The sequence below is a fragment of the Anticarsia gemmatalis genome, chromosome 15 (assembly GCF_050436995.1).
Source record: "Anticarsia gemmatalis isolate Benzon Research Colony breed Stoneville strain chromosome 15, ilAntGemm2 primary, whole genome shotgun sequence".
NCBI lineage: Eukaryota > Metazoa > Arthropoda > Insecta > Lepidoptera > Erebidae > Anticarsia > Anticarsia gemmatalis.
In genome coordinates, this window is record NC_134759.1 from 3,339,037 (window position 1) to 3,481,606 (window position 142,570).

Consider the following 142,570-nt stretch of genomic DNA (forward strand, 5'->3'; position numbering starts at 1 on the left):
TTTGAGTGTGCATGTCCCTTTATCAGACGTCCGCGTTCCATTTTTAAACCTATTACAATTTATGGGTCCATATTTGCACGGTCCATGAATGAATATTTTTGTCTCCCCCCACCATAACGAATTAACTTTTACCAGATTTATATGAAAAATCTAAAGCAATAATTTATCATTTCTGCTTTGTCCAAATGTCCGATACCGGTAGTTATAAATATTTTTTAGGTAGGTAATTGTGAAAATTTTAACACACACCGTAACCTACGATTTTGTTTTTATTATTTAGTATTTCTACTCTACGCATTAGCATTAGCGAAGATGTAGCAAACTTTTAGTTCGCTTTACCAAAAAAATATAGGCGTTATAAAAACCTCATTAAAAGCATCAATAAAATCACGCCTATTATCCCGAAGGCTTAGGCAAAGGTGTACGAAAATACACCCACGGGTCGCAATTAACAATAATTTCGCATTTAGTCCTATGCAATATGTAGCGAGCCTATTATCATTTACCGGGTACGTATCCAAACTGCGCTCTACTATTGAAAAATAATCTAAGAAAAGAACAAGAGTGTTTTGCTGTAACCGATTTGGGAATCGAATCCAAGATCTCCGATCAGCAGTAACACGCCAAAGAGGCCATCATTTTTCAATCAATCAAATCATTTCCAGTAATAAGGGAGGAGTTAGGCCTTGATTCCACCGCGTTGGCCAAGTGTGGGTTAGTTTACATACTTATAATAAAGATATAATATCAGCTAAATGTAAGTACACAAGTGAAACCAAAAGCATCTGTTCATATAAAATCTAAAAATATTCCCGCAGAGTGTTTCGCAGTAACCGCACGCGTTGAGATAAGATACCCTTATCTGTGGCTCTGAGAGAATAACTATAACGTTGAGAATTACAGATACACTGCTATCTGCTGTAGCCATTAGTTCAGTTTATATGTCATGGACGATGGGTCTTTTTTATAAAGAAAGTTAACTTTCGCTCACGGGATTGATTGTTCTTTGATAATTTAGCTTGTACCTACTTCTCCAGGATATGGTCTATTTCTCTAGCAAGTTTTATTTAGACAGGTTAAGTAATTTCAAAGTGTATGAAAAATAAGCACCTACGTTTTGATTTCTGTCTATTTATAAATGGTTTTACAGACTTCTGAGAGAGTAAAAATTGTTTTAAGACTTGAAAATTGGTAGATAAAGATATGTATACAGTAAAGAATTGATACAATTTGATAGCTTTACCAACGAATAATCTGGAAAAGAAAACTGAAGTGTTCTTTGCGAGCACATCTTAATTTAAAAGGGGCATTGATGAGTTAATTGCTTCTGAGTTAAAACAAACATAGAACTAAAAGTAATTTTAGCGTTATGTAGCATCTATTTCAAACACTAATATATATCTCTAATTTTAGAAATGTACACAAACACGGAACAGCAGTCACGAACTGACGATTATCTTTTAACATAGTATATTTTCTGAAAGACAAGATGGACGCATTATCGGCAGATCGCTTTCAGTTAATGGGGATATTTTTCGGATGGGTGGGGTTAAAGGTGGGCCAATGGCGGTGCGTGACGTCACATCCAGATGTAGAGGGAGATGAGAGGTTATTCTTGGATGTACAGGCGTGGGCAGAAATGGAGAGATTATTGTGATTTGATTAAATGTATCGAGAATCACCTGTGTATCATAGGCAAGAGAGCTTCAATTTCTTAGTTCTTTTTGCGATGCAAGAAGGGTAATGTGGTTAATAAATACGGGGGTAGCATTTTTGAGGTTAAGCAAGCAATTTTATTTAATTAAATGAACAGTTTTGCTAAACGTTTATATTATAAATACATTGCTGCTCAGTGCCTATGCTTGCTTTCTTTTTTTGACCGTATACTTTTAAAAAGTAATCGTAAATAATAGACCAAAAACGTTATTTTTGCTAAAGATACAGTTTAAATCATTTTGTTTCATTGCGCATATAGCTGTCTATGCGTCTATAGGAGGACATGGTCGCTGAACCTTAAAATATACCTTTTTTTCATTGAATGAATAAATTATATTTTCCCATACATTTATTTCATTTAGTCTTTATTTTCTCACACTTGTCTATCCAATAGTGTGTTATTCCAGATAGCGCGTGAACCACAGGTTACATGACGTAAACGTTTCACTTACGACTCACCATCAAACATCGACAAGCACCGTGCAGTGTCGCACTAAACCCTTGACATTTCGACACGCTGTGGCGATTCGCGAACTTTATGACGTTGTTGTTGATCGCTAGTTGGCTGAAGAAAAATAGAAATGTTTGCTACTTTTAAGGTCAATAGGCATGGCCTATGTCATCAAAATTATTTTCTTTTACTTTAAAACTAAATCAATGAGTAGTTCTTCAATAAAAATCTCTTCCGTTACTGACTGATGGACAACTGGCACTGCCAAAGCTACTGAGCATAGAAAGTTTAAATTTGGTATGAAGATTCCTTAAGAAGTGTAGAGGAGCACTGAGAGAGGATTTTTGGTACTAAGCCCCTCGAAGGTTATGAAATTCTACGCTCGCAATTCATTGCCTGGTAAGATTATGACTAAAAATCAGACTTAGCTTAATGGTATGTCATTATCATTTGAATTAAATTCAAATTGACAACCAGTCTTACGGAAAGGTATCTTGTTATAGCCCAGGTAAGTGGGTTATGGAGGTCCAATAGACAGTCGCTCCCTGTAAAATACTGGTATTCAGCTGCATCCGGTGAGACTGGAAGCCGACTCCAACATAGTTGGAAGAAAGGCTAGGCTGATAAAGATTATGAAAATAAAATAAATACACTATAATACCTTATGTCTAATTCGTTACCACGAAAAGACAGATTACAATTTGAAAAAAATCCTGAAAAGGAGAACTATTTTGAAAATGTAATTATGTATAAAATTGAATAGGTGCAGTTGTGAACAAAATGTCGCCGCGTCGTTAGCAAAGCGCATATTTGTCGGAAACGTCGCGCGCGCACGATTTATGTCGACACACACTGAGACGTGGATTTCTAAAACAAATAAATACAATAGTGTGTGCTAGTGACACTTCTTGTGGTTTCGATAGCGATAGTTTTCAATTTCGATAAGGAGGTTGGCCTAGACGAAAATGAAAGAAGCCATTAAATGAATAAGTCACTTTTTGTACCATATTTGCATAGTTAATAATCTTATTTTTTTTACACCTATTTTTATCTGTTATAGTCAATTCTAACTTGGATGATAAATATAAATGTTTAGATTAGGAAATTACGTAAGCAGATACAGCAGTAATGAAAGCGTTATTATGTACTATAACTCCGATTGCCTCCATAACTAACCGAAATAGTGGGCAAATCAACAATTTAAAATCTTTTATATCAATCTTATGATATTAATATAAAAATAAATCTAAGTTTAAGAATCCAACGCCACTAAGTTACGCTACTATTATCCACAAGTTTGGACTGTCGAAATCGTCTCGAAAGCTCGCGTCAACCCCTAAAAAAAGTATCCAGGAAGATATATCTCAAAAACGTTAACGGCGCGTCGAGTATTTATGGAAATCTAAATAACGCTGGCTTTTTATAATTGTACGGAATGAGTTTTTTCATTATAGGTTTTATTTATTTTCGTTAGTTCGGGTGATTTGTTCGTACGGTAAATATTGTAGGGAGATGTTAATGAAGTGTCGTATAAACGTTTGAATGACTAAATATGGCTCACTGGGGACAGGATTTTTAGTAAAATACACATTTTGAACGTCGCCCGATATAGAAAGAAAACAATAATAGTAAATTGGTTTGTCTTCCGTGTGCACGCGACTGTAAATTATAGTTTTTATATGAATAGCTTATTTTTACGGCTTTTTGGAGACATGTCCTTTAAAAATGATTGCTGAATTTGGACATCTTCGTGTCCTTGGAAAATGATTGCGTAATTATTTAATTTCTGAATTATTATCTAGGTTAGTGCCTCAAAGCTTGGCAATGCAACAAGCATGAACAACTTAAATAATTCAATATTACAATAATAAATTAATGTTTAGTATTAAGCATCTACTAAAATGTTGATCGTAGAGGTTTGATAAATAATAAAAAGATTTTCATGAAGGTACAGAGCAGTGATAAAAGACAATATAAGTAGACATTTTTTTATTTTAACATAGAATAAAAGCCTTACAATCTAACATAACTTTACGAAAGGCCATTTTTTGGGTCAAACTTAACTAAAAACAGTTGGGTATTCTCAAAATTTCACATTTTTGCAGTAACTGTAGAGGGCAGCCATGAATATATTAACCTCAGAACGGGCGATTTTGGCGCAAATATTATGATATTACATCAATAAGCTACCCCTATCCATCACGGGGGGTTGAGGGAAACTATTGACATAAAATTTACGAGATTAATATTTACAAAGACCCTCTCAGTATAATGGAGGCCTGTTATGATCTGTATTTTTCTTTAGAACGTTCCAGACGTTTTGGAAGACATTTTGGATTTCCAGTGAATGTTCTAGAATAAAATTAATTTTGTGATCAATAAAAAACAGCTTCTTACTTGATAAGAAAAAATAACCTTGGTGCATTTTAATTTTGGTATAACTTATCCAGATGAGTAGAGGGAGATAAGGTACCAAAAGCATTGAGATTTCATTATCAAAAGCATCGTGATCAATGGAGGGAGAGTAGCTTCTGTATTTAACAGGAACCAAAGATAGTGATCTTAGTACTTAGTAGATATTCGACGCATTTACGTGTTGAAAATGACTACTTCAGACTCGAAGTACAACCGACTCATCCTTCCCAGACTTATTTTATCATGATGAAATATAAAAAAATTATAACTAGATCGCCTAAGAATACTTTCATTTTATAAAAATAAAACAATTCTAAAAATATCCTAAAACGCATTTTGCACAAAATATCTAACCAAGTGAACCAAATCGCCCCTTAGCAATAATATAACGAAAAAACCTATCATAGCATTATTCAAATGTTCCTAAAATGTAAAGATACAGTGTCCAGCCCTTGTCCAAGCTTTCTCACGGACAAACCGACCGGCGTATAATTTCGCTATAAATAAAATTGCACTGTAAAATTTCTTAGACGGGATTGTTGGTTAGCGTAAATATGGCGAGGGATTCTATTGTTGAACTTATTGTTTTCGTGTTAGTACGGATTTTTGATTTTGTATTAGGTATGTTATTTTGGTAAGATAAATGATGAATTTGTTAGAAACTGGAGCGTAGAATAATGCATGTCGAACATTAAGAGTCTCTGAAACAAATGAAGTTTGACATATAGAAAAAAAATAAGTCTTGCGGACATAGGTACAATTTCGGTGCGCTGATTAAATAAATAAATAGATTAATATAGTTTATCTGAATAAAATTGTGAATTATAAAACAAAATAATTATAACAAGAAATACTACTATTTATTAAATTAAATAATAATAAATTTCGCAAAATAAAAATACCAATAACACAATACTATTCAATGTTTTCGATAACGCACAAATTAAAAAAGTTTTAAATTCCATTCCAAATTTAAAATGACAAAGTGGGTTCCACACTAAGCGCATTCGGATAGCAATCTGGCGGTAGCCAGCCCTCTTGCGGGGACGCGCGGTATCGAAATATAAATCGCGCAGATACACGCGTCGTATACCGCTAATACTCTATGTGCATTTTATTTATACTAATGCTTTTCATTTCCGCATCAATAAATACTGGAAACTTAATTCTGTGTTTACATTTACTATGAACTTTACTGCACACGTCTTGTTGTATTGTAGATTAACAACATCGTTGATAGACATGAAACTAATATTTTTGATTTTAAATCCATAATTTTTAACCAGGTAGATATAAGTAGGAAATAAAAATAAATAAATTGCTTATAAAAATTCAAATTAAATTAAAGTATTAAGTGTCCAAGGACAGCCTTTTACTCAGTGGTAGAACTCTGACAATCTCACAGTTCTGTCATAGAAAAAATATGTACATAAATATATGGCTACAATGAACTCGGACTAAAATTAATGAATGTACCTAGTGCGGCCCAGCCTTTAATTAAGTCAGTCATAAACAATATTCGATTTTCGAATCTTAACCCTACCACTGCGTTAGGGTGCTCAAAATGACTTTCAGTTCAGAACTTACGCAAGTAACATAAATAAAAACTTACGACATCACCAAAAATCTACCATACGCATAAATATATCATGTTGTACCATCACGCCACCGCAATAGGAGGCCGGCTCAAAGGATCTAAGGCCAACCCTTTTGTCCTTATGTAGGGTACGTACCCATTGTTGTACGTAGTTCGGGTTCAATAGTGACCGGTACTCAAAATGTCTTGGTAAAGTTTGAGATTGTATGATTTATTTAAAGGAGTTTAATTGTTTGTTTTGCCGTGTCTGTACCGGTTTGTACTTTGTCTGTGTAGTTATGAGTAGTAACGGACTTTTTTACGTCTAATTAAGAAATAAAATATGTTTAGTCGGGATAAAATAATAAAATGACCGTCAATAAAAAAAAATGTTGTTAACTTTTCCGTTTCAAATAAGTGTTTGTGTTTCTAAAGTACTAAGCATGGTGTTTAAGATTCGTTGCATTTTAATATTAAGACAGTAGCGTACAATTTTATTTTTATTTTTAGCTGGTACTGTCCCACTGCTGGGCATTTATTTCAATTATCCCTATCTGCAGATATATGTACTAACACTTAAAAAAATCACAAATGACAAATCAATACTTCATTTTTCATATTGTAATACGAATGAACGATGAACTATACCTAACGTGTCTACAAAACCGTAACAAGTCTACAAAATATCGTCAATACAATCAATATAATGGAAACAATACATCGCTTGACTGATTCTTCCCGTTGCGTTGCTCGTAAAATTTTATCACCAGTGCTGGCCCAAGCCGCTAAACACACCCTTTAAATATGGTAACGTTGGTGAAGAATATGCTCTCAGATTTATGTAGGGTACTTTGAGAATTTGGCTTTACTGATAGGGATATAGTCGAGGAGGAAAAGTTAGGTTTTGCTAGGAGATTCAGAGTAGGCTAGATTGCTAGGTTGGTTTCCTTCCGGAAGGTAAGAGTTAAAAAGTTTATTAGATTTGAATGACACAAACATTGCATTGAAAGGTCGTGGGTTCGATTCTTAACGCAAATATGTATTTGTTTCGGGTCAGGCTGTACTTTCTGCCTCTTGATCGTATGCTTGTAAAAGTCCCTTCGACACAAGAGCTATCTTTATATTTATAAAAGTTGTCTTTTTTAATAAAAAACAAACTTTAATATAATTTCAAACATAAGGTGTCGTTCCAGAACTATATTGAGTTAAGAAGCAAAGACTTAAAAAGTTTGCGAGTAATAACGATTCGTCCAAACATTTTTTGATTTATAAATTCACAAGAGTATTTCTTCCTACTGGCTTACTTTTTTATCTGAAGTCACCGCAGAATCAACATCATTCCTTTCGACATTTTATATTCGATATCTTACTAACTCGATAACGGCTACCTATCCTCAAGGGTATAATGATTAAAATAGAGATCGGACGGTCCGGTAATCCCTATTGATTGATGATCGTCCCGAGCCCGATAAAACGCTATATTTCCCATTTTTTGGGGAAAATCTCCGCTAAACAGGGGGGCGGGGAGAATAAAGTGGACGCATTTTGATGTATTATGTTTACTCTCATATGAAATATTTTCTTATTGAATAAATTAATACTTGTGGTTTAACTGGGCTTCTGTGACTGTGGTACTTACGAGAAAAATGTTTAGGGGATGTAGGGAGACAGTTATAATAGTTTCTATTCATTTAGTATCGAGTGCAGCAGGTCACTTCGGTGTAGAGCATGGTAAAAACTAGTGTAACATTTTCTCAATTATAATAGTGCTCAATAAAAATGTTAGTTATAGGCATCAACAATTTATCGGAACTGAGTAAAGGCAAAATATACTTGACGATAAAAAAAATTGGTTCACAATATACTGCATAAATTTCCCTACATTCCAAATTTAAATAAAATCCACTCGTCCCAATAATTGCGCATTGTAAACTAGAAATTTATTGCCAGCAAAAAAAATATCTAAGGTCAGTTCTGTTTGTCCACATCACCTGTCAAAATTTGAATAATAATACGATGACACTGCATAGTGCAACAAAGACTGACCGATGGGTATACAAAGCGATGTTTTCTTTCACCCAAGGGCATATTCAAATAGGGTGTATCAGTCCCTTAGTGCAGTTCTCACGGGTCAAGCCATGACCTCTCCGGACTTCGCGAATTTATAATTAATGGTCGCGTATTGTCCACATTCGCGGATAATGGACGTTAGAATTTATGTACAAGTGAATAGAAAAGTGGAATTTCTTGAATATTGATCAGTCCCCTGAGAACTGACCACTTGTAGACTTGACCTTCCGGTTTGTTCTATTTTTTTCTATGCAATGATAAATGACCTATGTGCACGTTATTTGAATAGGATTTTGCTAATCGTTTTTGAAGTCAAAAGTGCATAGTAATCGTAAAGGTCTTGAGATCTTGTTAAAGCCATGAAATGATAAAAAATATATATCCTTAGAAAATTGTAGGCAAGTTTTAAACGGCTATTGCTTAGTTTACACTTTTTTTAAATGTCCTTAATTGACAAAGCTGACTTACGGATAACAAAAGAAATTATCTGAAATTTTAAGCGGTTGGTTACGGGTTAACTATTTGGTTTACGCCTTAAAATTTTGGTCATAATACACCCACATCGCAAATGCAGAGTTAACCTAGCTTAATAATAATTGAAAATCTGTTCCATCGATAGCAGTTTTAAAATTCGAATAAAAGCTGCCAGTATTTTGCAAATGTAGAACTAAATTCAAATAACCGAGCAAGAATTGTATGGCTTCATACATTTTAAGATGCAACGGTATAAAAATAAGTTACACACATTAATAATAATTCTGCTACCGCTCGCCACCCTAATTTATTTCAGATGTCCGATCCAATTCAGCGATGGCGATAAAACATTTTTTTTATAAAATCGCCATAAATATTTAATCCATGGACACACATTCTTAAAAAGTAAAAAAAAATGTTTTCGCAGCCACTAGAGCAGCGGTAACAAATTTGAATTTCTTTTGTTATTTTTTTATTTTATTTTTTAAAGAAGTGACCACTAACAAGCTCTATTTAAAATTAGAACGTCTCACACCCAGCGAGTTTACACAGATAGGGTAATTTTTTCTTGTACTTGAGTTTTTTTAGATACTGTCTTTACCGTTATTTTTAGTCACATTTTTTGTAACAAACGTATAAGATTCATAGCACAGTTCTAGAAAATGTAAATTCTTTAGAAGCTGACCGTTTCGTTTCATGGATATTGAGAAAACGAATACTAGTGTAGTAGAAGCAAATTGTCTACACAGGTATTGAAGGCTGAAAGTTCTTAAATTTTTTTTCAAAAGTATTAAACCTTTACTGTTGTCCTTTTGACCCCGGTAACTAGACTGTGATATGAGAGAAGAAAGTTTATCCTTTACTACAAAATTCTTCTATTTCCGAGATTTAAAAAAAGGACAAAAGTATCGCTTTAAATAACATTTTACCTAATCATAAACACATCACACACATAATGTTTTGATCAAAACCGACAAACCTAAGCAGATAATAATCTATCCACATAAAAAGTAAAAAAAAAAACTGTTTTCACATCTACTTACAGGGAGCGGAATACAAATTTGCCTAAGAAATAAAAAAGACTGACCACTAACAAGCGCTATTTAAATCGTAACATCTCACGCCCTTGCCGATGAACTTTTTCTTTATATTTTTTTTATTCATAGGCTCAAAGTATGAGGCCAGCTGCCTGATCTTGACCAGATAGTAAGTAAATATGGCGCTTGCTTCTTGTAACCAAAAAAATAAGTACCGTAAAACGGGGTGAATAGAAACAATTTTCAACTTTGTCCTAAAAATTTGTAGCGAATAACTTGTTATTTTTATTGTCAGGTTGTTTTATATCATGTCCGGCGCCATGAAGAAAGAGTTAAAACCATATTTGTCCAAAAATATGCATAGTTTTACGATATTTCATTAAAAAAATGGTCAATTTCTATTCACCCAGCGATAGGGGTGAATCGAAACGACCAAAGGGGTGAATGGAAAAATTGTGTTTTAAAACGTTTTTTCAGTTAACAATATTGTATCTTTATAGATAAATATACACCTAAAGAGATAAACACTCCAAACAACTCATTAGAAAAGAAATTCCACTTTAAATCCAAAGTTTTGAAAAAAATGTATGGACCATTAAGGCATTCGAGGACGGTTGACTTTGAAGCAATTTTTTGGGTATAAATATCAATTTAAACATTTAAACAATTATGACACCGCAGAGAAGTAATATCGACGTGTAATCATTTCAAATTTGAACAAAATTCTTAAACGAGGAGTACTCAAACATTGGGCTTGAAAACTTTCCTGATTTTTTTTCTATTCACCCCGCGAATTCTATTCACCCAGTTTTACGGTACGTTTTTCCTGACACTAATTTTAATTTCTTTGGGGGCAACTTCCGAAAATCCTCTCATAGTGCTCCTTTACACTTCCTAAGGAACCTTCATACCCAATTTCAAGTTTCTATGCTCAGTAGTTTCGGCTGTGCGTTGCCCATCAGTCAGTCAGTTACGGAAGAGTTTTATACATATTATTATATTGATTACAATCATTTTTAAGTTGCGTGTTTGCAGCTCTACTGTAAAGTTAGTCTCAACAACAATAGAATTTGAATAACAGTAATAAGATAAGCTTACATAGGTGTGCATTGTTATTGTTAATTAACTTTCAAACATATTTTCGAAACCTATCCAAGCATAAAAATTCAAAGCTACCGAAATCCATTTTTGAAAGATAACGATCCCGTTCTATTTTCGAAAGCAAAACACGTCGGCATAATAAAGACGGTCCACACGACCGCACAAAGGTGCAGGCTGCATTGTCCGACCTCCTTGCACAAACTTGGCACAAAATATAATTGCCTTGGCCCCCTCGGCCATTCACGCATTACGGGATTTAAAAAAAAAACGCCAAGACTAAGATGACATTCCGTATTCAAAACATATGTCATTTTCTGTATCGATATGTCCATTGTCAATTTGCGATGGACCTTATTAGTATCCCGGAATATCCGTGAACATGTCGACGTTTCCCATGACGGGAGGAATTTTATTTTTGAATTATTTTTACGATGACATTTTCTTTATTGTTGACAATTCGGAAGTGAAACGGATTAGTTCCGTGGACGCGACGATAGTTTGTATAGAAAAAATATTTTTGCATGAAATTCTTAACAGTGTGAATTTGCGTATGGTCACCGATTTAAGTTAGGGGCAAATAGCGCACAGCTGTTCATAAAGATTCCTGCTCTAGATTATTTATATGGCCATCGTCGTAGAGTCAAAGGAACTTTATGCTTCTCTAAATTGAACTGTATTTTATTTATTAAGTAATTTGAACACCATTCCTACAGCCCCACCAGCACCTATTTAGTTGCTAAAGTAGTTAGCTTCTGGTTATTTCAGTTTGTATTTTCAAATGTTTCAAATTGCTATTTAGATTATTATTTTTTTTGTGATTTTATTGGATAGCTTTAGAAACAAAAAAGACAAAAAGGCAGTAAGTCACATTCACCTATAACTATTTGACCATAATATTACATTTATTTATATCACAGTCCTACAATTTTTAACCACTCATATGAAGTCGTCAGTAGAATATAACGAACAAATAGCCCCATGGTACAAAAGACCCCATAAACTAATAATCCTCATCGATATGGGTCTGATTACGTCGGCGGTCTAGATGTGGCTGATAACCCGGCGCGGGTATATTACACCCCCCGGCTATGCAGGGTTGAAACATAACCATGGATGCATGCATAAAGCATATTTTATTGCTGATTTAATAATTTGCTGTACTTAATCATTTATTTTTTTAAAAAGAATACGATAGTCCAAAAAATTTCAACTATTTCAAAATTCTTTTTGAGCAGCTTTATAAATATTTTTATAATTTAACTCAGATTTGTTATTAAACTCAGAAATATGTTTTTTTAATATGTCAACTATTCTGGTGATTCACTTTAGCTTTCTTAGTTAATTATTATGTTTATTTACCTGTAAAAGAACAGACAAATAAGTTTATTTAATGATGCAATTACATTAATACGAAATAAATATGGCAACCCTGATCCCACAAAAGGTGACTACATCAGAAGCCCACGCAATGAGTGACATAATAACCAAACTGTAGATCACAGATAAGCTATTAATTTGGCTCCCATATCGAAATTATGCCCCCAGCTACAAAAATAAAACAACCCTTAATTTTTACACCACACAACCTTATACCATCCACATAAAGACCATTTTTCAATAAATTTTAATTCTAAATTGGAAATAAAAGTTTGTTTTTTAATAACCAAGAAATTGATACCGAAGCTCTTTTATATGGCAACACAATGGTCATATTGTTTTTCCCAACGTTTGAACCGCGAATATGTTACCCTTGATTGGGGCGAGATTATTTTATCTGGCAACTCGAGGGTGATTGATTAAAAGGGAGATAGGTAAGAACTTTTGATGATATTTTTTTTTTTTGGTCTTTATTATTTTTGTCGTCTCTATTATTTAGATGTATATGAAAGAGAGCTATTGTAGATTCAAGTGGGTCTCCGAAATTAAGTCTGCTATACAAGTTACAGGATGCAACTAGAAAAGCATAAATTAACCCAATTTTTCTTGAAGTTTTAATAAAACATGCTGTTTTTGGGTTTAAATGCGAGATCAGATTCAAGAATCAAGAATAAAAATGTTTATTTCATTTTAATCCGCTCTCAAAAAAAGATTTATGAGTTAACTTCCATATACCCTAAAATTCCACATAAAGTCATGCGGTCGTGCTTTATTTTCCTACATTTGCTCGACATACTGGCCAAGGTACTCTAGTCTCACCGTATTAGCAAACATACTACGAACATTATTTCCTTAGATTCGCTGAGACTCTTTAATGAAATTAAATACCAGTTAAAAAATATTAAGATCTAATCTCACCTAAGATCTCCATTAAACTTACTATATAAACAAAAAGACATTGAACGCGTCTATTTACAATGAGTTAATAATCGTAATGGCGGCCTATTTAGCTATCGTAACAGACCTTTGCACACAATTAGACATAATAAAGCGATGTTTATTGCTGAACCGACCGCAATCAGGCGACCTCGGACCAACATTGTCTTGTAACATAGTTATTATTTAGATTTGTTAATATTTTAGTTTATTTTTAGATTTCATAGCACAAATTCATTGATAAAAATCTTCCGATTGATTCCCAACTTAAACTGTGAATCAATAAAATCAATAGTTAGGAACTTTGTTCTACTTTACATGAAAAATTTCAAAACGGCACCTATAACTTACTTTTTGATGTGAAATATTGAGACAGAATCACCAGAGTTATAGTTTACTACTAATCCACTACTGAAAAGAATGCTCCCGAAATGCCGATCTAGTTGATGCAGTATCGTAGAAATTAATACCTAGTGACAATTCCATACGGTCTTATTCTTCCGTAAACCAATATCATAGCAAAATCAGAAACTCTAAAGCTATGTTATATACCTACCTATTTAGTTATTAAAATTATAAATCCAAAACAAATGGTTTTCCATAAAATCAAAACAAACAAATCTATTTTAAAAATTAAACATCAGCCGCTAATCTGGCACCAGACATTCTGGCATTAATCTTCCACATTCGACATTCAAATCGAAACGTAGAACAAAAACCAACACGATGCCGGGGCGGGGCCATTTTGACAAATTTACGATAGTTTCGGCCATTTTTTTGTTTTCATAAGTTCCTGTAAGTGGCAAAACGGTATATTTTTTGTTTTAAAAGATTATCAACCTGTCCCGAGGTGTTGGGACTTTATCTCTTAAGCGTTTCGGCTTTGACAGATTTTTTGATTAAACGCAATTTTTTGTGCAATATTGACGAGTGTGGTTTATTTTTAGAAGAACTTTTATCTTGTCTATGGTTATTTTATATCAGTCTTGTTGGTTGTTTTTAGTTAGTAATATTGGCTGTATAGAATTAACCACATTATATTTTGTAGGTATTAAAACTAAAAGACAAGTATTTAGGTAATTAGTTAGGTATGTTTTACGAAATAGTGTATTATTCCAATGATCGCGTGATGACTGATAGTCTGTGATTTTATTTTTATTCCACTGATTTCATATCACTATGTTATTATTACTGTTTTTTATGTACAGCAAAGATAAGAAAAATAAAGTTTAATTTTTACGACAATCACAAATGATTCACGAATTTTAAACGTGAAATAATATTAGGTACCTTTTAAGGATTTAACAAAGAAAAATATTGAGACAAAGATTTTTTTTCAACTTTTGCTAGCTTCCTCTAATATAAAATACATATTTATGTTAGATTAGAAGAAGGTAAAACATATATTTCTTTGTTAGTTAATGGTAAAGTTCTTGTTTATTTGAGACTTCAAAATGGTGTTTCAAAACAAACGAAAATATTTTTCAAAATGCACCTTTGGCACTTTGGGAGCAAGTGTGAACGCAATTTGACATATTTTAGCAATTTGTGACCCACAAACATGGCCTCGGGTCTCAATTATTAAATTAATGACCCACGTGAAAGACATTACGATCATGTGAAAGATATAAAAGATTTTGGAAAAATGGAACGGTTCAAGTTTTTTGTTTGTGACTGATCTACTCTATCTAAAATAAAATATTCTGAACTTAATTTGCAAACAGAAATGTGATATTTTTTCACAAATGAATGAATGTATTTTCTTTCGTATGAAAAATAATAATTTACACTGCAACTTATAGTAAGTAGTTAAGCGAAGATTCCGAAAATACTCTATCCGTTTACAAATCATAAACTTGTATCAATAAATAGTCTCTGCATTTTTTAACATCCCACAAACGACCACAATCATTCATCTCATTACACCATATTTACACTCAACAAAAACCCATAAAAGGGGTAAAATACAAACGTACAATCACACTAAAATCTCTATTTAACCCTGTACCGTCGCGTGCGCAGCTACAGCATCCAACCCTACTCCCTTAACCCTACAAACGCGTGCCGGGATCAATACTACCTCCGAGATACCACCGGTTATCTCAACACAATCCCTTTTTATCCCTTTTAGGGCTAAAGGGTACATGAATCGTGCGCAAGGATTCTGTGATCGCGTGCCCTATTGTTAAGATGGAAACGAGATGTAACCCTTATTTTACCGGCCCGTTTTATCTTTTGTAAGACTTTTTATGTGTTAGTATGTAGTTTATATACTGAAGGTAGGTAATTCTAAGACGGTTTCTAGTTCCTAATTCTATCTAAAAATTTATTAATAATATTTTTTCGAGTATCAGTAGTGAATGTCAGTTACGTATTTGGACGTATCAAACTAGTTTGAGAGCCGCGATTCCCAGATTGAGAAACCCGCTCCGTGAGACCACACAAGCGCTGAACAAAATAAAACTTTTACACAAAACCAGATTTCTTTCTTCATCAATATTCACAATATTAGAAGAAGCCCCTTTTTTACTTATCATTTTTTCTTTACAACGACTTTTTTGGTTCGGATGAACTCTGACCCAAGGTTTTTGAATGAAATCTAGTTTGTATGAAAAAAGCGTTGTGTGTTTTGTTGAGTGTTCACAATGTAGTTGAATACGTGTCCGAGTTGTATAGGGCACTTTGTGCTTATGTACGATGTGTGAGAAGCGACCATGTATTCATGTAACGGTTTATGCTCTGAAACGAATTGCTTGATGTTTTCGCGCTATATGTAACCGCCGTTTTTCAGTTGAGTTGGTTTTTTAGAATGTTCTAGTTTATTGTGAATCTTGAAATTGTGGGTATTGATTGAGTTGTTTTCAACAGTAATTTAGGGTAAATTTATGTCTTTGAGACATCATGCTGAGTTTATGATTTTCAATATTGCCTTCTAATTTTATGATATTTATTAATACTTATCTTAGTAGTTTATAGAAATATTCAAGGTTTTTTTCATTTGACATAAAATAGTGATAATAAAGAGCTTATTCCGATGCAAATATTTTGTGATTTTACATTTTTAACCAATTTTTTAAATAGTTTTATGATACAAAAAAATATAATAAAGATATTAGTGATATAGATGATATCTAATAACGAGTGAGTAAGCATTCGAAAAAAATCGGTGCCTACCGCGATTAATTTAAAAGATGACTTCATCAATAACTTCCAATTACCTAAGATCTATTAATAATACGCAAATATGAAACTCGTGCCTTTTGCTTGCTAACTTAAAAAACTAAAAACATTTCTGTTAAAAGTTTTTTTGCAACAACACCCCATGTTGCACAATAGGGCTGCGCTCCCGTTAAGTAACCCAATTTTTACACCATAAATAAAAAGAAAAAAAAAAACCGTAAAAGGTAACGGTCTTCCGTGTTTTTTTTTTGTCATTTTTTTAGTAAAATGTCCGTATATGAATTAATACATGTAACGCCTCGATGCTTACACACAAAGTGGGTATTGAGAGCGAAAATTAGGCCACATTCATGGCGTTTTTTCGTTTTTTTTACTTTTTTCTTAATGTTTTGTGACAATATTGACAGATCAGGCCCCGTATCTTTGAAGTTTTGAGGATTTGTAAATAATCTTATTGAAAATTAATACCGCTGTTGAGAAACTTTGTAAGAGGCTGATTGGGTTTATTGTTAAAAAGTTTTTGTTGCATTGAGTTTTCAGTAGCTATGAATTTTGATGAGATCTGTTTTTTGACAGTTTTTTAATATTTATGTGTCAGATATTGTTATTCTGGAAACGAAGTTGAGGGTGTAGTTTTGAATTAGTTACGAACTTGAAATTATTTTAAATTGTATTAAAAGATTTGACGTAGGTATGAACGCCAAAAAAATGTAACGGATTTTTGTCGTTTGTAAAAACTAATTTATTTAGCTAAAGTATGCACTATGCAGCTTTGTATATTGTCATGAAAAATATTAGATACTTACACAGAAGAAGGCAAGATGTGAATGCCTATTGCACGTATCTTAACTAGATATAGGCAGGTACGTAAGCATATATAAAATCTACATACCTCAAAAAATTACCGCCTTTATACATTCAAATATGATTACATAAAGATTTAAATAAAAATATCCAGCAATAACGTCTTTTCATAACACGTGCTCTTAACAAATACTCATCTTTCTATTCAACTTAACTCCTCCCTATTTTAAGAAAAAAACGGGTTTCTTAAATAAAAACCCGTCGCAGCATCCGTAACCGTTTTAGGGTTAATAATGTTAAAACCGTAACCCTAACCCACGTGCCGAGATGAGGGTTAACTTAAAAATGTGAAGAAAGGGTGACTTTGTGTAATTGGTAGTTTGTTAAGTTTATGAGGTACTAGTTTATACCCCAAGATGAAGATAATTCTATAAACTTGTTGAGAGAATTGAGATTACCCTTTTGGCACGCGCTGTCGTGGTTACATGGTCCATAGAAAAAATGGCGTTAGTTGCAGACACAGCTCAGTACGATACAGGCTTTTTTTAAATGATCTTAATCCTTGCAAAATTAATGCGAAATTTGCGATAATTCGAAAGATATTTGTTAATTAAAACAAAAATCTTTCGAATTCATGGCATCAGATTTTTCTTAGAGTTAGTTTTTCAAAATTATATGCTGCTTTATGTTTTAGTTTAGGGTATTTAAACATACAGTTAATTGACATGTACACTCAGTAAGTAAATAATATACATAGTTACATACCTGCATACATGTGTATACGATTATAGAAATCAAAATTAATGTATTTAATGCAAAGTGCTATTGAAAATTAAAGGTTACCAATACGCATATAGTTTTCGCATAGTTCTACAAAACATAAATTATATCGATTTCCATTTTATGTTTCGTATTATTAAAGCAATATGCAGTAGATATTAGAACGGTCAAGTCAAATCAGTATCGTATTGATTAATCCTATCTCCTGGGAAATATAACGTTGTCAAGGGTGATCTGTTCCACTGGGATCATAGCTGACCTCTTTGATTTTGTTATAAATATGGGGAACTTAATTCGTGATTTATTTTAGGAAATATGACGTAGAAGCTTAGATGAAGTTAGTTTTAGATCTTTATAAAATTAAATTATTTAGGACTTGCGACGCACCTAGTAGCACTATTTTTAGAAAAGTAAGGACATTATATTATTTTAAGAACAAATAATGTTTATTTTTAATAACATCTAGCTTAAGTTCGTGCTATTGGCAAATTCATAAATTTTAATTTTACCTTTTCAAGTCTTTCATGCAGAATTTTGGGTCTTTAATTGGTTATAGATTTGCACCAGTGACGAACCAAAGAAATTGTTTGAAAAATCTGTGTGCAAAAATGATTTATAATCACACGTGTGTATCTAATGTTACTAGAGTATCATTTTTAAGAGTCCTTAACGATCTTATATCTTCGATCAGAAATAAACACGTACTTGAAAATCAAGAGGTTTCAAATCCAATAAGTGTTCCTCACGCCTCCTTGTTCAATGTTCAATGTTGAGTGTTGAATGTTGAAGCCGATCCCTTGCTTAATCGCTCAGATTAAGTGGCATTAAACGCTCCCACGCAATCCTATCACTTGCCAACAAATCTCATTTCCACTGCACTTTAATCCTATACCACAACCTCTACTATGAAACATTCATAATTTGGTTACCACATACATTGCTGGTTATGTGGTGAATATGTAATTATGGTGTGGGTGTGATCGAGCAATGTATATCGGGCAATTTGTAACAGTTGCAGTTAGATACAGTTTCCCCCAAAAGCTCTCGCTCCGTAGTCAATTAAGTGATCAGGCAGGGGTTCTGCACAATTGGTCGCCTCCACACAAAGCGACAGTGGCGCCACCACGCCATTGTACACAACTCCCGACAAGGTTTTATTAGATGGATTGTGAGGGATGACGCTTTTTTGAGGATTATAAATCCGAGCATATTTGAGGTATTAATGTTAAGGGAGGAAGCTAATATTGCACACGTTGAATGGATGCAAATATGCGTATACACAATAATACAGCCTTTGTGTTTGTAACTTTTAATTATGTTTTGTGTTGTATCTTGTAATAATCGGATTTTGGGATGAGGCGGAATTTGTAAAGTTATATACGAGGGGCGTAAACCAAAATGTTTTATTATTTACCTATAAGTTAAAAAGTAATTCCGATTATATAAATCAAATTTTAGACAACAGTTATAAAAAATTCTATTTTTAACTATTAAAAAAACCACGTCACACTTTCCAAATCCTAAACCTAAATCATCATTTCAATATCCGGAAAATCTAAAAAAAGTTTGAAATTTAGCGTAAATTTTTTTCGCAGTGCGGACAGCCAGTGTTGTGGGCGTCCGTGCATGAAATCGCATCATGAGCGAGTAAGTCGACCGCGACCAACGGTTGCGCGCCTCTGACCGGGCTACGGACTACCAACTGATTTTTCTAGGAAACTTTTATACGCTTTGAAGGGATAAAAAACGGTAATATTTTTGCTTTGATGAGCTTGTGGTAAAGAGATTAATTGGCTGTGTTTGGTGAAAGATTTGTGTCAATAGTGAAATATTTTTGTGGTTTTGTAAGATATTAGCGTTCCGAGACTGTTTTGGTTTATTGCTTCGTTTTTATGTTTGGGTATAAAAATGTGAAATCGTGGAATTGAGATACGGTAAATACTCGATAACAGTTTATTTGTCCATATTGACACGCTAATAAAAATGCTGTAGGAACATTTAAATCAAAGGTGGAATTTGAAAACATATTTTTTTTACGAACAAAGGTTCTTTTTTGGTTTTAAAGGTTTTTCTTAACCTTTAATAAATACCCAAGTAACATCGCGCGTTGACACATGGTAGCAGACAGCAAACACTACACATTCTGACCACATGACTAAAACAAAACAAAACTAAACTACCAAGAAAGTTGAATACCAATTTTCCTCATAATAATAATAAGTAAAGACACAGGGAAGCACATTATACCGATAAGGCGTCATGTTGTTACCACGTGACTGATAACCTTACAGTTATCATTGAAGAAAAATATACAGAGCTTATTGATGTACATATATGCGTTCTGTGTCATATCGAAATCGCTGTTGAGTAATACTTTAGTTTAGTATGTTAATTTAGTTATTTGTGTGTAATTATAACTGTTGTTTGTTTATCGTATGGTTAGTGGTCAACCTAGTGTCAAAGTTGTTCAAGCCGCCCGAAAGGCCTTTCACATGGCTTGACGACTGTTATCTTAGTAGACAACAGCCGGGACCGACTTTTTACGTGCACTCCGAAGCACGAAGACGCCCAGCTCAAATACCACTATGCGGTCACCCATCTATGGAATGACCGCGCCAACGGTTGCTTAACCTACAGATCGTTTACCGACCTGTGAGCGCAACTGGCTATGGGCGTCTCGCTAATTATAACTATAGTATTGACTTTACCTGATCTCTCACTGTCCCACTGGCTGTGATAGTGATTGAACAGAGAGTGTGTATTAGTATCAAATTGACAATTGGCTGGTTTCAATGACATTGGCCACCGTGGCTCGATGGACATTATAGTTTTGCTTAAGGTTTTTTTTATATTTTTAGCGTTTGAACAGATAACAGATAACCTCTGTCGATATCGACTGCAAATTGCTCCAGTCCGTGGCCGTCAGAAAGAATAGACAAAACAAAATGACTTTCTAGATTTAGATATTTTACTGTGAAATTGTTGAAAGCTGGTTAACTAAACCATATCACAAGTACAAAATTTCACTTTCTTTTTGTCGAACTACTAGAAACATTTTGATACGAACAATACCTTACAAAGACTAATACTTTTTTTTCACACACTTTAGGAATGACACATACTTTACCCAGACATCACAAAATCACCAATCAAAGTCCTTTAAGCCACAAAATACATCATTTTTACAAACTCACTCCGACACACATTGCCAGACGTTCCCAAATTAGCCAACAAACAAAGTAACAAGCATACAAACATACAAACAAACAAGCAAAAGAACAAACGCGTGATTTAACGCTGACATTCGTAACACTTGCTTCTCTTTTTAGAGAATCGATCTTTGTGTAAAGTGTAATGGACTGATTGATTTATTTAACGCTTCGAGCGAATATTCTGAATTACAGAGGCTAAATTAAGATGGTGATTTTGCACTGAAATGCAGATAAAAATTACTGAAGCTTCTTTGAACGGTTTAAAGCGATTGTCGGTAAAACATAACGTAGGAGTGTAAGTTTTACTTTCTTTAAGGAATATTATCACTTTTTTTGTATTATTACTTAAGTATGGCTATTAAGGTGATGATTTTTTGTCTATGAAGTCTATTTAGCTAAGTTCTAAAATAAAAGAAGATAAACTTTTCTCATAATCTTACTGTGATATCTAGGCTTCGGGTAGCAGCATATGTTAGTCAGGTATAATTAAGCTTCTTGGTCCTCATTTTTGGTATTGATTAACTAGTTTCCGGTATTACTTAGGTAACCTTTGTCTGAACGCAAGAAAAAAAAACATAATTTTAAGTATTTTAATAATAAAACGCATTACTATGCCACTGCTGGGCAATGGGTTCGTTTCGAAACGACAAATCCATTGTCTTTCCAAATTGCATTTGAAACGATACAGCCGTTTAGTAGCAAAATCGTTACAGACAGACTTTCACATCAAAGGCTTTATTGAGTATACCAAATATGGTAATACTTTAATATATAATAGGATACGTGAATTTAGAAACGAACAATACGTTACTAAGATCTTTGTAATCCTGTTATTTAATCATAGAGTTATAATAATAAAGTTATGATGATAATACCTTTCTTTCCACGAATATGCTTCCAGTACCACCTCGTTGAATGGCGTCTCTGTCGATTGATGGATGTGACACTACATGACTAGTTGTTCTTATTGCACGATTTATGTGTTCAGTTGCATATAAACTATCCACTGATCGTTACTTTGTTTGTATGTTTGTACCTGGTGTTGAATCACTTTGTTATGCTTTGTCATTGTGGATTTATGTGTTGGTAGTTTAAAGAGAAATGTTAAAGTTATGGTGTTAGGTCTTAATGAATGTTTATTGGAGATAAAGCTTTCGGAAACGTACTTATTGAAGCCTTTACACTTATTCTATTGACGAATAGGCTGATGACCGGTTTCTGAGGAGCATTTAGCGGTAGTTTATCTATTCAAAATGTCATGTGCTTAAACGCTAATGAATAGATATAAACTACTGCTAAATGTACCTCAGAAACCGGGGATAAAACGTCTGGTCTGCCATATAGGAACGATCATACATAGATTCATAAACATATTACCATCCTTTGGGTCGCGCAGTCGGGTTAAAATTCTACGTCTAAGTTGAGTTAGGTGTAGCCAAAATAACAAACATCAAGTTAGGAGTTCGATCGCGGTCTATCTATCAAAATTATACAATAGCTATTGTATAATATATAGTATATTAATTAAAACTGCTTTAAGTGTACTTATTAAAAAAAAATGTTTCATTTTTTTGCCCGAGAATTGAATCTAAGACTACCAGAACCCTAGAGTTAATTCAAACAATCCTTTGCAACTGAAACACAAAGTTAGAACAAAGCAAACAATTCATAAAGGCAAAAACCTAAAATACATAGCAAAAAGTAAAAACTCGTTTCTGCGGGGCCGGTACCTGCTCCCAATTACTCCGGCGACCCACAGGGGTGGGGGCTGGGGGGCGATCGATGATGCCCACAGATACAGAGGACTCGGCCGTCTTGCGAACGAAACTTTGGCAAGAGCTAACTTGAGTGTAAATATGGGGTGAATTAGGGGTTGCTTCAGTTGTAAATAATGACTTTTTTGATGAAGATGTATGAATATGTTGTTTTTTAACTATCAAAGTTGTAATTACCTATGAAGCATTATTTTAAGGCATTTTTATCTAGGGAATTCTTAGGAACATACTTATGTAAACGCAATTCTTCTACCTAAATCAAACCCACGTGACTTCTCGATGTGCTAGAATATTTGAAAATACAGTAAACAAAAATGTTTTATCAACAGAAATGGTCTGCCATCATGAATTCCAGATGCTTCCAGTTCCAGATGATTGTTTGTTTGCATACTTAATGGTAAAGTAAAATATGGTATACACAAGTCTATCTAGCTGTACAAATCAATCAAACTTAAAAACAACTATCCCGTTAGTAGCTAGCAGCTACCTTCACAAAGCTAACTTTGTTTCAAACAAAACATTAAGCGTAGTAACAATTCATTTAGTTACATTGCCTAAGCAAAGTTTCAATTTAATAGAATACAGGACTTAACGCAAACACGCATTTTACCTTAGAATGCCTGACGTTCTGTGTCTGTGAAATGCATGTTCATGTAAATTCCCGTAATCTCTAGAAAAACATGCAATTAATGAATGTATTAATAATTCTATAGTTAACTTAACGAGACTAAAACAAACAGATAACAAGACTATCATATACCTCAATCTAGAACAGAACCTAGACAGCAGACGGTACAAGAGTGTCACACACCCACGGAGGGTCGTGGGGGCGGGGTCGACCTCTGACCCGCCCTCGCACCCCTCACCCGGCACCCACCTTCACCTCAGGGTGAGGACCCGCTCCGCATTTATTTTACACTATATACTATATGTTACTCTCGTGAAGAACTGCTGAAATGAATTGTTTGCTTTTACACATATAAGCTTAGGAACAATAGTGTAGTAGTCAAGTGAGTAGTAGTCGTGGGTTCGATTCCCTCGTAAAACAAATAATTGTAACCTGAAATGGTTTTGGTTCTACGTTTAATATCCGTTGTTTATAAAAGACTATGAGTTAAACTAGATTTCTCGTGCGAGAAAAGTATATGATCAAAAAATATATACAGTAAAACAAACTAAGGGCTATACTGGTTCGATTTCTAAATGTAGCAAAGTTGAGTCAATTTTAAAAACGTCTGCCTAATCCTTTAAAAATATAGAGGCGTGATTTTATTATTATAAAAAAGACACGACAAATCGTTTAAGCTTTATTATATGAACTTATTGTATACTCTCAGTAAAAAAACAAGTTAATATAAACATAAAATTAGTTATCCACTAGCGGTATTTCTTCTATCTTTAACATAAACTTATCATCTCACTATTATCCAATAAGGTTAGAAGGTCTAACGACAGACGTATTCAACTGATATGCAGTCGCTTTATCTAGTCAAATAGATGCCGATTTTATCTAATTAAATTATATAATTAAAACTATAACTTAACTTTATTTTATGAATAAACTAAAATCTAAGAAGACTTGTATTAAATACTAGCTGACCCGCGCAACTTCGCTTGCGTCACATAAGAGAGAATGGGTCAAATTTTTCCCCGTTTTTGTAACATTTTTTACTGGTACTCTGCTCCTACTGGTCGTAGCGTGATGATATATAGCCTATCCTTTAACCTTCCTCAATAAATGAGCTACCTAACACTGAAAGAATTTTTCAAATCGGACCAGCAGTTTCTGAGATTAGCGCGTTCAAACAAACAAACAAACTCTTCAGCTTTTTAATATTAGTATAGATTAGTATAGATGCAACGACACTAAAATATCGTGATGTACTCTATAACAGTGTTTCATTTCATATTATAATTTTAGTCGAGATATATATTGTGACCGAAGACACGCGTAGGAAGAATTTCGTACTTTACCTTAGAAATTACTACTAAAGTCTTTAGGTAATAAGTATTTAAATAAATTTGACCTGTGTACGAATCAAACTTAAGACACCCAGCATTTTAGTAGAGAAACGACCACACAATACATGCACTGATAAAAGCAAAGACTATAGAGGTATTCGATTCAAAGATTACGATTTGAAAACATATCTTAGTTTAAGACAGTAAAGTAGATACTTAACCCAATAAAAAGCTACTTAATTTATTTAAAAAACCGAACATAAAAAGATAATATAATATATTTTTCATAATACAGTTCTAACACATGGCTGAAAGTCGAAAGCTTCCTAAAAGCGAACGGGTATAAGTCTGAAATGCTCGTTTATTCTGCTAATGCGACTTCCATTTTGTTTTTACTGCGCAGATAGATGTCCCGTTTATATATATCTAGTTCAGTCTGGGATGCTATACAATCGGTAGAACTATATCTATCTTGTTCATAGTTAGTTTAATAATGTAAATATTTAACGCTTATTAAATTTTCACTTTATCTAATAGTAAAACTATTAAACTAAAAGTTTAAAAATTGTTAATTCAGTACGTTTCTTTAGCAATCATTTCTAAAGGATAGATTCCTAAAATGTCTATGTTTATCAAAATAGGTTTAAAAAATCTAATAAGAAAATGAAATTCTCATTTAACTGACAAAATATAATTCTGATATCATAACGAAAGAAAAAAATAATCGTGACCTTATTAAAAGAACTGATAATATTGATACAAATGTTTAATAAAGAAAAAGAACATTATTACTAATACACGAGTCTGCGTAAACTACGTAATTAATAGTTCAAGGAGAAAATTCAGTACCTATTACAAAAAAAACCCAGCTAATTCTTATCAAACGCTACCTACTTTAAGATAAAACAATAAAAAATATTCCGCAGACGAAAAAAAACGGACACGTGGTCGTGAAACAAAAACGACATATCTTAGAAATTAATAAAAAGGTTGTAATAAAAATCGTTCGTATCATAGGTGTCGTGTCGCGATGCGTCAAACTGCGTCGACGTCACGTTGACAAGTGCGCGGGAGTGGCGCCCCCCTCACCCCGCCGGAGGCCACGCCCTCCTGCGCCAGCGCCGCGCCGCCTACCAAACCATCTAGATTGATCTAGATCTAAATAACGTCTCACTGCAAACTATTATATGAATGAATTTAAACTTTTTCTACATGACAGATGTTTATTGATGTTTTTTAGTGTCATTGCCCAGTGGCACGGTCAAATGTATTTGTTATTTAAATGAGCGTCAGTTAGATTTATGAGGACACAGTTTAAGTATGAAAACTGTATATTTATTATGTTTAAGCAGTGATGTATATGTAGGTGTATATGTGAGCGGTGTGTCTGTCTGTCATAACGAGCGAGCCACTTGATCACCTGTGTATGGATAGTTAAGTATGAGGGTGCCTATCAGCCCGCAGAAATACGGAGGCAACGGGAAAGTTGATACAAAGTAGGATTTTCATGTACCGTCTGACGAACAAGCGCTGAAAATGTAACCGAAATATAATTTAATTGTTCAAGTCTCATCAAGTTCTAAAGATGTGCTTGTAATAGGTAAGAACATCGAATTAAAATTATTCTAAACTCAGAATTATAAATTGTATTTTTTATTGTCGAAGAATAATATTTTTTGCATAAATATTGCATCATGTCGTCTAACTATCAAAGATTCCAATAAAGTCAACAGCCGATAAATACGTTGGTCACTTTACAATAGCAAATATTTGTTACCGAAGTAAACAGGTTTGATCTATTCTCACACACGCCGATAGAAGGAGACAGAACTACAAAAATATTATTATTAAAATAAAACGTTGATACAACAATAAAACGTAAAGTAACAAAGCCGCCCAACGAATTTTCTTACCGACGGTACTTGGCCACTGAAAGATTTCCACCCCGCGGGCGGGGAGGGGGGCCGGTGTCGAGGTGGCGGGGCCTTCGCTCCCTGCCCCTGCGGGCCACCGGGCCAATGGCGGAGCGGCGCGCCCTGGCCCGACCCGGCTCAGTCGCGGCTGAACCGCGACCCTTGACACACAAGCGCGTCGCGCGTTCTCTTGCCCTGTGACGGCAACCGGCATCATCACGCACGGAGCGCTAGTTTACAGCGGGGTCGGAGGCCCGGGGCTTTGCCCTCCGAGAGCCCCTGACCTCCCGCCTCTCGAGCTCGGCTTTCGCGGCAGCTGGCGGGAAGATGAGCTGCTGCCGTCTACGCCCGCGAGCCAGGCCGCGTCGACGCAGAGCGGCTCCTCGGCGACGGATAAGGGCCAGAATGTGGAGTGCGTGGTCTGCGGCGACAAGTCCTCGGGGAAACACTACGGCCAGTTCACTTGTGAGGGTACGTAGTCTTGTGCAGTGAAAGTGACAGTGTGCTGACTGTTCAGTGATGTGGTGACGGCGACTCCGCTACCTCCGGCTTACGTGTTTGTTACGCTAAATTCATGTTTGAGATAACGACCAATTTAGGTCACCGATACGAACTAAGTTCTCCTTGAGGAGTTGATGTTTGCGATATTCTCCCTAAAATACTTATAGGATTCATTGAGGAAATAGGTATAAGTTTAAATTTAAAAATTGCGATATCGCGAAACAATAAAACTTTTAATTGGTAAAATGGCACGACTCCGTCGATACTCTAGATCGGCAATTATAGAGTAAACCTTAATACCTGTGATACGATGCTATTAGCTAAATGATTGATGGTCATGTGAAACGGCAATTATCGTATCAGCCGGAATTATTCCGATTCTGGCTATTTTCATAGCGCCGATAAATTGTAGGCTACGCAATACTCTCAATTTATCCGTTTTGAAACAGTCGAGAATTATAATTAACTAAGCCATATCGCTACGCCAATAAACAATTATTTTCTAATAAATAATTGCCTAGTTATGTTTTCAAAAGTTTTATTACCGCAAAAAATCGCGATATCACTTTTTAAATGAATAAAATTGTTAATTTAAACAAATAAAACGAGAGAGGGCAATTTCTCGTCCCCCTTTGACCTTAAAAATCTCAATTACGGGCTCGGAGTGTTCTAATCAGAATGCAATAAGACAAAGTTTTCACAAACTGCCTGTCTTTGTAGATAAGGGGTTCCTCACTTTATGCAAATTACTCAAAACTGTTGTATTTGACTTGTGCCGTTTTGTTACTGCGGTGAAAAATTGCGGTTTGCGGTTATAATCGTGCAATTTATGATTTAGTGCATTTCATTTTGTGATGCGTTAGTGTAGGAGTGTAAATATTTTCTTTGTTAATTGATTGATATTTGTGGAAATAAATTGTTATGATAATTACAATTACAAATTAGGTAAATTAGGCGTATTGATATAATCAGTGTAATTAACTCTATTGCAAAGTTTTATATTACGCGTCGGGCTCATACCTATATTCCAATAATTTAAAATTACACTTTCCCTAAAATTATGGATAATGTATAATACCTACCTACAACAAATCTGAAAGATTAATTTGCGAAAAATCTGACGCCATATTTCCCGCGAAAATAAAACGTCAATTGAAAAAAAAAAGTTAAACGTCAAACAGTCACAGACAATAAAAAAGAAAACATATCATAACACGAAGTGAAACAGCCAACCCGTTGACTGCCGCGCAATTACGGTAGCATGTCACCAAATAATTATGTTCGAGTGTAGATGACCGCATGCGATGGCTCTTGGGAACTCCGGCCAACATATTGTTTATACAATGCTTTCTCAATATCTTTGTAATCTACGTACAAGTTATATGTAAGACTTTTTAAATAGATTATTTGTATGGAACACGGTTTTGTTTGCTAGTTTAGTTGTTAATTCTGTGAAAGTGTAAGTTTTTCCGACGCGAAAATTTTGCAACTAATTTTGTATTCTTTACGTACTTAATTATGAAGTAAAATTAATATTACGTGTTATAGGCGGATAAAATCGAAATACTATAAAAAATATAACACTTGTAATTTTCTTCTCTACCAGTAAAAAATAAATTCCCACATAAAAATAAAAAGACTAACAGTTAATATATTATTATCATATTATAACCAGATAAAATCTAATAAATAAAAAAACTATAACACTTAATTTTTCTTCCTAAACACAAAAAAGCCATGAAAAAATAAATACCATAATTTTTTTTGCAATTTTTTTGTAAAAAGTCGTACAGAAAAAGCTAAGCCGCAAGCCGCTGATGACATAATAGTTGGCATCAAGTGCAGCACTCATTAAGTGCTCTCAACCTTGAACCGTGGGTTCCGACCTGCATGACCCCACGATATGATTGTAAACAAAAACGTTTTGAAAATAATACAAACATGCAAGGAACTTTCTTTGTCGTTAACTTTTTTATTCTTTTGACGACCGTCTTTTGGATTTTTTTTTGGGATTTTTTACGCGTCAATTGGGGTTTGATAGGTAGGATGATGTGTTTCCAATTTTATGGAAGTGGTTTTTTTGTTTGTTAATAAAAAGTAGAGTTATAGGTGATAATTAATTTTACTTTTAATTGTGCATCTATATTCTTGTAATAGGTATGAGTTTCTGTTTGATATTGTCATTCATGCGCGGTTACCCAAAGCCATTAAATTACAAAATATGCTTCCGTAGTTCAATATAGAATCTAGATAGATACCACGGAAGAGAGCTATATCTTGATCTCAAAATATTAACATTTTAAACGCATACATTCTGATATTTATTTCTTGAAATATTTCGCATGTAGAACGCATCCGAGGGGTTATAATCTCCCATTTTAATTTCGAATTACCTTATTCTTCAGTTAGCTTAACAACTGTCTAAGCTGCCAGTATCACTGACCACTTTCGAAATAGAAGTCCAAACCTCCTTTGTTTTTCACTGATTATTTTATCATCAAAAACTTAACGGTGTTCTTACACAAGTCGTAAATCTTCGGTATTTATATTACAGTCATTTGAACATTGTATTGTCTTTCAAAAGGTGTCAGAATTAAAATTGTTAATTCATACAATGGTGACCAGTGGTTGGTATTTCTGCCTTTGTTGCGCAACCGCTTGATAGCAACGCTTACAGGTTGTCAGTCAGCTTTCAAACGTTTTGTAATATATAAAGGGTTATAGGATTTGTTAAATAAAAGGGGCCATTGCTTTTGTAACAGGTTTTTGAGAAAACATATTGATAGATAAGATCTCGTTTATTGTACTTTGAGAATAATTTCGCAAGTTACACAGGTGTGATGTGTTCAAAGTTCGTTTAATGCAAGCTTATTGATCGCTGTTTGAATGAAAATATGTTAGAACTTATACCGCACACATTTACATCTGCTCAATACCGCTTATGTTACTATATTTTTTTTAAAGAACACACTCTTACTTGAAAACTCTTAAACACAACATTTAAATTTCAAACTTAAAGTACCCACAAAACAGTAAGAAGTTACAATAACTTTTATAAAACGTACGGCTGAATCGATAAAATGTCAATGTCCCCAAAAACATTCCATTTTCAAACATCATTCTTTAATCATTCGACGCATAAATTAAAAAAAAAACTGAACTTTGCATCCGGTAGATTTTTTACATACGTACTAATTGGTGGCAGAACTATTTTCGTTCTGTATTTTATCAATATAGGCAGAAGTGGCGCCAAAGAGGTCCTGACCTCTGTATCAAATGGACTTCGATAATATAAATTTAACTAGAAAACGGTATAATGTCTGTCACGATGTCGGGTTATGATTACGTAATTGTAATTAAAAATGGAGTATATCATGGCGGTATATTGTGAATGGAGTTGACAAATATAACAAGTCCTTCCGTTACTTTCGTCATAATAACCTTAGTATATTGGAGTCAAAATTATCGCTTCAAGGAATTAAAATTTAATTTTAGTCTTTATGAAACTTTAAACTTTGTGTTTCGTTGTAGCAGCTGTTTAATTTGCAATATTTGGATAAGCAAGAATATAATATAGCGCGATTCTCTACCACTATCGATTATCCACAGCCGGCTAGATATTGAGAAATTTTGTATGAAAATCTTATTAGCGCCTCTAACGGGCACCGTAGGAACTACTTTTACAGTACATTTTAAATGCTAAACTCTCGATACTCGACAGTACCTATTGTAGTGAATTGCGCTACTGGCTGTTTAAAATTTTAATCGTGCCATTTTGGAAATACAATATTAGAGTCATCTCGCACTAGACAAATTTTAATGTATTCTTTAGAATATTGCATTTTTAAAAGGATATAATTTTTGCGCAGTCAATATAAGACATAATCGCGAACACTAACTTGAATTGAGACTAATCTTTGATTTAACACCTTTATACATAAGACAGGAAGCCACAAAATTAAACATACAAAAGAAAAAAAATCTCTTTAATTCCTCTTACAAGTAATCCGACGTGAATTATTATAAACAATATAAAGTTTTCTAAATACGTAAAGCTTCCATTACCAGTTGCTTATAAACAACAAATCTTATACAATATTTTATTTCAGTATCACGTGATAAGTCTTAAACAGTGTACCGATATATCGCATTAGTGTTGTGCTCATAAACTCTTATTTTGATGTCGACGAATCCACTTTATTAGAAAACGGACCCCCCGTTGTGGGAGCTGGAACCCTGTCGAAGTAAAACCGTGCAGTGCTTAGGGTCAAGGTGTACTAAAACGGTTTATAGGTGTTATAACGACAAAGTCCCTGGCTGGAGCGCTTCTTTTGACTTAAATGCTCGCGTCCGTGAGCGACAATAGTGATCGCAGTTGACACCTGTATTTAGTGATGGGATGTATCGATGGGTATTGTTGTCGATGAATTGAAATTTGCATGATGTTGCAGATGTAGTTTGAAAACGTAAAATTGCCATTACACTCGCTATTTCATGTCATACGAAAACTCAAATTTAGTCGCATTATTAGAGTGGTCAAGTATTTATTAGCACTGTTTGTTTTATTTTCTTACCTATTTCAATTTAGCGTCTTAAACTGACTAAATCCATATTTAGCCTTTCAAATAATATACGTAGTTAATGTAGTTATACGATTTTCTGTTAAATTCTGCAGATATTTTATATATCTACTAAAGTTAATGTATTAAACTGGTGCATTCTAATGCACAGTGTACAGTGGTGGAACAATGTAAACCATTGTAAAAATGACACTAAAATCTACAAAGACAGAGAGTGTTTTATATCTTTAATAAAATTGCTATTTAGTCAATTAGATCCAAAATATTATCACCATTATCAAAATATTTGTACATTTTGTACCAATCAAAAGCTTTAATAGTTACAAAAAAATCTTTGTACACAAACCAGACAGCATCAACTTAGATAACAGCCATCATACATCTTATATCGAACACCACCGCTTTTGTACTAAAACATACTATAAATTATTATTTAAATTTCATTATACAAAATAAATACGGGCCATGAATTAAGCTCGGCGTTATCGACAGCGGTGGCATCACTATCGACCACTATAACCGGTCAGTTTATGGTATGTTTTGTCCGACGATACCGTGGCAGTTAACCCTATCTTTACGAGCGACTCTAAACATAAGTGTCTTTCCGAACTTATTTATTTTTATCTCATTCCACTTTTTAAATTGAATCCAAGATCGGCGCGTGTGTGGCTCTCCTCTCTCCACTAAAACTGTCAATAAAACGCTCCAGCGCCTTGAATCATGTCGCCTTTTAATGAAAATTTGACTCTTTTTAATATATTATTTATGTGAATTAAACAAGTACTAGCTACGCCTTAATAAGGTAAACATTCGACCGTGTGACGTTAACGACCATTTTGAAAATTTAAGAGCCGCCATCTTGTTAAAGAGTACGCGTGTTTGTCACGTCGTAAATACTAAATTTATACTTTTTTCTCTCGATAACCGTGAGTTGTTTCATTGAGTATTCATTGTGAATTAATTTTATTGTTGATTTAAAGAGAAAACTTTATGCATAATGTTGATTGATTAAGATAATTATGCATCGGAGTTTTTCTACGTCGTCGTTCGTTTGTCAATACATTTATATGTAAATGTTGAGCCCTTCGCGATGCATTTTAAAACGTTTATTGTTAAACTATATTAATATTCATTATTTACTTCGTTAAGCTCGAGGGCAAGTAAATAAATTAAAACAAAGTCACCTTAGTGAAGGAAACCGTGAGCAATAAAAAGGTTTTATAAACTATCATCCATTTCCGATCTAATGTAAATTGTGATAATGTCAGGTAAAGGAGTACCTAATTAGAATACTAATTTCCTTCGATTTAACATTGACTTAATCGATTGAGGGTGTGTGTGGTATACAGACAGATGGTCGAACTTTAGTCAATATATTATTGTATACAAAGTTGCATATCTCACCTCACGGCTACTTACGCGAGTTGTAAGTGACATTCGTTACATCGTGTCACTTTACCCGTACAAGGATAAATAAACAGTGTTGGTAATAAAACTGTTTTCTTGTATTCGCGTTGAATTCTCAAGTCGGATTAATGATAGGAAATCTCAGCACCTACTAGTTTGGTGATAGAAACTTAGGATGATTCCATCTTAGGCTCCATCGCAATTAAATTGAAGACTCTACACTTAAAAGGATAGTTTAATTATAATATTATCATTACGTCCAAGTGAATGCAAGCGAAAATGTCCAAGTGATACATGAGTAAAGAACAAAATGACAGAAATGTACATCAAAATCATTTATTCATTAACCAACCGGCCCACAACCAAACTACTAATAATTAGAAATTAGTAACCTATGTAAGCCTACCCTAGGTATAATTCCTTTCCTTTTATTAGTTTCGTCATCAACCAAATCAGTACAACTCTTTCTACAAAACATGACAGAAAGACAAACAAACACACATTTAGATGTAACACAGTAGAGATTTATCTATCGATTCAAAACTCCACAAACTTTAAAGTGAAATAACATTGTTCAGTATGAACTGTATAATCCGATAACTTAGTACAGAGCCTATGCAATGATTTATCTAGATCAAAATAAATAATTCTATGTATTTCCAAAATAAAATATCTGTATCAAACAGGCCACTAACAGCTGCATAGACAAGTCATTGATGTTCTAAATTCTGTATTTTGTCTATACCAAAACATCGATATTATACATCTATACAACTATCAACATCAGACACTGGTGTCCAAAATTTTGGACTTTATATATACCAGCCGCGAACCTTACATACAAAGCTCTCTTTTAAGTTCTTGTAGTATAATATAAGCTATACTATAATATAGTATATGTAACATAGTGAACAGGACCTAGATCATTAAGGCCGATCGAGCGAGTCATTAAAGCGAGTAATTTTTCATTAAACTCCTTCTTTTGCTTGGGTGTCTTAATGAAATGATTAAGGGAAGTGGACTATCGATATCTAAGTGTATATGTACATCACTAGTGAGTGAAATATTAATGGATATTTGCGATTGAAAATGTTGGTTATTGAATTTATTTTTTAGCGTAATAATACTATCTAATTTGTGTATCATAATAGCGTTTGTGAAACACAATGAAAGCACAACATGAGATCGTTATATGAATTATCCTATATTTCGGAATAAAACCGCGTTTTTTGAATAAAATAAGACCTTTATCAACTGTTTTAAATATAGCTTTTCAACCATCATCTTTTGGTATAGATTCCGAAATGGTGCTTTTAAACTAAATTACTAGCTAACTATGACGAAGAATAAAATAAGCAAACCAAACACACATTCCCTGAAAGCAAACCAAAAATTTCTAAATTCTATTACATAGCTACTTACGTCAGTATATTTCGAGATTGTCAATAGTAATTTCTTGCAAATATTTAGCTTAAAATTCATACATAATAATAAAGTTATTGTTATATTACACGTCCTACTGGGCCAAGGCCTGCCTTAGAACTTGGCCCTCACTAACGACAGGTAACTGAATGATTGATTACAACATTAATGAACTCTAATCATTGATTCTACTCTTATTCAATTTTAGATGTTTTTAATTCATTTTGACTTAATGTGTAGGCTAGTTAAAAGAGAAATTAATTTAAAGTGATAATTAATTTTTGAGATATGTAATTTCGGGACTTTGTGCATAGTGAGTTTGTTTGCCTCTAATGGCCGTTGCTTTTCCCGTGACAAAATGTACGACTTTTCTTGCGTTAAAAAGTCTTTTTATAATAATCGAAAATAATGTAAACCATTTTTAATCGATTGACATTTTAGATTAGATTAACGGCAAAATAGAGAGATTTCTAAACATTTCTATAGAAAAAAAATCTAATTAATGCAGAATCTAAAATACCTAAAAAACTTTAAATACATCAACCATTTAAGTGGAGAGTAAAAAAAAATCTTAACCAAATAATGTCCCATTTCACGAGAAACATGAAATCGCAAAACATATCCAAAATATTTACACCTAAAATAAAAGCATAACACAATCATTATTGAACCACCAATTTGCTTTCATCCATAAATCTATGGGACGGAAACTGTTGTCGTCCAACAACGGTAACAACACTGACCACTATCTACCACTACCGTCGTCTACCACCGCTGACCACTAAATGAAGATTTAATGTCGTTTCTTTATTTATGATACCATAGACACTAACAGGTGCTGTAAATACTTATAACGTCAAATTAGGCTTCTTTTTTCTTTTGTTGTTTATGGTGTAGATTGATGATGTTGGTCTTTATTGGGTTTTTTGAAAGGTGTACTTTATTAAAAAAAAAATGATTTAAATGTTTCTAAAATTTCTCGAAGAATAAAAACTGTGGTTGATTTAACCATTTTCGGATAAGTATTTATTTTTCTTAAAACCGGAATTTTACGAAATTATGACAGGTAATTTATTCGTAGGTAATCGGTTACCATTACGCGGTTAAGTATGGAACAAAAAATCGAGAAAAAATATTTTTTATAGCAACATTTAATATTATATTGTCATCAATAAACTGGCAATCTCAGCGCACAAATGTTGCTAATTACAAAATTGCAGGTAATTCATTACGAGGACACGTTCTCAATAAAGGTATTTGAGCGGATGACCGTATATTTATTATTAATTACATACTTGGATGGCTTTTTATGACTGACTACAATATAGACACATTGTAGGTTTGTAAATGTAAAAACCCTTTGGATTAGAGCCTTATATTAGTATTCAAAGTATAATTTAAATGTTATTAGTAGTTTTCCTAAGCTTTTTTACGAATGAGTTCAAGAAACAAGAAAGTAGTACTTTTTGTAATTGGTTCTGGTTTCGTACTGAAAATTTACTGTTTACGTTTGCTCTAACAAACATCTTTAAAAATAAGTAACTTTTAAACATATCCATCCAAACTTTCTATTGAAAAAAACGTGGTATGCTTCATTTAGTACGTACATAAGGCTTCTTAAAAGTTCCAAAGGTATCCCAAAGACACAATAAATATTAACATTATATTCGGTAACAAAACACATCGCACCGTCTATCACACCGTTGCGTAAGTCTTTTACGATGTTGTCACACCGCATCGTAATATTACGCACTAAAACGTCACATGATGCATAGACACTACAATCTACAGTTACTGTCATTTACACTGTTCACTTTTATGATTAACAATACATTGTAAATCTTTTGTACGTTTATATATTGTTACTCTCTCTCTGGGTCGGTCGGTAGTGTATCTGCAGATAGTGTGGTCTTGGATTCGATTTCCAGGTTATTTTTTAGCCTGTTTGAATGTCCCACTGCTAAAAAAAGACCTCCACCTTCCTCCTTCCATACCCAGGATTTATGTTTTCTAATTTATATTAGAATATTTTTTTATATAATATTAGTAGGTAAGCGTTTAGTATCGTAACTAGTAAATGGCAATAGTTTCAACCCTTATTATACTAACATTGTTAATAGCGACACATGGTTGCGTTTTATATATATATGCCTGCAGTCTGCACCTTCGGGTGAAACAATCGTGATCATCTTTAGTTAGTAAACGATCTGTAAATTAAGCAACCCTCGACGCGGGTATTCCATATACCACTATGCGGTGATTCCGGTATTTCTCAAGGCTGAGCTGACCGTTTGCGAGCTACGTAGGGCACGTTAAATTCGGTCCTGGTTGTTGACTATTGAGATAACAAGCGTTAAGCCATGTCAAAGGCCTTTCGGGCGACTTGAACAACTTTGAAACTAGATTGACCACTAACCATACGATAAAAATCATTCGGATTCACTACCAGCCACAGAAACACTCATAAAGTAACAAAAGTCAAAAAATTCGCGTGTCAATTTCCGAGGTAATGTCTTATTACGTCACTGGTGTACGTAGGTCGCCGCGACACCTGTAATCTGCCGTCATTAGACCACCTATAATTGTAGGCGACGTCGGAGTTACGTCCACACTCGAACCAGTGGCAGAAAAATAAGTTTTAACAAGAAAATATCTTCCAAATTGATCAAAATCCGTTCAGAAACTTTTGCGTAAAAAAGTAAAATACGTGCATAAATATATCATCGCAATAACAATATTAGTAGGATTGTAAATGCTGCTAAATATCATCTGAACTTAACCCAAAACCAATTTCAATATACCAACTTCGATCATTAAACTTACGATCATTTAAAAACTAGTAGGTAACTGAAAACCGCCTTAGTATTATGGGCCACCAAAACTTTTACTTATGTACGCAAATACAGAATTGCAAACTTTAATATTTCAGGTAAAAAGCACAAGCTTTTGATACCTAAACTTTACGAGTTAAAAACCAAACTAAAGATACAACAGTTGCGATGACATTACCACATTTTACGACTTAAAAGTCAGCTTAAAACCACAATGGATGCTTTACTTAAATGTCAAGTAAACAAGAGACAGACAATACATGATAATCTAAGTAATTCTTGTGTATTTAAACTAGTTACGTTATAGAAAATTAAGACATGAATCCTTCAAAATATATAGATTAAAAGTCTATAAAGAGACTGCAGTCCAATCTCAACCGTAATGTAAACTAAAAGTTAAATGTACAAGTTTTAATAATTGGATTAAATGCATGTTAGTCAATGACGCCCAAACGTAAGAACGGATTTTGAAGAAAATTTGGTACAGAGGTAGTTCATAATAGGACTTTTTGCCCAAGAAAACCTTTATACCCGTTCAGAGTCAAATGCAGAAGCTATCAGTCAATACACTTTAGTATCGCTTACTTATAAGGCTGGAAGTGTTAAGTAAAGGTATCACTAAGCTGCAAATCACATTTAGATCTCTCTTACTAACTATATACGGAACAATCTTTAAAATATATACGGAACCAAATCTCTACTACACAAACGCTTGACGAGTTTATTTCTTTATAATGTGCTCTACCATTCGCAGGTGACATTCAAACTCTACCTAGAGCACGTTCACTTGTATTTCTACTGCATTTAATGATGTCATGCTGGGATTTTTTTACCCTACGGTACTAGACTCTACATGGCCATAAATGTGTTTAAAACTCTATATTTAGGTTTTATTTAACTGGTTGGGTTTTCTAGTAGTTAATAATGTCTAGTATTATATTGGAAAGGATTTAATTTTATGGTTTTATCTATAAATAATATTTTATTTTATATGAATGTTTAGTATTTATTATTATGCGAAAATTACGGAGAATATGAATCAGTTTGATGGCAAGGTTAGTGTAACTTGTGCCGAAACGTCAAGCAATCCAGTAAAATGCATGGTGGTTCTTTTTATAATATTATTAAATAATAAACTTGTTTGGAAGTTATAATTCTGGTTTCTTGAAAATGTACACCATATACATTTTAGGAGTATATGTATGTTTCAAAAGAATTCTATATATTTTCTTGACAATTAAGATATCAAAGTTGAATCATTGTAATTCCCGATTTTTCGCTCGTAAATATTAGTACAGGATTTTCCCAATGATACACATATTGACATGTATTAACCCTGATAAGATACCAGGAAAAATATCCGTACTACGGGAGTTTCCGTACTAAAATACTATAATGAAGCTTCAGACTAATTGCTACCCATATATTCCAAACCAAACATATACAAAAATTTATAACCAGTATAAATAATATTAGGTCGGGGAAAAAGCCTTTCCCCATTATAGTATGTATGAACTTGTAATAAAATCTTTTCTCTACACAAAAAAACTTAACATTTGGGTACCTCACGAGCTCACTAAAAGAAACCTAATGAACCATGTACTCTTGTGATTCTTGAAGCCAAAAAGATTTTATTACAAGTCCATACATACTACAACGCGAAAAGACGTTTTCCCCGACCTAATATCTAACATTTATTGACAGCTAGATAGTTTTCGATAGTAGCTAAAGCGCTGATTAGTTTTTCATACAAAAAATCGATAGTTAGTCTTCAACAGTCGATAGTACTAGGAAACCGCGACAGTTCTCTAGAATTTCACCTTTAAAAGGATGAAACGTACAGATAAACAGTAAGCTTTTCATATAATACCACAGTAAATCTTATTTTCTATTTCACTTAACAATGGAGGATTCCTATTGTTTTTATTTTCACTTAAAATCTCGTGTCGAACTATCGTGGAATACAATTTGCAACTAGTGATGTTTCTCATTGATAGTGGTAATTGGGGAGCGGACTAAGGAGTACGCGGCTAGCGTGAAAACGAACTTAGAATTTATTCTTTGGTATTTGAAAATAGATATTGATACCGATTGGGTACTTTTAAGGGTAAGAATATAATATTTTGAGACTGTTTTAAGCTTTTGGCTTTAAAGAGTCTTATTTTACTTTGCCTCAAGAAGGAAGACCTCTTCTTTTACTAACTCTAAAAGAAATTAAATGTCAAAATCTTTGACCTGTTTTATCGGTGTCCTAATTTGCTTTACTATAAAACAAACGTCTTTCACTTACACTAATAAAAATTATAGTGTAATTTTTTGACCTGAAGCTTGTCGCAATAACATTTTGCATAAGCATAAGCATTTTGGTATTTATTTGGTATTAACATTTTGCATAAGCATAAGCATTTTGGTATTCAAACAAAGTTTTTAAATAAGTTCGTAATCCTTTTTTGATAATTACATACTTATAAGTCGTCGGAGTGTCGATAAAAGCTTGCTTTTAGTTAAAAATATATAGTTTTCTAATGTGAAATGTCGGAAAGCCGCTATCATTTTAAGATTATAGAAGTGTAAAATAACACAGTTTAATGACTATAATCACTAATAGAACTAGTTTAATTTAATACGTCGTAAAATTGATCTGACATCTTATTTATGGTTCTCGCTAAAATTAAATGAACAGTTCATAAAACACTGTTTTAATTCCATCTGTCAAGAAACTAGAATTCCGGAATTTACTTCCTGTTGTAAAAAATGTAAGACTAAAATTACGGATTTGAATAATCTTTAATGTTTTTAATGACTAGCTTATGAATGCGGCTCCGCTCGCCAAAAGTAAGTAAGTAGAATTTATAAATTTGTTGTTTTCTACTTTATCGTTTTGCAAGTACAACTGTAGCTCAATTGCAATGTCCATAGACATTGAAAGCCCTAAAAATATATTTAACGAGTATAAAAATATACATTTAGGCGTAACAAGCGTATAGCTCACGTAGCAAGTTCCGTGGTACCGCAGAGAGGCTTATCTGCCAACTACGTGAGCAAACCCACTAACGGTACCGCAGCGAGCGCGCCACAAACTTGCGCTTTGTGAACAACAACAGATTTTCACTTAAGCGGTTATGCTGGATGGCTGAGCTTTACGAACTTAGAATAATAACTTTGAATTTGTAGATATTAAGTCAAAAATATTGGCAACATTTTTAAAATTATCGTAAGTGTAGTTGAAAATTTCTGGCCAGTCTTTTTAAAGATATCACTGATATTTCATCGTCTTTGATATAAATAATTGCAATTTTATTAAAATCGTGAAATGAATTTTGTCAATCGTAATTGTAACCAGTAAATACATATAGCTTAAACTTTATACTTTTTAGGCGTTTTATCGATTAAATTCTATAGAAAATCGTAAGAGCTTTACAGATTTATAAAAATTCAAATTGAAGAATATAAATAGCGTGACATTAAATCTACTTTTAGCACAATATAATTTCATGTGTATAACACATAATTAATCTAATAAAGATTTCAGTACTCAGTAGCTACACTAAAACATTATGTTTATTTTTCGAGATATTTTCTCATAAAGCATGTATTATATGCGTGGTAGAAATCTGCACGACATAATGGACTTATTTATTTGCTCAAAAATGTCTTAAACTGTTTAAAAATCATTGATTTTGTCTTAATTCCATTCGATTATCAATGAAAATCGATACGCGTAATCAATTTAGTGATAATTAATAAGAAAGTTTTATTTAATTCGCGTATTTGAATGAAATTAGATATTTTATTGGTTTGTGTGTTATCGGAAGTCACAGTTTAAGATAACCGATCGTTCTTGTGATTGTAATCTAAGATAGTCGTAAAATCAATGATATTTGATGTCGCTACGTGTTAAATTTATAGATATATCAATTTTAACTACTTACTGATTTGGGGCATTACATGCAAAGTAGTATTTTAAAAGGTATCTTTTACTGCTAAACGGCTGAACCGATTTTGATAAAATTTTGCGTCGAGATAGATTAAATGCTAGGATCAAACACAACTTGAATATTTCTACTTATTGTGTATTGCTTTAACTGCTAAACGGCAGGGCCAATTTTGATAGATAAGAACATGAGATTAATCACAAACTTTTTTAATCAACTTTTTAGCCCTTTTTTCATTTTATCAAAATTTAATGCAAAAGGGACCAGCCTCTTAAACGTATTAGACATGAACTACAACATAAGTTAAATGTCCAGATAACATAATTTAGATATTCTAGTAGATTTGAACCTGTATCAAAGCGAACAAAACAACAAGCCATTTATAATATTTCCTACCAAATAACTTACAAATTACGTATTATATTGTAAATTGGATGTAATTCAAAGTGGACGCTGATTTAAATCACCGCCATTACAATATCAATGCGTTTAATTCAAACATTTAGGAACATTTGACCGCTTAAGAACGCAAACTGACCCTATCTCGGTTTCTTCAGTAAATCTGTTATACAGTCACGAGCAAAAATATGTAAGCACCATCACGCCCCAAAAGGTACTTTTTTGGTCCAAAATGTGAGATACCACACTTGCTATAGCCGCAGGCTATGGCAGAATTGTACGAAACACACCCACGTTTTACCATTGTCAATTTTTGTCCCATGTAATAGGCGGCATATCGATTCATTTACCGGACATGTTATCAAACTTAGGGCTTCTATTGAGAACTATTCTAAAATAAATTAGAAACGACGAATAGTAATTTTCGCCCATTCCGGGAATCAAACTTCATGATCAACAGTCGATACAATAGCAATTACTTTTAATTACTAAAAATAAATCAATTTCGCTTTTTCATTGACAAAAAATCCTTTGAAAACCTGACAGTGAGTACGTGTTTTTGCTTATGACTGTACCTTATGAATTCTAATTCGATCATTCGCCTTTACGTGTACTTACCGATAAATGTATTAGATATTTAAATTAACTAATACTTAATGGGAAGATTGCACAAGCTTAACAATGGCGACCAAGTACACTGACTTCTTTAATAGCTTAAACATGCTACTATTCCGAATTCCCCGAAATAACATACATTTATAATTTAATTGTATACACCTCCCACTGGTCACAAATTCGAAAATGTCATGTCTCTATGTCCCACCGCTGTCGGTCCAAGTATCGCTAAAACTAAGATAATTTTATATACAAGATTACTTTCCTACGACATCTTAGATATTTTTCCAAATAATTTACAACGACGTCTATTTTTTTATTGAAAATTCGATTTCTTCTTCCAAACGCCAAACTATGTTTTACTATCTCCATCAAATGCCAAGCAATTCTCGACTTTATAGACGGTAGAATACCTGCATATTTCATTGTGTTTCGAATAAAAGCGCCACAGTGCGCGTTTTAAAGCAAATTGTTTCTTATTCTAATATTTACGCATAATATATTCATGAGATCGCTCTTAACTGTCTTTAGATCGTTAAGTTGGTATTTTAACTGTTTTATAAATTCGTATATATTTGACGCTTCCATACAAATCGTCGTATTTCGATATTGGGTAGCTATTGATATATGGTATTATGTTAATAGCTCTAAGCATATTAACAAAATAGGCTAACAAGTAATTACTACCGACAATAATAAAGTTTAGTAAAATATTGGGAGATCCCCATGTTTGCATACCACTACAAATATGGAAGCCTGTTGACAGTCGAGAGAATATTTTACGCGCTGATGATGATATACGGACGTACTACCGTATTTTAAATACATTTCGGCGTCTAATCCTTATTTATGGAGTAATTATACGGTGAATATCAATGAAACGCTCGTAGTGCTTACCGACGAAAATTAACTCAAACACGAACATGATTAAAATTCAATAAATAAAATGATAAATTTGAAATCTCTCCCGCAGGTTGCAAATCCTTTTTCAAGAGGTCGGTGAGGAGGAATCTGACGTACTCGTGCAGAGGGAATAGGAACTGTCCCATCGACCAGCATCATAGGAACCAATGCCAGTACTGCAGACTCAGAAAATGTCTCAAAATGGGCATGAGGAGAGAAGGTGAGTCGAAAATATTTTGAAAGAATCATACAAAATTATATTGGGAACCGAAACCGCATGGAATTACAAATACGTGGGTCGAAATTTTCGTGGGGAATACATACTAACAAAATTGGCAACGTAGTTAGAAGCAACTAACATCCATGCCTATATTGAGACATTTCATACGCGTTTTAAACTAAATCTTTTCTTTTGTTCACCGGTACTTTTTGTCAGTATGTAAGTATTAGGTGATAAGATGCTATACATTCGCAACTTTATTTGTTTGCCACCGATACGTCTCCTTCCTTTTAGTTCTAGCTTGCCATTTATTTTGTCTTTACGATGTCTATTTGTTACCATGACTCATGATTTAAATGTAAATGCTTAGTTACAACCGGCAATTATGTTCCAATCACAACTAAGAACGCAACTTATTACGACGTGACCTTAAATACTGTTACAATTACAACAAAATTATTAGCCGCTACTGATAAATTACATAATTCATCAATAACACTAGAATATGGCGTGTTACTAACACAAAAAGCTCGCTTTAAAGATACATTGATTGTCACAAGTGTAATTAGTGAAATCATTAATCTTGGCCAGTCATTAGTGGAGAGACTGCCCAAGGGCACTGCTCTAAGTAACTGTTGACGATCAATGTTAATATAAAGTTATGGGCTGTAATAGCTTATTATTACGATGGAATTAATATGGCCGGTTATTGTTTTAAAGACAGCCTAATGATTGATGGTGTACAGGAATTCGTATGACCCCCATAGTTCCGAGTGTTATCACTTTGGAAATGAAAAACAAACTTAATGGTTCGAACATTGTTTTAAGTAAAAAGTTCTTTTGTTTAAAGTTTACTCTAATGCGTACTATTTGCATGTATTCATAGTTTTTAGTTTTGTCTGGTCAAGGTTTCTTTAAAAGAGTAGTTGACGGCCCGTCACGTTTATGATCTGCGACAATATTGCCGTTAATAGCCCATTGAAGACGACATTGTGAAAATTTTACGTTATGATGTAACTTTGTTTTCAAAGAAGTTTTTTGAAACAATAATAGTTTAACTGCTCTGAGGCTTTTCAACACTTACTTATTCTTGAAGATCAACTTTTCATTCAATACAGATTACGACAATTCGAGTCGATTTTACTCAATGAATGTAAATTCTCACACTCGCTAAATTCGGTACAAACCCAAGCAATAAAACCAAACATTGACCCGCTCGATCATAACACACTGTTCCGCAAAACTCACGATTAAACAAAATTATTCGCGACCACAACGATACAGGTGCACACTTTAAAAGATAACGTGTGGATGTAATTTCCTCGTGTCATAAAGGAAACGGTCTTGACGGAGGGCAGAGAGGTTGAGGAGTTCATAATGTGGACGGAACTCCCGCTGTGGCGCTTATTACAGCCGGCCACGTCCCAATGGCACCCGTTTGACGACCTCTCATATACTAAATTTTTGTCTCCATACTTTATTTATTTGCAAACTATTTCGACTGTTTCAACAACACCTGCCGATTCTATATGGACTTTATAACGAGCGTCCGCAACATTTATTATATTTTGTGTATCTTCGTCTTCATTAGGTCGGTCTCTATCTGCGAATCGTACTAAACTTTTTACGAGTCCCACCTTTGCATCATTAGGGTCCCTTTGATAATGCCAGGCCAGTTCATACCGGAAAGGACACGGTAACCCGCTGCTCTCGATTCAACCCTTGAGCACGCATTAGGAATCTCGACCCCGTCATATTTTGGGTAACAAACGATTTGTTTGTCGTCAGACAAAAGAAAGGTGCGAACTGCAGTCTCCTTTTCACCGAGATTAACTGTTGATAGAAAAAGTAAGTGTGCCCCTTTGTCGTATTGTAATCTCCTTAGATATCAAATGGTAGATGCGAAGATTAGTGGAGTCTTTTGTATTCTTTTTATAATATTGTTTCACATTTGGTTGATGTTTTGTAAAACGTTTTAGCTTTGAAAAGCTCCATTTAGGATGGTGTTGGTATATAATACATTTGATTGTTGTTGTAAGAGATATGTTTTTTTCGTGTCCATCTTTGCGACTATTGTAAATGAGTGGTCAGTTTTGCTTTTAACGTTTTTGTTGGTGCTATTTTTGTTTACGTTGAACTTGAGAGTTTTTATTGTTGTTATATCAAGATGTTCTTTATACATTTGGAAGATAATATCAAGTTCACACTCGCAAATATTACGTACTCGCAATTTTTGAAGTATTGCTCTCGTTATTCAAAGTTTTGTTTCAACCCCAAAGGCTATTTTATTATGCATGGCTATTTTATGTTCCCATACAGAACAAAGCTCGTACGTATTGATTAATTAACCACATTATGATACCGGTTTATTAAAATTGCATATTACAGTATCATAGGTACAGCAGGGGAACAAAGCAGCCATCTTTTGTTCGTCCTGATGCCATCAATCATTGGCGCATTGTTTGCGATATCTTAATAAGTTTTTGTGTTAGGTCGGTCATTTAGAAAGATTTCGGGTATCGAGCACCCCTTGGGTTGAATTTTTAAGTGATTTTTTGATGAATGTTCCATGTAGGGTTGTTTTCAAAATTAAATGCGTGCAGAATTTTTCGGTTATTTGCGGATGAAATGTGAAAAAGCATCAATGTAATATGGTATTTAACAATTCACTTTATTAATATTTTTGTTCGTTGGAGTAAAAGCTGTTACCACAGAAAAGCTTTTAATCCATTCATTACAGATAATATTTGTGAGTAAATGCAAAAAAAAAATTCAAAATTCTTCCTCACAGACTTTCCAAAAATAATTATTTTTATTCGTACCTTACAGTCTGTTAAGTCTTACCAAACCGGACATCAGGAACTTACCTACATCAAAATTGCGAAACCATAACAAATTAATCCTCACACAGTACTGACCATACACAATAATCATTGTGTAACTGTCAAAGTCGTCATCTTTACTTTCCCATGCTATAAAAGGGCCAACTATTTATTTCTTAAGCCCCCAAACGCCTACTGGACAAAGGTTTCTAGCCCGTCAGTGTGCATAAGCCCTTAAGTCCGTGAACTTAGGGTGTGGCCACCTGGTTACTGACCATAAGGGTTTGTTTGCACTAGGCCTAGTTTCGCGAAGGGCGTGAGAATGTGTAACGTTTTTGCAAATTGGACAATGATTTGTGGGATTACGGTTTGCTGGATTTGTCATGGTTTTCTTAAGTTAATATTTTATACTAACCAACGAAACGAACAATTATTATTTTATGATGAATTCATACATTAGGAATTGAGAAAAATAATATTGAGAAAACCAAAAAAAACTCCTTAATTAATTAAAGTTAAGTTACGCATTGAAATTAATTAACTCGTCATTTAACGAAGACGATTTGAAATTGATAACAAAAAACCGTCTCTAACAAGTCAATGTGACTGACCACGATCAGATACCTCCGTGGAGCGGGTTTACCCACAGATTGAAGCAATCGTGTCAACCATCGCAGCAACACGTTACTCTTAGAATATCTACATACCCACTTTGTGTGTGTCATAGCCGAAAGATATTATCGTTACTAGCGAGTGTAATAACTGTGACATGTCTTACGATCCCTGCTCCGGCTGTAATGGCCTCTTTCTCGGAAAAACACAGCTTTACCGACACACATTAAGATATGATCGCCACACCCGCTTTCCCACGGCACGCGAAAACTAGATATCAACCCTCTCGGACGCCGGACACTGGTCAAAAGTTACACAACATTGATTTAGCAAACCGGTATTCGGCAAGGTGCACGACCCTTCCACTAACTAATTATATTTCCGCACGTTTTATCATGAATTTGCATGTGAATCGACTCGCTAGCACAATAGAAAACGCTGCGCTAATACCCAAAGGTTTTTGTACAAGGGCAGGTATACGACCCGCTCAAAAGTTGTTAGAAACTTGATAGGTTTTCACTATAAACATTGGCTTTACTGTGTACGGTAGTGAATATTAAATTTCACATTGCGATGAAAGGAGATTTCATCGAGTTATTGTACCCTTAAGTAGACAGTTTATATAAACGTCCACTGTGCAAAGTGCACGTGTAGTTCCAGGTCCCGTTCGACGTCGGTCACGATCAAACACGTCAAAAAAGATTGTAATCATTGACATATTATAAGAAAGTCCATTGATTTCAATACAGTATACAAATAGTGGTTTTCTAAACCAGCACGATCAAGTAAACGGTTCTCTGTATCGGACTTCTACAATATTCATAAAATCGGCGTAGAATTACTCATTGAATTTGTTAACAGTATTAAAATTACATTTACAATATAAAGGCTAGCATCAGGCACGATCGCACACAACCTTTATTAATCTAAAATCTCATTCAATATCATCAAAAGGCTCGTTTTAACATAAAAAAGGTGAGCAAGTCCCAACAAATTCAGGTGTACAAAATCCATTTCGAACAAATCGTAAACTCCGAAGCGAAATGGCGTCACAAAAAGGAATCAAAGTGTAAAATCATTTGTGTCGGATTAAAAAAGGAGCTAGCGAACGAGCGTGAGATGTATACCACTATCAATCAACCCATGATTTATATTCCTCCGTATGATGTATCGCCTCAGCTCGCCACACCAAATGGTAAAAGTATCCGATAATTAACTTTTTAAAATTTGACGGACGCCTTCATCTCGCTCAGGGAAATATACCTTTTATTTTGTTGTAAAAAGTCAAACAAGTGGTGTATGGCCGAATGTGGCAGATTGTGAAATTCCTTAGCCCGAGATGTACCAAAAACCTGTTGCTTACGACAATCGCGTTGGTATGCGGAATGTGTCTATGGTATCATTTCTAATGGCGCCAACAATAGAATATAATTATTCATACATTTTCATACATTATGAATATTATGTAGTTTGTATTGTATTAATTATTGGTGTATTTTTGTTCGTTTGATGCGCCATATAAGGCGTGAAAGCTTAAATTAATTAATTCGACAGTTGACGATCAGAATGTGCCGTGAATTGATGACCGGAACCTCGATTACGTTCTGACTTTTATTATGTCATTCTGCATTCTTGCATATTAAAAAAATGGCAAGTTTATTCATAACTAAATTCTCGTAATCTCAGCCTTTGCGTCAGAAATCGCCGCATATAAAATACTGATCAAAAATTTCACCATTCATCAAAGTAACAACATGGCACTGTATTCCCGTCAAAATATTCAAGGGGTTTCTATAGCGTTCCACTTGCCGGCACGGGAATCGAAGGTGGACCCCTGTGGCGCGCATCCCGTTCCTAACGAACTGTGTAGGTGATTTATCTGAGGGTATTCTCACACTCTCGATACTAATTCCTTTAACGTGTGATGTTCGAATAAGAAATATCGCACCGACATGTTCAACATCTAATTTTCATTTATCAAAGTAATTTGCTCGATTTTTGTTAGCTTTCAATTTTAAATTGTCTAAACTTATGCTTGTCTTTTTATGTTTTCAATATCAAGATTTAAAAGACCTTAATTCTAACTTCCCAAACTTTAAATCACTGCATTCATCGTCATATACATTTCAATATATTATCAGTAAAACAAGTCACCTGATCGTCTACTAAACAACAGTACTTTCCAACTGTTATGTTCATGTAATACTCCTATAATTATGCGTCCGAAGCTATAAACAGCAATAATTCGCTACTTTACCGTCGAGCTTGAAAGGTCGTCTAAATCAACATTGATAGGAGTCGTACAGGTGAAATTTTCTCACAGCCGACCCGCTCCGTACCGCCGCCGCCGCCGTCCTATAATGTTGAATACTCGAGAGTAATGCACGCTCTGTATGTATATTGGTTACTACGTTAGTAGTCTCAGGAAACCTGTTCCGTCTGGTCGTGCCCTCTGTACCGTACCGAGCTATACCATCTGCATCCTACATTATAGTTTCACTTTATATTTTAACATCATTGCGAGCGTCGTTTGCGAAATCAGAATTCCTATGTTCATGTCACGCGACAATCTTATTCTCAATCAAGGTCAACTCACATGTGAATATTTATACCTCGCTGACAGCTTAATGACCCGACGATGCTCCCATCAAAATCATAGATTACCAACAAATGTAGCAAACTCGAGATAACTAAAAACAAAAACTAATTCAATATGTTAATGCCGGTGATGGCTCAATAAAATTAACGATAACAGTCCATAATAATCACGAGCGTATTTAAAATTGAAACAACTTTTTCTTGGGAGCTGTCGCTTGGAATTCATCTAGCGTCCGCATCTCTATATGTCAGGCCGTCTGTACGTCCGTCATTACACGTGAATCATCCTCGGTATCGTGCGCCGAGAATTTCGTGAGGTCACAGTTTAGTATAGCGGTTTAGGCGCCCTGCGGTCGTTTGGCCGATAGAGACGGCGCCATGGGCCTCGCCCCGTGTCGGAGCGGGACACGCAGCGTCTTCTCTGTCTAACGCCGACCGTTTCGTGACCCCACAGCTAATCACATATCTGCAAGCGTATTATGATTATCGCAAGGCTTCGTTTCTCGTACGTTGTTGTGGTCAGTGACTCTGTGCACGGTGCCTTCGTTTTATTTCTCTCTAACATCATTTTATATGCACAATTTGCTTTAAGATACCTTGAAAATATACTAGGCGGCTCGGCCCGCTCTAGGTTTATTGGATGGAGATCTTTTGTTGGTGGGTATAGATATGAATCGCACGAGGCAGCTCTGCGAGTGCTCGTATTAGCGTCGTCAGTTTCCGATACATTAGCACGTTCATTTATCTGCGGATGGGTGTAACGAAACAGATTTACCTGTTGCCGGCCCTGACATAAATCTCGGGCGGCATTTAATAAGTCGATAATTACAAAAAGCCGACGCGAGCTAATGGGGTTGTGGAGTGCGCCGCAGGAATGCGCTTCATTCTCAGCACGTGCCTCCCAATAGCTTTATTATACAAATCTTTAGCATATTTCCAAACCGAACTTATCTTTACGATAACTTTAATTATTTGATTCGGTACAGTTTTGATGTCTTCCGTGTCCGGTTTTTAGTGTTCATTTAGATATGCAGTTCTCGGTGGGCGGCTTTGTTTACATTCCTTCGAGTTAACGACTTTCTATCGGTTTTCTATATCTTACTGAGATTCCATTTCGCTTCTAAGAATCTGTACGTTGCGGTGGCGACAAATCAAAACGTAGGTTTATCGTCGCACGTCGTATTAATCGTGCGTGTAATCGCGCACACCATCCTTCACCGACTCTACTTACCGACTTTCTACATTAGTAACGGACAAATCTCTAATCTGTATATTAGAAACAATATTTCTCAATGTCGTGGAAGCGAGGATTTCCTAATGATATCAAAATACAACCGTTATAGCAACAAAAGGTGGATGGTGTACCATTTGTCGGTGTTCAGGAGACAAGTCGCGTGCGCTGTGTTGTTGAAAAATGTGCCACATAAATAACAGATTATCAACTTGTATCGAGAAGTAACGAGATAGTCGCTAGTGTTGTACAACTTAAATAAATAGACGAAACGGTAAATAAACTTGTGTTGGAACATCACTATTTTAAATGGGAAATCTGTATGATATATTTATGTGTGTATCTTTTAATATAAGTAATGAATGTTCCGACTTAGTTAATGTTACAATTTATGGTTAGTTATTTATAAGTAGTGTTGTTTTGTGTGATTACAGATGATATGTTATCTTGATTAGTTTATGTACTGATGGAGATGATAAAACATTTTGATTACGACGTTACTGTTTTAATAATGTTCTCGTTTGTAATTCTCTTTGATGTGGGTCTTCTTTTTGGTAATTAGGATCATTGATCATAGAATGCTTACTGGCGTTTAAAAGACGTACAATATATTTGTGGGAGAAATTAATTATGATTAAGTTAAAAGAGAGTATAGGAATGTATCGTTGATCTAATTGACATTGACTTTAAATACTGTGTAAAACTAAAGAACCAGTTTTCTGAGTCGAATATCTATGAAATTTATTCAAGGATGAGTTTCAAGTCTAAGTTTCATATTTAAGGCAATATTAGGTTTTCACTGCCCAGTAACTAAGTTTAATCATAAAGTTGAATCCTTCAGAGCTCTACTACATACATACATATATAATATTACGCCTTTTTTCAATAGAGTTAGGCAGGGACCAAAGAACGCCATTTGGCACGATTCTTGCATTGCCTCATTCACATCCATACTACATAATGAATTAATCATACACGCGACCATACACAATTAATATAAATAACACTAATTAAAAATAACTAGAATATTCTTATATTAGCACTAGCTGCCCCGCACAACTTCGCTTGCAACATAAGAGAAAATGCGTCAAAATTTTCCCCGTTTTTGTAACATTTTTTGCTGTTACTCTGCACCTATTAGTCGTAGCGTGATGATATACACCTATAGCCTTCCTCGATAAATGGGCTATCTAACACTGAAAGGATTTTTCAAATCGGACCAGTAGTTCCTGAGATTAGCGCGTTCAAACAAACAAACAAACTCTTCAGCTTTATAATATTAGTATAGATTTAAAAGAGAATTTCGTGTCATATGATATGTAAGGTATGCGTCTATATAACATCTATTACATAGAATTATAATGTAGTTAGCGCACTTCTAGGTATTAATTAACGTGTTTCTGAGATTACAGATGTAAAGTGTGATCTTAGAAACAATTGTGACGTCATATGTTGTCATCTTACTCGTGTTATACTGTCTTAATAATATTATAAATGCGAAAGTTTGTGAAGACGTTTGTTACTCCTTTACGCAAGAACTGCTAAACCGATTTTCATGAAACTAGATTAACACATAGGATTTTAAAAAAGCTGTTCACGCGGACAAAGTCGTGGACAGATGCTAATAGACCTATAAAGTAACATGTTTAGGGACTTAAATAACCAACTTATTGAAATTTACGGTTATATCTTTCTAATTTGAGAAGTAAGGTCCAATATTTATGCATTTCTATGTAATGTTAAGGTCACGAAAGCCTGACAAAGAACAGGTCCCAACATAAATATGATCAAAACTTAATAACGATTAAGTGTGGTCCATAAAGCCTAAAAAGTGATATATAATGTAACTATAAATAAATAACGTATCTACCAAAAGCTATATTGGCAGTTTAAAACTAGTTTTTACTATAAATAGCATCAAATACTCGCCATTATTACTAGTCTATAGATAAGATAAACTTTGATGTCACAATATTTAGACACAAAAGAGTGATTTTAATGATCGAAAGAAATAACGAATACCTACTTTATTATTGAAAATTACGTCTTGTACATGTTCATGCTTAAATTTTTCGTGGAAGTTGTAAATTTTATTTTATTATTAGTTTCTTATTCTAGATAGAGTCTATGCTAATTAAAAGAACATTTACTAATCAATACTTCAATACTAATATTATAAATGCGAAAGTAACTCTGTCTGTCTGTCTGTTACTCAATCACGCCTAAACTACTGAACCAATTTGCATGAAATTTGGTATGGAGATATTTTGATACGCGAGAAAGGACATAGGCTATATATCATCACGCTACATCCAAAAGGAGCAGAATAACGGGGAAAAATTTCACCCATTCTCCCTTATTGGACGCAAGCGAAGTTGCGCGGGTCAGCTATTCGTTAATAAAATAGACAATTATTGTTCTACCACGTATTGTGTCTAGACTGTAAGCTAAATATCAATAAAAAATCCATAAAAGAATATTTCTAAATAAATTTAGATAAAGAAAATGGCGCTACGCCCACATTTTAAACGTTAACAAAACATCTAGATATATATCGAGCTATTTAATAAATATTTCTTATGCAAATGCATTTTATAGAGAATCGATTTAATTTTTCTCGGCATCCATCAATTCACTGGAACGAATTAGCACATGGCCGATAATTTAGGGCTGTACTTATGTACTATCAGATATAATATTAGTATATTATTATAATACATTTTATTCTAGTTTTTAGAAAACTGTCATTATTAACAATTATGAGTTTGATCTTCCTTTTGAACAAAAGACAACGTAATTCGAAAGTTCTTAAGGTGTTTTAGTACCTTCTTCTGTAGCATTAAAATGTGTTTATTTTCGAAATATGCAACCTAAGTCATGTTTCAATTTCCTAATGTATAGAGTACAGGGTCCATGTGTGTATCTAATTACCACATAATTGTCAGAAACTTAAAATGTTTCCAAGTGTTTTCAAGACGTCAAACAAAAAAAAACTCATTGCAAATAGACTTTTGGTATAGTTGTTAACTTTTTACTTTATAAACAAAACACTCAATTTTCATATTGTCGTTAGGCCAGCCCTAGACTAATTGTCGTCCATTTAAATACCTATAAACGACACTACGAGTACAATTACTTTATCCTCAAGACAATCGTTCAAGACAACTGTCATTCATAGAATATTATGAATAAATTAAACACACACACACACACACAACTCTACAATTCTCTACATACTACTACTCTACAAACCTCTATAGTCTTAGCGTGTTCAAGCCAAGAATCAAACCCTAGACGTTATGATCGGCTGTGGTATACATTATTGTAGTGAGCCGTGTATGCAAGGTTCGCGGCTGACGGAGTATTGATATGGTCATATCAAAATTCACTATTAGACCACCCATCTATGTAACGTCCTTAGCAAAGGTGCTTAACTTGATAATGGTTTATCGACTGCTTAACGTCTTAAACTAACACTAGCATTCACCTACTCAAGAAATTATAAACACCAAAATCGTGCGAGAATTACTTTATAAATAGATATTATCAATAAGGCCTGAAATAACTAGAGAAATCACTATTTCATCTCGTTCCCACGCTAAGATATACATTGCGAAGTGAGACTTACATTTCTTGATCGTTTAGTGCTTAAAGCTTTTTGTTCAAAGTATCAACTACGTTTGCTCTATTGAAATGTCAAACTGTCAATCAATGATGTCCGTTGGTTGAAAAAAAATGACAGTAATGATTTTAAAAATTTCGAAATGACTTAACTTAATGGTTTAATTTAATTAGTTGAGAATTATTGTTGGTCATCCTTTTTATTTTTTGGCAAAATGTCGATTACATTTTACTTATACTTAGTACAATCTGAAATCAAAATCAAATCTTTTATTTATATAATACTAGGTGATCGGCGTAGCTCACGAATTATACCTAAAATCAGAAATTAAATCATTTATTTATTTTTATTATACTAACTGACTCGCGCAGCTCCGCTCACGAATTTTCTTGGCATTTTTACTGTTTTTTCTCTTTGTAAAATCCTTTTGAAAAGACAATTTTACAAAACAATAAGTCAAATTGGTAGAGCCGTTCTTGAGTTTTGCGCTTAGAAATACATTTGGTGATTAATTTTTATGTATCAGATGTTAAATTCAGAGACTTTATAAATGATTGTCAGGTCCTGTATGACAAGATGTATGGATGTAAATGAGGCAAAGAAAGTTTGTAAGGATCGTACCAAGTGGCGTTCTTTGGTCTCTGCCTATGGGGAAAATGCATGGTATTGTGTATGTTATATACGTCAAAGCGTTTAGTGTTAATGACTTTAAAAAAGGTAAATAATAAGTCTTTTCTCCGTATTACGCACAATGTAGTTTCCTGATAGAAAACCCCATACGTTGACCGATCTGGATATTGAACTTAGGACTTTGTGACCATTGAACTCAATCACAAATGTGTTTTAAATGACTCATTGTTTTTATATTATTGCGAATAGATTGTGCAATAAAACATGGCGGTTTACATTTGACACTTACGTACAGTTCTTGAAATTTTAAGAAAACATCATTTATAATCGAGAATAACTTAAATTTATGACTTTCCTGACTGATTGTGCTTCTCAGATCTCACAAACGACATGACATATTGTTTCCTTAACGCAATCTGTGTCAAGATCACACTTGACCATTATCATTCGACTCTACATCATCTCTATTACAAAGGCATAAAGTCTCAAATTGCTTGTTATAACTGTATTAGGTCCATTTGTCGTTATGTTGACGGATCTCGAATAAAAACAATGTAAGGAGATCGTTTAGCTTTGAATTCACGTAAATAGGTTGGACGTGTACGGACTCTGGAACTCACATTTCGCAATTTTACTAACATCTTACTACATCTTCCCTATTAAAAACAACATTTTAAACAATAATATTTTCTTTTTATTATTAAATCTAAATTTAAATCTAGAATGTTTACATTCCACGTTCCACCAAATTCTTGTCCATGACTCAACGGTGACCATAAACAATTATAATAAGCTCTACCTTTCACATTAATAAAAAGTAATAACATTTTTTATTCATCAATCTGACGCGTTATTAACTAACCCGTTATGAAGTAGCCATTTAATTTATAATATAAACATTGCTAATTTTCACTTAATCCGATGAAGTATGCGCCGTGGGTGCCGAACGATTTAATCAAAGTTATTTATACAAGAGAAATCCGAAATGAGACGTAGCCATATGCAAATCACAGCTAATGGACCTAGTTGTATTAACCTTACGGGAAGCCCACTCATATTAACGATAATTTACATTAATTTCCATTCATAAACTGCCATCTGTCAATGATCAGAATTCATTCTCGATACTTAAAACAAATTAAGAAAAATAAAACGTTCCATTTGACGTTTTGGCGCGTTGGAAATTCGAATGGTTGGTAATTAGTATTGAACGCGATCGAACAATCGCTTTGTTGGAGCTCGCGCCGAGTGGTCATCGATTATACGAGCAGATAGTGATGTTCCGTCGATACCGAGAGCCCCAGACGTACCGGAGATGTACCGGAGATGTATCGCCAGATAGTGTAATGACGCGCTATTAGGCTAGGTGTCGACGCGGCGTGGGAGAGCTCGCGGCCTACATTTCCTTCTGAAACCGGCTAATCACGCGCGCAATTACTCTAATTCAAACGGAATTATTCCGGCGATGTAACACTTTAATTGAATTGTTGATGCGAGTCGTAATTCGTGAATGCGTGTTATTTCGATGATTGGTATCGTGATATTTGGTTGGTAAATATCAATATTGAACGTATATATTCGTATGTAATCGTTGTAATAATAATCGGAACCTTCGAAATCAAATGTCATAACGATTTATAAGAATCAGTTTTTAGTGAGTTTACTGTGGGAAGCGCTCGTTACGAAACAACCGTGAGGGGCGAATTCCACTCAACTTGTCATTCAAAGAAAAAATAATAATACAACCTGTTTACGCGTTTATTTTTTTCTTGTTGTACTGACAAGAAATAAAAAGGCGGGTACGCGCGTGCGCGGGCATTCGCGCCGGCCCGCGATGCGTTCCCGCCAAAAAACGTGGCGCGCTCTGAATGCTTGGCGCGCTACACATTTTTGTTCTCCTTTGAATGAGTATTTCCGAATGAACGATTAGAAGCGACGATTCCGCGTTTTCACGTCGATTCGTCTCGGATCGTATCGATGATTTGTGGCGTCACGATCTTTGAAATGCCTCGTTGTGCTGAGAAACAACAGGTTAATTCTTTAACGTCTGTGAAGCTCACTCGTTATTTAGAACCGACTAAAACAAATGTTGTTCATTATTATAATAGATACTAGGTTTCGGAAAGAGCGTTTCGATATTAGCGTTTTTTTATTGTAAGTCATTTATTAATGTTTGTTTTGAACACCGTTATTTGGCATTATATAAAAAACACAGTAGGCTTCACTTATTTGCATGCTATTCACCTGTTTTGAGAATCATGATCGTGACAGATAAAAAAACATGTCTATTCATATTTTTTGTGTAAATTGATTGATACGGATTCTTAACATTGAAGCTAAGAAATGTCAATGGCTTTTAACAATAATTGTGAATTGAATTTGTGACAATAAAAACTGTATCTTTATATATTAACTTATATTGTCCGACATCGCGACAACCAATCTCGTATCGAATTTGAAAAGAAACGTCGTAGAAATGACAAACTGATAACAATGGATGTCTATTTTTCGAAGGATTAAATTATCAGATTTCTTAAATATGTCTTTGATATAGGTATAGTACCTTCAAACACCATCTCATTTATTATCAACAATCAATCAATGAGACAAGAAAAATTAAAATCAGTTTCCAATTTTCTCAAAAACTTTCAATTCCCATTGTAAATCATTAATTCTAAATATTTTATTAATATACTTTGATTTAGAGCACGTGGAGCATTTGATTTTGTGAGCGGAAATGTATAATTAAAAAACGATAATGAAATATTTTAGTGTTTATAAAATGTTATCTTTATTTACACAGATGTGCTAAATTAGCTAAAATTATTCAAACCTTATCTATGGCCTAGCTCATTAACTTTTTATTTAACACGAACGTTCATTAGGTATAATAATATCTGTTAATTTTATGCATTTTATTGTAATAATTAAACAAATTGAGACCAGACGTGAATTTTAAAATGTCGCAATTAAGGATCTTTACCAAAATACCGAAGAAAAATACAACTTACCATTATTTATGAGACCAATTTGAAAGTAGTAAAAATGGTGGCTATAGTTCGTAAAATCAATATTTATTATATTATTATATGTAGCTTTCCGCGGCTATGCTCTCTTAGTGCGTCTCTACACGTCCTATGGAATCTTCATACCAAATTTCAACGTTTTACGCTCAGTAGTTTCGGCTGTGTGTTGTCCATTAGTCAGACACTCGGTAACAGCAAAGTTTTATATACATATATTAATGTACGAAGGCCTAAAATTACTAGAAAATAAATCAGAGCCTCAAATACTCCAATTTATAAATCATAACAAATATTTATAACTCGAATCGATTACTAAAAACACACATCGATAATTTAATCGCTTCTCTACACCGTAACTAAAATAGTGTTGTAACAACCGGCACTTTATACTAGGAATCGATTAATGTTATTTAATTGCGTACAGCACATGCCGTAGTAAATATTACTAGTAAATACTTCTAATAATAGTCTCGATAGTCATTATTATAGTCGTTTGATTGACTATTGATTTCTATTGCACTTGTTTCTGTTCAAAGAATAGGTTAAATAGGTTAGGTTTGCGAATCTGTTAGGCTAGATATTAAGATGTGGAATATTGAAATTATTCCAAAGTAAAAGTTTCCTGAATCATGCAAAATATAAGAATTATGGTTTATAATAAAAATGTTTTCAATTACTAATGAAATCAGTCTTAAAATTAGTTGGCTGGTTATCCACATCGTATTCCGACTTTTCAATTTCCTCAATAATTTTACTTATCTTAAATGTACCGATATTTTTACAAGCATTTTTCTTGTTGTTAAGAAGCTGTTTAATTTATTACAAACAATGTTTTAAGTCGTTACTAACTTGTCATCAGGTCTGTTTGTTATGGAAATAATCGTGCTATTGAGACTGACATAATAAACACATTTAACGAGGAGGTATTCATTCAATCGAAGACAATAAGCTATTACATGTTTAAGTATTAATTTGAACACCTATTAATTACTAATACTGGCATTATAACAATACTTGGACCTCTTAGCTTATAAATTATATATCCTACTGTTTAACTACTTAGGTTTTAATCCTTAAATAGCTTTACTAATAAATAATTTTCTCGTTGTTTCAGCTGTCCAAAGAGGTCGAGTTCCCCCGACGCAGCCCGCAGGTCTCGCGCTGCCCGGCCAGTACGCGCTAGCCAACGGCGACCCCTCCGCCGCTCTCAACAGCCACCCCTACCTCTCCTCGTACATCTCTCTGCTCCTCCGGGCAGAACCCTACCCTACCTCGCGATACGGCCAGTGCGTCCAACCAGCTAACGTCATGGGAATAGACAATATCTGCGAACTGGCCGCCAGGCTACTCTTCTCCGCCGTAGAGTGGGCCAGAAATATCCCCTTCTTCCCCGAGCTGCAAGTGACCGACCAAGTCGCGTTGTTAAGACTCGTCTGGTCCGAACTGTTCGTTCTAAACGCGTCTCAGTGCTCCATGCCCCTCCACGTGGCCCCACTGTTGGCCGCCGCGGGGCTGCACGCCTCCCCCATGGCGGCCGACAGAGTCGTCGCCTTCATGGACCACATCAGGATCTTCCAGGAACAAGTGGAGAAGCTAAAGGCGCTTCACGTGGATTCCGCCGAGTACTCCTGTCTGAAGGCCATCGTCCTCTTCACGACAGGTAAAATTTTAGACAGTCTTTTTGGGGAAGCGCGGTTGTTGCTTTACAGGGTGGCCGGCGCCGGTGGCACTGTTACCAACTATGGGGAACTGCTGGTGTTGGTGCGGACGCATCTGGATGCGTACGCGGAAGCGTCTAGGGTACAGCAGCCGCCGGCGCCGCAGCCGTCTGCCGCTTCATCCGGGTACTATTCCACATTGGACACGTCTCTGGGCGTCAACTCCTCGCTGTCTTACGGGAGCTTCCTCTCGACGCCCTCTAGATTGCCGCCTAATTACACGAGTAGTCCTAGAATGCCGGAGGCGAGTACATCGTCGCCATTCAAACTGTGGGACCCGAGCAGTAAGTTCCCTAAGACAGACCAGGGGGGTTGACATGTACTTCGGTAACGGGTCGGAACTGAGGTGTCGGGTTAGACGGAAGGAACGCTCCAAGTACGTTCGAAGTCGCTCGCGTATTTAACCGTTACGTATTGTTAGAATATGTTTGTGTACGGGGATAATAACTCTCGCTCCCTGAAGCGGTCGGACACGAGCTCCGTCGGGGAGGCTGCGACTTATTGTTCTCGAAGATTCCATCGCGCATCGCGCATCGCGTACATGTATGTTAATATTACGTATAAATATGTGATATTTTAGACATAATTTCGTTTTAAACGATTATAAAATCGTCGAAACGCCTCTTAGTATTAAGTTTAATTTATTATTATGTAGATAACTAACATTTATTGAGAATATACTCGCGTAATTTATTACTAACTCTTTCGTTTTATTTTCATTTCTATAAATACTTATACCCTTTTTTATTAATTTAATTAGGCTTTGAATGATCAATTAGGATTAGTGGTGTTTTGTAAATATGTTGATGTAGGGGAAATATTTCGTAATTAACATTAATTTATTGGTCACACAAATTATAAATCAGATTACTTTGGTTGCGTTATAACTAGTTGGTAACAGATTTATAGTGACTTAACATCGTTTAGAGGATTAACTAACTACTGGCGACAAAATTCATACGTCTCATTTGATATATACGTTTGTCTCTGTCAGATTTTGAAAAATAGATACACGCTTTAATCTAATCCCTGATTAAAAGAAAGTTTATTGAGAAACTAATAATATGGTGATGAAATGATGTATAATATTTTGATGTCTTATTTGGGATTATGCTAAAATATATCTATAGTATTGTGACTAATGTCGCTATTTTTATTAACTCAAAACAAAGGCAGACATTGGATCTAAACGTAATAAAATTAGAATGGACAAGGTAGCTAAAGATATCTAACGTTTAATAAAGTTTATTACAATAATTGTAAAATCTGTTTAATGTAATCTCAAAATAACATTACTCAGTAAGTTATCCGGCTAGAAATTAATACAGGAATAGGTAATAAACTTTCGCTTTCTCGGATTACGATCGCGGAGCCACACAAAACTTCCCGTTTAACTGTTTTACAACATATTAAAAGTCAGTGACAAATTTTAATACAAGTATAATTTTATAAGGCATTAAGTTTTAAGGGCTGTTTTACGCGATTCTGAATTATATCGCGTAAATTATAGCAGTTTTCGGTTTTAATTTGCGTAATTATGTAAAAATAGATTTTACGTCAGCTTATTAATTTCAAATAATTATTTTAAATTTTGCAATAAAAATTACGCAATTATTTTTTATATTTTGCAATTACGCGATGAGTAATTTTCGTACTAAATTCTTGTATAAACAATATTAAGCAATTATGAACATAAACTTCTTCTATTTACAAATTACGCGTTAATTTTCGAAACATGTGCGTAATATATAATTTCACAGTTATTTTAATTTGATTCTGTCATGCTTTTAGTCGTATACTAAATAACTGCTACCGCTGGTCCCAACATGAAGACATCATAATTAAAATCGTAAATAAGATGTAAACAGATTCGTAGAACACGATGTTCAGAATAATTAATAAATTATTAATATATATTAATAAACTATAGTCATTAATTTTTCTAGCCTTGTTTTAAATTATTTATTATAGGTATGATTGGGTATGGATTTTAATTCGGAATTTCGATAAGCTTACGGTAACGTTCGGGAAATACACTATTGTCGTAATATATTATTTTCTTACGCAAATTGCGTAATACATAGCAATATTTAATTATTATCAATTTTATGACTCAGGGTCATAAAATGTTTATACCCGTACATTATATGCATAGAATATATAAAAAAACTTATCTTTAAAACAACTAACAATCTATTTTCATCAATACCACAAGAAATTCAGTTAGTCTCGAAACTTTCGATCAAGTTTGGTTGTGTGTCCACGTATTCGCTATCATTATGACGCGAGTATTGTTTCTCACGTCTCGTCCGAGTGTCGTCCGCGTGTCGTCGGGTTCTCGGCCGATAATCTACGACGAGACGGACTCCGACGGGACGCTTCCGACATGTCCACGACACTTTTGCCACATATAGCGGGGGAGTTGCGGTGTTTATGGACTTTTGATATCAATGTTATATTCGGTTGATATTAATGATGTTTAATTGCAATATGGCGGCGTGATTTATGGATTTTGATAGTCTTGTTTTTCGTATTAGAGAGGCTTTATTAATTTGATTGTAGTTATTATGTATAAGTATCCATCTAAATTATTCTATTATAGAGGTAGTAGGAAGGAAACCAAGATCGAATTTTCATTAAAAAAAATCGAAAGAAAATCATTTAGTATTCTAGAGGCACTAAAAAAGTAACTAGAAAAAGTTGAATTGTAGAGTTCTTTAATTTAAGAAATTTTGAACATATATGACGAAAGTAGGTAATTGCTTGAAATACAATATAATGGCTTATTAAAGGCCTACACGCAAAACTCCCGCGTAGTACCGGTTACATTACTGTATACGACTGCAAATAGTAATTATAATTTTACTAGTATCGCAGTTTTAGTGGTCGTATCCACGCGATGGTAGTAAACAGTTGAATGCGTAAAGTTTGTAGACGTGGACGGTAGACGGGTTGAGATTGAGGGATGTACGCGATGTGGAGACACTCGCTTTTTAGGGTTAGTACCCGGAGAGAACAGACGAAGGGGCATTCAAGACGGCTTTTGACATATCGTGATAATGTCCGTTTGTTAGTACTTAGGTAGTTCATTTCTATGGCAGCTGTTTCGGGTCTTTAATGAATGTTTGTGACGTGTCATCCTTAGCTTTTTAATGACAAAAGCCTAATGTATAAAGTTTATTTCACGGTAAAATGATCTCATAATTCATCGGTAAAACTAAGTTCCGTACAATATTTCCCATCACATTCGAAGTAATCGGAGATCAATCAGCCATCAACAAAGTGATGAATGCTCGACAGTCAACGTATCTCAAATGTTTCTATAATTTATGCGCGGCCTGACAGCTGTAATCTATCGCCATTAAATATTAGAAAAATAAAACTTGTCAACTCAATCTAGTCTTTGGATTCCAAACGTTTTACGACGCGAGTCTACAGTCTTAAATAATTGTGTAGACAACCTACAGGGTACTAAGATACATTACTTAGGTTACTAATTCTACATGCAGTCTCGTTACTTGTCCGACATAGATAAACGACTCCTTACTAAACGATATTTTTTCTCACAGATACTTATCAGAGATATAACTTACAGATATAAGTACGAACACCTAACACAACACTGTCACTACACTAAACAGAATATAAAACTAGTTACAAGTACGTACACGGCGACCAATTTAACTTGAGCTCTCTACCTCCATAGCGCACCGGTACTTTCCTCCCCGTGGGGGTTTCTGTAGGTATGTAGAGAGGTCTAGCACGGTTGGTGTAGTGTTACGCCCGGGGGTACGATGAATATGCAACACCAATAAATGTAGTTTTATCCGCACCGTCCAACTTTCTCCGTCCGTCGCATCCAACTCAACTCGGCCGGGTAATAGTTGTACGGAACTAACTTTGCGATGTAGTTGGATTATCGTAGATTGATTTTTTAATTTTAATCATGCAGGTGAGTCGCTCGTGTACTAAGATTGCGTGTTTCACTCTGATTGGTCGCCATTAATATTGCGTTGCGGAATTAGGATTAGGTATATTTTATATGGCATTTCTAGGTATTTGATTGAGGAAAATGCCATAAAATATTGACAGTGTTCAATGTAAAATTTATGGTAAACGACATACCTAGATTGTCTGTATTTTGCGGTTTTAGTAAAATGTTTGATCTAAACCGGAATAAATCGTAGTAAAGATTTATAGTCTTATAATAGAGTAGGTAACAGTACCATATTCTTTAATGTCACTGCGGTTGGTATAAATTTCAAACAAATGTCAATATTTTTATATAAATGAGCTAATTAGCTCGCAGGTATTAATTAATATTGCATGCTGTAATTGATATTTGCTTTTAAAACTGAATGAACATAGTGTTTTTATTGCATGACTTGAGTTTATTAGCAACAGGAAAACCAACTTAATTATAAGATACGACATTATTACGGAGAGCGCAACGCCTAACAAGCTTATCAATATTTTTTTCAAAGAAAAACAAATGGTTGGTAATTTATTAAAAATTTACATAAACGTCGAAATCCGTCGAGAAGGTAATATTTTTGTTTTAGAGTTAATATTATTTATATTAATTTGTCTAGTAATAAAACAGTTAGGTTGTAATATGACCGCCTTCAAACGTTATGTCGTGCAGAATTTTTAATGCAATTTTTTACGATTTTTTTATTGATGTATTTGAGTTTGTTATTTATTGCTTATTTGATTATAAATCTAAATCAATCTGACTGGTTTTAACACTTTTGCAATCTGTTAAATTTTGCAGTATGTAAATGAGCTTAATTAACTATCTATTTTATGTACATGTCTAGATTATTTGATTAAAGACGTATTGATACAAATGAGAGTTCAATGACCTTTGCAGTAATGAGATATGTTTTTAAAGATAACTTTTATATATTCGTTAGGATTTACTTTTAAACTTCTAGGAGATTATCAGCGCTGATGATTAATCTTGATATGACGTAAACTAACTTATCGAATACACAATAAAAACATCTATTTATCACAATTAATCAATACAACACCTCTTAAAAGGTAACGGCGAAAACGATACTTATACAATCATTCCTAATTTAAAAGCGCAATGATATTCGTAATACAAATTACATTTACAATCATCTTCGATTACGAAATATTGCGCAACGCGTAATTATCATTTGAATTTCAACCGTAAATATTGTGTCGCGTAATTTTACGCGTTACGCGCGGTCACGTTGGATGCATGCGTTCATTTGTTTCTATTTGCATAAAGGTATATCTTCAAATTTACGAGAGGTCGGTCGTAGGCGGGTCATAATTTATTTACAATAAATAGTTATTGAAATATAGAATGACATTTTAGTGACGGCGTGGCATTTTAAATTAAAGTTTTGTGAGAATAAAGGGCAAATTGACTCGATGGCCGTAATTTAAAGGAATTCTATGGGAAAAACTGTTATTAAATTGATTTAACAGGTTTTAGTTTAAATATGGACTCTAGGTTTAAAGTTAGATGCCTTATTTTTTTGACGCTTAAGGAATATACGAATAAAAAAAGTCTGGAGGATATAATTTATCTATCATAGACTTGATAATATTTGGCAGTATTGTAAGAAGCAGTGAGAAATACAGGGATATAGCTACCGATATCTTATTGAGAAATTCTCGTAGTTTCGCTTATCTTCACACCGTTTTACAATACAGTAACTGTTTTAACCTGCCCGCTACAACAGCATAGCTTTCTGTTACTATAGAAATTCCTCCCCTTTTAGGAAATAGGACCGCAGACAACGTCTTGGCTTATCTTTTATCGGTATTCAAGATCCTTATTTATCTATTACAAGATTAGAAACACATTTCTAATGTACCTCTAAAAGACATTCTATAATTCGTAGTTCCGTATCAAACAATAGACAGCATTTTAATACGTTAACACATCAAAAACAAAGAGTAGGGCCTCGGGCATATCCTTCAGGCGTTGTACGGTGCTGTGGGATTATGTTCATCTCTGTCTAACTATGTATGTGGTAGGTAGGTGTGAGGAGTATGGTCGTCTGGATAACGGTACCTAGTTCGTGACGACGAGGCCGCGGGACGAGTCACGATTTTGAAAAAGTGTCGGACCGGCGGACTGAGTCCCTGCGTTCCGAGACATTACTGCGTGGTGGAAGACATGAGAGAATGTACCACCATGCACTATGAGAGAGTACTAAGTAGGCTAGATTTTTGATAAACGCAGTCCATCTTTTCGTTACAGATGTAGTTCTAACGATACTGCGCTCCAGCACTGTCCTGTTTAAAATGATTAATTGGAATCTCTACATAAGATTTTACAGATTTTACGGTTATTTAGAAGTATCACATGCTACAGAATCTTTATTATAAGAGTGACTATTTAAGGCGTAGTTACCTACTCTAGTAAACAAAACACTAAACTATTAATCGTCTCGTTCAATTTCCCAATTTTGCATTAACTGCAAAAGAAAAAACAAAAAAATCATTGCAAATGAGATTTCAGTGGAAATGAATTATTAAGACATCCGATCAATTCAATTTAAATAAATTCCGATTCTAATTTAGAAATTGATAAAACCGTGTCATTGGTCAATTAGTGACTATTTTGATGACATTATTTATTTCTTCATTTCGTTAATTTCTTTTTTTCGCAAAGTAGAAAAAATCTTTGAAGGCTGCGTTGGTTTTTTTAGAAACTTATAAAATACGCTCTTATCTTTGACAACATTAAATAAGAATGTCAAAGAAATCGTAATGAACTCAGAAAATACAAACTATTGTCAATATCAAGCAAATGTGCAAATATTTGTAGATAATAACTTAAATTATTGCAAAAAAAAAACATATTAATTACGTAACTGCGTAACACGAGCATCAAAAATTGCGACAGATCCGCCAAAAATTACGCGAATTACATTGCACGCTCCGCGTAAAATTACGCGAATAATCGCTGCACGCGTAACACTTGTACCTGAGTGTTGCACACTGCATACTGCAACAGTACCACGCGTATACATACGAGACGGCACTTATATCGCTTGCCACTAAATAGTGTCACTGCTAGCGGAAAATGCACATGGAGGTTTGATTTTGAATTTGACTTTTAGGAAGTATGTACCTACCTATATGGGATACATTTGGCGGGAGATTGTTTTATATTTATTTAGCTTGTGTAAACGCTTTTTTATTTTTTTAGCCGTTAATGTCCCACTGCTGGGCAAGGGTCTTCTCCCGAAAGAGGAAGTGATTAGGTCTTGAGTCCAAATTCTATAATACATTGTATGTTTTAAGAAAAGTGATCTTAGTAACGTCTGAGAAAATGATTGATTTTCTACACGTAGAAAAAAAATGAATAAAATCAGGCACATATTCACATAATAACAAATTAAATGTCATTGCAAAAACCTCTCACGTGCGCACGTGAATTGCACAATTGTATTCCAATTCATTAACAGTGCCAAGAAACCGATAGCACAATTATCTTTGTAATACAACCGCATCAAGAATTTGAATGACAAATCAAAAAGTTTTTAAGTCCCAACAATAAGATGGCGACCAAATTTGCGGTATTGTGCGACCGGAGATGGTACATCCCGCGCCCCGAACATTTCTGACCGCGCCAATCACCCACCCATTGTGGTCGGATTACTTGCAAATTCTATTAAAATTCAAACTGGGAATTTTCGAACGCGCGGTTATTTTAACAACCATTGTAGAGTTAGTACTGGTGATTGTGTTTTACAAACATAGTGAACGAGCGATGGCTACGGTTGTTGGAGATAATTGGATAGCGGTAGCCCACCGCGTGGTTTTGTGGTCAAGATATATGGAGATTGTATGACTATCGGGTTTTTGATTGAAACGTCAGTTACATGGTCGATGCAATATATGATGGGAAATTGTTGAGAAATTGATTCCATGGGCGTTTGTTGGCATGACTTAAAGCTCTGCAGCTGCCCAGTATTAATGTGCAAACATGCTTGATCAATTGTTGTTTATATTGTGTTCGATTCCTGCTCTATAAACTATCAAGGATGACGCAAAATTCATTGAACTGCGTAACTTTTTGTGGGGAAAATTTCATGCAGATTTTAGCATTGTTCGCAGTATATTTTGCGAAACCAAGTCATTTTCTTTTTGCTTTTTCAAGACGTGCACCAAAATGTCAATGCCAGCTTACTCGATTTTTCCAAACAACAGATTTCCCGAAAATAACAATCACCAATATTGAACACCACAGAAGGGAGTGAAACATCAATAAAACACGAACAGATGCGTCACGAATCACGAGGTCATACGTTGCATAACATTAATATACGAAAAAACACAACAAATATAGGAAAAATTGAAATACGCCCGTTTCCAATTGGACCCTCGTCACAGTGTGTCAAAGGAGCAAATATGAAAACGAAAATCAAACAAGTAAAAATGCACTCTAATTCCCGAACAATAGATTACAAATTTCATTGAGAGTAATTTATAAAAGGAATCGACTTCACGCCTCAGAAGAATAACATCGTAACTTTGAATTCTTGACAATTGAATGAAGACTTTATTAGCGAGGAATAGAATTGTGATTTGTATGTGTTAATTTTTTTAACCCTAACATTTTGATGGATGCAAATATTAATCAGGTTGATAAGTGTAGGGTGTTATGTCGTTGTTCAGAGTTGCGTTTGTCTGTTTATCTGATGACTCGAGGGTTGAGGGTGTAACAATAACACGTGCAACTGGCTTATCAATGACCAGAGATAATCCGCATCGACGCGCACAATAAAAGGCGGTTTTTTAAATTCGTATTATGAGCTTATAATACTTTTGGTTTTATTTCCTTTGACTTGCGTTACAAAATCAATGACCGAAGTTTTTATAGGCCAGAGTCGCTTGCTAGTTTTTTTATTAAATATTTTGGTTAAGTTTAAACATTTTTTGGCTGATGAAACTGGATAAAGTAGCAATCTGGGCATTTAGAGCAGGAAATTATAATTAGAGAGACCCTTTACGCCACGAAAATAGATGTAAATTTCCCAAAAATCCATATTTTTCTACTTATCTCCATCTCATATACTTACAAATCCGGTCGCAAGCACCCCATATTGCGTCCATTTCCACGATTTATCTAACTACCCACCACGAATGAAACCAAATAAAGCAGAACATTAGATCGTGCAACCAATATTAATTAGCAGATCCTTATCGCGTCTTATTTAAAGCCTGCCGTGGGCATGTTAGTGTGACCCAGCCTTTATGTACACCGGTATTTGTGTATACTATATCTATATAGCGGTACTGGTCACTAATGTTGTGTAGGGCGAAATTAAGGCCCGTTTTGACCCCTTAATAGGGTATTAGAAGTACTTTGTAGAGCTAGAGAGGTTATTAGTGTCTCGTGATTGGTTTTATGTGAATTGAGTGTCAGTAATTGTTTGTTAAGTAATTGCTGATTGAGGTGAATGTGCGGGATATTCTTACCTGATTTGGAGAGTTAGAAAATAAGTTTTTAAACTGGAGGAAAAATAAAAACAAATGTTATACGCACCCAAAGGTGTATTCAGAGGAGTATAAAATACAAACCCGCTCCGTAACAATGTTAGAAAGAAGTAGATTTTAAAAAATGCTACACTTGTTATTCAAATGAACTCAAAAAAACATTTTTATAAATTAAACATTTTTTGTTCGAATGTACACTATACGGAAGTTAGTACTATATTTTGATCTTTATCAACATTTACTACTTTTTACCGATATTTTATTTTCAATTGTATCAATATTTTAAAAGAATGTATCGGTATACTTTTTAATAAACTTAATAAGGAACATAGCGGCATCCAATCCAATTTTATCGTCAATTTTCGATATTGTGGCTCATTTCCCCAAAATGCCAAGGAGTCGATATTCTTACAATTTATCGGCGAATCTCGGCGGTATGTTTTTATACGTAACAATAAACAAATGTAATCCAATTGGGCTTGTTCTGTCGTAAAGTTAAATATATCGAATATTTTATTGACCATTGTTTGCAGGTCACATGTATGAAGGACAATTTTGTTGTTTTAATAATATCGAACACGTAAAATTTTTTTAGCATTATGGGTTATACAAATCTGCGAAGGAAAATTGAAACTGGCAAAATGTTTGTCATCTGAGAAAAAATCCTGATTTTTAACACGGTGTTGTGATTATATTCTTGTGTTTGCTGCTTTTCTAATGTCTGAAATTCTAAAAGCATTGCAATATTTTATGTCATTTTAGTCTACCAAAAAACCCGAGATTTTGAAGATCCATAACTGAATATTGCAATTTTTTTGCTTGAATATAAAAGTGACATGTATATCCAGTAGAGAATATTATAAACTTAAACAAATATTTGCAAAATAAAATATTATCTTATCTTAAAAAAATTATACTTTTTCAAACCAAAAATTAAGTAACCCGTTATAATTGTTCATAACCCATCAAGTGTCGATCGATAAATGAGTGTAAAAACACCGAGTCAAGGGGTCGTCGGGCTCGAGACAATGTCGGGTCTGTCTGTGGGGTCTGTGGGGTCTGTAGGGTTGCGGTCACAGATGTTGTTTATCGGACTCTCGCCTAATCTTTAACCCTCCCAATGTTCCACGCTTGTTAGGGAAAATCGCAAATGAAAAATTTTTGACAGACAGAGAAATAGGGTTTTTTTTTTACTTTTTGTTCCTCTATTTGCGGTTCAGGAAATGAGTAATGCTAATTATTGATCTAAAATAAATTTGAATTCGATTTAAAAAAGTTGGCAATATTGTTATTGTAAAAATATTTCTTAGGTATCTCATTATTGAATTAAGCACTTACTGACTGAAGTCTATATTTAATTCATTAATGCAGAATATAAAAAAATGCTAGCAATCATTTTTAGTAAATGTGTAATCCTAAGACCAGCATTATGTCAAAATGGATGCATTTCACAATAATTAAATAAAACAAAAAAACTCCTAAAATCACTCTTACCCCACAATCCTCATAGCACGACATGCAAATAGCGCGGTACATTGATAGCGGTGTAAGTTTTAGCGGTGTTTGTTCAAATCGGCGAGGGTGCGGGGGTGACCGCATTAATTGAATTACGTGTCGCTACGTACTCGCTACCCGTCGTATTCAGTCAAGCATTTGAGCTTGTTTTATTACTACTTTACAAATTGATGTATGTGGTTTTGAAAACGTTTTTTTGGGAAATACTTTAAACTAGCCTGTGATAAATGTAAGAACATAATACGTATTAAGTAGAATTTGGTATTCATTATACAGTCTTAATTTCGAGTTATTAGCTTTTTTACTTTCTGTAAATGTGTAATTGACTTCTAAAAAGTCTGTTACACACCAAAAAAAAACTCTTACAACCCATAAAAAATAAGCAAGCAAACGCCTTTTATAATTTTTGATGTACACAAAGAATTTGAAAACCCTTTGCAGAAAGCGTTTCAGAAAGCAATAGATCTGTTTACTTTCAGTGATATTTTACACTTAAAAGACCTGTAACGAAACATCATCTCACGAACATACAAACAAACAAACAGCATCACGAAAGCCAAAACAAAACTAGTATCCAATACCAATGAGTCCCCTCCCCACTACTTCCGCTACCGAAACTGAATCATTCTCCACAGGACAGGCGTTTCTTGTATCTTGCCATTGTCTCTAAAGTTCGGGCCTTCGGGCCTGAGCTCTGATAAGACCCCACGCTATAGGTCCCTACTTAAACATGAGGATTTGTAAAGGAATACAGACAGGTGCTTTTCTTTGCTTTATCTACAGATAAGTTTCAAATCGTTTGGAAGATGAATGGTCTGTTTACGGCTGTGGAAAATTGTTTTGGTTAGACAAACTTTATATTTATGAAGTACTTATGTTTATTATAAACGTGTTAAAGATAGTGTTCGTTTGTTAATTGCTCTTTTACGGGTTAAATGACTTTGTGATTTTTTTTCATACAAAGAAAACCATTTTTTTATAATTATCACAACATTTTGTATGAAATAATGTACGCTGTTGTTTATATTTGCGTTAGCAATTATACATTTTGAACACTGCACTAAAAGTTTTGAAAATAGCAGCATCGTACTAAGACCGCGAAAAGAAAAATTTCTTCGGAAATTGTGAAACATAAGTAGTATATTAAAGTACCTGTGCAATACAATCACATTTTTTCATATAAACGTGAATGAAATCGTAGAGCTTTTTAATAGAGCATTATTTGGTAATAACCATGTATATAAAATAGTTCAAAAGGCATTTTACGACACAAATTCATTTCCCACATACAAATCTCATCAGGCCACAATTGTCAGTTGTCACCTTAAATAAATTAGAAATATAATTGGATTCAGTGTGTGTATGGAAAAATTGTATATTAAAGTTAAATAATGTGTACTAGGGATGTTATGGATGTGTAGTTTCGGATATGTATGCGGATATATTCATAGCATTTTATTAGTTTCGGTTAAAATACAGACTGAACTCTCCGAAACGGATAATCCGGAAAATGAAATAAGAGATTTTAAATAGAATTACTGATATGTAGATTCTGACGAAATCGTTTTATTTAAACACTGCGGTTTTACATACTGCCGTTTATCTGAAATTTTTCGAAGGATACAAATTCGGTTACGTTTTTTCTGTATTTGTATTTCTGTAATTCAGTCACGGATAATATCCAGATATCCGCCAATTTCGGATGCGTTTTTTTTCGGATATCTGATAAATTCGGATACAGAGCATTTTTAACATCCCTGTTTAGTAGTAAACTCATAAAATACCTTTATAACAAGTGTCGCGGCTCGTAAATGTTGTGAAACGGACTGGCAGTAAAGTGCTGGGTCATTACCAATGTGCTCGCTGACAGCCCCCCGGGGTCTGTATTAACACTTGTAGCTATTATCAAAGGTCTATTAATGTGAGATTATGAGACACCGAAAATTGATGAGGTGAAGGAAGGATTGAAGGTGTTTTACGCGGTAAAATCTATTAAAAAAAAACAATTAAATTATATCAAATTAAAGGAAATGTGAGACGTTGAAAAAAGACAAGAGACAAATGCTTAATCCATTATAAAAAACAAATGTGACTACAGTTTCATATAAGTATGATATTCAATAATTTTGCTAAATATGCAGTAAGAGCCAATTTCACGGCTTATGGTTAACCAGAAGAAAAATCACAGATAACCTATCCCATAGATGAAGTTACAGTATATGTGAAAACAACTGTCGAAATGGCACCGATAAACTAACCAATACTATTCAGAAACGCATAATTATGCTTTTAAGGAATTTGAACAACTTATGACGTTAGAATCAATCACTATACGCAATCAACTATTATCTACTCAGGCCATTTAAATGTTATTCAAAACAGCGCTTTCATTTGGTCATTGCAGTCTAATAGACGAATTAGATCTGAATAATTAACTCCAACAGAGCGTATTGAATCAATTCTAGACATTTAAATTCTTGCGTTTAAACAGCAATAATCTTTTTGTGACATTTTGCTCATTTTTGTGAACTGAGATAAGCAATCTATTTTGCTGCAATGATTAATAGAGATTTAACTTATCAGGCAAAACAACTTTTGCAATGTCAATGTCACAATTGAAAATAAAATCATTCCAATTCAATCTCATTCAGAATCAGAAGCAACTAAAATAAATTATTTATTTAGCCATAGGAAACAGGGTGTATTTTACTCTTATACCAATGCAGTAGGAAGCGTTGTGTGTATTAAAAATTAATAATTATCAATTCTTTTGACGTTATAATAAAAAAAATCGAGATGACCATCTGGAAGTTTTTTAAAGCAATTCACGACACACACTTGACCCTCGCTCCCTCGCTCAGTGGGACAATCATGAATTAAATTTAACTAATCTTAAAGTTTACTATCATAAACGTAGAAGTAACGATACAACTCGTATAAAATCAACTTTAAAATCCATTCATCATAGTTGCTGACTATCTCAAAAGTGACGATCATTTCACAAACATTACTCGTAAAACTAAACCATGGTTAAGCATTACATTCGCAAGCATTGTTTGTACAGGTCGAGAGTTGACCCGTAATTGATTTGTGCGTTAAACGGCTTAGCGGCATTACACCGATACAATTATAGTTGCGTTATTAACCCGCGAGGGTTAGAATACTGATGAGTTTGTTACAGGTTAGGATAATGTGCAGGTATTACAGGGGAATGACGAGAATAATGCATTTTGAGGCTCTGACTTTACACAGGTGTTTTTATTTGTCTCGCGATGTCAAATCGAATTAAATTAGTTTCTTTATAAAATAGGACAGGATAAATTGATATTTATGTGCTAGCATACCATTAAAACATTGGTAAAAGACTACGACAATACTTTCCATTCAATTTTACGAAAGAATTTAAATATAGTTACAATCCCTTTTTATTACTGCTTCTATCTTTAAGAAACACGTAAATATAATTTGTTTTTTTTTTCAAAACATTTCGCTCCGTATTTCACATTTCATTTTTCTTTTGTAACCCAGTCCTGTATAACAAATCACCATTTTTCAATACAAACACTATTAGAGCCTAATAACCCTAAACCACTGAACTATCTACCTGACCACACTGACCATGTAAACAGTGGAGGGTTAACGGCCATTAGAGAAACAAGTATGGCCACAAATCAGTAAGAGATGCAATCTCAACACAATAACATTAGAATATCGGCTAACTGCTAAACTAAGGGTTTCGCTCACATTGTCGGGTCTAAGGGACCTTGGGACACATAGGGAAATACTGGATATGATTTTAATGGTTACAGTAAATATTGTAAATAACTAACACGCAAAATACGATTACGTTGTAGATGACCGAATAGACGAATAATCAAATATGTGTACAGAACATGCTGTTTCTGTAACGTACCAGTATGCATGTAGGTGCTGTAATAAAAAAATAAGACACTATCTTTTTAAATCTCTGTTTCCAATCAAAGCTCCTAGCAGCAAGTTAATCACTTCGTGAGAAAAATCTTCTCTTTATCATAAAATTCCTCAAGTCATTGGATTAAAGGTACACGTTTTTTAACTTGAATAGAATTAACTTACAATAAAAATAAGTCAGATTTCGTACGTCTAAATCTAGATTAAAACTCATACTACGCTTTCGTTTAATCTTAGTCTTATCCAGCATCCCTACCTCCAAACAACAAGGGTTTAGATAGGTAAGGGAGCAAATTAAGGGCTCTAATGGTTATCGGCGCATCACCCTTAAACTGCCCTTTACACGCGATGAATTTTAATGCCCACTAGTGGGATACGAATGGGCAAGATGTTTGTTCTAAGATTAGGATATGGAATCGTTAATGCTCGGATTATTGTGCTTTACATGATGTAACGTGATTAGTAATGTGAAGGGTTAATGCTTGATGTGATGCTAAGGTATTATGGCAGACAATCAATTGTTTAATGTGTGTTAGATTTTACATGATAAAGCCTTGATTTCACCTCTTTTAATTAAGTATCTGTCAACCTATCTCGTGGATTTTGTCTATGTTTTCATACATTTGCTGTCATTTTATCTATCGGATAGGGTATCCGAAACTTATTTACAACCTGCCCCCGTAGCTATTGACTTAAACAATAGGTAATAATTCAAGACGATTTTTTTCGTGCTCGACTTTTTTTAACAATTCATGCTGGGTCTTTTCCGAACTGCGTTAAAATTCATGACAATAATTTTGACATTGTTATGACTATGGGCTTTTTCATTTGCCATAGGACGAGGTCTCAGTTTTAGGCTTCTAACCCAAAAACGAGACCCGTAACCTGATGTAGAGTGTGGCGAATCGCGAAGACACTAAACAAAGACAACCGTATTTTAAAAAATACAGCTTTCGTTACCTTTGTTACTATAGTATTATCCAAATTAGCATACTAATATTATGAAAATACGCTCTTCTTTACCTGACTGCGCAATAAATAACAGAGACATTATTAATTACGTTGTTGTCTCCAAAATTTAAGATGTACATTCATCTTCGAAAGTCTAAGTCGTGTGGAGTAATTATTCAAATTAAAGCCTTATCAGGTCAGACCAGTTTTCAAACACCCCCCTGTATATCACACAACAAATAAATTAAAATAAACCTTATTTTTAAAGAGGTAAAGTTCAATTTCCAATGGTTAATGTAACGTTTTTTGTTTCGCGATTCTCGTTTATCAGGACGCTTTGATATTTTAATTTGCAGTTTTGTTTTAATTAATCTTTGTTTTGCTAGTGTTATGGCTGCGTTATGAGAAGAAAATAATGCATTTTGTGCAATCATACTGTTCATTGTTTATACGGAAATAGGTACCTACGTATAATAAGTTAAGTTACAATGTACCTATAGAGTTGATTCGATTTAATACTTATTCAATTTGTAACAATATTTCAATTAAATTTTACCTGTAAAATATATTTAAGAGGATACTCTTATATATATATATATATTTTTAATACACATATAATGTTACTATTATTCGATGCCAAAATCTGATTTACATTGTACCTTTTCATACATTCACGTTTTTCTTAATTCTAATAACTCTATAACTGCTCCAAATTAATAAAAAATGCATATTTAAAAGTCATTTTATACTTAAAAATATGTATAAAAATTACTAGTACGTACTTTCCCATCAAAACAACAATACAGTACGTTCAAACAGTACAAAATTCATTTGTATGTAAAACGCAAGTAGCGGGTATCTCGGCGCATAAGTAACTGGCCTTACTGGAGATATCGATCTAATCTATCGCTCCACGTTTATCGAGTATTATCGACTCGTTTGTATCGATGCTGAGTTATCGATCGAGCATTTGTCACGACGGTTCAGGGCTGACTAATCGGAGATATTTTGCATAATTTTGGCAATCATTTGAAACATATAAACAATTGTTGTTAAATGTATGAGTAGTTAATTAAATCATTTTGAAATCTGCACGTTTAAAAATGTAAAACCTTTAATTTACAGGAACTGCCTTCAATATAGAGACTACTTTCACCTATTATTTCATTATTAAGTTAAATTGACAATCTAATCTACAATTCTAAGTTATTTTAAGCCCACCACGTTGCAAAGCCGTTTTTAATTATTTTTGTGAGACAAAGTAAAATTATTATTAGTCAGAAATGAGTAAAGCATATTATTATCGCATATTTTATTCAAAGTTCTAGAAACGAAAGTTTAAGATTTTTCTTACAATACGTTACCAAAAATGGAGTTAGCAGTAAAGACAAAAAAATACTATTTTCAATTCCCTTTCAATTTCAAAATAACTTAAAATTAGCAAAGAACAACCCCAAGTAAACTGTACGAATACATAGATCTCGTTCCATTGTTTCAATTTAACTCAATATATCAATATACCAGGTATCTGTACATAATAGGTCGTGGGAACGAAAGCCTTTATATTGTTCTACTTATCTAAGTTGTATGTCATAGAGAATATTTCAAGTATTTGGAGCCAGTTTTGTTATATTTATGTATATTTTTTGTAATGATTGAAAGATGTATTGAAACTTCTAGGTAGCGTAAATAGATGAGAAATTATATTTTAATAGTGATCGAAAATCACCTTGTATTTAAAAGTTGTTTTCTCTTACAGTAAAAATAAAATAACTAAGTACTAATTTTTTCACACTTATCTTTATACTTATCGCTAAAAGACACCAAATATGGCGGTGTGACGTCATAATTATAATTACTAACAAAAGTTCATCAGTCAAAAAATTAAGCTTATCGCTGCATCTAACCATAGTGCACCTTTATGCTTTTAAATGTGGTATAAGACAAGAGAACTTGCGGTAAATGTATGGCTAAATAAATTTGAAAATTGCCTGACAAGATGATCTTGAATGAACTTGAATTTTCATACTAGTACTTTGTCTATTAGTCATCTAAAAGCAATTTTAATACCAGATTCTACATGTTTTTGATACACAATAGACCCTATAAAACTTTCCTCAAAATAGTCTACTGAAAAATCAACCCAAAAACAAATTTGCATCTATTTATAGGCTGAAAATTACCTTTTTTTACATATTTGTCATGATTATTACATCCTTTATACTCTACATTACAACCCATATAAAGAATAACTAAACAAAAGCCCTTCAAAAAGTTACAAAAGCTAGCTAGATCTTATACCTTGTTCCAAAGTGCAGGCGCGTCCGTCAGTCTGTCCGCGATGACAGGTGTTAAATGTACGATGCTCGTACGCAACCAATATAATCAGTGTACCAGTCACGGGTATTAAGTAACCACTCGCTTTGAACCTTATTCTGTGTAGGACTGTGTAGGGTGGATAGAAAGTGTATTATAAGTTATGTAGTTTGGTAAAAAGTTGATGTGAAGCGGGGAAATCTTGTGACGTTGTCAAGGTAGTAAGTAGAGTAAAGAATGTCAGAATGTATGTTCTTTTTTGATACAATAACATTCAATTTTGAATGTAATGAATGAAATGCATATTAAATGATTCGACATTTAATGTATCTATCTATCTCTCCACGGACCACTAAAGAGCGTAACAGTATTCTCCTAAAATTTTAATCATCATCATCATCATCATCTCAGCCGGGAATCGTCCACTGCTGGACAAAGGCCTCCCCCATCGAGCGCCAATAGGACCGGTCCTGGGCCGCCCTCATCCATCGGACTCCGGCAACCCTTACCAGGTCGTCGGTAAAATTTTAATAATACGCGGAAATCTGAAAAGTTCATTTCATGCTAGCTTTAGAAAATATCCTAAAGTATACTATCCCTAATCATCAACTAAGCTGTAAAACAAGATAAAAAATACATTCATTCTTTACTCCATTAAAATCATCACTAAAGCAATCAAAATCCGTACACCAGCGATCAAATGAGCATATCGTCCAGTCCATCCATTCTCACAAGCGCGTATTAAATCAAAGTCTCCGTATAAGTATTGCACTACCGAGCACACGGCACACGGCACACAGCACCGAGGACTGTCTGTCATGGACACGAAGACACATGCTCTTTGTGCCTTAGTTTGACTCCGACATATGTTTTACAGCTTTTGAGGTATACCTGATAGATTAGCTGACGGAAGATTCTGGTCTATAAGTGCTGCGTAGATATGATTGGGTTTTAGAAAAGATTTTCTGTAATTAAGAATGAGACTGTGTGTATTGTGTATCTCAGTTGATGACTAGTGGATGTTACTTTGATAGCTACTATGTTGTACATTGCTGCTTTAACATAATGTATTAATTACTGTCGTTTTAAGAATTAGCAATGTGCAGTACATTGCTAATTCTTAAAACGACAGTAATTAACACGTTATATATATAAAAAAGATAAACTAAGCTGTAATTAAGTATGAGACTGTGAGTGTATTGTGTATCTCAGGTGATTACTAGTGGATGTTACTTTGATAGCTACTATGTTGTACATTGCTGCTTTGACGTAACGTGTTAAATACTGTCGTTTTAAGAATGAGCAATGTACTGCATACTGGCTATGAAAAGTTACGAGAGATACATACACTGGTTCGATTTTCAGGTTAGAAATTCGGATATGTATAGTACAGCTAGAAGGTGCCTAAGTATATAATTTTCATCGGAAATAATTAATTCTGAGATGTGGGAGCAAAGGTTGCCGTATCAAAATACTAGATGTTTGTAGAGCTAGAAACAAATGTCATAATTACAAGAAATTGCGATTTTAACGATACGTTTAATATCATAGATGGTATCATACATCCGTATAATGCACACAAATCGATGAGCCAACAATAACATCAAAATCTTAGAACAAAAGGCGTGACCCAATATGAATAATCATAAAACCACATTAAGGAATTAGACGTTGCACGCCCAATAACTCTATCTTTACATCTATAACACAACCGATTGAAATAGTCATCAACAAACAAACAATATAGTACACCTGTACGCCAACATAACTCGGCAGGTTAATCTGAGTTCACACGTGAACCTAAGGTGAGAGCGATCCACCAGCGGCAAGGCCGAGAAAACCGATCAATTTAAAATGAAACTTACTTGACACGTAATAAGGTCAACATTCCCACGGTCGATGTTTAAAACACAATTAAGAAAGTATCCAATAAGGCTCGTTGTTTGTTATTGAAAAGTAAACCCTATTTCTTGGAGATTAAGATTTATTTTAGGTTGTATAATGTTTGCGGACCGGTTGGTTTGGTCGCGAACTTTTACCTATAAATTTGTGTCGGCTAGCCGGCATGCGCGGCGGGCGTATTCCGTGTCTAGGAGCTCTCGAATGCTCGGTGCCTTATGTTATACGAACTTAGAGGGAAATACCTGGAATACAGGGTTTTCTACGCGATTAAAATGGTGGCTTATAAACTTCGAAAGCTTGTTTCAATATTCATGGCTTTATAAGTAAACATCGATTGCCGAAAAAGGACTGCACTAATTTACTTAAGTCATATTTTATCAGATTTTATGATTGGCAAGTTAAATACGCAGTTTCAAAAATTAAGTTTAAGATAGAGCCAAGTAGAGCCAACAAGAGACTTACTAACTCGCCGAAACAACAAACTAAATTTAGGCACTGTGAATCAAATTTTCAAATTTGAACTTAGTGCCAAACTAAGTTCAAAATTTGAGGAAGTATGTATCTTACGTAGAATTATTATCTACTTATAATAGTATTCTATATTATTATAGACACTATGATTTGAAAGAGGATTCTCCTAGACAAAAATCAAAGTGAAATATTTCCCAAGAAGTAGTTGTAGTTAGTTGTAAATAGTTGTATTTTCCCCGCTATCGCTCATCCCCGGCTCAGTTTAAAAGAGCCTGATGCATTTCACAACAAGTCAATTAAAGGCACATCATTACAATCTGTTTTACGAAGCACGGCTAAATGTTAATACTGTTGCACTTTCATACATCTCGAATACACAGACTACACTCGAGTATCGAGTCGCGAGATTCATTTGAGACTAGATTTGTGGCGTTAGTCGATTGTTAGCTTGAACTTGGTAGGTTAAACTGCCTAATAAAAGCTCAAGTTGTGTGTTTGATACATTAATAGGAATATAAAAAAGAATTTATCTAATAGTTCATGAATTTCTATAGCCCGTAGTTTGAAGGGAATAAAACAATGGCGGATTCAAATGTACTGAAATGTACAAAAACTGCCAAACAATCACTATCTGCATTTACTTAGTTTGAAAAACGAATAGAACTGAATAAAAATGGCGCCATGAAAGTTCAAAGGTCATGTCAAATGTCAGCTTTACTCTTGTTCAATTTATAATTCGAAATTTTCGAAATTCGAAAAATCGACTAAAACTGCATTTGTTTTTAATTATATTTTTTTTATATGTTGACAATTGTGAGTCAATAGTGTAGTATTTTTGTTCAGTATTTTTTAAATTCAATATTTTGAAAATAAAGACGTTAAGTACCTAATAATTAAATACATTTTAAAATATATCTAATTCAAAAACTTAAACGATAAAGAAGCACGTGCCATAAATATTTAAAATATTTTTAATACAATTTGCGAAAGAGCCTTTTAGCGTTGTAACATGCAGTGTGAACGTACTTAGGACTAAAAGCCTAATACTTTATGCACCCTTACGGCTTTTTAGTACGTGTGGCGCCGCACTTTGTACCAATGTTCCTGTTATTTATTGTATAGTATTAGCTAAGAGATTGTCACGGAAACAGCCAGTGTGATTTTGTAAATTGAATTTATTGATTTATTATTTGATACGATGATATAGGGGACGTGTGTCGTGATATTTTACCTTTTTTTTTAAAAAATCTTTTGTATTTCTTTACTTTTCTTTTCTCGCAGGGCTTAATTGTTCCTGGGAACAATTAAGCCCTGCGAGGCATATGGCTTGAGAGGTGAAACTTGCCTTTTACAGTGAGGAGTAAAAAAAATTTTTTTCTTAACCTACATTTCTTCATTAAAAAATTATGTTATTTATGTATTATTTCTTTTTATACACCTCTGCCTACATCTTCGAGTAGAACAGGCCAGAAAATATGTATTTATGTATTATTTAAATATCAAATCCGAAATCAATGTAAACACGTGATAAATCCCAAAAACTCTATAAGATTAAATTCTCAAGTTACAAATTAATGAAGTGTCAAACACCATAGCCGCATGTATCATTATTTATACATTACATACCTTATTTACATAAAACTGTATACAATTAAATCATCTATACATTAAATTAATAAGCGGATATGCAGATTATTAAGTTATCATTTAAATTTGAGATTAAATCCGCGATTTTTATTCGATTATACGTTTTAAAAGGCCAAATGAGTTGATATGCCACAGATAATCCATATTTTGTGGTTATATTTCGGTAGTAGGCACTATGTTGACAGCTAGAACATGATTTGACGCCGATATCTTGTTTCATAGAAGAGTTTAGCATATTATGGTAATATTGGATTGGAGATAAGAACGAAATAACGGACTAAGAAACTTTAAATAATTAAAATAACCAATTTAATCCGATCATTGAAAAACTATATTCTGTGCCTCTAGTGAAAAAGGGTATAAATCCGATTTGGTCAAAAAATATTTTAGAAATCAGAGTGCATTATATCCCACTTTTGCAATATTTTTAATGTAATTTAACTCCTATAGCCCATTGCTAACTTTCTCATTTTTAAAGATAAAAAATATCTTTTAAACTCTCGCGTTGCATGTTTAATGTATAATAGAATACGGGAATTAACGCGAACACGCATTTTACCTTAAAATGCGTGTTCGCGTTAATTCCCGTATTCTATTATACATAAAAAATATCTGTTTTCACCAATCGATAGAGCATTTTTTTTCAGACCATTTTTGTATACTTAACTCGTTTTTGTCATAATTGGACTTATACCCTTTTTCATTAGAGGCGCAAATACATTCTTAAAATGTAAAACTTGGTTCTTATTTTAAAAATGCACATGATTTTTGGGAAGATGACATAACAAGGCAAAGGCACAAACCCATACGGCCTCTTAAAAAACTTCCGCAATCCTCAGTCCAGTGCGCGATGCTATTGACGGCGGCCATTGATTTATTCCCGCCAACCCTCGGAATGAATAAAGAACTAACGGCCCCAAGCACCCATTTGTCTCTATCCTTTATGGTAAATGCAAGATTTAGGAGGTTTTATTTACTGTTCAAACTTTAAATACAGTCAATATATCACGAAGAAAAATGGTTGCAAATTAGAAAATCGGCTGCTTTTTAGACAAAAGTAATGAATTAAACAATTGTCGAATTTACAAACTGGATGCATAATAAAAAATACATATTAACCTGAAACTTGCAACCTACACAAAAATTACATTAAAACCTCATTTAAAAGCAACACACATTCTTTTATGAAATAACATGACAAATTGCTCTGGCCAACCGCCAATATTTCATCAAAAAAACATTTTAAAAACTGCAATACCGAAAAACATTAATAACTAAGTGAAAATATAATGTCCCCTCGCCGTATCTCGGTATCCCCTAAACTATATTCCGAAAAACAAGAGGAAACTATTTTCGTCGAACAAAAAAATGTTTCCGGCAGAAGATTTATAGGCCACCTTACTCACAGCATAGGCCCTTCGTATAAAACGCGTGAAATGAAGTGTTTCCCTCCCTCTATGGTTTTCCCTCACTTTTTTCTTGGCCACAGATTTTTTATTGCTCAATTAATCCAATAAATTCAACTTGATGTGCGTTTTGACTCGTGTAAAAGGCATCTTAAAATTTTATTTTTATTTCTCGGTTCCTAAACGATCGCTCGGTGTTTAAACATCGTTAAGAGTTCTACATTTGAAAATGGAATTGGTTTGTTTTTATTCTTAAACTGTTTATTGGCATTAATGAGACTAATTAATAATCTGTAGCTTGAATTCGATTATCGTATTTCAATAATCAAGTCTTATAAAGTTTGAAAAAGATTCAGAAATCATTTTTACGTTTCTTAAAAACACTGTTCTCTGTAGTTCCTACTACAGTTTATTTCGATTTAAGTTTGTTTTATCAACACACGTTGTCAAACCACCATTGCCATTAAATAAATTGATTTTTTATCCGACTATAGTTACGCGTTCCCCCTCAAAATAACGCAACACTATACGGGCATTATAGGTATCCGACTTTCAAATATCATATGGTCAGTCAATAAAAAGGTCCACCAATGGACATTCGCGTCACGTACGCCCTCACTTGTCGCTATACCCATTGCTGAAATTGATATACATTACTCACCAACACTACATAAGTACTTACCTTACAACCTTTATCTCAAAGGAATAAAGTCCATTTTCAAATGCGACTCATGCAGGAACATTTTTGCAACGTTTTCAATGTCCAGAATTGCTTGACCTCTCGCGTTCGGTATTCAATTCCATAACTTACAGTAGTCGAAGCAGTGAGAAAGGTCTTGTTGAACTGGCGACATATGGCTTGACCGCGCACTTTCTTCGATGTTCTGAACGCCTGGTACCAATTGCTTGAGAAATATTATTAGTATGAAGGTCCGAGTGGCCGTCAGAGCTGATAAAATAAAAAAGTTGTCTTTTTTATCGTCTCGGGAACAAATTAAGGACCCGTATTTTCTTTCTGGATCTTTTTTGGGTGAAAGTTTTATTTTCTTATAGATCGATCCAATTAACTAATTTGGTGAATGCACACGTAGTTATCAAGATGGATGCGAGGTCTATTAGCATACTAAGCGCTGGAAGCCATGTGCGGCAGTTAGTTTGAACATAAATGGTGGTGTTTAGTTACCAATTGGCTTCCTTCTAGGCCTTAATTGTGTCTTTAAGCTAACAAGCTACACAAATAAACGATAATAGGCTTCACATACCTTCCAAGTTGCGAATCAAATGTTCACTGAGAACTAAACGATAGAACAAGGAGACTACGAATGCGCCCGTCGTTGGCTGAAGTCAATGTTACACTCACGGTTACATTAACAGATTTTGTCTAAAGATAAACATTACGGACACGACGTAGGCGGCTCCGGGGGGCGTCTCCTAGTGATATACGAGCCGACGTTATATCGATTCAATTAATTAACATATCTATATGTAACATATTTGTATTACAAATCACAAACGAATTAGCTTTTGTATTTTAAACTTTCTATAATTTATATTCGAGTTGAGATAGCAGAATCACCGATATTCTTATCGTATATCGCGCATTCCCAATCATCAAACGGACTTTCCAATAAAAAATTTTAAAAGCAGTGAAATTACTGTCAAAACAGCAATAGAATTAAAAGAAACTGCGTTTTATATTCACGATTAGTGTTATTTACATTCAAACTGTTTTATTAAGTCTCTTTTTGTGTAAATATCCCTTGTTTATATACAAACGATATTTCCGTCTTTAACGTTTATATCAATAATTCTAATTATTAATTCATACCGATTATTAGATATTTATAAGACAATATATTTTTATTAAGAAGCTTTATGAATATTTTTGTTTTTTTATGTCATTAAAATGCCATTCATTTTTTTGTTGCACATATTTTAGTATTTTCAAGGAAATATACTACTGTTTTCACTTTCGGAGCAAGATAGGCATTAATAATGTTATTTAATATTGTTGTCAATAAAATGTAAATTAAACGTTTAATATACGATCATAGTTAATTAATATAAATATCAAAATTTAAAATCATGCAACTGACGTACAATAATCGATTAAGTTCAACAAATTATCGATTTGGCAACAATCTCGCAACGTCTTAATTCGAATAATAAATGCGTGTCTATTCCCGGAAATAGAGCGGCCATGACAGATTGTGTTTGGAAATAAGTGTGACAAGTAAAATGAACAGTTAGGCACAGATAATGTCGGACACGATGGTTACGTGGAAATGTTTCATGGTTGAAAAACTAAATACTTGGTATTGTCAATGGCCGATCGGAGTGAAATAAATAGAATTAGAATTAAGCCGTTATGATATTGTTGGAGGAAGTCCATAGAAAACTTAGAATCTTGTGTTTCAAAATAAGACGTGATTTTTATTTTATTGTAATAGTACCTTTACATTAGCTGTTTTATTACTAGACAAGATATATTACCTATTTCACACTTTTTTACTTATAGATTTTAAGATTTTGTTTTGTTTTCTTTTTTGCTTTATTTTTGTTGTTGCCATAAGAAGCTTGCATGAGTTAATTGTTTTAGAGTAGATGTTTGAAATCTTATTTTGTCGTGCTTGTATTTTAGAAGACATTTTTTTACTGCCCTTTTAATCTTACGACAGTTAAATTTCGTGCCTACTGTCCATATTTTTCTTATACCTAAGTATAATACCACAAAGAATAAAACAGTAAGCATGAAAAATAATTGTGGCTTTAGATAGTCTTCTAAAAACCCAAGATTTTAACAGAATATTCCATTGTCAGATAATTTTCACGTTTGTGACTCTTTCAGAAAGTCACATTTATTTTTAGAATAAAGTTGAGTATGATTGCTTATTATTACTACTATTGTGTTAGGCAGACGGTTGTCTATGGAAAACTACTTTTACTACAAAACCGGCTGCCTAACACCTTGTATATTTTAGAAAATGTTATCTGACAATGGGACTACAGCCCTTAAAGCCTTGTGCATGGTTTTTCACTTTTTCATTGCATGATGGTTACTATCGGTGGTGGTTCATTAATCTAACATGACTAACCACACTTCTCTGTTCTGAGCACATTCACCCAAAGTAACCAGGTCACTACATCACTAATATTGTGGAGTATTTCCAAGTATGGCGCCTTGAGAGTACCCCGTAGACATCAGTAGTGTAAGTATTAACACGTAATATTACTGCATGTATTAATAAAGGAATAAACGCAAAAGAACATTTACCCCCGGTTTCTGAAGTACATTTAGCAATAGTTTATCTACTCAATAACTTTTAAGCACTTATAAAAATGACAGTTTGAATAGATAAACTACCGTTTTTACCTCAGAATTCGGGGGTTAGTAATGAAGCTTTGTCTGTTCCTAGTCTTTGAAATGATCAAATACATACAATTTTCACGACTGAAATCTTTGCAATTCAACATTTCTAAAGAAGGAATGCCAGTTATTACTTATGTTTAAATTTGACTTTTTTTGCGTTTATACTCGACATTTGTAGCAAAAATAATCAAGTATTTTTAGCTCACATTCTAACATTATCACCACATTGTTATAATAATATGTTTTCACGGATTTCAAAAACCCTTATATTTTCCTATTCCTACAGATTTCATTCAACATATTGACAAAAGATATTGTTAATATCTTTCCACTAGCTTGTATTTCTTGTCTTGTCACAAACCCGTGCTAACCCCACTGTCCACTGAAGCGAGTCGTTTCAGTTTAATAAATATTACATTGATATAAACCCAGTTTTGCATAGGTCATTGAGCATTACAAAAAATGTGATCGACCCGCTTGAGTGAACACTAGGCCTATAACTGTTATGTCATTGAGAATAGAAATAAATGCAATCTGTGACTTACATAATGAATTATTTTTTACTTAAAAGAAATTCTTACAGACGGTATGTCGACTTTTTGCTGTCAAATATTTTTTTCTAAATTATCACGAATGGTTATGTCTGTAGCCAATTTTAAGACAGATTGTACTTATTTTTAATACTTTCATTTGTGTATTTTTTTACGGTAGATAACATTTTCTTTGGCTATTATTTCGTAACTTAGATACATTACTTAGTGTTATCGCTAGTTACGAATAATATTCACAGCTTTCCTATACTAATGACAACAGTAATTTTAAGTTATTTTCACTCCAGTTGTACTATTTTCTTCAGCATCTACATAACTTTCCACCAAATCAAAAATTGCATTACTAAAAATGTTAACACGCGCATCTAACCCTGTACCGCGGGGTCGAAAGGACCCCGTTAGGGAGACCACTAATAAGTGAAACAGAGATTTATGAGTGCACAGATATGCAAATAGAAATTTGCGGTCCCCTGCCGATAAAAAGACGCCGGTCCCCGCAGGGCTCTGTTTGTCCAAAATGTCGGGGGATGACGGCCGTCTAATTATTTCGAAGCTCTACGATGTACTTATAACGTGTATGTTTTAATATTTAGAATGAAAAAGTTGTGTATAGCAATATTTTGTGAGTGAATAGAAATTAATTTGTCGGTTTTCAAAGCGTATAATTATATTGGTTTATACACAAAAAAATCTACGATTATCACTTCATATACCTACGTACAACATACAACACTGTAAAATAGGCTAACGGCTTTTGTTTGTTAACCTGTAGTATAAGGATTTTAACCACTAGATTCTACTATATAATAGCTAGCAAAAGATTGTCCTAAATCCCTGTAAACTGAACTAAAAGCAAACTTAAAGAATAACACAATTTTAAAACTCTTTCACCAAGACATCCTATCTTCTCTCCACATCAAGCATTCAACACATTTTATCTTCTACCTCGGGTTATCAAGTAATTCGTGAAACTTGTTAAACCTAGATGCAGTTATCTCGCCGCTCTTACTTTGTAAGGGGCTTGCTAATTATTCGCGCCGAGGTGACGTCGTAACAAGATTATATTATTTCATTCGTTACCGCTAATCTTGTTCGTGCTTTGAGTCGACTTTGATTAGATAGCTTTAAGTGGTTAATAGAAAGTATTGAGGTAACAATACAAGATAAAACTGAGTTAAGATATGCTTTAGAAAATTTACAGAATTTATTACTTGCTCTAAGGTCAGCTAAGTCCTAAGAAGCTAAGGGAAAATAGAAGAGAAAGCTTCATCTTAATGTCAACTACCCAAAAGTTAAACAGTCTTTAATAACAGTCTTTACACGGATTAATCAGTCTCTTTTCTACCTTTTTATAAAACTGTCTAAACACAAAAATATCTGTACATAAAGCTACACAAATAAAGTCAATAGAGCAACCAATTTAAAAAAATGTCGCCCCAAAAACTGCAATCGAAAAATATCAAACGTAAACCAACAATTTTTAATAAGCAAACAAAGTCAAAAGACAGCAAAATGGCGAGCAAATACACGGTCGGATATATGTTTTAAATCAAACAGTGTATCAAAGCTCAATCCGTGTGTAAACATGAAGAGTGAGGCAGACCGCGCGTGTCCTGTGTGTTCGTCTGTTCGTCTGTTTGCTCATTAGTGGCCACGTGCTGTCAACTGTCACCGCTAGATGTCACTGTATGAATAGTTGATTGATATGTGAAATTAAAGCCGGGTAAAGCGTTTAGTTGGTTGAGTTAAGTGGTAGAAATAAATACCTGTAATGCTTCTTTAAATTTGTAAAATAGTGATATTTATTGGGCACCATATCAATTGTATGTATATAAATTTATGTAATAGAGAATTTGAGGTGATTTGGGTGGGTAGGTACGTGAAATATTTTGAAAATAACCGAAACGTACGACTGTGTAACTTTAGCCACAGTAAAATTGAGAAAGCCAATTATATTCTCATCTATTAGCACATAAATTACTACAATCTCAATCCAACTAGTAAGCAGTGTCAATACATAACAAATATACAAACATACATACATAAAGTTGGCGAGATTCGCCGGACCCTCGACAGATTGTTAATACTGACCGTCGACGACCTAACGAGCTGTGACCGCATGAATATGCACGCGACAAGGACGAATTAATTAAATTTGCCCACACCTACCTACATCGTAGCAAAAATGGATATTTTATTTATAAAATTGAAGGGTTTGCAAGTTTAAATGAGGGTTTCAATCATTTAGTTTACGGACAGATGTGACTAAAAGACGGGAACAATAAATCGACAAATGACAAAGAGTTTATTTTGATGTTTTTGAAACTATTGACTACGTAAAAGCCTTCTATCAAGTAGTTTTGTTATTAGAATTTCTTTAAAGATTATGTTTATCTCACAGCCGCGGCTTTATTACAATGTAGAGATTGAAAAGTTGCACGACAACTTAAATAACTGACCGATTCTTGACTGTTTCGTTACAAAACATTCTCGTATACGATGCAAAATTAGTTTATCTTAGACGCCGAGGTGTCGTCTTCCAAGTAATCTTAATGTTGTTAATTTTAGAAAGTCTTCGGAGTAACGATAATCGTGCTATCTATGTAATCATCGTAAATATATATTAAAGTTTCTCAGATTTCTTAATGTGCACAAATGATGGTGTCTTATCGAGATAATATTGCCATTACATTCAGATAAAAACCTTGTTTTTAATCTAAGCTCATAAAAGTTACGAGTTTTATATCGACTGTTACATTATATCAGTTAAAAAAATAAAGATATTCCTTTATTATGGGTCACTGTATTTCCATCTAAAAATTTATGTCACAATAATAAACAGTGGTGAATGTAGGCGGTTCTCTTTGTCCGAACAAAAACATAATAAAGCATGCGCGGGCGCAATTCCAGTGGCGGCGCCGCCAGCGACATCTGTCGGTACCCGCAATTATGGCGGATTTATAAGTTAATCGCCCGTTTGACGCGTGAGATTAATACCTTGTGAAAATAATCACACGGTTTTTTGTCTCGGGTATAATCAAGAGTAAATGGGAAGCTGTAATTTTATTTTTTAGCGGTCGTTTTGACACGTGCCCGCCAGCGTAGGGCTGATCACGGGTTGCGAAGTTTTTGTTGTGGTTATAAGTTACATTTCCCTTCAAAAATTCAGCTGTGCAATATTCAATTTTACACTTAATAATAGTTATCGAGAATCTCGCTTTTGTGTGTTTTTTATCATTGATTAGTGGTCAGAGAGCGTGTAGGGGTGTCAACTCGAAGTGTCGCGGCGGCTCAAGTGACGTGTGTGCAGATACGATTATCCGCACCCCTAAGGGTGGCAGCTAAAAAACTGCATACATGCATGCGTAGGTCGTGGATAAATCTGATGAAATCTGTCACGAGTGTGTGAGTATTATTGACTTGACATTTTGATAAGCTTGTTCACTTTTTGCCTTGTCTGTTGTCGTGTAGTCTTTTTATATTACAACGTAGTTAGCCGATCGGCAATGTATAGATTGTATTATTTAATTTGTGTTTTATATTTTACCTAACTTTCAGACATTACTTTCAAACTGAGGTTTCCCTACTAACTGCGTAAACGTTTAAAGTATTGATACAATTAATCATTACGGTAACAGTTACAAAGTGAAGCTTAATTTAAACCTTAATGATAAAGTCCTTTTATTAAAAAAATTACATAACACGTTAAATATCAAAGATCAAACGTACTCCTCAAAGCGCCCTTAAAAAACTTAACAAATTATTGACAAAAATCCAAACAAATTGACACACAACTAATCCTTTATACAAAATCACGGGACTTATCGGTGCCTCATAATGCATGTGTCAAACGGATTCTGAGGCAGAAGTCGCGGGTTCGGCGGTCGCTCCGGAGGGTTGCACCCCGGGTTTTAGGGTTACAAGTTTGCGGCTTGTCACACTTTAGGCATTGGGTTCGGTGGGTTATAGACGTCTCTAGGGGTTAACTGAGATGTTTGATCGGGTGTCAAATATCGGAGAGAACAGGTGGCTTTAATTTATTAGTTGATGGGTTATGTGTTGTGATAATTGTATTCGTTTAGTAAATAGTATAGAACAACTTACCAATAAAAATGTAGAGCATGTTTTATTTTCTTCAAAATTTTGACCATGATTTTTAGTGGCCTTTTTTTATTTTACAATATTTTAATCTGAGATAACCAATTTTAGATTTTGAATGACATTGCTATTGAACCATATTTCACATCGGAGTCACAAAATATTTTTCATTTGGCAAAATTATTTTCATTTTCTTTACATATTAAGTAGAGTTAAGAGTATCGAACAAAACAAAGGAGGTCTCAAAGCTGAAAAGCAGTAAGTTACGTAAAGCTCATTAAAAAGTATCATCGCTGTAATATCGAGTCGTGATTTCCTCCGTTCTTTTAGCTTTTAATTGAGGAGCTGAACACACGCTGAATTAACCAAATGAGGACGATACACCTCTAACAAAAGGAAAGTACTGGCGAATACAAAACACTTACGGAAACAGTACGATAACTTAGAAACAAAACATGTCAGTCGTTTGTTGTGTAGGAATCTTGTGTTGCTATAATATAGAATTTTTGTTTTGCTTATAATTTATACAGAAAATTATAATATTAATTTTACAATACCATTCACAACTTAAAATCCTCTTAACACATTAGAACACTAAAAATACAACTCATAAATAATACTTAAAAGTTCATTAACTTGAAATAAAATCTTAACATTCACCTCGAAAATTATTCATTTTATAGACGTACGAAACATGATATCTTATGACACTAAATCACCTTATAAAACCCATAATTAGTACTAAAACCTAATGGTTTGCCCACACAGGGCTTTATCCGAGGTACATCTTTGTGGGACTGTACAATTAAACAAAAGGACTCAGTTGATCAGAGCGAGCGCACGACGCCGCCATTAGCACAGGTCCGTGGGCGTAATTAAAAGAGTTACAATACAGTACTGGCGAATTAAAAACAATTAAGTGGGAGCCGAATTGAGCACAATGGTCGTCCTGTGCACGACTTACACTGAATGTTCGGCCACGGGCAGGCGGACACGGCCGGTCGCGGCCGGACACGCAGGACACGGCCGCCCATGTCCCGCGTGAAATGCGAGCCGAACTACGCGGAAGACGCATTGTTCGCAAAATTAATTTCGTAATTAGCTTTCAGCGAGAGTTCATTTTTGTTTAATGTCATCGATTTGTCGCTCCAATTGACTGTACATTCATTTCCCTCATTTTACTTTATGGAAATTGAATCGTATTATTTTTATTTGTTCCACAATAGAGTATCGTAGACGCAAGAACCATTTGTGCAGCACAAAATCAATCACGCCACACGAACAAAAAGCCCCGTGCTAATCGAGCCGTCAAATTGGGTTTTCAACGTTTAAGCTTATTCTGTAAAAGTGCTGAATCGCACTGACACCCCACGGCACGGGGCGAGGGTGTGACGTCACTGGACTTTTTCCTCTTTTTTCACGGTACCGCAATTCTATTACCGAGTCTTAATCTCGTCGCCCGCATACGAACTATGACGTCATTATATTTAGTAACGCTTGACATTTTTATTAATTTTCAATTTTTCGGTTTGATTTTTTTATTTAATTAAGTGCATCTAATGAGGGTAGCCATAGTGTCGGGTTTCGCGTTTAGAATTTAGTTTGAGGGAGCCCCGGGCGAACTCTTATTGTTAGTGTCCCTCGGTTTAAATTACTGGTTATCAGTGGAGTATCGTTTTACAATCGGAATAGTTTTATTGTTGAAAACGCAGCACGCGTCTGTTTTTTGTGCAATGTGGGTTTTATATGGATTCATTTAAAAAGTACATTCACTTTTTGGCAAAAAAAAATGTTTGCTCAATTCTACAACTATACTTCGGCAATTTATTACGTGTGAACTAAGTCATGACATTTTATCGCAGTCTCTCGCAGTTACACATTAGCACATTCCTATGATTCTTTTGATTATGACGTAGTTCGCACGTTTGTAACGGCCTAAGTATAGTAAAATTCACAATCTGTCAGCTACATAAGTAAAATAAACATCAACATCCAAATTATAAAATTTCGCAACAACTAAGATATCTTCTACTAGACAGACATACGAAAAGCGAACAAAACGTTTTGAATGGCGAAAAAACCCCCAGTTGCACTACATAGATCATGTACTGGGGACTACAATGCGACTTTTTGTCGGTCGCAGTCGGCCCGTGGCTTTTTGAACTGGAATTTTTTCACTCCATTCGTCGTGTAGTCCAGCTTTATTTCACCCTGTCAGCGGTTAGGGCTGATATCCTTTTACTTTTTGTTCGCGCTAATTTTGGAAGAATTTTTTGTGTTGATAACGCGATTGGGAGGTAATTTGTAGATTTGATTGATTAGGTTTAGCAAAGTATTAACGCTAGAAATATGAAAACCAAACAGCAAATACCTATTATTTTTCTATTTCGCGCACTGTAAACTTAATGGATCTAAACGTTAACACAGGCTCAGTTAGTTTTGTAGAAATCAATCACACATTAAATTACATACATAGACATTAGACCGTACTCTATCTACTTACTTTCCATGAACGAAACATTTTCACAAAATCCATATCATTTTCAAATATTAAATCATATTATTTATTTTCTCCATGCAGCCCTAGAGCATGCATTAGTTCCCAACTCGGACAGTAGCCGTCCTCCCGTTCGGTGTACAGTCGCGTCCACGTCCCAAAGCTAAGTGTTGCCGTGTCACAAATGAAACTGCACACGACTGTACACGCTACCCTATTCAAATATTACCATTTTTGTTCGTCGTACGTTTCGGTTCAAAATAAAAATGTTTTAGTGTTCAAAGGGAATGGGAATGAAGCGGAGCATTGCTAGGTATGTAGTAGACCCCTATGTACAGTATGTAGTTAATATAGATACAATTTGTAGATATACATACGCCTTCTCCCATAAGGTTAAGCAGAGACCAAAGAACGCTACTTGGAACGATCTTTGCCAATTCCCAATTTGTAAATTACCACTTATGTAACATACTTATTGATCATAGCAACCTTTTATTCTGAGTTTAAGTTAAAATTCTGAATCAGTTTCTATACTTCAAATCGTATCAATGAATTACTAAGCGTAACAAACAAGTATGATTAAGTTACCTAAGCCTAGTTATTCAAACAATTTGAGACGTCATTAGCATCAATAGTCATTGGAATCGTATCTAGACCGAACTGAATCGATTGCAACCCAATTGACGCACATAACACAATCAGTTCTAGTTATATCACAAAAAACAACTTGTTAATATAAAAAAACACAATAGATAATGCCCAATGAGCAATAATCGCTTCTAATCTCTAAATTGAGCAACAATTATATCGTTATTCAACCGATCAGATCTAATCTCGTCTCAAACAATGTCCGTAACATTTTTGTTAGTAAATTAAAAGTTTAAAGCCTTTACAACTCATGATAAAGATCTGAAGCACGTGTTAACAACTTTTTAAACAATACGCTAAGCTACACTTCCCGATCCGACCGAAGTGACTTTGTCAAGAGGTATCGGCGGTGTCAAGTGAGCACTGATCTCGGTCGATCGCCACTACAACGCTTGTAGTACGTGATTAAACCGCGAATGTCAAAGTGCAAAGATCGGCCCTTTGTTGTGCACATCACTCAATGCTGCCCGACCTGATGTGTTCATTCATCAAAAAACTGCTCGCGGCTATGTAATATGTGTGTTTTATGATGAAACTTATAGTTGTTTTCGTGAACTTGATGTTCTATCAAAACAAATACGGTAGTTTAGATAATAACAAACGTTTATAAAGCACTTGTCACATTTAAAATCTTTTGTTTTTCCAAAGAATTGAGGTGCGGTGGTATGTTGTGTTAATGCGTGTTTTTAATCACATAATTTATTGCGGCTACATTATTATGTCAAACTAGATTGTCTCGTTTACGTTCCAATACAGTGAGTAATCTGCCAATGAGTCATGTAGGTGTTGAAATGCGTCCGAAATCATGACATAATAATCCTTAATACTCTTATTTCCATACGCGGCATATAATCGGTGGCTCGCCCCGACACGGGTGTGTGTCGTGTGTGTCAATCTTTCGTTTTTCCGCCACAAGCGCGCGGTCAGAGCGCTTTGTTATTCAAATGAAACACGCCCAGATGGACAGACGAGCACGGGGGAATAATTAACCGATGTATTTTAAAAACACCTAAAATACCTTCATACGTGTTTTATAAATGGATACAGTTTTGAATCACAATATATGAAAGAGCTATTTAGAATTCGTATGCTAATGCTTAGAGATTTGTTACGAATTTATCTTAATATATTTTTATGATTGTCTGAATAACTTTGGACATGTACGATAACATGTATTTAGTAAAAAGGAAATGACATTAATATAAATATCGTAGGGTGTAGCGATCTGTAGTAAATCTTCTAAGCACATGGGAATAGCGCGTGACGTTATGAGCGTACATTAAATTCTTCCGTCGCATAATAGGTACAAAACAAGTTTCCTATACGTCGTGTGATTTAAGTTTACTTTAAATTTAATCTGACTAGTAAAGCTAGGATGCAGCCTAACAGGTGATTTACTCCATCGTTAGTGAAGGCTAATTCTTCCGCGTTCTCGCGTATCTGCGTTGTTTCTATCTCGCTCTGGCGATGCGAGGCAGGTTTACGACGTCATTAATGTTATCACGACGATGCGATGGGACGCCGCTACGAGCTCACAGCGACCCAACCTGCGTTAGTTGCTGTCCTACTATGAGAATAAATAAATTATCATTCTTATTTCGAATTTCATTACATTGCTTTTGTTTTTTTCTTTTCTTTTTTTATTCTTCACACTATGTTAATTTGTACTCTATGACTCAAACAAGTTATTTTTTTGTTCAGTACAAATGGACTAGGGTTGTGACTCGTGTCGAAAGTTTATGCGAAAACGATAGTTAGGTTTATAGTGTTGTTTGATTATACGCAATTTGTATTCGTTCCGTATCTATAAAGATAACATTTATATGACCTGATGTAATGAAAAGCAGGATTAATCAGTTGATTGTGATTTAATGTTTATTTTAAATTGATTAAAGTGATTTACATGTATATCAGGCACTAACAACTTCCTTTTTAGTGGAAAATAAAAGAAAAATATTCAATTATTGGACGCCATAAAATCCGAAATGGTTCGAAATACTTTGATTATCACTATGATGGCAATAAACTTTCTATAGAAAAACGTCGATGCGAAATAATCAATGATAAAATGAAACTATTTTATTAAGTGTGATAGGTATCGTAAACATTCTTGTTTAAATTTAAAACTGAACGGAAACCAGAGAGATATCTAAAACCCATTAAATTAGTAAAAAAATATAAAAGTTTGAAATCAGAACAAACTATACAGCTTCTAATTAATTGATTATGGCGTAGCCATAGATAACCATAACTCTCTAGTCTCTAGTACATAATCGTCATAAACATCAAATCAATCAGTTCCAATCAACGCGAACAACATGGCCGTACAAACAACATAATTAATTATTTAAATAAACTGCCTAATTAATACCCAATCAATAAATTTTAAATTATTAACTTTTTAAGAATCTGGAATGTTGTGGTTCTACACTAGCGCGTGACCGCATTTCCGTTTGACGTTTGACATCTGTCATCCCGCCATTATGAACTGTGAACTTCAGGCTAGGTACGTCACTATCAGTGACATTGTGACACTAGTGTTGTGCGTCGTGACACTGTGACCTACTTGCGAACCGCGTATTGTTCTTTTGTCAGTGAAATGATTGTATTCAGGAGTAGGATGCGTTTTGTTCTGGGAAATCAAATGTGACCTATGACGGTGGAGAAAATTGCTTTTGGGTGATTGTTTGTTTTGAAAAGTAATGAAAAACGGAAATATGCTTTCTTTGTTAAGCTTATTTTAACTTTGTAAGGGTAGAAAAAAAACTCTGGTATAAAAAGTAGAATAAACATAAAACAGTGAAAGCTTTGTCATAATTTTCTTCGTTACATAAGCAGCTTTAAAATCTACAACCGTGACATTTTCCAAAATTATCAGATACCGTTACGATATGACTCTATTAAATGGGCAGTCTGGCGATTACAAGACGCATTCCCCGCATATACATCTTAAAATTATGTAGGTATGTCATTCAAATGCCGTTACAATATCATTACGATCAAAGAATTCACATAAAAGCACAAAAATATTCGTCAACAATTTTTATAATTTCATCATAGAATAATTTTTGATATAGATTAAATTTACCGTAAGGTACCTACGGTAGCTAACAAGTATTTTTGTGGTGTCGTAAAGTGTCGGGTCGTAGTCGGGCGTCGGTAGCGCCACCCGCCGCGTGGTTTATGCCGCGCGATGGTGCGATACCGCGCCAATGTGCACGCACCTTTATGGTATAATGTTACCTTCTTCAAGTGAAGTTATGTGCGATTCCACGCAACTTATACTTAAGCCGTATTAGGTAAATCTAATTTGCAACCATTTAAATTATTGTATTGGATGTGTTCCCGTTTATTGTGCTGTATATCTGTTGCTTATCACTACATAGTATAAAGTAAAGTCGCTTCCCGCATCTGCATCTATGCATGTATGTACATTTGTATGCTTAGATCTTTAAAACTAAGTACGCAACGGATTTTGATGCAGTTTCTTTACTAGATAGAGTGATTAAAAAGAAAGGTTTATTTGTAAAAGCTGCACAGATTTATAAATTAATGTAAACGTAACCAGCGGTCATGTATGACTAGATGTATGGATGTGAATGAGACAAGGGAAGTTTGTAATGATCGCTCCAAATGGCGTTGTTTGGTCTCTGTCTACCCCTATGGAAAAAGGCGTAATACTGTGTATGTAATAATAATAAATTTCTCTTACAAATTAAAATAGAAGTCATTTATAATAAAACTACAATTACTGAAAATAAATTAAAGAAAGAAGGTACCTACCTAATCGAAGTGTTACCTTATCTCAACAATTTTAATTACAGAACAACAACATAATATTTATTATTTAAAAGTAACTTCTCTTTTCGCGTGACCTTTTTAGTGTTAATAAAAAAGAACAATAATACAAGTATCGTAACCTTAAACATACATATTACTTGTAAAAGGTCAGGTTTTTATTTTTCTGATTATATTATGTCGCGTGTTGAGTTTTATGATCAAATTAGCGATATCTTAATTGAAACTCAAAATAAAAAATTGAAAAATGCAAACATTAGGTATGTTCCGTAAAGTCAAGTTCTTTTTGGAATCCGTGATATCCATACAATGGTTATTACAGACAGAGGCAGTTTTAATGGATATAAAGAAATGCAACGGCTATAGTCCAACAAGTAACAACTTAGTAAAGAGCCTCCTATGCAAGGTACACGGCTGTAGCCGCTGTAGAAAGCATCCAAAATTATAAATTTTGAACATCGGTCGTGCAGTGCTCTTTGTCACAACTACTTTATTTTGGAAAAACTGAATTTTAATCAAGATAGATCGTACATGCCAAGACTCTCTACTAAAATGTCGGACTATATCACTATGAAAAGTAATCCATTCTTGTTTACACATTCAACTTAACTCAATGTCCTAGAAAATTTAAGTAACAAATTATGTTTTTTTTTCTAGCAACATTTACCAAATGCCAATATTTAAAAGCACGTGGCAACATTACGAAATTGTCAGACAACACCCCCGCAGGGTCCGTTGTTATAAAATTCCATTGTAATAACAACAAAAACCTATTTACAAATACTCGCGCTAACGCCCACTCAAAAGGTGTTTATTTAAAATTTTATTTCACAATGCTAAAATGTCACATTTTTTCACTTTTCGCGCCATTTGATGCTATTTGTAATATCAACCAGAACACAAAAATATCATACACTACACGTCAAAGAAAATTCACCCTTATGCAATGATAATAAGAGCTACATAGAACAATTTTCCATTTTCTCAGCAGCATATTTGAATTTGTTCGATGTATCTGGCCGTTTCTTTTTTTTTAATTCGGACACGTGTCTATGGTCGTCCAATTTGTGTCTATTGATCTATTGTTGGGACTCTTTTGAATTTAATACCTTTCGATTTTATTATCTGTCATAAAAGATGGGAATGTTTTTCTTTCTATTCTTTGAATCATTTTGCCGACGTACCTACGTATTAGCAGACATAGCTGATATGTGGACGTTAAAGGAATTTATTGAATCAATCTTAATTGTCTATATCTTTCTCAATGGAAGAAAGTCACTTTAGAACCTCGATTCTGGCCGCGTAAAACCTAATTCTACAAATAGAAAAGATAAAGCTCAAGCAAGTCTTTATCACCATTTTATTTTTAAAGGTGCACCGTGCCCATAGCTTTGCTGATAGCGTCTAAAAATAAGATGGTTGGTACACAGCACGCAATATAACGCATAGTGTAACTTTGAACATTATGAACATAAATAAACATCTCCCATCTAGATAAGGGCTTGGGGTGTTATTCTCAAGATTAGAATCTTGGTGACAAACACCGCACTCCTATTGTGGTGGCTAAATTTGCTCTGCTATTTCCGATCTCCTTACGAGATTATTTTATTATTGTAAAGCCGTTCGAGATTAAATCGACGCGGGTGGAGCGCTCCAAAATGCTGAGTATCGAGTACTTTAAACGGGTAATTCGTGTGCAAAGAGAGGCGACGATTTTTTTTCTTTATCGATTTGATTTACGCCATTGCGGATGTTTTCCTTTGCATGATGGAATTAAAAAATAAAATTACGAAATCTAGCTAAAAAATACCTCAAAAACTTAAACCTTCTTCTATATATTACTATTTAAATAGAAAAATCAACAATAAATCCATAATTCTTAATCCAATCTGCAAAAAAAGAACTTGCACAAACTAACAATAGTTCGGCTAACGTCGTCCATTCTTCGGGCATTTTCGTGTATCTTCGGCTATTGTCGTGCTTTATCAGCTTTATTCGCTGTTCAAACATCTGCGTGCCGCCATATTGATATTACCTCCTTGCAACAAAAGATTATAGATTTGTAAAAGCTCTCACATTCTGTGGTCTTTTTATTAAGTTTACGATGTGTTTAGTTATAAATACGGATCTTTTTTTATATGTTAAACGGATTATTGAAGTTTATTTATATTGGTTGCTTGAAATACGGCTTTATATGGTTATATTTGGTGATAAAGTTTTAAGTATGTAGGCGGATTATAAGGTAGACAATGTTATAGTGTTGATAGTCATAAATCGAAATACGACAAATCGATTTCTATTAACGAAAATTTATTTTTCTCACATTCTGATTAAAACCATATGAATTATAATCATTTTTAATGAACACAAAACGTTACTTTTTGCCAATTATTTACTGGTATCAACCAATATTATCCAAAGTTGTCCTCAAATAAAACAATATTATAAAATGCCATAACACCGAATAATAAATGACATAATACAACAAATTAAACATAATAAACTCAAACAGTAAAGTTAAAAGCCATTAATATAAAAACCGTGTCACAATAAACACCCGCATAACCCGTAAATCGACTAATGAGCAGCCATTTTCATAAACCATAGAGTAAGAGCAACCATAGACTAAGAGTCGATGCGGGCCATCGATTTAATTCTCGATTATCACCCTTTAGTCGAGTGCTTGATTAGAGTCAATATGATTCGTCACTCTGGATTAAATCTGGGGATCTTTTTATTTATTGTTAAATGAGATGAATGGTGGCAGGCTGTTTCTTGTCATATTAATAAATTTAATGAAATGTGATCGAGTCGTATTTGATTGAACTAAATAGAGTTATTGATGATAATAGAAACACTTTAGCTTTAGTAAATGATCAGTGAAATTTATTGAAAGCAACTTTAAGTTTACTTACTTACGTTTTCATTTTAACAATAGATGGCTTGAAGATATGCATGTCTAAGAGTAAGTTTCCTCAATACAATAATACCTACTCCACAACAACTTTTTGGCCCGACTCGGAAATCGAAACTGAGACCTCTATGCGACAGTTACATAATAAATATCTACTTCCGATCACGCCACAGAGGCTGGCAAAACTTTTCAAATAATTAATTATTGCTATATTGTCAAAATCACATACACTTAAAAAAGGATCATTTAACGTTAACTACTACTTACTCCATTGGCATCTTAAGACATCATTGATGATTCATTCTCCGTATAATTCTTACACTCAATATTATAACAAACGATTGTTTAATATCTTAAAAATAGGTCAGAATCATTTAAAAGAGATGACAAGAGGTTTTATCATTTGTTTCATGATGATTGATGCATTCATGCTCAACTATAACAAATGTTACATTGGATTGTCACGAGATAATGTCTTACACCATTTAAAATATAGTTGTGCCTTTTAGTAATTAAATAGGTGCTCAAATAGTAAACACTACTTCCACACTTATCAATATTTATAAAACTCTTTCGTTACTAACCCCCGGTTGCTGAGGTACATTTAGCGGTAGTTTATCTATTCAATAATATATAAACTACCGCTAAATGTACCTCAGAAACCGAGAGTAAGTGACTGATGGACAACGCATGGGCGTAGAAACTGAACATTTGGTATGAACATTCCTTTAAGAAGTGTAGAGGAGCACTGAAAGAATGGTTAGGAATTACCCCCCGAAGAAGGTGAATCGGGCAAAGCCGCGGATGAAAGCTAGTTTATTATCTTGTTTTGTAAATTCCCTAAATTCTATTATAAGAAGGCTCCTATTGTATCGAACATTATTAGCTATAATACTAGATGTATTTTAACAAATCAAGCATTAGGGGTCGCAATAGAAATTCTATTAAATTTAAACTCATGTAAGAAGGGTTTGCGTTGAAATTCAAACCCACTATATTTTGATCGTATATTCTGTGCCATGTTCTCGTGGGCCAAGAGACTTTCAAACATATTTCCTACTAATTAACTGACTAATACTTTTTCTCCAGTATCCTCACTACATGTACAAACATCTCCAAAATCCATTAAAGTAGTCAATTGTCATCAGAAATTCCAGCCATAACTCGCAATTCCAATCAATAGTGCGTGTGTCCGCCGGCCCGGCGCCGGAGTGCTCCAGCATTCATTGCTACTGATAGAACATTGATTCAATGGGTCAGATCGGTTGACATCGCCATCAATACTGTTTAACAACGGCTACGAATTATGCTCGTGTACTTATATTAGTCTGCGGCATTTTGAGGAGAATATTCGGTACTAAGGAAAAAAGACCAAGCGTGGCTAAAAATGCGAAACGAGAGTTTAAATGGATTTAAAAATCTATACTGATTTATTTCAAAACCGCTAATTTGTATCCCAAGATGTAACCTTTTGTTGTCGGTGGGTTAATGGTAGCTTAGACTGGTTATCTTTGTAAAAAGCGCAATTTTGCTTACGTCTGCAGTATTTTTTATTTTACCATATTATAACTAAAGTAGGAGACAATATTAAGCTTCTCTATACTATAAGTTTATTAATAAACACAATCACACAAGTCAAACACACTTGATGAGAATGCACAATGAAATGATATTCTTGCAATCAACATCATCGACAGTCACATCGTAGTAACTGCAATCTCATCGAGAGAATTCATATAAATATTTAAATCACAATAAAAAAACCCATGCCTCACATAAAAACCAAAACCATGACGTCACTCATTCACCTCTTAAGTCTTAACACATTCAATTACATTCATTCCGTTCATTCGTTCAATATTGACTAGCAGTACTCCGGGGTCGTTTCAATTAAAATATATTACATTGTTACGATGTCCGGCGCGCGTAGGGTTAATTACTGTTGCACCGTATTCGCCTGATCTTTGGTCTTATGTATCAGTGTTGAACACCTTTCCATTTTGTAGTGCTGGCTTCAGATTGGGTGGCCCTTGATCTTCGAAGAAAACCAACGTAATTTATTTTTTACGAAAAGTTCAGTTTTTTTAAAGATTTTTTTGTTGGTAGTAGTTAGTTTCTGCGGAACCAATTATAGTGTATTTTAAAACTTCTATGATGTGATCATGTTAACCAAACTCTCCAATATCTAAATTTTAGCTTTACTCAGTTGATACCTATACTTATAGGAAATTGAACTAACTGCCTAACTTATTTAAAAATGTAATACGTTTAGCAAACGCAAATATCCGTGAGAGTAAATAAATCAACGGTCACCATAAACTTGACAAGTCTTGTAAAACCAGGCGAAATCTAATCCATGCGTCTATAACCTGATAAAAGTGAAAATGACTAAATATACAATATTCCGAAAAAAAAAAATATTGCTCTACTATTTACAAAAAACATTGTCATATAAATATTTTACCTAATATTCAGGCATCTTATTTATATCAACTTCTACTTCGCTGTAAAGCACGTGCCCTCAATTTGGCATATAACTGAATGCCTCTACGAACGCTACCAGTATGATTGAGAGTAACGTCGCGATGGCTCTATTAACGTTATTAAGCTCTAGTTAGAGTCGAGTGCCACCTGCCACATGACTAGTATCGACCTCCTTTACAACTCTACTTTATGGTTCTAGCTATTTGATGAAAGTATTTCGCAAGATGTAAAGTTTATACATAAAATATCTACTTAAGTATTGGAGAGCAATGCTAAATTGTACAGATTTAAAGGCTTTTTGAATAATAGTAATTAGCTATACAAACTTAGGAAAGTAAATTAGATGAATAAAATTGTAAAAATATTTTAATTTTAGCAGGAGCTTTGTAAAATGAAACCATTTTCCGTGTTAAGTTATTTCATACAAACCAAATTTGAGTGTTATAGCAAGTTTAGCTTCCGTTTCAACACAAATTTTCTGCTTCTTGTAAAGAATTTTAGACAAAAATTTTGTGTTTTCAGCAAAGAAATTGCTCCTCCATACTGACTCAACATAGCACTAAAGAATTTAATACGCAAAGCTTGTATCATACATCTTGTGATTACACATCGTTTATTCCGTCCTCCCGCTTAACTAAAGCCATACTTTTCCCTCTCTAGCGCGGAAATGCAAATTACATAAGATATTGTCCAGCTTACAAAACAAATGCCACACGACATCCCTCAATACTCCTTAAAAAAACACTCAAAGAAAAACCAACCTTATCTCAAATACACAAATCACAAAATGCAACAACACGATTATTCCCGACGCTTTTTAATTTTCGTACAAGTAAAATTAGACTTTAGTGATTATTAAATAAGGTTGGAAGTTCTCTTACGCGTTTTCTGTATCAATTATCAAGCAGCTGTCATCATTTAGTGGGATCGCTGGAACAATTAGGACAAGTGACCATAATTATGGTCGAAGGATTGCGTCACCACGTCTCAAGACAATACGACGCGTGGCCACACGAATTAGAATTAATAGTTACCGTTTATTGAATGAAAATGTAGGTTGTTCGGGCCTCCAGTGACGTCGCGACATTGTTTTGATGCCTTTTGTGGCTTGGGACGTCTATTCTTCTTTGAACTAGTTTTGATTAAACTTAAACGTACATTGAACTATTTTTTCTCGCCTGAAATGTGACTGACTTATACCTTTCTTTCACAATCTCCAGAGATTTTTAACTAATTATGACTATTCTTGACTCCTTAGTATTTGGTTTAATTAGATTTCTACAAGCATCTGAATTTCTTCTTAAATCTTTTCCAATCCAAAATTATAATAAAATGACGGTTGTTAAGAAAATCGTCTCCCACGAATATTAAAAACTTCACAACAGCAAACACGCAAGACATTGCAACAAGATTTCCAAACCATCAAGTTTGCAGATTTACCGCAAAAAAATCTGATTTATAACCTTAATCGCTTACCCTTCCGTGCAGTAATCTTAAGGAAGCAAAACAATGAGCATTAATCCTTGGACCCCTAAACAGACCCCTAAAACAGGCCCCTAGAACAAGCCCCTAAATAAAAACGCATAAGCATAATAACCCGTGAATGGTTGCAGACATTAATGCGATTAGGCCGGAGGTACATTTGCGCGTAACATTAATATTTTTTATTGTTATATGAAGATAGTCGTTATGATCTCGACCAGATGTCCGCTCGGTTTGGCTAACTGTTATAAATGTTGTGTTTTTGTGGAAACCCCCTTAATTTTGGGAGTAATGTGAAGTAAACATCGACTTTGCGACTTTGTGTAGACAAAGAAACGAAACGTAAAAAAGTAGTTTACTAAAAATGTATAGTAACTACTGGTATGTTACTGTACCAAATTTTAAAAGCCGTACAATTGTTGCCTTGATTAAAAGATACCCCATGGAAAGAATTGAATATTTTTATCCCCAAATATAAATAACTACGCTGCCAATATTAAAGTTCTGAAAAGTCACTGCCGTATGTTCAATACATATTTCTCAAATGTTAATATTCCTAAACGCACTGCGCACGGCATTGACGCGTGAGGAGATTCTCCAGCGTAAAAAGAAAATCCGGAATATAACTGTCTGCATACTAAATTTCATGGAAATCCATTCAGTAGTTTTTGCGTGATTGAGTAACAAACATCCATCTTAGCATCGTAACTCTCGAATTTATATTGCTCATATTAGTGACATAAAAAACCACTCTCAAAGTCCACGATACTCATAGCACAACAACTGGAAACAATTGCCAACAAAATACTAATCAAGTGAATTAAAAGCTACGTTGTTAACGAAGCAGTCTTCATTCAACACGACTGACAGTTGCACGTATAATTATAAATTAACCTAGTTTTATCATTACTCACTGCAGTAGTATGTTAACTAAGATTATTTGTAAGACACGATATAATTTGTACAATTAAATAATCTTATTTTTCTCTTTAAATGCTTGTTAAGAAAGTAGTATTCATATTTAAATTGGTTGTCGTAATTAATAGGAATAGTTCTTGTCCTTTTTCGTATGCATTTTCTTACAAGCTTAACTCGATTAGCTGCGATTCGTTTTGATTTAATATTTATCGTCTCTTTCAGTTTAAAGATCAAAAACCTGAAATCCGTCATAACTAAGCATACCTGAAAGTATCTTTATAATTACGGGATTTCCAATAAACTTATTTTTTAACAGTATAAGAAATCATAAAGTTAGTTGTGTTTCGTAAACTCATTATGCTGCTTCAATGAAAAGTTTTGTTCGTTTACGTAAAATAATTATAAAATTTATAAAGCACACAGCAAGAAATCAATCATAAATTGTAAATTTTGGTTCAACTCATTCGAACGCGTCGTCAAATATAATCAAAAGTCATTTGAAAGAGTCATGAACGTGTCAAAGTCAATGACCTGTGAAATAATTTGGTAATATATTATATTCTTACGACATTCATTTATTTGTACAACAATAGCTTGACAATGTCATCGGACAGGTGCGATGACCCAACACCTACTGCTTTGTTAAAGATGACATTTTCTATTACATTTTCATGTATGTTTAAAGACTTTATATTATGCAATTTGTGTATATAACTTATAGAACATCTCCTGTCGAAACGTTAACTTGAAATTACTGTTTTATTTCTTAAAATTAAGGTCCTATTCTGATTCCTCAAATTAGTTAGACTTAGCTTGGTTAAGTTTGAACTGCTAAATTACGCCCGGGCTCTTAACGTATGTAAAATATCGGTAGCAACATGCAAAATTTTACCAAATAAGTTAGTTTTAAAATAATTGTCTGATGGGCTATCCGAAACTTAACCATTGGCCATGAACATAATGCTATTTTGATTTTTAAACTAGTAAATGCAAATTACGCTCACAGTAAATCTCAAAAGAATGCTCTACAATAAAAACTCCGGATTCAGTCAAAAATATCAATCAATTCCTTTATCTTTTCCTGCCTAATAAGGTCTAAAATACAACCAATAATCCAAGCAATCAAAACCCTAATAAAGTTCTTTAATTATGAAATTATATCCACCTCTGAACGACACTGTGAGTTATCAAGTGCGTGCTAATGGAAGCAACACAATAGACTCGCGACTCTCTGTCGAAACTGTTAGGTAGTTAATGTACACTTTACATTGGTTTATTTGTGTTTTATTGTATGTTGCGGCATAGTACTATTGCGATAGTAGCAATGAAATGACACTTCTGTATTTGTTGAAGAAACTTTAAGATTCTTAATGAATAATTTATTCGACGTTTAAGGGCAAGATCTTTGTTTTGTCATCCTTAAAATGGTACCGAATCAAACGAATCCATCTCCATAAATAAATAAATTTCTTTAAATAGATAATTCTGTACTTGATAACAATCAAATCAGCTAAAAACACATTTTACTATAGAAATTCGACGAAGTGACGTGACAGTTTCGTATTTTCGTTGTTATCAAATGAGTGCCCAATAAAATGTTTCAATATGTCAAAATTACATTTTCAACATTTTTCTCGTTAACTCAATCGATCAAATTCCAAAATTTACTATTATTTACTTTAAATGGGCATTCAATCATCATCAATTTTATTTACATGCTGCGTACAGGGGTTTATAAAAATAATTTAGAAAATACAACGACTTTTCTTCATACCTTTATTTCTATTGACAAACATTCAACTTAAACAACCGAGTTTAATGTACCAAACGTTTTTCTATTACATTAAACCTTTTTTGACGACGTCATTAGTATAAGTAAGAGCATTTTGTGCGCCCAAGAAACGAATAAAATAGATTTATGATGCATTAAAAATAATCATAACAGATTAGTATAAAAATAACAGGGATTTTGGAAAAGAGACTACGGTTTTTAGAAGCCAAAAGCGCTTTATAATTCTAATCATAATTGTCTAATGTGGCATTTATTGTTAAATAATGCGTCGCTATATTATTAAGAACATTGCAGAATCCTGAGGATGATAAAGCATCAAACTAACCTATATTTCTTCTTTTCCAGATGCGTGCGGTCTATCAGACGTGTCACATATAGAGAGTCTACAGGAGAAGTCACAGTGCGCCCTCGAGGAGTACTGCCGGAGTCAGTACCCCAACCAGCCCACGAGGTTCGGCAAGCTGCTCCTAAGACTGCCTTCCCTAAGGACGGTCAGCTCACAAGTCATAGAACAGCTGTTCTTCGTGCGGTTAGTCGGCAAAACCCCCATAGAGACCCTCATCAGGGACATGCTTCTGTCCGGGAGCTCGTTCTCCTGGCCGTACATGGCGACCATGTGACATACGATGTGGAGGCAGCTGGCAGCGGCATGATCCACGCCCTACGGCTTCCCGCCGTACCTGCCAGGCCAGCGGTTCGACCCGTTCCAGCGGTACCAGCGAGAAGCCCAGCCCGAGGACGCCGTCACATCCTCGAGCGAGTTCCACGAGAACACCGAGACGAGTGACGAGTACTTCGGCTCCAGGACCAGCAGGGAGAGCGAGCGCCCGGATCCCTGCACCTTCGACCCCATATCAGCCTTCTACGCGCCCAAGTCCAGCGAGGAGTTCGACGCCAGCTCCGAGACGACGCAACAGAAAAACGCGCAAAAATCCCTCATGATAGACAATTTGTTGAACATTCGACAAGAGTGTAATATACCAGATATGAAGTAACGTTGTTCAGTGGGTCCGTAGTGTATTAGTTCAAGATATTTTGTTCCTCTGTAAAAATAGTTTACTATTTAATATTGTAAATAAAAAATGTTTTTATTATTGTAAATTGATAGTTAAGAGTTTTTCTACGATGATGGATGGATTTTTTTATATATTATTTTTTCTGATTCTTCTTTTTGTAGAAATTGTATAAATGCAATTTTGGAATGATAATGCAAAATGCAATAAAATGTACATCGGTCGTGCAATGTTGGTGTGTAGTTATATGTATAGAGATAAAGAAAGGAAGTTTTCAATGAATAAGAAAACTTTTTATACAGTTGTTTAGGTGGGGATAGACTGCTTTTGTTTTTAGACTGGGAACAAAAAAATACATGTCTTAGTAGGTTAAGCCGATATGATTAAAACGAATAATATCAAGGGTAGTAAACCTGAATAGAATGCTCAACTTGATACTAACACAACTTAACTCGTAAAGTTACTAGTCTAAAAACATAAGTAGTGTTGAACACCTACTAGATGTAACGATTGGACAAGGTTTTTCTATATTTTCTTTATTTTCCACTGGTGCTTTAGTGAAACACAAATATTTACGTAAATTTAATTTTTTTTACGAATTCCGTAAAGCATTTATAGATGACTATTGTTCCTTCAAATATTTCTTCTTTATATTAAATATGTCAAACAAGTTTGAGTAAAATTGTTTTTTGTTTGTTTTAACTTGTCTTTGTGTAAACAATAGTGAGAAATACAAATTATGTAAGTGTAGTTAACAGAAATGTTTTATTTAATCTATAGGACAACGAGAATTTTATTATAAAATATATAAATATTTTTATTCAAAACTGGAATTAATTTGACTTGTTTTTGTTTTTACAACTTAATTTTGTTTGTTAAAAATTTTGCTTGTAATTTAAACGACGAAAGTAATAATAATTTTGCAGACTATGTACTTATATGAAATGAATAGAATTGGAATTAATTTATTTCAAACACGACATTAACAGAATAATATAAAATATTTCTTAAACGAAAGGTTAAATGTTTATGTTACAAGCAAAATAACAAAATCAGGCAAATTAATATTTTTTTACTATATTTTCTCAAACAATTGGAAATTGTATGAAGTTTGTAAAAGAGAAGCAATGTATTTATTCGCAATAAACTTGTACAGTGAATGTAAAATAATGTCTGTGTGTATGAGAATGTATGGAGTTGTATAAAAAATAATATTAATGAAGAATAAAAGATGTCTCTCTGGATTTTGATTAATTTTGTTTTATTTACTCTTTAAAAGGTGGAAAATATAAAATACACGCATCGCATCTGTAATAGGTACATACCTGAAACTGGTATGCATCCCTGCTTTGACTTACTTACTTTTTCGTCCTATGCTATAGGGGCAGTATAATCATACATACACAGCTAAATGAGCTATACAGATTCTTTGATATAATACATATTCTGAAATTCAGAAATAATTTACTAATAATATAATTTTATGATATTTAGCAGCTCCAATTGCCTACAAAATAAACAAGAATACCTTTATACATTAAAGTAATTAATTACAAATTAAATTATTAAAATTGAAAACATAATACAAAGACTAATTATAGAAACATAAAGACTTTTAATACAATCAAATTAAAACCACACATCCCAAAAGTTTCTACTTCCAGTCACTAGGGAGCAGGCAATTAAAGTAACTACATGGGCACAATGTCCGGCGCGGGCACACTGGCCGTGGCGTGAGAGACTGCGCAAACGTGCTGGACACGCGATCTGTAGCCTACTGTGATTTGTACTACGAGAGCGCGTGGGAAGTGATGCCGAGTGTGCAAGTGATACGTTCATTAAATACATAAACAAATTAGTGTATATTTCATTTGACACTTAAAAATAAAATAAATATTATTGGACAACTTATAGACGGTCATTTGATTCCAAACTAAGCAGAGCTGGGTTGGTAACCAAATAACTGATAAACATACTTATATACTTGTAGCTACATTTCAAACACTAGAAAATTAAAAAAAATACACATACACAAAGAAAATACAATCAAATTAAAACTACACATCCCAAAAGCTTCCACTTCCAATCACTTGGGAGCAGGCAATTAAAGTAACTACACGGGCACAATGTCCGGCGCGGGCACACTGGCCGTGGCGTGAGAGACTGCGCGAACGTGCTGGACACGCGATCTGTAGCCTACTGTGATTTGTACTACGAGAGCGCGTGGGAAGTGATGCCGAATGTGCAAGTGATAAGTGCTCGAGTTCCCTTAAACAGGGAAGGAAAACATCGTGATGAAATTTGTTTAATACATTTTTTGAGGATATGCAAAGTCTCTAACCCGCTGTCTGCATTTGGCCAGCGTAGTGGAATAAAGGACTAGCCCCTCTCTTGTTCGAGACCTTTTCCCAGCGGTAGACCAGCTATGAGTTAAAAAATGTGTTTAGTTATTAATAAGAGTATTACAACTAAACAAATTTTCTTAGTAAACTATAGACTTACATATATCAAGAATGTCCTAACAAAAAACCTGAAATGACTGTTTATACTTCAGGAATGCGAAGGCTCCGTGATGTACGGTTAGCATCAAAAATATGTTACTTTACACTGTCACATTTTCTAAAAAAAAAATTCAATTACAATACTGAAATTAGGTACCACTGAATATTAACTGAAGAGCGTTGCATACCTATAAGAAAAATAAAAAAATACAGTTTACAGTGTTTACATATTTCTGAGGCTGACCGTACGTTCATACAAACATATAATTTTATCTAAGTACTTCACATATTATTTAACGAAGTAATAGATACAATTTCGAGAATCATTAAACACTTGCTAGCTATTCAATAATTAATAATATCTCTTCAAAAGTCATTAAAACAATTAAAAACACTATCAATCCATCAAAAATTCCCATAATTAACAATATACCCGACAAAAACTCCCACGATTTGACATCCGCGTAAAATCACGCGCGCACCCTAATATACAAATCACAGTTCTTTGTACGGAAGTCAGGTGGTACAATTAAATAGCCACTTCCACACACCTGTGAGCTAGGGTTGACACTGAGGGAATTTGATAAAAACTCCCACAGTTTTTTGTCTAGGGAAAAAAGGACACATGCTCATTAACCATAGCCTCCGTTTAATTTGTCAAATCTGTCGATTAATAAATTAGATTGCTGGGACTTTTGTTTCAACATTGTTGCTTAACAGTCGAAAAAATACGACTTAAAAATAATTTTGTGTATGTAAAAAAAATGCATAAAAAGGTGATCCCACACACATTATAGTACCCGACTTATTATGTTTTTTGACATCAACAGCCATCATGTTTCGGTTAATTTACATAAAAAATAGAAATATAAGCGCACTTAAATATTTTCTATTAATTTTTGTGTTATCCTCGGTGAATACCGCATGAAAATACATTTAATAATGTTTGATTTAATGCGAAAGTTAAAATTGACGCAAGCGTACATTATCTTAAAAATATTTTATACGATTTAAAGGCTAGGATAACTTGCACTTTATCCAACTCTCAACATCTTTAAAGTAGGCTGATATAACATGATTTCATTTTAATTATTCCAAGTTAAACAACAGTATCATACCACATAATAAACAACAAGCCTATTAAGTCCGGACGCGAGGTGTTTACGACACCTGTCCGCTAGCCGTCACGGCAGGAGTCCGTAACACCCGCGATCACGACATTACAACGTGTTTACATCATACTGATACAAATCATTACAGTTTTGAGTGTTAAGGTGTATATTCATTGTGCAGTGTCGAAATATTATAATTAAGTCAAAATACTTTACTAGTATCGCATGAAATTGTTCTCGTTAACCATAAATCAAAGTTCCCTGATATTATTTCAAATCCTTGCCTTATCTCAAAATTAGGAGTTAGTTCAACTGAACTTAACTTAACTTCAAAAATCATTTACTACTTCCCGTGATATTAAGCACACAAAAATGTTTTTATGACCATGTTACTGACCATTTCGAAAACTCTTTGGTACATATTATTTCTCTACAGCTTTATATGTTTATATAGGAAAATAATATATAAAAAGATAGGACGACAGCTTACTATTATGCTTATTTTCAGTCTCATCTAACCGTTGGGGTTAGATGAGACTGAAAATGAGCATTACTGAGTAAATTCATCACCAATAGCTGTTAAAAACACAACAGCAAACTGAAGTAACTTCTATCCTGTAAAACGTACTTCTAACCGTCGAATAAACGGTTCAAAACACTATTAAAAAATACAGTTGTACACAGATCTTATAAAATAACTTTAAAGTTATTATTTGTGTTCCAACACGTCACTTATATTAGGCGCTCCGCAGGTGGGTACGTGTTAGAAATATTAATGTGTTTGAAGTGTCGATAATGTTTACATTTAACTAAGTAATTAATACGATACAAGCGTTAATAGCCTTATTAATTATATCACGTAATATGATGCATACACATGCAGTGTTTGGGAGAAATATCGGAGATAGTTTCGTGTGTCCAAGTTATGTGTGGCGTAAAAAGCAATGGTAGATATTCTGTGCCATAACACTTTTCTGGGAAAAGAATATTATTATAGCTACGGCTAGTTTTTACAGTCACAGAGTTTTTATATCAGATTATTGTCATTGCTGCTACTCATGCGTCATTTTTAGAACTTTATGGTAACTCTTTAGCTAACTTTACACAAATATAATTAACGCAGCATCCAACATAAATATTGAACTTAAAGAAAACCAATACAACAAGTGTATTACACCGATTTACTTTGTAACCTTGTTTCTAGATTCATAATAGTTACTATCGTTTACATTAGTTGTAAAATAAAGCTTTATCCGTCTCTATAACCTTTCTTTTATCCAGATTTGAACACTCGCGACCTATCAAGCCTTATTTAAAACAAACAATTTGTTATCCCTCTCCAATCGTCCACAAAATGAGACAAAAAGTAGTACAAAAAGTGGGAGCAAAGCAGGTGTAAATCAGAACAGAGGTCAGACGTCAACAACGGTCGGTCACGCACGACACACGACACACAGTTCACGAGAAATACAATGTACTGACGTATTAATATACCACACAATTACTTTGGGAGATAGGCAGCTGGTTTTTTAAATGGTTGGCAAAAGTTTGCACTAAACTTCTGGCGGGTAAGTTTTGAGTGTCACTACAATATTTTCCAATTTCTGTTAGGTTCACAAGTAGTCCAGATTTAAATAGCAATGGGTTAGCTCTCTAATATGTGGGATAGTGTTAAAACGGAGCATTAGCATTGACGGAATGCTACCCCCTCCCCCCCAACTTACACTTGACCAGCATGGTAGGTTTATGGCTTAATTCTTCCCTCATTTCGAGAGGAGACCCTTGCCCAGCAGTGGGACAGCAACGAGTTATTTTTTTCTTTATTAGGACACAAAAAAACCATTTTCACTTTAGAAATTTAAATAATTTTCCTAACCTATCATATTAAAGCAAATAGCTGTAAACTTATTTTCAGCAGAAGCTACCATTTTATTATTATCAGTATATAATACAGTTATATGTATAAATTGTATTTATACCTACTAAATACAAAAAGCAATTGGAACAGGAAAACAGACGCTTAAATGGCTGTTATACAGTTACCTACTGCTATTCACAATTACTGAAACAAACAACACTTGATTAAAATATATTTGAACAACATTTCAGCAGAAAATAATAGTCTTTTTCGTATTAAGATGTCTTTTGGTACTCAAATATAGGTCACATTTTAAACTCCCTAACTTCTTAGGTATGAAGAACAATAAAATTGTTGATTAAATATACGCAATGTAGCCAAATAAACTCCTAAAATGGATCACAGTAGCTAGTTATACGTGAAATATTGTTTATCTCTTCTCTCTAAATATAAGTTAGGGATTATAAACTTAGGGAATTCTGAAATTTGAGACGCTGTTTATTGGCGTTACCTCAAAGATTTTTTTAAAGACAATATTGGTTCATATATACGAATTAAATCATCTTTAACATCGTTTAAATTATTTCATATAAGATTCATTTTCGCTCCAGAACATAATATATTAATGATTGTCCTCATGTTTTCCTTGTCGGTGTTGTTTGTAATTTCAGTGGTTTCAGGCTAGGTATAGGGCGGGTGGGCGTGGCAAAGGTCGCCCAATGAGGTCGGAGGTCACGACCCACGACCCCGCGCTACTCGGCGCGACCCGCGAGCGCACACTCCGCTCTAAACGATTGATTCGTGCCAACTTTGACGCCCCTGTACCTCTATATCTAAGTATTTTATACTCTTGTACTATAGGTAGGTATGTAGGTAACTCCATGAAGGAATAAACGGTCCTTAAGGGCGGTGGAAAGTCGTAAAAACTCGTTTTATAGAAGTTAAGGCGTTGTCTTACGTATGAATATGGTGTGACGCCGCAAAATGGGACAAAAAGGAGCAAAGCAAACGCACTAGCCTTTATTTTTGCATCTTATAGCCATAGATCTGTTCATTAGGTATCGGGGTATTAAGACTGACACTAGCCTACTGAATCGAAGAGACCAGAGAGAGACACGTCTTCAGCGTAAGTAGGGGAGAGTAGACGTATGTATGTATAAGGTAGGTGTAAAATGGTGATCCTCGTGACACAGATTGAAACCTGCGCCGCTGCGCAGTAAATTTCATGAAACTGGAAGTTTATATTGATGAAAATTAAAGGCTGGTTACTTCTTTACAGTCAAATCTTGACTTGACAAAACACAAATATACAATTAATGAATTCCACAAATAATTGTTTCGTGATCGACGATCATTAGAAAACAGTGGTATTTGGTAGCAGCATGGCTACTTACAAAGAGACTTGACCTCTATATCTGTGTGACCTCTATGTCTCAACGCAATCCTAGGTTTACAATGAATGGTACCTATGTTGCTATACTCTAATTCAAGAATAGATATTTCAAATGTCATTGTTTATTGGAGATATTAGCACAAATATGTATCAGAGCCTCGCTATCAACATCGGTCGTGTGAGGTCAACAGCGCTCAGTTAACAGTCACATCAACATGTCGCCCCTGGCTGTGACTGTACAGTCAACAACACGCAACGTCGAACCATATTCGATGGGAACAACTATATCTTGATTCTTATTATCGAAGTAGATCATTTCGACAGCCTCCGTGGCGCAGTGGTTATGGTTGCCACGCCAATACCATTGCGTCGGGAGGTCGTGGGTTCGATTCCCACACGGAGCAATTATTTGTGGATCACACAAATAATTGTTTCGGGTCTGGTCTTCCTTTGTGTTCCTTGTTTGTATGTTTGTAAAGTCCCCGCGACACAAGAGCAAATCTTAGTGCGGGAGTTGTCTTTCTTAGAAACAAAATAAATATAAATAAACAAAAAGAAAAACTATATCTTGATTCCTTTTCGAAATAGATCATTTGAAGGTTTGGTAAACTTGGCAGTGTTTGTTTTGTAACTGAATTTTGTGACAAGAGGCTATGCAAAGGGTGACAAATAAATAAGATTGAAGTAAAAAACTGTTAACATAATAATAATCTGACCATAAGACTAACTTTCAGTCTAAGCAAAGAAATTAAGGGGAAAGTTTCTTTCGTTTTCTATCATCACGATTACTTACAAAATCAAAAATATGTTAGAATTCTTACCCACAGAACAAACATATTAAAACTGTCTGTTTGTCTGCCTGTCAAATCATACAACTAATATAGAAGTAAGTTATGTAGCATAGAGATAATTAAAAACCCTTAGAAAAATAGGCTACTTAAAGAAAACAGCTCCTAAACTGCTGAAATAAGAATAAAACCTTTGTACACAAGCAGAGTTCTACGTAGTTACTTATATATCAGAAGGCACATACAAACGGTTCACATAATTATTTTATTTGGTCCATAACTAGATGCGCACCACGGAACTCGGGCCAACCTGTCAGCCACATACGTTACTGGTAGACACTTTCAAGAAACTAACATTCAAAAGGTAACATTTGAAAGCCTACCGCCCGATCACCCATTTTCTATACAACAAAAAGGCTTTACACAACATCCATTACTTATTTCCTACTACAAAAAACCCTTACTAGTCTGTTTAAACCAGCAATGTATGTGTTACATTGCGTTATAGTGTGGTAGATTTGGAGTGAATGCGTTGCTGTGACGTGGAGCTGTCAATCACAATCAAGCGCGACCACCCGCGCGATTAGGCGCTGGATATGGAAATGGACAACTGTGGAGTAGCTCGTAGTTTAATGATGTAACAAAACTAAAAGAAATACCTGTTATTTATGTAGCTTTATACAAAAATATTGCTGTAATCCGAAATATTCCTAAAGTGATTAAAAAGTTATTACAGTATTTAGTTTCGTTTCTTAAATTTGCATAGTCTGTATATCTATATTGAAAATATTTTTTCTAATTAATAATGTTAAGAAAATTGAGTCTTTATCTTCACTTATTTAGACTTTCTTTTGTCGATGAACACATCAACTTCTTTGTTTACACCATCAACTTTATCTAAAAAGGCAAGACATACATATTACCGAGTGTTCTTAACGTATCATCATGTCTCTTAACTGGGCTTATCACATCCACACGTACCACGGGTAAAATATATATATTTTTTTGCAAAGTATATGTATAGAGTTACCAATTAAATATAACAACCAAAATAACAACTTTCAAAACAAAAACTTTAAATAAGCGACTCCATTTCTTCCCCTATTCCAATCACCTAGGTGTACAGCACGTTTACCAGATATCTGTCCGTCTCCTTATCGCTCTATCTCACACCTCACAATAGACACACAAAACAATATTTTTGATTTCCACATTATACTGTTTGTTCCATGTACCGTTGGCTTACCTATTATATTGTACAGGACAATGTGATGTGCCTTATCGGAAACTTGCAAACTAACACCGTTAGTGCAAGCTATCTAACTGTGGTTTAACGGTATGATATTGATACGGTATGTATGTATTATAATTCCCTTAATACGCATCTCTCACATTTTACTGAACATTTCCGTGCGATTTTGTATGTTCACTGTTGCATGTGAAAGAAACAAGACTATAGAACTATTATCATAGTCCTAATTCTGATGTTGTGTTGTATATCACAATTTAGACACTGAACGTTTGTAGTGCACATGTCCTGTAGTTTTAGCTTTCGAATTATCTCTACATAAAAAGCGTTATAAGAGTAATAAAAAAACCCTTAACATTAGTGTTATGTTAGGGTCGGAATAATATGAGATTTTCATTCTATGTGCCCAGTAAGTACATTGTATCTAAGCTACAAGATACTTCATAGTCTGTACAAAGATTTATATATCCAATCTTCCATTCCAGAAAAAACAAACCAACTTATATCAGCCAAACGTCTAAAAGCCCAAAGAAAACAATAGCCTCCGAATAAAAAGCTATAAAAGCGTTAATCCGCACTATCGAGAGTGACAATTTATAGAGAGCCGCCCGCCCTCGCCGCCCTGGTCGCCCTGCGCCGCCCTCAGCCGCCCTGAGCCGCCCTGCGACGTTTTACTGCCCAGCGCACGACCCTAATGAAATTGACGACGTTCCGATATAAAAGAGGAAAGTATCGGCAGATATATCTTAAGATTACTTACATAAGAAGGTTTTTATAGGTTAAAGTTGGTAAGTTCAAAATCACTAGGAAATGTACAGCCATTTTCATGAAATCCGTGAAAAAGGTAGACATTTTAACTCCGATATCAGGATTTGTCCTTTTAGAAATAACAATAAAAAAATCTTGTATCTGTTACCTTTGTTTTTTACTATTACACTATTAGTTTTTTTTGGTCTTGGTTATCGCTCTCCTTAATATCATTATCATTGACCTGTACAACACAGGTTTATTATTGCAAATGATTGACGTAACGTCCTGTATAATTTGTGCACTTTCGTTCGTAGCTCAAAGTGTACCTTCACAAACTTAACCCTTATCCGCTTAAGCATCAAGCTCAAAATTTATCTATGTCTTTACCCATATTTTTTATTCCTAAGATAAGAACATCTCCACAGTAATCTCGACATACTCCACCTCACGTATATCAGACCACAGATGGTGAAATTGGCGCGGACGTGTAAAAACAAACGTCTCGTCCCTTATCCGCAGTTTTTGTGGACAGCCGTGACGTCACCACTTAGCGCTAAAATATATCCGCATTGTTCGACACCAGGAGGAAAACCTGTTGGTTTGTGTTACTCACTTTATTGGAAGGCATTTAGATGATTTTTGTTGAACTACGGACTTTTCAGATGGTTATAGCCTTAATCGCTATTACCTAATCGACCTGTGGGTTAAGCAACCATTGGCGCGGTAATTTTATAGGTGGGTGACCGCATAGAGGTATTTGGGCGTCTCCGTGCTTCGGAGGGCATGTAAATAGTCGGTCTCGGTTGTTGTCGATTCAGATAACAGTCGTTAAGCCATGTCAACGGCCTTTCGGGCTTGAGCAACTTTGACACCACCATACGACATTTGACCACTAACAGAACAGAACCTAATTGACACTTATCAAACCTTCGTCTAATACTTTAGGATACGTTTTGACCCTCTAACCACATTTGTACATTTCTGTTCATTTCTGAACAAATATGTATATAGGCTCACATGTAGTAAAGGATTTAAGATAATACTCTATGTACATTTCTACATTTTGATTAAGTAATGAGTTGATTGGTTACGAAAGGTATCCGAAATGTGCACGCGCGACTTTCTGTGCTCAACACAATCAGTTGCAGATCGATGTAACCAGTTTCAAACTTAGAACTTATCTATAAATTAATTTTGCCAAATGATTTTCAGTTCAGTGATATCTCATAACGCGACTTGATTAGTTTACATCGTATTTAATCTCAATTACTCTAATTTTGGCAATTAAAGGTTAGGATACCTTATTTGTTAACCAGACGTTTCGATCGAATTACATCGACCGTGGTCACGGGCTGACCACGTTTCCTTAACTTTAATTTTCAATTCCGTTTAAGACCTGTTACATTATTATATTATCAGTTACTCAAAGCCATAACTTCAATAATAAAATAAAGAAACATACTTCCGCAAAAGCTCTCCAAGCTCTTTGTCTGAAGCACACGAATTCGTACACAAACAATTTCAATTTTATCGTTTCATCTGGTGACAGTTCGCACCTTAATAAACGGGAAATCGGAGCGTAAAAAACACAATAACAAAACAACAGTATCAAAGACATCTGGCGGTGGGTGAAAATATAAAAATCTGGTCCGAAAACTTACCCAACCTTTTAGCTAAATTTCAAATTCTGCGTTGAATTGGTCCAATTTACATAGTCATAAATATATTTGATTCCCGACATTGTCTTGGGTTTTGCCGTGGGGTGGGTCCCACCCCTGCGGTTTTTTTACCCTTAAGATAAGAGATGTCAAGAGTTGACAGATGTCGTGACGTTTTTCGAGTAAAAACAAGAGATTGTCAGTCGGAGGCTGCGTGCCGCTTTTTGAATGATAAAAAGTTGAAAGAAATGTTGTGATTTTTATTAGGAACTAATGAAAAAATCGTGTCATATTTTAAGTGTAAAAACAGTTATATTTTTTTATGCTATGGAACAATATAATTCCCGGGGGGATTTTAAAGATTTTCGAATTCAAACCTTTTATTATTTTAAAATATTGTCTAGTAATTTAAATCAGTTTGAAAATAAAGAAACTAAAGGCGATGTATTGTACCAGTGTGTCGCAGTGTAAACAGCGCAACATTTTCATAACTGACACCCAGATCTTCCCACACATCCGATCAAAATCTTCATATAACACAAAACTATTATGTCTATCAAACCAAACATAAATTCCTAGACACAATAGAGCGCCGGATCAAAACGGACACAGACAAACCACTTTCACATTTATTACAATGGCATAGAGTGTAAAATATGCTGAGACTTTTTCACATCAAAATATTCAACTTCCCAAACATTCCCATATTTGCTTACCGTTGATCAAAAAAAACTTTTGTCAAGATACCGTCCGAAATCTTGTGATTAATGATTTCAACCCGCCACCGGCTCCATGGTCCAAACGACCGGGGGTCTAAGAAAACAAAACGTACATACTAATGATATGGGTAATGGCGCAAAATAATTGTTGTAGAAACCATTAGCAAGTAAACGTTTTCAATGACCTGTTTGCAGAGCTGCGATGGCCAGTTGAACAAACATGGCTGTCGCTACATCATTAATTATTTGGCTTTGTCAACCAAAATTCGCATGGTCCTGTGTAAGTCGTTAACACCCTTGCTTTTGATGCAATTTGCCGGATTTTAGTAAAATTGGTAGATCTTATTCTTATTTACTGAGTCGCAAAAGATGGATGATACGTTGATTAAATTAATGATAGAGTATCGGTGGTCAGCATACACATAATGCGGCTATTTCAGTCAATAGTTTAGCTAACGTATATGGTTTAAGAATCAGTTAACACGAAGAGATTTGCAGATATTTACATTATCATTGCATTGAGAACTATATTATATAAGTACAGAAACAAAACGAATCGTGTACCGTTGTTTCAAGAGCGACGAATCCTCTCCATAACTATTAGCGCAACCAGAAATGGATTGCAAAAGTGTAATACTGTGGTCTGGAGACCGACACGTGTCTGCAACTTGCACAGCCCTTGTTTAAAAGCAAAACGACGAGAGTTGTCATCAAATACGCATCCTTCGGGGGCGGGAATCAGTTTTAAAAGCCATTAGAGGACGAGGGGAACGGGACGTTGTAATTAGACTGCGTTAATATTTAACAAGTGCGACGCCACACAGATTAGCGTAATGCGGTCCCAGCTGCGTCCGGACACCTTCTGTGACTTGCCCGCCTTTTAAAAAAGCCACTCTGTCAACGGGATCGTCAAAAATTAATTACGTTATGTCCTGCTCTGTAAAAAGGACATTTTGAGCTAATGCTTTTGTGATATCTCAACCGAGAACAAAAACTGTGGAGGAAAACATACTTGTACTTAGCTGAGCAGAAATCAATGTTTTCGTTTCATTAGAGCTCGGTATTCTCACCTTGCCGGCTAATTAATTCCAAAAAGTAAGGTACAAAGTTAAAACAGATTTGGGTAAAAGTGGGCAAGTGTAATCCTTTCACCCTTTCTGTGCAATTAGAATTAGAGGCAAGACGGGCTCGGCATCTGCGGGTTAACTAATGGCGAATGCATTATTAAAGGACGAGCGCAAGGGTTGGGGACAGATTATGTTATTATAGATTTAGGTTTCTGTTTAATATGCTGATGTGATGTTGAGATGCTACCGGGAATATTTATGGGTATTTGTGAGCTCTACTTACTAAAAGGTGCAGCTGTTTTTACGTGTCTGTGTTGTGAGAGGGGTAACCTCGCAACTTTTATCAATTTGCAGACGACGGGTGTCTGAAATTTCATTTCAAGAGTAATAGAATGCAAAGCCACATAGAAAAGACATAGGTATCGTCACCATTTCATCCTACGAAAAAAAAACAAATACTTATACCGTAAAGAAAATTATTGCAAAAATATAGTTATCAGTGTCAAGCCTTGTGTGTTGTCAAACTTTGTGAGAAATCGGTTATTATTTGAAATGAAATATTTAATACTAATATTAAAATGATATTTATGAAATGACAATGGCCGAATGTAAATAAAATGTCAACTTGTAATCGTCAATCATTCGATCGATCATATCTGTGTGTCAAAGTCATCTGTCAGACGTTGTCTGGAGTTTTGTTTGTTGTCACATTGTGTCAGCTGGGTATTTCCTGATCCCTAACGAACAGCTACTTTGACAATATATTCGATACTTTAAACGGACCTTAGTATATAATACAGCTTTATATGAACGATATTTCAACTTATTATTTGAAGTAAATATCCTGCAACTAAGCACTGAAGCCTGCAAAAATTCAGTTTCATTATTTTAGGTTACATTATTTTATTATTTTCTGGGAAGTCACGAAAACGGATGTCTAAACTTGTATCTAGACCTAAACTTTCTGACGAATTGGGAACTACGTTACAGTTAGAAAGTAATGGCATTTAATGGCATACATCTAACACTGGAATGTCTAAAATGTTGATAAAAGATAGTTACACATTCACATCAAAATTGATCACACGACAGTTATCAACGTCTTAACAAGGAACACAATACGCCAAAATTTGTCAAATCACTCTTTCAATTCCCATCATTACTGACGCTATGAGAATCTCTTAGCTAATCAGTCACAGTCATCCCTTGTAGTATATTAGCATACGCAAAAATGACTACCATCAAGGAGTCAATGGGACGTTCCATGAATAATCCCTTCAACAAAGGGCTTAAACAAAAGGTGTAAAGGTATAAAAAGGTATATTAATGTGATATTTAATCATGCGCGGTCCGTTAGACCGGTCGGACAGTACCGGGTTAAGTGCATTTTTGTATGTTTGTTAAGTTTGGTCCCTGTTCCTGATTTATTCGGTTACGGTAATTAGGATTGTTTTTGATGAAGTAATTTATAGGTGACGTTAAGTCGGTTTTAAGTCGAGAAGCTGTTGGTTTAAGACAATGCGTGACTGAGTTGAAATATTACGCTGTTTTTATCTCAAGATTTTAATGTGGCTTGGCTTTCGTTTCTCCTTATACCAAAACCGATAATTATAATCCTACTTAATGCTTAAGACTCTTTAGTCTTAGTAGCTAGGAATCCCTGGTCAAGAGAAAAACCAAGTTTAACCCAATTTAACCAATGACACGAAAAAATAATGCCATTAGCTCAGCGGCTAGAAAATACTATTTGAGTTGACCTCATCACTTCAACGACTTTTTTTCATTTGTAGCATTAGGACTATGAAACTTCATGCGTATCTGTTAAAGATAATACTACCTGCAACTATAATCTTCCTTATTAAGTAACACAATAAAATAACTTCCACAATGAAAGTAACCAATACCCGATACAATAGACTAATCTCTAACTGCAACTTTCAACGTAGACGTATCAAGTATCATTATAATGGGCAATTAGAACTTTAAAGAACAATACATGACCAGAACAACAAGACCTCCCAAATACACCCAAGCACTAAAACATTACAGATCAACTTATACTGGTGGTAACGACCAGTGTATTAAGACCCGTGGAATGGTTAAGATTAGTGTTGATGTGAGGTCTGGATATACTGGTCGGTACAAAGAAGGGGTTGCTACTTATTCTAAAAAGGGCTATTTGTTTTCATCCGTCACTTCATGGTAAAACAAACAAGGTATGAATGCGGACACTTTTGTTGTGTTTCCCATAGATCCTATTGTTGTATTGTCACCTTTGTGGAGTTTTTTTGTTCACCTTTTGTGAACTGCGGTGGGACAACTGAAAGTCCGGCTGTTGAGACGCTACTGTAATTATTCAGAAGATAGTACGAATTTTGTTTAAGAAGTACGTTAGATTTTAATACTGAAATAATAAATGTCTCTCAAATACAATGAGAATTTCAGATGTTATTTGTTTCTTGACGATTCGACCGACTTACATCGGCCTAGGTTTGCGGGCGGAACCGATTAGCATTTTCGTATTATGTGTACAAGCCACAATAGTTTAAAAATCCTAGTTTTGTTACTAGAGTAATACCACATTAATATTCGTTTCTTCTTCATCGTTATACATCTCTTAGAATATTCAGCGGAACGATATTGTGCCTGTAAAAGAAAACGGTTGATTACGGGACGAATTGCTTAAGAAAAACGAAGTTTAACTTGTAAAATCGACATAATTTTGTGTATTCTGTTGCTAATACTACTGGTTACAGTTCCCAATTTCCAAAGGTTAAACTGTTCTGGTATATTTTTAAATAGTAATAAAAAAACAATTTTCAATTCCTGGCGTTATAAATATACAGTAGCTCAAAAACGTACAGAAAATTTGAATTTCATGTATGTAACAGAAAATAAGTAGAATACCTCATTACAAATGTAAATACATTTCTAAATAGTCAGAGACATTTTACACAATCACACCTATTGTTCTCCACCCTATTGTTCAAATAAAATCATTATTTATTCAAGAACATCCAGTAGTTTTGTTAGTTTGACGAAAACAATTAGAAATTACGTTTGAAATTCTCTAAATTTCTCTGGCAGCATGCATCATACAAACGTCAATCACTCGCACTGGGTGGTAGAGGTCACCGATCATCGTCTTCAGTAAATAAACAACTATTGTAACACTCTATACAAAATTTAAAACCTACCGAATGTATTCTTTAAGTCGTAGCATTACGGGAAAATTTAACGTTACCAAGCGTTCATAAAATGTTGGTTAGAGAGACCGCTACATCTCCTTTTTTTACTTCTAAACATTCATGTCATTCCGTAGTATAAACAAGTTCACACAAAAGGCCCAGTCACTATCCCTTTTTATTAATATCGGTGGCTGAATGGCAACAAAGGGTTTTGTACTCATTATGGGTAATCGGAGCCGGTCAGGTGTTATATTATAGCAATAATGGGTTTATAGATAATAGACCGCAAATGAAGGGATAGAGTTACCCATCGTTTAGTGTGTGAGGTTTTTTGTGTGAACTGGACGCTCTTGATAAGTTTTATAGTGTTTGTTTGATTCGTCACAATTTTCACGTGTGAAGAAAATTCTGTTGCTCGTGTTATGTATAGAAAATATTATATAACATCTGCATAGCAGGTTTGTAATTATTTCTTGCAATGGTAAGCTAATTAAATCTTGAAATCAATATGGACTTTGCTTCATGTTGCTTTTGACTGAGATATAAGTAGACATGATCTTTAAATCTATATTAGATGTATAAGAATATTGTTGTCTCATTCTTTGATCTGAGTTTAATTTACCGAATGCGAAATTGCGTTCATATTTACGAACAACATTCACAAACGATTATACTCACATAAAACAAAGAACATCAAAGTCACGAAACTCAAAACTTTTCCAATTTCCATCGAAAAAAGCTCTCAAAGAGATTTGCATGAGACCCGGACAATGAACGGTGTGTTTTGCAATATTCTCAATACCACAGCATGGGTCCCACTACTCGGGGGTCCTTCCTTTTGTCCTTCACTTTAATATCTGTGGGAATGGACATACCGACTCCATTTGGGTAATTTATCATTCTTAAACGAGTGAGGAGACTATCCACTATTATCCTTTGCCGTGTAGTCTTTCTAGTCTTGAAAGGGCGAAGTCTTCGCCCTTTGTCCGGACATGTTCAAATTAATGACGTATTTGGCCCCAACGGGTTTCGGTATTAGCGATTTTGAACACCGGACACGGGAGTCCGGTGTCCGATATTTATGAATTATTAGCTATTTTGGGTTCCCATAAAATCTACGGTGGAATTCGGCTTGTTTGGCTGGACAGGGGTCAGTCTAGAAATTATTATTATTTTGTTACGTTTTGAAAACAGGATTAACGATTAAAAATATTCAGTGAAACCAGACTCGGCCGACCGTTAACCAATCGCTTGAAATAAGGGAAATGCAATTAGTAAATAATATTCAAAGTTTACGTTTACACAAATTAATAAAACGTGTAACAGAATAAAGAGTCCAGAAGTCAATAGGCACCTGTCACACAAGAGTCCACATAAAAAGGTAAAATGATAAATTAACATATATCAGAGAGGGGTCAGTTAAAAAGTGAGATGACCACAGCATCCCCGGGGTCAGAGATCACGCACGAGCGCAACACACTTCTTTACAAATTCCCTATAAACTTGGGGATGACATAAAATTAAGATGTTTTTTAACGTCCAGTAGTGAAAGAGCACGCGAGCCGCAACAAATGGGGAGATGATCACATTATAACACATTTGAAAGTTAAATCCAAGTAATAGTTGAATTTTAACAGATTGACATTTGCATAACCTGAACGGCACATGCCATGTACAATACAGAGTCATTTGACCTCTTTGAAAAATTTATTGATACACAAATATGTATGCATATTTCACTCTATAGAATAAACTATACAATTCAGAGAGTACATTCAAAAGCGTAGAGTAATAGCGGGTTTATGTGCGGCTGTAAAATATTGCATAAATAACTTTAATATACATATTATTATGAAGGTAAACGTAAAGGTGCATAAAGGAAAATTAATGAATTTACTAGAAACGGTAATGAGAGAACAAATTTAGCATCGGTTGAGATGGTCCGAAGAATGTAATGTCGCATGGAAATTAATGATTATCCGCCTCGGACCGGTACGTTTGTCCGTCTGTTAATTTATTACACGTAAACACTTCCCGGTGACCGTTAGACTATAATGAGTGATAGTAAAATTTAAATAGAAAGTAAATACAACAGTGAATAAAAATGTGCGTATTATAAAAATGTCAAAGCTTATATGGTGAGTGTAAAATTTATTGGAAACTGAATGATATGGGACTTGATGTCTATACTTTTGGAATTTTTAAACTGTGACGCAATTTACAGTTGTTAATCAGTAGTGCAGTTAGTTGTTTTGTATGTATATTAGGTAGAGTATTTAGGGTTTTAAATACAATGACCTATTTTGGGTTTTACCTATTCTCCATTTACATATTTTACTTTGTAATTACGAAGGATATCTACGTTTATGTTTATAATATTGCTTAACTTTGCATAAATATTTATATGATCTAAGTGTTATTTCTGCATATTTGCAACTGAAAAATAAACTTTGTGTCGTTTATCGTAGTAATAAAACTTTGATTGCCTTGAAATATAATTTTAACCTCCCCAATATTTCAAAGCGCGTTGTAGTTGTTATTTTACTAATTAGTAGTTTAGTGACTTTTGAAGCCCAAATCACATTTTATTGTATTTTATTACCAGAACTAAAACCACCCAGAACCACCAAATTCTCCATGTAACAGATCGAAATCTCATTTTACTCACATTCTTAAGAAAATCACCATCACAAAGCATTTACAACAAAACCGTTTCAAAACTATTTACCGTTTCAACACCAACCATCACTTCTAATATCTTCTCCATAAGGTTCAATTTGACATTTGCCATCGGTAAATTCAACTGAAACGGAATAGATATTCATCAAACATGTGTATCGTATAATACTTTCATTAGCGGCTAGTGACGTCACGAGCCATTAGTCAAACGGTTGATGACTTCGGGTGACATGGCTTTTGGCTTGATTGAACCTTTGATACTGCTGTGGAGGTATTTCAGATTGATAAGCGATGTAAACGTGAATACATCGTTTTGGTTGTTAAGTAGCTATGATAGTTTCGCTTTAGGGCGGTTGTAAAACTTCCATAGTTAGTACCTGGTGGGTTTTTTTTTAAATGTTATTGTTTAAAAGATCTTACGCTTATTGCCTTGTTTAAAAGAGCTTTGATAAGTACCAAATTAGAAGTGAAAACCCTGTAACCAAAAGTAAAGATTTCTGAAAAAAAAAAACTCACTGCATTCTTTTTCGTCTTCTCAGCATGTGACGCATATTATTATGTGCTTACTTTATTTTATGATATACGAGCAAAAAATTTGAAATTAATACAATTATTATGGTTTTTAATTAATTATTAAACATTTATTATGGTTTTTAGTAGTCTGTTAAATATGTATACCAACTTACAGTAACAAATACACTCTCAAATAAAGTTCAAATCGTGCACCATTTCCTCATAAAGCAATTCAAACAAACAGATGCAAAGCAAACCTATCAAATATCACCGTATTACTCCGAAACGATCAAGCAATGGACTTTAAAACCTTACAGCCATGCGCTGAGGCAAATCGTATAAGATTTTATCTTAGGATTATCTCGGGTTATCGCACATCTGTCCTTTACCAACACATCCACTTCACTAAAGTCGACCAACACTATTAACACAACATACATTGCCGTTTTACTACTGATTAAATTCTTCAATCACAAAACAAAATCGTCAATGTATTGCATCTCGTGTATAAAATGTTGTACTAGGGATGTGCCTACAAAAGATTAGGACGGTAAAGCGTGATCTCAGTTACATAAGGTATTTATGTAAAATCGGTATCGGCTCGTGCGATCGATCGTTTGATACAATGTCTTGAGACCATTGCCTTTTGTTCAGTGGTAGCAGATGCTCCTGGCTAGTCTCACAAATAGATATCTTAGGATGAAATTGATATTTTAGAACGAAAATTTAATGACACCAGCTGGTTCAGTTTGGAATTGGAGATATTTTATATAGCTGACATTAAAAATGAATTCTGGTAGCTCAATCTCTTTCTTGTTAATACCTTTAGAATTAATTTGATTATTTATCACTACATGGTATAAAGCAAAGTCTCTTCCCGCGTCTGTCCCTATGTCTGTATGTATGTATGTATGCTTAGATCTTTAAAATTACACAACGGATTTTGATGCAGGTTTTTTCTATAGATAGAGTGTAAAAATGTCATAGATTTTAAAACCGGGCGAATACTATATACAAAATATTTTAGCTTTATCTTACCCAGTACCAAGTAACAACCACTCAATTTACAACCCCAAGTCATAAATCTTTTAAAAAACAAAACAATGAACCACAATCATAAAACCACTCAAGAAGTTAAAAACAATTAGAAACCGTAACTGGCTGATTAACAACCACCCTTTTTGGACAAAAAAGATTAAAAAACAATAGATTTGAAAAAAGAAAAGTTGAATTTTGCCCGTTGACAACATCCATCTCAATCAATTGTAACCTCCCTGAGGAATAACCCTTCCCTCCCTGGAGTGACAACCCTCCGTAACCCAATTAATGAGAGGGTTTCGTGTGACCGCGAAAAAATTAAATTGAAATGTTAATTTGATATGTTAGACGAAGATTATTGATTAGGGTAAAGTTTACTTTTACGATGAAGGGATGAGGTAGCAGGTTCAAATCCCAAGTTGATTTTGCTCCCCGTAGTTTATTTAAACAAATTATAGATCTGAAATTGGGTGTTGAAAAGTGCAAGAATACACGATAGACAATTGTGTAACCTGAATTTCGTCTGTCTAGAATTATTTATATGTAATAAATGACGCTGCCTCTGCAGACGAGGAGTTAAAGCATTCGACTGCTAATGACAAGGTCCCGGATTCGATTCCTGGCCTACACCATCGGTTATAACAGTCATAATGGTATGTATTTATGTCATAAACATAATATAGTAGTAACAATTTCTATATGTTATTCTAATATTATTATAGTTTAGGTACATATAAAACAATTAATTAATAATCCATAATTAATATGACCAGCACTGAAGCTACAAAACCAGTAAGTTGCGTGCAATACACTAGCCTGTATGAAACATGGCAGTCACCCGAGGTCCGTTGACAGTCGGCGCGACAAATCGCGAGGTGTCCGCGAAATATGACGGCTACAGTTTCACACTGTCAACAGAATCTGTGCTTTAGATTATAAAATTAACAAGCATGTAAATAGATTTTTATACAACGTGTCCCAAAACTCAACGTCAAAACGAAAACCTGAGCTAGGCCGAGTTGTGTTGGCTCTCAAAAAATATTTTAAAAAAATCTATCTCATGTAGTTTCAAAATGACAACCATTTTTGTAAAATTGCCACCCTAGATGAGCTTACGTCTACTGTGGCTACAAATGACTTATTTTCTAGTTATTTTTTTGTGTGGAGTATTCCTAAGTAACGCCACTGCAAATTTACATTCATTATTTGAACACAACTTCATTGGAATTTCTAAAAATATCCCTTTTATGGCAAACTATGCCTTGAAAATATTTCATCACTCAACTTTGGCAGTCTGTCCTGAAAAATAATTGTACTACGCTTTTTCGGCATGTACCCTTAAAAGTTGGCGCATTTAATGGGCTTTCGAAAATTGTATAACACTTACTAAACTATTTCATAGACGACGAGAAAATAAAAAAAAATCTTAAGATAGTCGATATTTAATTTATTATTAGTTCGTCATAAAACTTTCTCAAAATTATTTTACTGTCACTTAGGTGTTCTGTAAGGTGTAATTAAGAGAAATAATGTTTTTATAATTGATGATTAAGAAAAAGGTTCATTTACATAAACAATCCCATAAATAATAATAGTCACTGACACCAAGACAGTAGCGCCACTATCCGTCCCACTCTTAATTTCTTCGTCGCCTTATGCGACTGCCGCACAAGAGGTCTCGAGATCGAATCCTGGGTCGAGTCAAAAAGGCATTTCAGAGATTTTCTGTTAAAAAAATTCTCAGAGATTGCCCGGAGGTAGGAAGTTGAGGTTATGGACCTCCGTGCCTCGGAGAGTACGTGTAGCCGTCGGTCCTGCGCCCGAGCTCTCTCTGGTCGTGTCAGTTTAGTCGTCCCACCAGACTATGAGAGTGTACCTGTGTGTTATGCACACACTTGGCCACTATAAACAAAATCCTGCACAGTTGGCTGGTTTCAATAAAACTGGCCGCCGTATCCGAAATCGACCAAGACGACATCATCACAGAATGCTTAGATGACATTAGAATAATTTTCAGAAAATTTAAGACGAACTAATAGTAAGTTAAATATCGACTATCTTAAGATTTTTATTATTTTCTCGTCGTCTATGAAATAGTTTAGTAAGTGTTATACCATTGTCGAAAGCCCATTAAATGCGCCAACTTTTAAGGGTACATGCCGAAAAAGCGTAGTACAATTATTTTTCAGGACAGACTGCCAAAGTTGAATGATGAAATATTTTCAAGGCATAATTCGCCATAAAAGGGATATTTTTAGAAATTCCAATGAAGTTGTGTTCCAATAATGAATGTAAATTTGCAGTAGCGTTACTTAGGAATGCTCCACACAAAAAAAATACTAGAAAAGAAGTCATTTGTAGCCACAGTAGACGTAAACTCACCTAGGGTGGCAATTTTACAAAAATGGTTGTCATTTTGAAACTACATGAGATAGATTTTTTAAAAATATTTTTTGAGAGCCAACACAACTCGGCCTAGCTCAGGTTTTCGTTTTGACGTTGAGTTTTGGGACACGTTGTATATTAAAATGTACTTTCGTGTTTTTAATACTGTTTTTCTTATGAATTAATGATTAAGTTACATTCCACTAGGCGAAATAATGTTGTTATTTAGATCTTGTCCATAAAAAAAGCCGTTAATTTTATATTTAAATGCAAAGTGCTTTATAACACTGAACTAACTTACAAGGAAAAGTATGAAAAGTTATCATTTAAATCATCTATTATAGATTACTAATGTAAATTAATGAACAATCAGTAAGTTGCGTCCAATACACTAGCCTGTATGAAACATGGCAGTCACCCGAGGTCCGCTGACAGTCGGTGCGACAAATCGCAAGGTGACCGCGAAATATAACGGCTACAGTTTCACACTGTCAACAGAATCTGTGCTTTAGATATTCAGATTATAAGATACGAAAATAGACTTCATTTCATTTAAAATGCATCATTTTAAAGATTAAAATTTGAATAAGTGTTAAAAATGAAAATGTTTATTGCATTTATACCAATTAATGAGGAAATTTACTTTTTAGGCTCATAACTCATCTAAAACTAACATAAAGTATGAATGACAAATTTAAGCATGTTCTTTTTTACTACACCAATAATAAGAGCAGATTTCAAAACAGATTCTGTAATTAATATTGTCTTAAAAAGTACAAAATAATTCCTCTTTAAAGTTATCAAACTATAGGAAAAACGGCTCACAATCATTTACCACACAATACTTTGTCAACAGCTATCACAAACTTCATTTAATAACAAATCCATATCAGAACACAACATCAATATTCCAAACCCATCAATTGACAGCAACAACATAATAGCACAGATAAAACAAATTACCATAGACATTAAGCATAGACAAGTAAAACAATAAAATGGTGACACAAAGCCGCATCCATCTTCGTATTAACACTAGTTTCATTTTTAGGCTTGCTACACACGTATTCGGTTCAGCGCGTTCGGTTAAACAATATTTATCGAAATAAAAACCGACTCGTCTCACTTGTTCGGCTTGTGCCGATCGGGTTCATCTCAAAAAAAAATCTAAAATCAAAAATGTTTTTTTCGTTATCTCGCACAACTTTTACAATATATGTTACATAGAAACCTCCTTTTAAGTAAAAAGTATACCTGTGCTAGGGGGTCATCTACACATAATATTATAGTGCTACGGACTTTAAACGTTGGTTAAACTAATAAGGTATCCTAAGCGTTCAATCGCGTTTAAGACCAGTTGCATATAATATTATGTGTACAAGTCGCGAGAGTTGAAAAACGTTCATATATACATATTCGGTTTTGTCTCCTGGCTAAGCTAATTAATGCCGAACCGCTAAACGGCCGCTAAAGCCGGGTCCAGACGACGTGCAACGTGTTATGTAATCCACCGTGTAATGTTACGTAAATTCACGGCGAGCGCTTCATGTAACATTCGCAGTGCGTCCACTCTTAGAATTCACGTTACATTACACATTACACTTGCCTGTAGCCAGCTTTAGCGGCCGTTTGTCAAATACAGTTGAAAGCTTTACGATATAATGATTAAGATACACTTAAGTTGTTCCTACTTAGAATTTATGGGAAGGTGTTGTGTTACTTACTTATCTGCCCCCTAGTGTGATGAGGTGAAACATCGAGTTTTTTATGTGATAAGTTAAAAAAGGCATATTTTAAAATGTTACTTAGTTATTGATGTATTACAATTTGAATCATAGAGCTTTTCGATAAATATTCGCATTGAAGTAAATGTAAAATTATGTTCAGACGGTTCAGAGCTACTAAAAATCGGATGCATTGTCAATTATATGAAAAATAAGTGTTAGAAAGGAAAACTGAGTATTATCAGCGTTTAATTCATCTGGGTTATACAGTGTATAATATACTCTACACTATATAACATCTCATGAGTGTTGTAAACATTACATATAAGTAGTATTTGCATGTATTTATGCAAAGTTAAACCTTTGACGCCATCTGTATCAGTATGTGAGCATTTTCTAAAATAATTCAATTACTCTACACTAGTCTACACCATAGTCTGACAATATAGCAGAAAGCCTTAGCATGCAGTATTTATCTAGAGTACCTTAAATAATGAATTCAGTGTATTTCCAGAATCTTCTAAGTACTACAACTCGATTTTCTACAGAAGACGATCAGCGAACTATTCCACTCATAATCGAACGATGACGTTGACTTATGAACACTGTTATCAAGTAGACTTAAACCGTTTATAAAAACCACCGAGCCTCACAATAGGGTTTGATTAGCGATGATTGGACACCAGCGGGAGGGGGGAGTGACCCTACTATAAAAATTAATTATTCAAAGTATGTCCCGACTGTTTCTTGTTATAAGATATTGTTTGTTGATTCTTCATAAATCTTTGTTAAGTTTGTGTTAATTTTGGCTTGTTGCGGCACGTAAAGCGACTATGGTTTTGCATTTTTCATCGTTCGTGTTGCATGACAAATAAGAGAATCTAATACATGCGTCCATGCAAGACAAATTCCCGTTTCGGCGCAGATTGAACTCGCCGAAATAGTTATTGAAAGAAGATTGAAAAACTACGGTATCACCTATTCAAAACTTCTTTGTTTTCGATTTTAATCGATTGTAATCCGGAAATGAATTTAAATATTAAATTCATTTCCGGATTACATATAGACAAAAATATATTAAAAGACATCAACAAGCTTATCTTAAATCCTTTTAAAATTAACCATCAAAGCAGCTTGTCTTTATTCCACGACTTAACTCAATACACCACACATACCCACATATATTATAGACACTCGTAATCACTCATTCGTGCAGCCAACAAAATCAAAATCCTTTATAATCAAAGTACCTGGCTCTTTATGAATAAAAGCTAGAAAACAGTGTTGAGACCTCACCCGAGTACAAAGAACTCAAAGAGCGAGGCTCATATTAAAATTTCCTTCAGAATAATCCGTATACAACACAATATCAAAATTTAATATCATTTTAATCTTAATTCTCCTTATTAATGTTGGCCAAGGAGGGTTCCGCGTAGGGCTGCCTGAAAATACACTTGAATAAATCCTTCTTGCTTGTTAAAAATTAATACTATTCTGTACAGTCGGTACTTTCGAGTATCGAGAGTTTGACATTTAAAATATACCACAAAATTTATTTCTACGACGCCCGCCGAGGCGCTAAACCGATTGTCAATTTTTCGATAGTTTTCCGGTTGTCGGTACTCGATAGTTGTGCAGAATCGCGGTACTGTACATAATATTGCATTAATAAATATGGCTGTTGAATGAGAGTATTGAGAGTTCTACAAAACTAACAAGATCTTAATTGCACGGAGGATCGATTTCCAGATATACCTAAGTGTTATGTTAAGAAGGAAGCCCCTGGCTGTACCAAAAGTAGGTTATACTTTGTCTATCTATAAAAATTACTTAATATCAGCATCATAGTAAAAATAAGCAGTGAAGGAAACAGTTAAAAACGCAGACTTCAACTTAAAACGAACATTCAAGCCTTTCTTCCATCAAAACTTTCTCATTCAAATGTAAATAGGATGCCTTAAAATATGCGAGACTGAATTCCTGCCTCAAAGAAAACTACAACTGACGGATACTCTTGTAACTTATAAGGGAAGCCTAGAAACCTATTAAATTCTAACTAACAAATTGAATAGCCTTCGCCCATTCATTCAACATTTGTATGGCCATTGAACCGACTATAATACACTATACTATATCTAAAACGGCCTCTTTTCTTGAATAAATCTTTAATTTGAACATAAAAGATGCATTACGAAACAAAAAACTACATTTTTTTGAAAAATAATGAAAAATTTTATATTTGGTAACGGTAACCCTATTTGTCACGAAAATCTGGTGATCTGGGTACTTGCTTTACAAAATTCATCCTTATTTTTAAGTCCATAGAGTCTCATTTACTTTGAAAAGTAGTTATAATTTTGCAACAGAAGGTATAAAGGCAGGTAAGTTCAAAGATAACGCTTGTCTTTGGTAGAATAAGGCTTAATTAGGTCGCATTATTTCCATCGAAATGTTCGGGATTAGCATTTTATGATTTCGTATAATACAACTCTCTTTGACAATATTGAGGTTACTTTAACTTAAGAGACGACGCAACGAGAGCAAGTGAAATACGAAATAGAACGATTTCGTGTTTACTTAAATGCCATACGAAAATGTCTTTGAGTATTGAAAGGTTGCCGCGTGAATACCAAAACGATATTAGCAAAGACGTGTACAAATCATAAAAAATCGAAGCCTCGATTAGGCCAAAAAGTCTGACCTGAGATTTTCTGTTTAAATATTCTCAGAGATTGCCCGGAGTTACGAAGTTGATGTCTTAGACCTTCGTGCCTCGGAGAGCACGAAGCCGTCGGACCTGCGCCTGACCTCTCTCTGGTCATGTCGGTTAATCCGTCCCACTAGACTATGGGAGGTAAGGAACAGAGAGTGTACCTGTGTATTGTGCACACACTTGGCAAATATAAACAACGTCCTGCGCAGTTGGTTGGTTTCAATGAAACTGGCCACCGTAGCCGAAATCGGCCAGGACGACATTATCACCTAATGATGACGTTTTAAAACAATATAATGATCAACTCGATATAGTGTTATGGATGGAAGAAGAATCCTTATCAATAGCCAATTAGTTTGGAATTTTAATTTATAACTTCCCGATTTTAGACATTCTTTGAAAATGTAGTAACGTCTATTTTCGCTAAGCAATCGAAGCTTAGCAGATGAATATCCCGGAACAAAAATATTAGGTTTTAAAATAAAATATGTTAACTAGGTGCTCACGTCCAGACGGTCGGTACACAAATTACTCATAAAAGGGAGGTTTTTGTCACAAATCGGTGTCGAGGGTGGATTCTTTAATTAAAACATCGACCACCCCTCTGATGGATCACTGGACACTCGCTAATTGATGGGCTTTGTGTGTACCAGGTTCGGTCCCGGCTGTTTAATTATATTAACTTTTTGCAACTTATACTGTAACCGATACGTTTTTAATACTGTTGTTAGTTGATCACGTATTTTGTAGTCATGGTAGTCATTAGTGGCACTAAAGGAACTAATTACCACTATTTCTATGCTGTGATAGAAAACATCTCCAAATATGTATTTCTCTATCTAAGTAGGTATTTTAATTTTATAACATACTGATATTTGTAAAACCTATGGAAGTACATTGTAATAATAGGAAAATGTAACATTGGTTCTTAAGGTCTAGCAAGATAGAGTCAGCACTTTATCGTGCGCCAATAATAAAGAACATTTCAACTGTCATTAACTCTACTTAGTTATATTAGGCATTGGCTTCTACTTCAGGTTCTTAAAGAGTTAAAGACAATCATTTTAAGATTTGTAAGGATAGTACCAAGTGGCGATCTCTGGTCTCTACCTACGCATATGAGAAGAAGTGATTTGATGTATGTTTGTATGTATGTACCTATATCATCAAATATTACCTTTTATATTTTACCTTACGATTTAAAGCCGTATAATCACCTTTATACAAATAAAGTTATAAACAAAAATAGTAAGGTAAAATAAAATTAATCAGGCCGAAACCCCTTACATGAAACATAAGGTAGTACATTACTGACAGTTGGTTAACTACAGGCGTCATTACAGAACTCATCTGAAGACAATGCGCCGATGACAAAACTCCCGCTTTGAACTCCTTACTAATCGTAGGGAAAACTTTATTTTCGCGAACGATTGTTCCGGTAAGGAAGGCGTATTTGATACTATGTTACCAATGTAGTATTTACTACTCTTTATTTGGGTTTAATTTGGAAATATAGTTGATGGCTCGATTGAAGTTACAAATATTGGCTACTAGATGAATGACAAAGAAGGTTGTAGAAAATGTAAAGACTGACTAGGTATTATCTTAATAGCCAGCATTTGTTGGCGATTTGGCATTAAATTATGCAAAAAACAAGACAATATATTTTAGGCAAATATTTCTTAGCACAATTCAGGTACTTAAGAATAGTTTAAGCATCTAATCAGATAATGTGTTGTAGTCAAATTATTTGATGAATAAATACTATCTTTACTTAATCCCAAAATCTCAACTATAACAAATTGTCAATCGCACTTTTTTGCTAAACAGCAACCAATAAAAATATTCCAAAAAAAATATTAAACAACAATTTTACGGTAAGAAAACTGTGCCAAGCGTCGTAATAAAAAGCTAATAAATCAATCAAACGTTTATTGGATGCAAGTATCGTAAAGATCCGGTCGTGGTCCACGTCCTTCAGTTTGATGGACTCCACTATTCACTATAAAACACTATAATATTTATACTGCTATGTTTATGGTCAATATAGCGAAGGTATATAAATTATAGCTTGGTTTTGCGTTTATTTATGTATTTGGAGACTTATTTGCTAGATGTGAACAATTGGCTGGTAATTTTGTGACCAATGACTGGTTATTATTTATTCTAAGCTGTAAGAAAATTCATGATATTTTGGGATTCTAACTGCAAAATTTAAAAAGTAAAAAATATTTTGCGTTTTCAGAAAATGAGTCTTATGTTTTTCTTACCTTTGATCTGTATGTCGCCTTAAAGTTTTGTCTAAAACTGTAACTAATATCCTCACAATTAACACGTTTATACTTTCAGTAAGATTAAAAAAGGGTGCAAAAAAATATTATTTTTTGTGAAATCGCCAAGCCAAGTTGACTATGTTTCAGAAAATATTTAAAGTATATTTTTTGTTTTGTCCTTATCTTAACAAGAAAAACTTAAAAAAACATTTTTATCTTAAGAATACAATGTACAAATTAGCAGCAAAATTATAATTACATCCTCATTATAATGAATTAGCGGGGACATAATTACTTTCATTGACAGTTAGTAACAATAAAATTGCTTTAATACGTCGCCTGTGACCTGTGGTCTTTTGACCTGGGATATTATTCTATTGATGGCTGCAGACGTTATTAGATGGGATACTGCTTTGTTAATTACTGTTTACACTACAGACAGAAGTAACAATTACTTTTAAATAATATACGCAGTGATAGCCAGACAGATAGTGGTTTAAGCTGGCACCTCCCACGCAAGTGGTCGCAGGTTCGAATCCAAGGCAACACACTAATGACTTTTCGAAGTTATGTGTGTATTAGAAATAAATATAAATATCACTTGCTCTAACGGTGAAGGAAAACATCGTTAGGAAACCTTGCATGCCTGCTGTTTGGTTTATTTTATATTAACTTTATAAAACGTTGATAGATCCAAAATATCTTTTGTATTTTACCTGTAACCGTTATTTTTTCCGCCCATGGTCTCGTGCAATGGTGATCAAGCAATTCGATCGAAACGTCGCGTTGCCTTTCGGGTAAACTTAGAAGGTATCCTAACCTTTAATTTTGCCGTAAGACCCGTTGAGTTATTATTATGTGTAGAGCGAGAGCTTAAAATCGCTTACACGTTGACTGAGAAAATAGTCTTGCCGAATATATTTTCATAAGTCGGAATTAAGGAAGTATATTCCACAATTTAAAAGTAGAGGAACTGCTGAGTTCAAACAATTCTTTTTTTATCTTTTTTGTGAAAACTTCTTTAAAATAACGAAATTTTCTTTTATTTTCATTAGATAGGTTATATTTATTTTTATCTCAATTTATTTTCCAATATCAATTGCTAAGTGAGTACCAGGAGTGCATAACCGCGCAGTGGTTAGAAGACAATAGCTGGCACGGTTTTGTTCGACGAAGGGTGCGTAATGAAAAACATGGGCTCGATCTAACTGAACCCTCTGATTGAACTCAGTATTGAATGTGCGCCATTTGTGGTTTTTGTTTTATTGTAATTAGACAGTTATTTGGGAATATGAAGGACTGAATAAGACAACTTCCACCAGATTATGCCGAGTTTCCCGGGAGAATAAGTGCCTGATCTTAAAACTATTATTTGTCAACTATCATCACAATGATTAAGTCAATTTACTTATAACTATAAATAAAACTGTAACTACGTTAGCGTAAACTTTGCAAAAACTGTTCAGTAGTTTTTGAGACTATTGCGAAGAGACAGACGATGATTTCAATAGTGACGTCTGATAAGAATATTCTTGCAACCATCGGAGGCCAAAGAACTTTCAAATGTGAAGAAAATCATAATTTTAAAGTCATGATTCTTGGCTACTTATGTGTATTGTATTCTGTACTAGCTGACCCGCGCAACTTCGCTTGCGTCACCTAAGAGAATTGGTAAAAATGTTCCCCGTTTTTATAACCTTTTTCGTTGCTACTCCGCTCCTAATGACCGTAGCGTGATGTTATATAGCCTATAACCTTCCTCGATAAATGGGCTATCTAACACTGAAAGAATTTTTCAAATCGGACCAGTAGTTCCTGAGATTAGCGCGTTCAAACAAACAAACAAACAAACAAACAAACTCTTCAGCTTTATAATATTATAAGTAATAAGTAATAAGTATAAGTATTAAGTATAGATATTAGTATAGATTTTGACCACAACATCAACAGGATCATGATTCTTAGCTACTTGTAGGTTACGTATTGTGTTCAGAATTTTGACCGCAGGGCGTCTTTATAAATTAAAATTAACAACAAAACTCTGTATTTAAGTTAAGAGCCCTTGAAGACAATGAGTAGCGGTGATCGAGCATCAGTTAGTACCGCGCTACAATACTCGTAGTAGTACAATGAATGTTTGGGACCGTATATAGCTTTAGCTCGATTCTCTACTACTATCGACTACCGACAACCGGCTAGCTATCGAGAAATCATCACCAAAATCTGTTTGGCACCTCTACCGGGCTCCGTAAGAACTATTTTGGCAGTATATTTTAAATGTCAAACTCTCTATACTCGACAGTACAGACTATAATTGCGCTACTGGTCAGTAGTTTTTGAGTTTATTGCGAAAAGACAGACGCGATGAGGGACTTTGTTTTATATCATGTAGGGATGTCTATGAGAAAATGTATGCAACCATCGGAAATCAAAAGGATCTTGATTCTTGGCTGTTTATGTGTATTGTGTTCAGAATTTTGACCACAACACCGCAGGGCGTCTTTATGAATTAAAATTAACAACAAAGCTCTGTATTTAAGTTAAGAGCCCTTGAAGACAATGAGTAGCGGTGATCGCACATCACTCAGTACCGCGCTACAATACTCGTAGTAGTACAATGAATGTTTGGGACCGTATATCATCGATATTGAACAACGCCCCGTCAGCCGGCGCTTGCGCATGCCGCGCTATACGTGACGTTGATACTTTGAAGATTTTAACTTAAATTGTTTAGTATTAATTTATGCCTTATTTTAGGTATAAAATTAATTAAAAAATTATAATAAACTGTTAAATGCTAGTGCAACTGCTAATAGTGTAACTATTCGCGGGTTTTACTTCCATAAAGACTTTTGCTAAAAATCTATGTTGCATATTGAATTAATAAAAATGACATTTTGGACTACTTTTTGAAGTTCTAGAAAAAAAGTTCACTAAAAATAAAATAAAACCATATACAGTAAGTTTAAATGGTCAATATAGATTCTTTGATATAAATTAAATCGGCCTTATTCAGTTACTGGCTGTCCCGCGCAACTTCGCTTGCGTCACATAAGATAGTATGGGTCAAACATTTCTTCTTGGTACTCTGCTCCTATTGGTCGGAGCATGATGATTATATCCTATAGCCTTCCTCGATAAATGGGCTATCTAACACTGAAAGATTTTTTAAATCAAACCAGTAGTTCCTGAGATTAGCGCGTTCAAACAAACAAACAATCAAACAAACAAACAAACTCTCCAGCTTTATAATATTAAGTATAGATTTTTTAATGAAAATCTCCACTTGAATATTAGATAAAAATAATGTTATAATTTCTTAAAAGTATCAAAACCACTACATCTACCAACCCACTAAATACCAAGTTATAAAGTGGTGGCCAATGTCCTGCGGTCAATATCGTATTGAAAGCATCACACTAAACACTGCAAACATCCTCGCCGCGCTACATCTTCCCACATCTTCCCACGACACACAAAACAATACCAAGTATCAAAAATATTGACCCACTATACCAACTCAAATCTACATCTACAAAAAAAACCAACCACCCCTATTTTATAGACGATAGAGTTCAAATTTAAATGTCTTTTCGTTACTTGAATGGTAAACTTATCTTTGTACAACACAATAGTCTTTTGTCCAAAATATGTAGTGGTCTAAACATATGGTTACTGTCTATTATTTTGTCTCCAAGGGTCATGGTTCGATTTCCGCGTAGGTGAAGGGATTACTCCTTAAATAATATTTAAGTATCGTGAGAAAGATTTCGCAATACAAATGTATTTAGTGCTAAATGGGTCGGAATGTCGCCTTTGTAGATGTTTGAGGGTTAAAATAAAGAGTGACCGTTAAGTTTGATGTATTAGGAACCCTCTGGTTTTGTAGATAATCGTTAGGTTTTGGGAAACC

General features: G+C 34.3%; 1 protein-coding gene across 1 annotated transcript; it reads left to right on the forward strand.

The window, feature by feature from the left end:
• Positions 1-43,447: 43,447 nt before the first annotated feature.
• Positions 43,448-108,800, forward strand: svp (COUP transcription factor 2). The gene is made up of 3 exons (XM_076123260.1): positions 43,448-43,592; positions 59,248-59,793; positions 108,382-108,800. Exons 1-3 carry the CDS (start codon positions 43,574-43,576, stop codon positions 108,654-108,656), a joined length of 840 nt encoding a protein of 279 aa, XP_075979375.1. The 5' UTR covers positions 43,448-43,573; the 3' UTR covers positions 108,657-108,800.
• Positions 108,801-142,570: the final 33,770 nt, after the last annotated feature.

Coding starts and splice junctions, on each gene's coding strand:
- svp (XM_076123260.1), top strand. Junction 59,794..108,381: donor CATCGTCCTCTTCACGACAG/GTAAAATTTTAG, acceptor CTTCTTTTCCAG/ATGCGTGCGGTCTATCAGAC.